Genomic DNA, 144,179 nt, shown 5'->3' with positions numbered 1-144,179 from the left:
TGAACATTGGGGAGCAAATATCACAGTGCACTTTACCAAGGAATAAATATCACAGTGTCAACAGCGGGGAGGATATTTCATAGTGCACTTTACCAAGGAGTAAATATCACAGTGTCAACAGTGGGGAGGACATTTCATAGTGCACTTTACCAAGGAGTAAATATCACAGTGTCAACAGCAGGGAGGACATTTCATAGTGCACTTTACCAAGGAGTAAATGTCTGAGTGTAAACAGTGGGGAGAAGATATTTAGTGCACTTTACCAAGGAGTAAATGTCTCCGTGTAAACAGCAGGGAGAAGATATTTAGTGCACTTTATCAAGGAGTAAATATCTCAGTGTGAACAGTGGGGAGCACATACCACAGTTCACTTTACGCATGAGAACATATCACAGTCCAAATGGAGGGAAGGAATGACCACAGCTCACTTTAACAAGGAATAAATACCAAAGTGTGAATATAGAATAGCAAGGATCACATTGCCATTAACCAAAGAACACATAATACTGTGCAAAACGCGGGACCATATATTTCAGAGAAATGCTAAGTGTAGAGCAGACGTTGAAAGAAGTATGATATATGGTAATTTGAACAGGGCACAGTGAAATGAGTATGACAGACAGCCAAATTAATACGACAGACATTGCAGTTCAGTTAGGAGCTCTGAAACTAAACTTGCCATTAACGCACATTCAAAACCCTGCCCTAGCACTGTTTTTGCTTCAACTCAGCCATCTTCCATGCTGAAGGCAGAGTGGCCTTTTAACAAAAATGAATGTTCGGCTCCTTTCCTTTGTGAGTAGTCATTATAAAAATGAAAGAAAAGATTGCATGGTGCATTATTACATACCTAAAATAGATACAGCAGTTTTGCATGCCGTGGTAAGTCAGACATAGGAGGCGGACACCAGGACATGGTTCAAGGCCTTTTTATTGGTAAACATAAAGGGTAAAGGCCTAATCTAGTCCCTATATCTGAGATGGATTCCCTAAACTAAAGAAAACAATAAACTAGTACTCATCCGGAAGTCCCAAATTAAAGTCAGTCCTCAGACTCAACACCTAGTCTAACCTAACACTAACCTTGTTCTCGAGAAAGAAACAAAGAAACAAAGAAAGAAAGAAACAAAGAAAGAAAGAAAGAACTCCAAGCTATTGCTTAGATGCGGGTTACTTCACACAGGGCGATGGATGACTCGCTGACCTTCCTCCCCTCAAAGTTCCATGTAGTCTTTGGTTTCTCAGAAAATACACAAAAGGTCGCAGTTCGTTCCAAAGAAAATTGTCTTTCAATCCTTCTCTTGTAGTGGAAACAGGAACCTCGTCTATTCCTTCTCCTCTGTCCACCGTCCAGGGAGAGATCGGGTGGACCTTGTCGGGTCGATATGTATGGTTCACGAATCTCCTAGCCCTCCTAAAATTTCCTGTGAATTCGGTGGGGCTTTTCCCTCTCATCCTTGTGTGGGCCCCGGGCACCCTCTGTAGGTTAACTCCTTGAGGGCTTATATCATTTGGTGTCCCTCGCAGGCGGTGGGCTTCTTGGCCAGGTGCGATATCCCTTTGTGGTGGTGTGTCTCTCGTAGCCCCTCACAGCCTATGGGCTCCTTGAGCCGTTGTGGTACCCCTGGGTGCGGTGGTGTTTCTGGTAACTTCTTGTGGGCTGCTTGAGTCATTGTGGTAACCCTGTGTTGTGTCGTGTCTCTGGTAGCCTCTAATGGGCTGTGGGTTCTCGAGCCGGTGTGGTATGCCGCCGCGGGGATCTGTCTCTGGTAGCCCCTTGCAGATTGTAGGCTCCTCTTGCTGGTGTGGTACCCCTTCATAGAGGTGGATCTCTGGTAGCTCCTCGTGGGCTATGGATTACTCAAGCCAGTAGTGTACCCCTGCGGGGGGATATGTCTCTGGTAGCCCCTTGCAGGTTGTAGGCTCCTCTTGCTGGTGGGGTACCCCTTCATAGTGGTGGATCTCTGGTAGCTCCTCGTGGGCTATGGATTACTCAAGCCAGTAGTGTACCCCTGCGGGGGGATATGTCTCTGGTAGCCCCTTGCAGGTTGTAGGCTCCTCTTGCTGGTGTGGTACCCCTTCATAGAGGTGTATCTCTGGTAGCTCCTCGTGGGCTATAGATTACTCAAGCCAGTAGTGTACCCCTGCGGGGGGATATGTCTCTGGTAGCCCCTTGCAGGTTGTAGGCTCCTCTTGCTGGTGTGGTACCCCTTCAGAGAGGTGGATCTCTGGTAGCTCCTCGTGGGCTATGGATTACTCAAGCCAGTAGTGTACCCCTGCGGGGGGATATGTCTCTGGTAGCCCCTTGCAGGTTGTAGGCTCCTCTTGCTGGTGTGGTACCCCTTCATAGAGGTGGATCTCTGGTAGCTCCTCGTGGGCTATGGATTACTCAAGCCAGTAGTGTACCCCTGCGGGGGGATATGTCTCTGGTAGCCCCTTGCGGGCTGCTTGCTAATTGACCTGATGTGGTACCCCTTTGTGGGGGTGGGTCTCTGGTAGCCTCTCATGGGCTACGGGCTCCTTGAACCATTGCAGTACCCCTGGGTGAGGTGGTGTCTGGTAGCCCCTGATGGACTGTGGGCTCTTTGAGCCTTTGTGGGACCCCTTTGTTGTGTCGTGTTTTTGGTAGCCTCTCGTGGGCTTTGGGGGCTTTGGGCATCTCGAGCTGGTGCAGTACGCCTCCGTGGAGATGTGTCTCTGGTTACCTCTTGTGGGCTTCGGGCTCCTCGAGCCATTGCGGTACCCCCTGGGTGGGGAGGTATCTCTTGCTAGTTTGTTCAACGCAGTTGGAGGTCGTGCTTCCTGCCTCTGCGCCTTCGTTAAAGCATCAGCATCCCTAATGCTGCATCCTCCGCTCACCCATCATAGTGTTCGTTTTCTGCTTTGCTTTTCCTCTGTACAGATCTGTGGGTTTCTTGTCCTCGCTCTCTGGCTGCGTCTCCATCTCTCTCTCTGTGCTGTTCTGGCTGGTTCTTAAAGTGGCGCTGCAGGAAGACTGAAGATTCCATTGGTGGGCGTCCCAATCCGGCAGCAGTGCCATACACGTCAGTATTCCAGCCATTTATTTTATTTATTGGGCATTTGTCAGGCGCTTTAGCTGCCACAGCCCACACCGCCCTTCCCCGGGTCCCACCTTTAGATCGTCAGGTTTCCCATGCACCTTGTTTACCTCTCGGCCTTCCACACATCCCATCTTGCCCTCCCCTCCCCCCCCCCACAGCCCTCCAGAAATGAGACACTGACGCAGGTTGTGGATATACAGGACGCAGTTGCTTTATTAAGCAGGAGGTAGCTTACAGGTGCCCCGTTACTTGTTACATGGTACCACAACTCCAGGTTATTCTGCTCTGAGCTGTGGACCCTCATACTCCCCCAAGGCAAGCAGCATCCGTTAAGCGGGGCTGACGCCGTTAACTTTCCAATTCATTCATTTCAACTTGACCGTGGACAGCATCCCTTTGCTCGGAGCCACCACTGTTGACTATTCACTTTATTTCACCCAATGGCTTTCTGTCAGCCGATTCGCCACTTCACTTTATTGACTCAACTTGACCTTGGACAGCAACTGTTTGCGTGGAGCCACCGCCGTTGACTTTACACTTTATTTCGCCCATGGCTTTATTTTCAGCCGATTCCACTTTATTACATTTCCCAGGTGCAGGATCGTTACATATAAATTTCCTTTGTCGCCCGCCCCCTCCTCTGCTCCCTGTTGGCCAGGTACATGCTCTACACCTTCCCTTCCCCCAATCCCTTAATAATCCCAGCCCCCAGCTTCCCGGACCCTATATTATTCTCTGTACCCCGGGGTCCTGTACGTCTCTTGCCTCCTCACCCCTCCCCTGCTACCCAACCTCAGCCCCTTCCCCCGGTCCCCATGCCTACTACTCGCTCCCCGTTGCTTGTGTGACTTCCCTATTGGCATGCCCCATTCGGCTCCCGTCCTCCTTCATCTCCGTTGCACTCATCTCCTTCCCTTACCCCCCCCTTGACTACTCCTCGCCCCCCTGGGTGTTGCTTCCCCCCCACTCTCCTCCCCCTTTGCTCCCCCTGGTACCCGACCCCTAGTTTTTTACCCACTCCCCAAGTTGCTGGGCCTCTTTCCGCACCTTTGGCCCCTTCCCCTATTCCCGACTAACTGGGTTCCCTTGCGGCCTGTTACCTTGTGCCTGCCCGCCCCTCCCGCCAGTTGTTGATTCCCCTGCCAGCTATGATCCTTGCACGTATCCACCCCCTCTTCCTTCCCGCCACCCCCACGTTCCTCGTGGCTTGCTGAGTTAACCACTCTGCTGCCGACAATCTCGGACACTGCCAGTCTCTTGTGGATTCCAGCAGGCCTGGGGCACCCTGTACCTCCACTGCGACAGTGCTGCTGCAACATTCCATAACATATATATACATATACACATTTCTTCTTATTTCTTCTTCCTTTTTTTTTCTTATTTATTTATTTTTATTTCGGGTGGGCAGGCGGGTGATCTTCTTCCTTCTCGATAGCTGAGGAATGAGGCTGCCCTACCCCCCTAACCGTGCTTATAAGCACCTAATATGGGATGGGCTACCTCTATCCCCCTCCTGTACGCCCCCTTTCATGTCTTTCCGTTCCATCACCTCTTCCCCCTTCCTGAGGCTGGGGTCTGCCAGCCTGGGGAGGGGCGACCCCTGCTATAGCCATTCTCTTATGATTGTATGGGAGGTGGGATACTTGCGACCCGGGGGCCTGCTGGTGGGCGAAGCAGCTACGGCTGCGTACGCTTTATTCCTCACTATTGCTCGGGCGTCCCCTGGCTATACATCAAGAAAATGGTGTTTCAAAGCGCCCACAAGGCAAAGGGAAGGGAACAAGGGAGACATCAAGACAACGGAATACGCCAATACAGAGAAAAGCGGTCCTAGTAGGCCTTGTGAACATTTGGATCGTGCAAGTGCAGAGAGAGAGAAGGGACAAGGGAAAGTGTTAAGTGCTAGAGCACCCAAGAGGAGTGAAGTACCGTGGAGGTATCTGCAAGGCACCAAGTAAATGCGAGAGCCTGTTGCTAAGGCAATAGGTAGGTGACAGGCATCGAGCACTGAATGGAGGAGGGAACATGAGCCCATCAATATGTGCAAGCATGTGAGGCTGCACAGGCCAAGTGGTACCCAAAGGCAAGTGCAGGGGGAGGGTGGGTGCTGCGGACAATCGGACAGAAGGTCAGGACCCAGTGGGACACACAAGGCCCAGGCCACCAATCACAGCTACTATAGGGTTTAGCACGGGAGGCAGAGAGGGAAAGCGCAGGAAAAGAGGAAGGTCTTGAGGTGCTTGCGGAACTTGAGGAGATCTGGCTGAAGACAGAGATAAAGGGGAAGGTTGTTCCAGAGAAGGGAGCCAACTGAGGAGAGGCAACGGCTGCCCGCTCTCTGCTTGGAGAAGCAATTGACAAGAGGAGAGTTTGAGTTGGAGGATCGGAGGAATCTGGAAGGAGAGTATTTGTTGAGAACAAGTTGCAGATAGGGTGGTCCCCGGCCCCGGACAGCCTTATGGATTATGCAGAGGGATTTAAATGTGATCCTTGCAGCAACTGGGAGCCAGTGGAGAGATTTTAAGGCTGGAGAGATACAGTCCCTGGGCTTAAGGCCAAGGATAAGGATAAGTCTTGCAGCCCTATTCTGGATTAGCTGGAGGGGGTGGATAGAAGAAGATGTTAGATTAAGGAAGAGGCTGTTGCAGTAGTCCATCCTGGAGAGTACCAGAGCTAAAGTGACATTGAGCTTCTCAGGGAATGTGAGGCAGGGGAGGATGCCTCTGAGGAGGTAGAGTTGGAAATGGGCCTTCTTGTCAAGGTTCAAGAGTCGAAGATAACCCTCAGGTTTCTAGTCTCAGAGGAAGGAGAGGGGGAGAACCCATTGAGAGTGTCCACAGTTAGGGGAGAAAAGAGGGAAACGGAGCCCCGATATGAAGAATCTCAGTCTTGCTGGCATTGAAACAGAGGTCATTGGAGGTACACCACGACCGCATAGCGGACAGGCAGTCAAGAATGACAGAGGAGGTCAGAAGAGATGCAGAGGGTATTCTGAAGAAGAGTTGGATGTTGTCTGCATAACACTGGAAGTGTGGTGAGAAGGTGGAGATTAAGTGAGCGAGTGGAGCAAGGGCGAGAGGTTAGAGCCCTGGCGAGCGCCACAGGTTGAGACAGAAATGGGAGACACGAAAGAACCCAGGATAACCTTCTCCCTTAAAGAGCTCCTGAGTGTTTTCCTTGGGTTCAGTTACTATATATCCCATGAATATGGGTGGTAAGTTTGAGTCAGAGGGGCTGCGAGTTTCATTAGAGTTTTCCTTATTCCCAGAAGGTGGCTACCCCCAGTGGGATCATGCTTGCCCATACCTATAGACAGGGGCTTGCTTTCCTAGTCCCAATGGGGGTGGTACCTACTAGAGAAGATTGGAGAAATTTCCTAGATTTATCACAATGAGCTATCAAAGTTCTTGCTAGTCCCCTGATATTCATGCGCTAAGGCCTTCATGCTTATTCTACTTCCCTTAGATGTTGATTTATGCCTTGTATCATGAAAGCCGAGTTATTGTTGCTGCATAATGACTTCCCCCAAATTTGCCCCAGACAATAATTTAGGAAAGAGTATTATTCCAATATGACTCCTTGCAAGGTCCATGAGGCCATGGGTGCTGACTTATGATAACCGCTATGGCAGCGACATTTTAGTATTGTGCACATACTAAATCCTTACCCCTAATGCTGTAAAAGTATCACGATTTGCAAAAACAGTTTTAAAAACTCTAAAGCCATTTTTTGTTAATCCTGGCATGTATAGCGCGTGTCATTTTAGATTCTTATACACATTATAAATACTTGACTACAAGTACCAGAATGCAACAAAAAAGATTTAAAGCTAAGACTGGCAGATTATTTTACACCTGACATTGTACAACTTGAGACCTACAAAACTGTCCTATAGTTCTTACTAAGTCCAAGACTTAGGCACACCCGGACGAGCCTCTAGGATAAACAGATGTGCTTATATTCACTGTTTGACAAAGGAATGCACCTTGTTGTTATGCATATGGGCACATTTGCGCATTGAGCAATCCACATTAAAACCAGAGATTATATTATATATTATCATAGCAGAGATTTTGAAAGGAAAGGGCCACTCAAGATGTTCATGGTGACTTCCGAAGGCTTTAATTAATCTGCTGCCCATTATAGAGATGCATTCTTGGAAACATAGACGGTGTGAATAATTAAGCATTAACCACCCGTTGGAAGGGCTGCAACGGGTGGTAGCAGCTTGGGGCCCGAGTTAAAGGCATGAGTGTAGCCAGGGTGTTTAACAAGGAACGAGTGGCCTGGGTTTGTTACCACCCGTTCCAGCCCTTGGAATGGGGGTTAACGCTATTAGCACCCGTCCCATGGGCTGGGACGGGCTAATTTACAGTATTATTTTTCCGTGAACAAGTCGTCTCGCTGCGTTCCATTCACGGTAAAAGAAAATACTATACAAACATGGCCACCATGGGAAAGGAAGCTGGCTGGGGCTCTGTACGGATCTCCTCTTCTATTCTATTTCTATTCTATTCATATTCTGTGGCGGCCAAACAGGGCAGAGTGGAAGGAGCAGCAGCTGCAGCACTTGTCGCCGCCGCCGCCGCAATGAGGTAAGTGGGGAGGGAGGATTGAAAAAAAAGGGAGCGGCTGGTGGGGGGAAGATAGCGGGTGGGTGAACAGGCCATCATGCGGCTTGAAATGCAGGCTAGATCAGCAGTATCAACACACATTCCTAGCCTCCTTTTTATTTTTTTTATTTTACATTTATAAAGTGCTCACACAGCCCGCAGGCATCGAGGGTAATTGTGTTTTTTTTTGTCTTAGTTACGTATTTATAACGCGCTTAAACACCCAGAGGTTTCTAAGCGCTGACCCGGGGATCGAACCTGTTGTTGCTTCGTGTTGTCTTGCTTCCAAGACGCATGCTGCCACTGGGCCATCCTCCCGGGGTTGGCTCCCCCACGCAGGGAGCTAATAAAGGATTTGCTGCAGGAGCGGATCTAACACTTTTTTGCACTTGAATGGCCTTCTCCATGAAGTTCACAGATGCAGCAGCTAGGAAAAGAGTCCTACACACAGCTGCAAAATGGCCCGTGTCTCTTCACTGAGGAGACTATTTGGGATTCCTTATCCAAACTTTCAGGATCTCCACCAGGTTAAAGTAATGTTCCTGCCCCCATTTCTCAAGAACAATGTGGGCAGTTTCCCCCTTTGCCCCGATGTACTCAGCCCCATGCCTAGGAGTATTGTCAGGCCATGACTTCATAGGATTCTCCAGACTGGGTGACCTCCTCAGTGTATATAGGTAGGCATGTCCCAAACCTAGCAAGAGAGCAATGTGCAATAGAGAGCGAGGATACTGTATTACGCAGGGGCAGCAGTCATGGTGAGTCCCCAGAGTCTGCGGGCAGTGGCTGACGAGAAGATGTTCTTTGAAGAATACTGTAATTTCCTTCCGGAAACGTATAAGGAAGAGATGTCATTTGAAGGCAATTTTTGCAACGGGCTTCTGTGTTTGGCAGAAAAATGCTTCAATCCAAATTATATTCATGGTGTTATTTTATTGTTGTACATATTTCCCAATGTCTCTTTTATTGTATATAGTTAAAAAAAACTTTGCAATACATATTATTACACATATTATCACACTTAGTTACAATTTAACAATTTAGCAAAATTAGCACAATCATGGAAAATCCCACTGTCACGGGCTTCTGCATCTCCCGGTCTCGTGATCGGGGACTGGGAGACTGGAGGCTATATGCGCATTGGCGCTTGCAGCAAAGGCGGGTGGCTTAACTGTCCCGCTATGGCTCCTACCTTAAACATCCAGGGCCTGTATCGGTGATGCTGGGTTTCGGTTAACTTGTCTTACATGGCGGAAGGGAGCCGCTATCTTCCCCTTACAGCACTGAGTGCGTTGCGTTGGCCTGTTTGCACGCTGACATGGGGTTGCTAGATAGATAAAAACAGTCTTCTTTTTGCACTGAGGCATAAAAGATTGTCAAATCATTGCCTCTGTGTGTCTCAACACTTCTGTTGCCCACGATCCTGTCTCCCTTTGCCCTGTTCTCCGTGCACACGTTCTGTGGTGTTTCTGCCCGGCTTGTTTCTTGCCTAGCTCTCTCTCTCTCCATTGCTCAGCTCTTTTCTCCTCAGTTTCTCCTGGTTCTTATCCTGCTGTTCTGTCTTGCTTTGTTGCCTTATTGCAATTACCACCTTGGTGCCCCTGCTCAGTGCTTTGCACTGTTTCTGCACCACATTAATCCAGGGGCATCCTTCTGTGGTGCAGGAAGACCTGCCCTGCTCTTTGCCCCTGAGTTGTTTATTATTCAGTCGGCAGGGTAGTGGTAGGGTGGGTTTATAGGAATTGCCAACACCACTCTTGGGTGAAGTGGATCACGTGGTGACCTCTGCCCAACAGACCCACTCAAACAGGTGCGCGCCAATGCTCTGATCTGCTTGACACTCACATCATTACATTAATCAACAAACGTACCTAAAATGACAATTTCATAATTACTCATCTAAAACCAGCACCATTCAATCTTATAGAGTTCATACAATTTAGAAGCGTATATATTACTGGATACGAATGAGACCACAGGGAGTAACAATCAATAAAATCTGGCCTATATATAAAATGCCTAAAATATAACATACGCTTAAAACAAAGAGCTGGATACATTATAACGATATGTTTCTGAGTTGCTATACTATTTACATCATTACAGTATCTGCATGTAATCATATCTCTAGCTAAAATATTTCTTCTACCAACACTTAACGAGTAGGTAAAATATCATATTAAGGCGAAACCTCATAAAAACATCCTGTCCCGTCTTATTTGGGAATAAATGTAAATATGCTGGCAAGATTCCAGCCCTTTTATTTTCATACTGTAAATGATTAAGAGAACTATAGCTATGCATAGTTTCAATTGTCTGCCTCCAATCATCCTCATAGATGGCCTTTTTAATCTTCTTAAATGTACTTACTAAATCCTCAAAAGAAAAATCCAGTTGCTCAATAATTGACCTGAACCGTAGTTATCCGGACAGCGAGACGCGAGGAAATCCCCTTCTCTCACCTAGATGTTCCGAAGGAATGCATGAAAGTGTGTCAATTAAGGACCATTCTACATGGGAGTTTTCACCTCTTATTGGGGTGGCCTCCTATTGACAACTCTAGATTCATCTCTACCTTTAGAAGCAATCTGACCACACATAAATCAGTGTGGTCTGCCCTAGCCCTGAAGAAAGCGGTTCTATCAACCTTTTCACCACTGAAACCGGTCGGCTATTTGTGTGTCCTGACTGTTCAAATATGGACTAGTGAGATCCATGAGCCAGGCCACAATTTGATCCCATTCCTAACAAATATTAGGAGGGATCTAGTACTAAAAAAACCTGAGGAACGGAACCTACAATAAGATATAGTTCTCCGAATCCCAAGGAATAGGAGCTGCTTTTTGTTCAACATTGGTCCAAAAAACTCTGAAACTTTGTTCTTAAATATTCTGTGGAAAATCACATGTGAATTAAAATTCAGTTTTTTCGACTTATATATTGTCCCTAGTCTAGAAACATTTGATTACCATCTTTTGTTTTAAATAGTTGCATTCCATGAAACTGTAATAAAATGTAATGTTTACCTGGAAAACAACAAACAAAACCCACATTGCACAGAATCTTGAAGGAATACAAAAATGGGAATATTAGAATATGGATCAATTCCAAAACAAAAGTAATATGAAAATAGAAGTTACCTGAATCCAATTGTGTTACGAGTACATATTGCAATACAGTTTGATTCATGTCACTCTCCATTAGATAGCCCGTATCTTTCTATTAGGGAATTTTCATGTGGAGTACGAAATGTAAACATCAAAGACATATTTTTCCACTTAACTCTAATAGAGAGAAGAGGCCCAGTTCATATCTAACGAAGGCCAACGGCACACAGTTCGGAAGATTCAATGCTTTCCTCCAAATTAAAGCATCAAAATACTCTAGTTTCTCAACGACCAAAGACTGCATACTTTCAATTCCACAGATCAGTTTAGGCACTACTTTACCCTCATAAAAGTGCACTAAAGGTCGGATTGAGAATTTACAATTTTTTTGTATATCACTCTCATCTGGGATCTGAGGCCTTCCGCCTTATTTTTAAACTCCATAGTCCGCAGTTTAGATGGTTTATTAAATATAGAGAAACACAAATAAATACATCTATTTATGACTTGTAGTTTCTCTTGATTTAAATACCAGGAATACGTCATTGATCTAGTAAAAATGTGTGAAATCCATAATCTTGGTTTTCTCTGAATTAATACTTAAGAAACATTGTTTAGCAAAAACAAGAAAAGAAAATGCTGTAATCAATTTTTGGAGGCAATGCCGAGTACATTCGAATAACACAATGTTGTTGGCTTAAGCTATCCAATAATATTTTAATGTTGTTACCTGTGTAGAAGCAAATGCAGCCAAGGATATTTCCTCTTCCAAATCTGCCAGATACAGGTTAAATAATTATTCCAATATAACTATGTAGACACGTTTTTCATTGGGGGAAGAGCAACGTTAGGGAACAGAGAAACAAGGCAGTGCAGATCTAACAACACGGGAGGGTGTGCAATTATCAGCAATGGATCTACACGTAACCAGGGGATGAAACAGTGAGGATCAGATTATCGAGTCTCTGGTATGGTGGGGAGTGGATGGTTTATGGCTCTAAATGTTAGGAAGTAGCCATTCCTTTAAAAGGAGAGTATTGGGCTCCTTCCTGAACTGTAGAAGCAAGGGTGCTAGTCAGATGTTGATGGGGAACAGGTTCCAGAGTCTTAGGGGACTAGACAAAGATGGACTGTCTTCTGGTGTTTTCCTTTGTGCACGGCAGAGTTCAAGTCTGCACATCTCCTTACTTCTGGTGGATCATAGGCATCTGGAGTTTCTGAATTTCTCAGCGAGATAGCTTGGGGACTTCAGGGTGACACCCTTGTTGATGATACAGAAGGATTTGAAGATGTTATGGCTTGCAGCAGGAGCCAGTGCAGCTCGAGGAGGGTCGGGTGATGTGGTCACATTTGTGGAGTCATTTGAGGAGTCACACTGCATCATGCAGGACACATCTCAGGGGAGCCAGGATAGTCACTGGAAGGCCTTCTAAAAGGGCACTGCCACCACCCAAGTGGGTGAGGGCCAATGCTTGGACAGCAGATCTGAAGTTGTTATCTGGGGGTAAGGGCTTGATTTTCCACAGGAGAGAAAGTTGGTATCAAGCCGTTTGTGTCTTCTTTGCTATGTGCTATTTGAAGGAGAGGTCCCTGTCGATGTCATACCCAAGAGACCTGGCAAAGGTGACCAGCTGGGCTGTGAAGCCATTGAGGTGCATAGCTGATAGCCAGGTCTGGATGTCTGGGTGTCTGTTGTTGTTGGTCAGCAGTAGGAATTCAGTCTTGGAGGGGTTGAGCCTTAGGTAAGCACTGGACATCTACGAATGGATCAATGAGAGGCAGGCCTTGAGTCTGTGTATGTTTTTGATGGAGGATATTGTGAGGTAGAGCTGCGTGTCATCTGCGTATTGGTGGATTTGGATGTTGTGTGGGGTGAGGAGGATTCTGTTTTGTCATGCCCACTGTGAGGGGGCACAAGTTGTGCCACAAGCAGGCTCCCGCCAGAACCCTGAGGGCCTTAAAACCACTGCAAAATGGCTCCTGGAGCCAGTCCTGGCGCCTTTGGTACCAGGCTCATATGTAGGAAGGAAGGGCTGTTCAAACTAGGTCCCATTTATTTACATGGGCCTTTAAATCCAACATGGATGCAACCGCATGGTTCAGTTCCTGTGAATCAAACCATGCGGTCTAGTGTTTTGAGTGTGGCTGGGGCCTGGAACTACTTTACCTGGTACTATTTTACAGGGGCTATATAAACCACACCCAGGCTGCATCGCATCGCGTTATTCTGCATCTAGCAGCGTGACACTCACCGTGTCCAGCTCCTGGTCTTCAGGAACTTCCTGCAAGAACAAGGTTATTCTGCCTTACCTGAGAATTCATCATCCAACACTCAGCACCTCAACCAGGCTGCAATCTGTGGAAACAGAGAGAAGAAGAAACATCACTCACCTGTGAGTACTAGCTTAAGCACTTCTGGCGAACCGCTACCATAGCTGCTGCTCGACCACCGCGACCTGTATTAACGAGAAAAGGACAAAACAACATTAGAACGCACGCACTTCCGAAACAACGAATTCCAAAGTCTCACCTGAATTCCATCGTGCTACACCCCGCTTTCATCCGGAGTACCACAGAAACAACCTGCAAAGGAAAAGGAGACGTGTTCAGGTTCGCTCGCGATAATGAACAATCGCACAACGCTTTACTTACCTTAACGGATTCCAGGGCCAGTTTGTTCATCGCGCTCTCATCCGCTCGCAGGATCACAACGGCCTGTGAGGAGAAGAAGAGGAAAACACAGGTTAGCTTTAAAGACAATAAAGGCGCCGCACTCCGCGCTTTCAATTACCCAAAAACGTACCTCTCCATGTGGCACGCCAGCATCAAGACCTTCACACCTGAAAGAAGGAGATAAAGACTTTAACGAATTCCCACCATAAACAGAATAAGAGACTTACAATAAACAAACCTACCTGCCTATTAGCAGAGCCGGGGTCACAGCAGGCCTGGGCCCAAGCAAGGCGCACTGCACCAGTGAAGCAACTCGGGCAGCTTGCCAACGAACATTAAGCGCACCTGCACAAGAAACGCAGGACAGATAGCTCACCATAGAAATAACTATGGTGAGAAAGACTCAGTGGGAAGGGGATTGGTCAGAGGGAGGTGGGAGATTCACCCACTGGAGACGGTTTTACAAATCCTCCCTTCTGTAATTGCAGATTCATTACTCAGCACAGGGCAACCACGAATCCAGGGTTCCAAATCTCAGTTTTCCAGACGCCCCGGGGGATATCAGGTGAGCGTAACAGCACGCAAAGCCTTAAAACCTTATTCGCCTGGGCATCATGGAGACATCTGAAACTGACCAATTAGCCCAGCTTTTGGGACAATTACGCGCCGAGGTACACGCAGCCCGGCAAGAAACCAATGCCATAAGGCGAGAGCTAATAGTCACGAAAGACCGTACTGATGAACTAAGCAAACAGCTACTACAAAGACAGACGGGGCAAGCTCCATTGCCCGGATTCGCTTCATCCGTCACTACACCATCATCAGTCAACCCAGTACAGATAACGCTGCCGAGAACAGTACCCGTGGCACCCACAGAATGATTTAATGGAGACCCCAGGAGGTACGCAACATTTATAAACCAGTACCGTCTCCATTTCCTTTGTAGACCTGGGGCTTTCCTGAACGACCAGGCGAGGGTGGCCTTTATGTTATCATATTTGAGTGGAAGTGCCGCAGACTGGTCGGTACCTTTAGTGAGCCGGGATGATCCGTTACTGCATGACTTCAGGGGCTTTCAACAGGAGATGGAAAAGCTATTTGCTTGGCACTTGCATGGACAGGCTCTTGATAACGAACTCCTGTCCCTCTGCCAAAGAAATCAAGATTTGCTGACTTATATTGCTACATTTAAGAGACTGGTCGCGGAAGCGGGGTGGCCTGAGGATAAAAGAACCGCGTTGTTTCATCGGGGCCTAAGAGCAGACCTGAAGTATGTCCTTACTCAAGTGGTAGACCCACCTAAAGACTGTGCAGAGTTTATCAACCTGGTAGTGCAGTTGGACCACATATTACAGGACTGAAGAACAAACCGAAGTAGACTCGAAAACTGTGCCATGTATGTACGTTCAAGAGATAATGTTCAACGTCCATCAGAAAATACCACCAAACCCATGCAGATTGGAGGAGTACGACCCCCTTTAACCAAGGTTGAAAGAGACAAGAGGCGACAGCTACAATTATGCCTATATTGTGGTAAATCGGGTCACTACCTCAAAGAATGCCCAGTGAAACCTCAAAGGAAGGTAGTAGGTGCCACAGAGAAAGAAGACGATGGAAAGGAATCGGAAAACTACCAGGCCCGGCAGGCATAGAGGTCTGCTTGTCGAGCGAGAAGGATGAGTCACAGACCTCACATTTCGCCCTACCGGTAATCTTGATCAATCACCAACGACTGTCGCAGATGCATGCCATATAGGCGTATATAGACAGCGGAGCAGTTGGTAACTACATAGATAGAGATTTGGCAGCAGAAATGGGACTTCCCTTATGCACAAAACCAACAACTGAAAAGGTATCTACTGTTGACGGTACGGAAATTGCTTTGGGTCCAGTAACTCAATACACAACTAAGTTAACCCTTCTGTGCCAGGATGGACATCATGAAGCAATTACATTTGACCTCATCAAAGCCCCTCAGTTCCGGTTAATCTTAGGGATGCCATGGTTAGTAACTCACAATCCCCACATAGACTGGCATGCAAAGAGGCTGACCTTTCCTAACGACTGCGCCCACACTTGCTACAAGAAAACTATACCACAGCCAAACCTGAAATCTGTTCAAGGAATAGCATCAGGGATCGCGGAAGCAATGGCACCTTACCAAGAGTATATCAAGATTATCAAAATGTTTTTCAGGAGGAACAGGCTAACACATTACCACCACATAAACCCTATGATTATCATATCGACCTGATACCCAGCGCACAGGTTCCTTGTGGTCGAATGTATTCACTTATGGAAACCGAAAATCTCCACTTGAAGTCCTATCTGGATCAATACTTGGCTAATGGGTTTATCCGCCCATCAAAGTCACCGGCAGCCTCCCCCTTATTCTTTGTGCCGAAGAAGGAAGGAGATTTGAGGACTTCCATTGATTACCGCGCACTTAACCAAATCACAGTAAAAAACCGCTACCCTTTGCCCCTTATCCCAAAACTTTTGGACCAAGTCAAGGATGCCCAAATCTATTCCAAACTAGACTTTAGAGGAGCATACCACCTTGTACGTGTAAAGAAAGGGGATGAATGGAAAACTGTGTTTCGCACCAAGTATGGCCTGTACGAATATCCGGTAATGCCTTTCGGGCTGCGCAGCGCCCCCGCCACGTTCCAATACTTCATGAATGATGTATTACGGGAGCTAATCGATGTCTGTGCCCTGGTACATATTGACGACATCCTGGTTTATTCCCCCTCAGAAAAAGATCATGTTGAACATGTTCGCTCAGTCCTTGCAAAACTTCGCCAGCACAAATTGTACGCTAAACTCGAGAAATGCTCCTTCCATGTCACCGAAGTTGAGTTCCTCGGTTTTGTTCTCTCGCCAAAGGGAGTCAAGATGGATATACACAAAGTTGTTGATGCCATGCTTAATTGGCTGTCACCTTCTTCACTTAAAGGAATCCAAAGCATGCTCAGTTTTGCAAATTTTTATCGCCGGTTTATTCCAGATTTCTCACAGATAGTACACCCACTCACATCGTTACTGAGAAAAAGCAACAAAAAATTCTAACGGACTGAAGAAGCGGAACAGGCCTTTCAAGAACTCAAGAAAAGATTCACCTCTGCACCAATATTACGATATCCTCGGCCAGACCTCCCCTATGTAGTGGAAACCAATGCTTCCAGCGTAGCTATGGGAGCAGTTCTCTCTCAAAGAGACCCAGAAACGGGCCAATTACACCCTGTGGCCTTTTGGTCACGTAAATTCTCACCACCAGAACTTAACTATGTGATTACAGACAAAGAATTGTTAGCAATAAAATCGGCCTTCAAAGCCTGGCAGCAAAATCTATTCGGTGCCAGACATACCATTACAGTTATCACAGATCACCGAAACCTTCAATACCTAAAGTCAGCAAAAGCTCAATCATCACGACAATTGCGCTGGGCTTTATTCTTCGCAGAAAATGATTATTTAATAACATACCGACCGGGAGTTCGGAATGGGAAGGGCGATGCCTTATCCCGTATGGGTGTTGAAGAGAAAACAAACAGTACCCTAGACCCAGTTGCGATCATCCCATGTGATAAATTACTGGGACTCACTACCACATTGACTCTGAGTGAACTTAAAGATAAGATTCGAATCTTAATGAACCCCGAGATCTTGCAAAAATGGACTCCAAAAATGAATATCACACGGTTCTGGATGGACTACCATACTTCAGGGAACTACTATATCTACCAAATAAAGAGCTGCAGGAGTTGGTCATGTCTGGTTATCATGATTCCCTGATCGAAGGCCATCCCGGAATTGCTAAGACTCTAGCCAAGGTTAAGCGGAATTATTGGTGGCCAACCTGGCATAAGGACATTGCTCGATTCCTTCTATCCTGTGGGATATGTGCACAGAATAAATCACAAAACCAGAAACCAGCTGTCCTTCTACAACCACTGGATATTCCACCGGCTCCCTGGCATACTCTTTCTCTTGATTTTATTATGGATTTACCTCCCTGTCAAGGTTTTAATACCATTCTGGTGATTGTAGACCAGTTTTCTAAAATAGCACATTTCATTCCATTCAAAGGACTTCCTAATGCTACCGGTCTGGCAAAAGCATTTCTTGAACAGATTATAAAACTACATGGTTTCCCCTCAGTCCTAATCTCAGATCGTGGAAGCCAATTTGTATCCAACTTCTGGAGAAAATGTTGTACCATGGCACAAATCGATGTTCGATTATCCACTAGCCATCACGCCCAAACAGATGGACAAATAGAAAGAACAAACCAGACATTAGAACAGTATCTACGTTGCATGCTGCATCAGGTGGAAGAGAATTGGAAAGACTTGTTATGGATAGTGGAATACGCATACAATAACTTCATACACACAAGCACGGGACAAAGCCCGTTCTACGCAATATACGGAAGACATCCACGTACCTCTGAACTAGACTCCCCCACTACCTTGGAAATGCCAGCGGTAAAGACTCTACACACAAGCATAACCCAAGCCTTCAAAAGAGCAAATGAACATTTACTGCAAGCCAAAGACAGACAAAAAAATATTCTCGGAACGGTATCGAAAGAAAGCTCCCGATTACCAAGTTGGAGACTAAGCCTGGTTGGCATCAAAACATGTGCCCATAAAAGGTACCCAGACCTTTTGTCCAAGATATCTAGGACCCTATACCATCGAATCGGTGATAAATCCTGTGGCCGTCAATTTAGCCTTACCACCAAGCATGCAAATTCATCCGGTGTTCCATGTGTCACTTGTAAAACCTGTACAACCAGGAACCCGAGTCTTAATACCACCAAAACCTGTGCTAGTTGATGGAGAGCCTGAATTTGGAATTAAAAACATCCTGGATTCGAAAACGTACCAGATCTAAGCTATACTTAGACTGGAAAGGGTATAGGCCTCAAGACAGAACTTGGGAACCAAGTGAACATATTCATGCACCACGTCTGATGAAGAGGTTTCACCTGGATAACCCCACCATACCCGGACCGGATAGGAAGGATACCATGAGAGAGGCCTTGGGGGGGGAGTGCTGTCATGACCACTGTGAGGGGGCACAAGTTGTGCCACATGGCAGGCTCCCACCAGAAACCTGAGGGCCTTAAAACCACTGCAAAAGGGCTCCTGGAGCCAGTCCTGGCGCCTTTGGCATCAGGCGCATATGTAATAAGGAAGGGCTGTTCAACCTAGGGCCCATTTGTTTACATGGGCCTTTAAATCCAACATGGATGCAACCGCATGGCTCACTTCCTGTGAACCAAACCATGCGGTCTAATGTTTTGGGTGTGACTGGAGCCTGGAACTACTTTACCTGGTACTATTTTACAGGGGCTATATAAACCACACTCAGGCTGCAGAACAAGCTTTGCGTTATTCTGCATCTAGCAGCGTGACGCTCACCGTGGCCAGCTCCTGGTCTTCAGCAACTTCTTGCAAGAACAAGAACATTCTGCCTTACCTGAGAATTCACCATCCAACACTCAGCACCTCAACCGGGCTGCAATCTGTGGAAACCGAGAGAAGAAGAAACAATACTCACCTGTGAGTACTAGCTTAAGGACTTCTGCCGAACCGCTACCATAGCTGCTGCTCGAACATCGCGACCTGCATTAACGAGAAAAGGACAAAACAACATTAGAACGCGCGCGCTTCTGAAACAACGAATTCCATTAGTCTCACCTGAATTCCAAAGTGTTCAGGTTCGCTCGCAATAATGAACAATCGCACAGCGCTTTACTTACCTTAACGGATTCCAGGGCGTTTGTTCATCGCGCTCTCATCCACTCGCAGCATCACAACGGCCTGTGAGGAGAAGAAGAGGGAAACACAGGTTAGCTTTAAAGACAATAAAGGTGCCGCGCTCCGCGCTTTCATTTACCCAAAAACGTACCTCTCCATCCGGCATGCCAGCATCAAGACCTTCACACCTGAAAGAAGGAGATAAAGACTTTAACGAATTCCCACCATAAACAGAATAAGAGACTTACAATAAACAAACCTACCTGCCTATTAGCAGAGTCGGGGTCCAAGGAAGGCGCACTGCACCAGTAAAGCAACTCGGGCAGCTCGCCAACAAACGTCAAGCGCCCCTGCACAAGAATCACAGGCCAGATAGCTCACCCTACAAATAACTAAGGTGATAAAGACTCAGTGGTAAGGGGATCGGTTAGAGGGAGGTGGGAGATTCACCCACTAGAGACAGTTTTTACAAATCCTCCCTCCTGTAATTGCAGATTCATTACTCAGCACTGGGCAACCACGCATCCAGGGTTCCAGATCGCAGAGTCTTCCAGACGCCCCCGGGGATATCGGTGAGCATAACAGATTCCAAGCAATTCCCTGTATAGATTGAAGATCATGTGGAGAAGATGGATCCTTGTGGGACTCCACAGGAGATGGGTAGAGTTAGTGATCTAGAGGAATCCATTTGTACAAACTGTGTCGATTAGCAAGGCTTGATTTGAACCAGCTGAGGACAATCTCACCAATTCCCATGCAGTAATGTAGATTGTCGGTGAGTGCCTGGTGGTCTACTGTGTCAAATGCTGCTGAGAGGTCAAAGAAAACCAGGAGGCAAGGATAGCTGTCATCATGTTCCCTCTTGGCTGCGAAACACTGGCGGTTGCTTCCCCCTTTCTCTTCGATCTTTGTCTCGTCTTCCTGCTTTCCACTCTTTCCTTAAGACCGACCTCCTGACAGGTTAATCTGTGCTTTTCAATCTTGTTTTAAATTACTTGTACTGTTTTTACCTCTGTACAGCGCTTTGGGATATAACGCTATAAAAAAACAACCAAATCAAAATCAAGGATCTCAAGGGCATTGTCGACTGCCTTGATTGACTTGATGGCAACAGGTTCTGTGCTGCATATGGGTGTGAAGCCAGGATTGAAGGAGGTTTTTGGCTTCGGTGTCTTGGAGGAGTTTGTGGCTACTGCTTTCTCAAAGATTTAGCTAGGAAGGAAAGATGGGTGATGGGGCGGTTGTTGCTGTGGTCCTCTGAGTACAGTGTTTGTTTCTTGAGAAGCAGGAGGATTTGTCTGGTCTTGGGGTTTGAGGGGAAGGTGCTTTCAGTTAGGGAGTTGTTGATAATTGTCAGGTAAGGGAGGAGTGCTTCAGTCGGTAGTGTCTTGATTACGGAGGCAGAGCGGATATCGTCCACATACGATGTGGCCTCGAGGGACGCTAGAATGGCAGTGAGGTTTTCCATAGTGAGTGTCTTGCAAGTTGTCTCGGTAGTTGTAGTCTTGCGAGATGTGTTGGTGGACCATGCTGATCTTATTGATGAAAAAAGGGCTGATCGCAGTAGATTTCTCAATGAGTGTGGTATGGGTAGGTTGGGCAGAGGGTTGATGCAGTGCTTGATGGCTTTGAAGAGGGCTCTAATTTCATTGTTGGCCTTGGATATGGTGTTTCGGTAGTAGTTGGCCTTGGCGATCAGTCACCTGCGTGTAGCACAGAGTTCCTTGTACAGACAGAGGGCGCATGCGCTAAAAGAATTTTGCCAAGTCCTCTCTTGTTTTCTGTTGGTTTGTTTTTTAAGTTGACTTCTTGAGTGTATGATAGTGCAGAGGGTTTAAACTTGAGGGTGTGTTGTTTTACTTAGGCATGACAGTTGATGTTGGTTGTGAGGGTTGTGTTGAGTTCTTGGAGAAGCAAGTCACAGTTGTGATGAATCAGAGAGAGATTCCCCCAGAAAACAAGGCCTGGGACCCTTCTCATGTGGCCAGGGAAATGCAGACACTTTCTGATCCTGACCCTGGGGGTGGTGTTCTGTGGGAGGATCACATGGGGAGGAAGTAGGTCAGAAGGAATGGGAAAACCCCTTTTATAACTTTCCCCAAGACCCCACTATCCTAATGGCTTATTGTAAAATTGAAATTGTAAGGAAAGATGATTTGACCATTGTAGACTTCAAGACCCACAATGCCCAAAGTACTGGGATGAGGAGGAGGGCTGCAGAGCCACAAGACTGCAAGTTGCAGCCTACTAGTGGTAATGACCCATACCTGACGAAGACTGGGACGCATAAAAGTCCCCATCAGGTGCAGGCCATAGAGAGAAGTAGTAGGAGGTGGAGTAGTTATGGTACCTCCGCGTTGCAGCAGAAGCCGAAGTTAGAGGAGAGCAGAGACGCCGGGACCACAGTTGTGTGTCGAATGGATGACGGTCCAGAGAGATTCTCTTCTGTCCGAGACCTTGATTGCAGAGGTTTGCCAGCAGGAAGCATTGGGATTGTCGGTGTGTTCCATGAGGACTGCAGCTGCAGAGGTTGCGCAGCGTGAAGCGTGAAATTTAAAAGCTTCCCCCATTGTCAGTCGGGCTCCGGTGGTAGGCGAGCTCCAGAGAGCCGTGGGATTGAAGAGAGCTCCTGTCTCAACCTGTGAGGGCCGCGGAAAGCCAAGAAGGAGACGTTGCCAAGCCGCTCAGAAGCAGAGTACCTGGAAGCAGCGAAGTGAACGGACACACGCACCAGACCCGGTGAGTTCACTAGTAGATTGTGACACCAGAGTGCTCCGTGACCGTCCGCTGGCCAAGTCTGAATACTGAACTGATATAAAGCAGACTGATAATGCTTTTGCAAACCAAGCTGATTCAAAAAGGAGAAGGCGGCAGAATAGGAACTTAACCATCAGACCAGAAGGGTGTTATTGTATGTGTGTGGGTCAGAATAATTGCCAGCAACAACAGAGGGCAATATTAGGAGAACTCAATACAAACAACTATTGCCAAAGCCAAAAGAGAATAATATCAAGGCAAGTTATAAAGAAACAACATTGCCAAAGCTCAGAGAGGGCAATTAAGAATCCAGGTGTTTGTAAATCTTATTGCCATTGTGTAAAAGAGGTTAAAAGAGGAACTGGCTTACACCCACATTGCAAAAAAACAAACAAGAATAAGAGTGAGAGAAAACCATCATCAGCAGTTGGTTGATGTGGAAGTGGGGCCATAAGAGTGGCAGGAAGGCTTTCCTTCTGACAGAAGATATTCAGGAGTAGTGGAGCATAATCTGCATTGCGTATGGCAATCACAAGTGTGTAACAAACAGCACCAATGTGGTTCTTGTCTTCCCAGAAGAAGTCGTCAAACTTTATGTTGTGAAGCAAAAGACATTGCTAAATTGTTGGCAACAGCACTTTACCACCAAAGTACTTGTAGTAGTTAGTAGTTGCACCTGTCCTGGCAGGGGAGTGGACCAGGGTAAAGGACCTTGTAGTAGTAGACCTGGCAGGTGAATGGACCAGGTAGAAATCATTGAAGTACTGTGGTGTGGTTAAAAGTCTTGAAGCAGAAGTGTCAGAACCACAAAGGTGTTTTTGTGAACTGTTGCAGAATCATCCTGACAAATTAATATTGCTGAAGAAAGTGTTGTGTGAACTGTTGAAGAATCATCTAATGTTGAAACAAGTGTTTTTTGTGAACTGTCTGTTGATCGTAATGAACTATGAAATTATTCCTGCTTATGAGAAGAAGTTGCTTTGAACTTTTGATCACAATTGGATAGAGGAAAAACGTGTTGAACACTGTGAACTGTTGGTGGAAGTTCAAGTTAGAACACAAAGAACTATATTGGAAAATGCATTGCAAGATGGGATTCCCTTGTTTCTTTGAACTATTAATTGGAATCCTGCTTGAATCTAGGGAAGGGGAATTCACCCAGATTATAAGGAGAGACTTATACTTGAATTGACATATGTTACCTTGTTAAGTTTGTTATATGGATAAGTGTGATGGACAGAAAGCTTTTGTTAGAGTGTTTCTTTTCGTTTATTTTGATAGGCACGGAAATCCTTGTCAGGGTAGGGATAGTGAGGCATTTATCCAATCTTTTAAGTTAATAAAATGGCATCTTTTGAAAAATCTTCTCAAAGTTGTCCGCCTCACATTTCTGACCCCTCACACAGTTCTAGTTAAAGGTAAATTTGCCTAGGTGAAGTGGAGTTTGGCAAAGTGCTCTGTGAGCGCCTCCCCTGGGAAGCTCTTAAATGATCTAAAGGCTTGTTTGCAGGTTTTTCCGATGTGCTTGCTTGAGTGGTGTGACTGATGTGAAAGGGGATTGTCAGATGGACTGACCAATTCAGCGGGATTGGAGGGCCGTGATGGAGGGTGGGCAGGGCGGTGATGATGAGGTTGAGGACTTAAAGATTGGAGGTTACCGTTTGGTCCAGTGTCAAAGGGCAAATGTTCATGGCAGTTCCTGATGTCTCCATTGCTTGGGCTACGGTTCTGACTGCCGAAGGCAGCTCAAGAGCAGCTTCTGGGATCAGAGCAACAACTTAACCGTAGGGCTGGAGACACCAGGACCTAACGTCCACTCTCCAGATTCAATGTTTATAACCCTTAAAGAGAATGACATCTTTAGTTTAGGACAGTCAATGCAGCTGTAAATCTTACAATGAAAAACATACTTTCCATGTTGCAGAGTGTAGGGGAGGACTGGCCGCGAGGCCCTCCTCACCTGCAGCCTTCTCCCCAGGTGAGGACCATGACTCGGTGGCTGTCCCCTCATGCCACCCGGGCCCAGGTGGAGGAGGGTTCACCCGCCGACGACATTGCCCACACGTATCCGTTCCCTGCATATACCAAAATTCAGTTAGGCCTAGAAGCCATCTTGTCTAGCAAACATGGCGTGAGTTCAGCACACTGTAACGAGGCCCCCACCTTTGGAGGGCCTTTCATGCATCCCTGCCGCCGCAGTAGCCCTGGTAGATCCGCTGCGAGCGCGTTCCCATGAGAAAGCCGGGTATGAGCTATCCCGAGATGTTAACACTGTAACATTTCATCGTTCACCATGTAATATTGCACCCCGCACGACCTGGTCCGCGAGGCCAGGGTGATGAAAAAACAAGCTGAAGCATTGTTAGCTGAAGAAAGTAGAAAATAATTCAAGTATTGGTATTAATGAACTACCTCTGTTTAAACAGATCCTGCAAACTGTGAATGAACTATAAAGATGCAACGTTACATGATACCACCCCAGGTCTGGACTAGTGCTGCTATAACCACAGAGAAAGATGTCGACCAAATGTATAGCCTTTATCTGTATAAGTGTTCTTACAATTTTATGTAGAAACCTGAACTCATATATGTTTTCTCAATCACCTAAAGCAGCGAGCATCAATTTCTGTAGGCCATAACCTAGAACTACCTCGTGTAACGTTTAATGTACATAAAATAATCACACCATGTAGTAAATATAATGTTAGGTAACGAAAAGGTACTCGGACCGACTGTATTAAAGAAATGTGTAACGAAATTGAAATATATATATGTGTGTTTAAATAACATCAAAATAAGGCGGAACATTATAAAAGTTCCGCATTCAAAAGTTAGCAACGCACGAGGAAAAAACCTTTGTGAATATATGCAAGGCCATTCTCCCTCCCACCCTACCAAGCCTGCCAGATAAGGAAGCTAAGGCCTGTGCCGCGCTCCCTCACCTCCCCCAACCAAGCTGGAGCCGCTTCAGAGAGTCAGAGGCCCCGGTACCGCACCCAAGGCCACAGCCCGCCACCTGTGTTATTTACAGCACGGTAATAAACCCACGTTTGAATCCACTGATCTACCAGCACCCTCTCGTAAATTCCACAACCCTCCCCCTAGACCACCCCAAGAATCATGACCCCGTGCAAAGACGACCCCCATCACTGGGACAAGACACAGAGACCCATTTATATAATAACTTCTAACGCGGCAGACAGACATGTATCATTCGGCTCAGGCCCCAGAGCCCAGCCCCTCGACCTAAAATACCGGTCAGTAGGACACAGGTAAATCTCACCCCAACCGACAACCACCGGACCTCTCACGAGGTGCATTCCTCATGTGTTGCGTTTATCTTGTAAGACAAACTGCTGAGCGATTTATTGATGAACTTAGATGTCGTTTCTTGAATAACTGCAGTGTGCATGGCCTAGGGCAAACGAGTCAGGAAAGGTATTCATCTTTGTCACAGGCTGCCCCAGCATACCAACACCGCTCGGATGACCTCAAGCTGGCCTGCCAGGCCCAACCCAACCCACGAGGCTGACCAGTGACGTCCTCACGCCAAGACCAACCACGCTGCAGCAACACCTATAGTTAGTCGACGCCACCCAATCCCAATTAACTTGTGCCCCCTATAGTGTGTAGGTTCTGATGACGTTTTTTGTATTAGAAATACGCCTGTCTTTGCTATTGTCAGACAGAGCGCTCTCGGAGGTTGCAGAGTTCTTTGCATGCCCTAATCTTTGGATAAACTCCTACTTACGCTCACCCGCACTCTGTCTTGGTCTTATTCCCACTACGGGAGAGTCCCTTATTGTCTCTCATTGCGGGGAGGATCGTGCTGAAATTGGGGGCGCTTCCTTTCAGTGGTGACCCCGATAGCGTGATATCTCCAAATTATTTTTCCTAACTCCCTTTTAACGACCCCCTTGTAGCACGAGAATCTCCGGTCGAGAAGGGATACGCACGGTGAGCCGGCTCCGGGAGGCTGCCCGCCAACGGCGACTGGCACAATAAGAAGTGCGCACTCAATGAGAAAGGGTACGGGATCCCGATTGGAAAAAAATCCCCTTTGAGTGCCGCTCGCCGGAGCCAGGGGCTGACCGTTGAGTTACCGGTGACACCGCCTGGACGGACCCAGTTTCGGAGACTATCGGTTCAAGACGGGCACGTGAGTACTGAGTGCGAGCGATCGTAAAGGGGAAGGGAGGGGAAATTGTGAACAGAGGAACGGGGACAAGTAGAGGAGAAGAATAACGGGGGTCTACTAAAGACGGGTCTTGAAACTTTCTTTATCTTTTCTTTGCATATGGCCATTAGGAGTAAGAAATAAGTGAAGTGGTAGAAGTGACGGAAACCTAGCTCCGAAAGGGGATGGAAGGCGGCGCCGCATAGTGCTATCTAAACTAGTACTGGGAATATATGAAGAAGTAAGACATAAGTTATTGGTGTCTGGCAGAGGGAGACACCGGGAATATTTTTTAGTGATAGCTACTCTCTCTATTTCTTTTTTCCATTCCACGGGGCAGGGGGAGAAAGCGAAAAGGGTATAAGGTGAATATACTTGTAGAAGAACTATAAAATAGGGAGCACATTTGTAGGAGTGGGGATTAAGTAGTGGCACGTACAGACGTGAACATAGTAACTTTAGCAGAAAAACAGGGACAGCTGGCCAGGGAGGAAAGGGAGGAAAAAAGACGAGGTGTGAGTGGAAAGCATTGCGAAGGGTGCGCGCACCGTGTGAGTGTTGGAGACGAACGGTTGACCGCGAGGTGGCGCCAGAGAGTGTTGACCAAAACTGGTATTTGATCAGTTGCGAGTGAAATCACATGAGAGTGTATGGGAATGAGAAGGAGATGAGCTATGGTAAGTGAGAAAGGACTTGCGCAGTGAATAAAACTGGGTGATAATTTTTGAGAGGTCCGCCCTTGTCTGTGCCATACAGGTATACATATACATATCTACACCTAACTAAAAGTAAAAAAGGGGGACACGACTGTGTTAGAGATTTAGAATATGGGGGCCGAAACTCCCCTGTCACATATTTGTAAAAGCTTACCGGGATACGCTGAACGAATAAATAAATATCACGATCAATGGGTGACAGAATTGAAAGGGGAGGGTCTGCCCCAGATTTGGCCCGAGGGAGGGTCTTTTGACAAAAGCGTTCTTGATATGGTACGAGCATGCATCAGCCTCAAGTATAAGGGGAAGCAGTGGCAAAATAGGAAGGAGATATTAGACCTCTGGAGATTGTTTGAGGAAGTACCACCACCCAAAGCTCCGGCACCAAATAGTGATCTCCCTCCCACCACAGATAATCCACTGATGATTCCAAGAGAGGAAAAGGAACAGCTAAGTACGGAACAACCTACAGAGGTGATTAGTTTGTACCCGATATTACCTAAACCAGCCCCCGCAGCAGGATATAGCGACCCTACTTATGTGCCTCCCCCCACAACTGGTACACTACAAAGACCAACAGCCCCCCCACCATACGAAAACACCAGAGAGCGCGCCCAGGGAAGTACACAGAGAGTGGATATAGAGAAGCTAACAAGTGACTTAGAGTCAAGGCTTACTGTGGCAAGGGATGAACTCTCAAGAATAAAAGACATATGTGAGCGCACGGCGTGCACCCCTATACAATCGGGACGCACGTCTAGAGCGTCGAGCGAAAGTAGGCACATCGAGGAAGGATGGAAAAAGGGAGAAATACTGTTCAGAATTGAGGAAGAGCCGACGCGAATAATAGAGATAGGAGCAGTAGAAGGGAGCATTGGTGATGTATCACGAGAGAGAGGGATCAGAGAGGACTTGTTATGTGATGTCAGAGGAGGATTGGATGAGAGTGATAGGTTGAGTATGGCAGTAGGGGGGGAAAGCGAGGAGGTGGACGGTGCATGTTCGCTAGGGACTATAGACGACGAATGGATGGGACGACTAAGAAATAGGGTGGGGAAGATGGCGTCGTTAGAGTCCGCAGCGACTAAGGAAAGGGAGGGTGCAACCTCAAAAGGGAAGCTACAACTTCCATTGATACACAGGGGGGGGGGAAGACCAAACTATATACCATGGGCTCAGATGGATAAGGCTAATTTAATGAAATTATTGCCCCAGCTGTCAGGAGGGGCGAGCAAGTGGATATATGCATTTGAGAAACATACCGCCGGCATACCGTTGGCAGTAGGCGATGTGAAAAGCCTACTAGTAACAGCAGTAGGAGATCAAGCGGACAGAGTATGGGCTAAGGCTGGTTTCCCGGCAGTGACGTTGGACTGTGATCGCCATGATGGGGCTTCCTTTAATACAGTGCGAGCAAGGGTGTGGGACGCACTGAGGGAGACATTCCCAGATACCCCTGACTTACAGTCAGTGATGCAATGTACAATGAATGACGGGGAAGATGCTATGGATTACATTCTCCGGGTGCAGGAGATGTGGAGAGCGGAAACGGGCACGCCCTGGCACCAATCCACATCTCTATTCTACTTCATCATTAAGAGAGGGCTCCCAAAAGAGGTGCAGAAGGCACTCGATAAAATAGCGGGCGTTGAGGCAAAGGGGTGGCCAGAGATCCAAAGTATAATAGTGCACCATTGCAAAAGGATTAAAGAGAGAGAGAAGGAAGTAGCACAGAGAAGGTTGGCAGACGAGGCAAAGTTGGTACAATCAAAACTGGTGAAGGTTGCAGCAGCGGTAGCAGGGCTCCCACTCATGAGGGAGGGAGAAGAAGGAGAGGAGGGGCAAATAGCAATACAAGGAAGAATAGCAGCAAATTGGGCAGGACAAGGACAACGACAGTGGGCTGAGCAGGAGCAGAACGGAGGTCCAACGTGGCAAGAGTGGGCCCCAAGAGGGGGAAGAGGTGGGTACAGGGGCCGAAGAGGAGGACAAGGGTATGGAGGAATGGGAGGAAATGGGTGGCAGGGTCCCAGAGGCCCACAGGGGAGCTGCTGGAATTGTGGGAGATGGGGGCACTACTCAAGAGAGTGCAGGAGCAGACAAAACAACGGGTTCCAGGAGATAGAACAGTACGGTCACCCCCACCCAGGAAGCCCCTATGGCCTCCCCATGGGACAATACCAACAACCGGAAAATGTAGGACAAAGAAGTAACGCACAACTACACGGACATCAGTACAGAACACAAAACCACCCACAGAATAATGACAATATGCAATACACGCCAGGTAACACTTTCGCCACAGTAGCTAACGGAGCTCCTGCTCCCGCACCTTACAGCGGGGTGTCAGTAGTTTCGGGGAACATTTTTGATCAAGGGGGGGCAATGAGACACCCCGCATAGGACAGCCCACAGAGAGCACTTGCGTGTCCAGTACTATCTACGACCCACAATGCATCAGAGGAACCATTGATAGGAGCGCAGATAGGAGACAAGCAGTTCATATTCATGGTGGATTCGGGAGCGGAGAAATCATGCATTAGAGAGGGCCGGTTCCCGTTATCTAATAGAACGTTAGAGACGCAGGGGTTCTCTGGGGCTGTAATTGAAGTTCCTTACACAGAGGCATTGGATGTGACAGTGGGGGGTAAAACAGTGAAAGCACCCTTACTGTACTATGAACACTCTCCCATTAATTTGCTGGGGAGAGATCTCTTAAGCAAACTAAATATGACAATATCATTCACAGGGAGCGGTATCGTATGTTCGACGCCAGGAATATGCCCCCTCCGCATATTAACAGTAATACACGGCCACACAATCATGCAAGAGATCAGAGGGTTACCAAGAAACGAGGAGATGTTTGTTGAGGGCATGAGAACATTGGCTCTCATAGTACCAGAACTAAAAAGGATGGATTGGAGGATTCCAGCCGAATTCCTTTTCCGCCCCATAGCAAGCCCCGACACTGCTCCCGGGTCAGTGCTATCGTTGGATTTACACGCAGTACACGTGTCAGCAAACAGAATATGTGTGATTGGCGTTGACATGGAAGGATGTGAGTGGCGGACAGTACTGTGTACAAATGCAAATATCCCACTGAGGGAGCTCTCGGACGAGGAGCTATTTTCTGACACTGAGACAGATGGCGAAATAGTGATGGAACTAGCAATGCCGTGCGACATTGTAGTTACAGCCAGAAAAACTCAAGTTGAATTAATGGCAGTAGTAGGACCACCACATGCATTTTTTGATGACGACATGAGGTTAGTACCCACTAACATATGGACAAATGGCCCCCATGATGTGGGGTTATTACATGGGGTTCAGCCTGTGGTAATAAAACTGAAACAGGGAGCAATTCTACCCCGGGTAAAACAATATCCATTGTCACGCGAAGCAGAAGAAGGGATCAGAGAGACACTAGATGCACTGCTAGCACAAGGAATAATAGTGCCCTCAAACTCCCCATGCAACACATGCATTTACCCGATTAAAAAGGCGAAGGGAGGTTCATGGAGGATGATACAAGATTTACGCCCACTCAATGATGTGATTCAGAAGGAGTTCCCTTTAGTCCCGAACCCGGCGACAATACTGTGCAACATTCCGAAAACGGCATCCCACTTCACAGTTATTGACTTAAAAAATGCATTTTTCTCGATTCCCTTAGCAGAAGAGAGCAGGTACTTAACAGCGTTTACACTAGGGGGGAGGAGGTTCGAACACTGCAGACTACCACAAGGATATTGCGAGAGCCCAAGCATATTCAACAGAGTACTACATGAAGATCTGGGGAATTTGTCTGTAGAAAGCACAGTGATTCAGTACGTTGATGATTTATTGGTTTGTGCACAAACTGAGGAAGAGTGTAGAAAGGATTCAATAACACTCCTGACATTATTGGCCAATAAAGGGTACAAGGTGGACAAGGGGAAGTTACAATACTGTCTGACAGAGGTCCTATACTTGGGACAGCTGATATCAAAGGATGGCAAGCGGATCATACCAGACAGGGCACAGGCGATTAGAACAGTTGGGGCGCCCAAAACAGTAAAAGAGATGCAGAAATTTCTGGGTATGTGCAACTATTGCCGAGCATGGATATTGGATTATGCAGCATACACAAGGCCCTTGTTACAGGCACTAAAAGAGGCACAGCAGGAAAACAAACACATAGAATGGACAGAAGAGATGAACACAGCATTTAACTCACTAAAAGAGCTGATATCAAGCGCTCCAGTACTGGCAAATCCAGATTATGGGCGCGAATTCTTCTTATTTTCACACTGCAAAGGAACACTGATGACAGCAGTACTGACACAAAAGACATCGTTAGGGCACAAACCACTGGCTTACTATAGTGGCACCCTAGACGCAGTAATGCAAGGTCATTTCGCGTGCGAGCAATCCCTAGCTGCAGCCGCGTTCGCGATTGAGAAGAGTGCCACGATAGTGATGGGCTGTCCTGTGACACTGTTTGTGGAGCACTCACTCTTTGCAATATTAGAGCGATCAAAGAGCACATTGACGACACAACGCGCCACAGCATATGAAATAATATTGTCCAGCGCAAACATCCATATAGTAAGATGTAAAACAGTGAACCCGGCCACATTCATCACAGAGGCGTGCACCATAGAGGACATGCAGAACCACGACTGCGCTACATACACAGGTGACGAAGGTCAGGATCAAGTGATTTCTGAGAATGCCCTGAACGAGGGAGAGGTGTATTTCGTGGACGGGTCAGCATCAATAGACATGGAGACAGGAGAGAAACATGTGGGTATGGCAGTTGTACGATTAGAAGAAGATGAATACGAGACACTAGTGCAACACCGCCTCCCATCACACTATTCAGCCCAAGCAGCAGAACTAATAGCGCTAATAGAAGCATTGCATGCCGCCAAGGGGTGCGCAGTGACAATATATACCGACTCAGCATACATGACAACAACAGTACACGGCGGGTTGGCACGGTGGGGGCGGAGAGGGTTTCGACGAGCAGATGGAACACCAGTTCAACATGCAGAATTATTAAAAGAACTGATTGAGGCCCTGCAAGAGCCCACGGCAGTGGCCATCGTAAAATGCCAAGCCCACACCACAAATACAGATTTTATATCTTTGGGGAACGCGGCAGCAGACGCCGCTGCCAAAGAAGCTTCGTATTTACAGAAAGGTGCAGTAGGAGAGTACATGTTGCACCACACAGCAAGCCAAGAGGTCCCCACAGGATACAACATGATGCCCACGCAGGAAATAATAGAGCTGCAAGAGGGAGCTAGTGTAGAAGAAAAATTGCTGTGGACTAAAAGGGGATGCAGCAAATCGCCGACTGATTTATTGTGGCGACAAAAAAGTTCAGGAAAAGCGGTAATGCCAGTTACATTGTTAGAAATAGCATTTCAACAACTACACTTTCCCGCACATAACGCAAAGCAACACATAATGGCAGACATACAAGAAGATTGGTTTGCACCTTGCCTCCATGAACACATCACCAGGCTGGCTTTAGAATGCACGACATGTCAAATTTACAACTCAGGTATGACATTGCGCACACTGAGAGGAACGATACCAAAACCAAATGGTCCATTCAGGGAGCTCCACATTGATTATGTAGACATGGGAGAAAGATGTAACGGGGCTCGCTACATGATTGTGGTTGTATGTCCATTTTCGAGGTGGGTGGAGGCAGGCCCCTGTGCGCGCCCAGACGCGAAGGGCGCCGCGAAGTTCCTAGTGCGGGAAGTGTTCCCGCGCTGGGGGATTTGCGACGTTATTCGCTCAGACAACGGCACACATTTTGTTAATGAACTATTCAAGGAAGTGACTACGCTATTGGGAATAAAGCACAAATTATGTTCGATTTATCATCCTCAAAGTAATGGCGTAGTGGAAAAGATGAACGGTCTGTTAAAAAGCAGATTGTCAAAACTGTGTTTTTCCCTTAAAAAGACCTGGATGTACTGCCTGCCCTTGGCCCTGTTCGAGTTACGAAACCAGCCCAGCAAAGACCACCATTTGTCCCCGCATGAGATCGTCACGGGAAGGAGAATGCACACAGCGCATTCGCCTCTCCGTGAACGTTCTGATGCACACAGAAGTGCAGCGTTATTGGGGGAGGAGTTCACAGAGTATTTGAAAAAACTGACACGGGCAGCGCGCGTAATTGCAAAGCAACTAGCCCCCCCCTCTACAAGAGAGGAGGGGAACACAACAGAAACAGAGAGAGTGCCTGAAAACTCATTACAACTAATGCCTGGTGACCACATATATGTCAGAAGTTTTGTGCGAAGGTGGAATGCGCCACGTTTCCATGGCCCTTACGAAGTAGTGTTTTGTACACCCACGGCAGTAAAGGTGAAGGGCCTACGATATTGGGTACATTTGACAGACGTACGCAGAGCCTATAGCGCCGTGGAAGGTGAGGTACAGGACGAGGCACAGGCAACTGCGGACAATGAAGTGGTGCAGAATGAATGATGGAAATTTTGTGTGCATTAAGTGATGAACATTGGCCGCGACTGGCGCACGACAAGTGTACTGAAATGAATATGTGTATATATATATATATGTAATTTTTTTTACAACTTTTTAAAGGGTTTTGTAGGGTTTTTTGTTTTAGAAAAGTTTTTTTCTCAACTTTCCTCTTCATATGAGAAATAATGTACGAATAATAATGATTGCAAAGTTACCTTGTCTGTGGACACACCCCCTCCCTTACCCACTCCCATACTTTGTCGGACAAAAAAAAAAAAAAAAAACAAATGTCACAACGTTATAAATGTTTACATGCTTGTACTTAATGCACTTTTATGTTTCAAACAGGATTTACTATGGCATCGAATGGGCAGCCTGCAACTAATAGATTTGTTAGGTTTAGAGAAATGTTAGTGGATAGATTGACATATTCATACGAATGTGGTTTATCAATGTGTGTTATTGTGTTCTTCATCTCAATGTTTTGCCTAGTAACATATTGGGTCATAGCGTTCATCTCTACCGAGATGAACGAGGGGGGAGGGGGGAGCAACACCACCCTTGCCCCTGGCACGAATTCAATTACAAGTATGAATATCAAAGAAGGTGATTTTTTGGTCTGGGATGGATCACGTCTTGTTTGGGGTTACTACACTACACCATCCACTGCTGCCCCGTTACAATCAAGAGATAAAGATATGAAAAATGACACAATGGTCCTACCTGAAATATATAACAGCCCCACTACCCTTCCCGCCCCAATACAGAACAGCGACTTGTTGTTTATTGAGGAAAATGGAAAAGTAATTACGATGACAGAACACAAATTCATATATGAGGAATTGGAAAAGGGGGGAGGGAATGAGAAAGGGGGGCCTATTCTTTCACCTATCGAAACTAAAAGGTATAGGAGAGGGGAGAGAAGTAGGCGAAGAAGAGAGACAAGCAGGAAGGGGTATGATGAGTATTATGGGTTAGGATTAGATAAGATGGAAGACCCACGACACCCCCACCAAGCAAATAAATGGTATGCAGATATGAGTACAACAGCTAAACAGACAACCAATGAAAGCTGCTATGTCTGTTCGCTTATCCCCCATGCATCAGGTACGCCCAAAGTGTTGTTGCCAAGAGAATTGCCCATTGTGGATGCCCAATGTCTCCTTCATCTCACACTGTGTAGAATAAAGAACACCTTTCAAGCACACGATGTCTCTTTCAAAATGATACAGGACAGCAAAACATGCTATTCAAAAGCGTCTGGAGTGGTCTGTCTTAAAGAACCTTTCTTTGCAATACAAGGGACGCTGTTTTCCGAAAACAAATGGAAAGATGAAGAAGTACTGTGCAAAGCGGAAGCACTGAAAGGTGTCCAACCAGACAAGCTGCGGTGGATGGAAAAAACGTGCTTACCAATATGGAAAGAACACATCTCTAAACTAACATGGGTAACAGCGATGGAGAAACCCTTCAAGCTACAAAGTGAAATACAAAACGAACTATGTTTCAAAGGAGAAGGAAAAGTGGCAATGGGAACGAATAAAAACTGTAACAAAACTCTCACCATCCCAGACATGAAAAAAGGAACAGCAGCACTAATGGACACATACTGGGTATGCGGGAATCAGGCTTACTTGCACCTTCCCCAGGCATGGAGTGGCAGCTGCTCAATGGCCACTTTGCATTCGGCCTTAATGGTGATTCCAGAAAGTCACGTCGACGAGAATAAGCGGACGCAAGGAAACGTGAACAAGGATGCCACATCTCCCACTGCAGAAGCGCACCTCTATGTCCTGTCCTCCGGAGGGAAAGAAAAGGAGCTATTACGGAACAAGCGAACATCAAACTACATATCACAAGCATCATCCGATTTATTGGCACAGATCCCAGACAGGTATCGCCTGTTTAGCTCCGTGGAAACATTTTTTGCCTCACTAGTTTCAAGTGTCCAAGCAAGAGCAAATGCAAAATGGCTCCAGATCACACGGTGGGAACTGATTCAGCTGGCCAATGACACTGAAGAGGGGTTCAACATAATAAAGGTGGAACTACGAGCTCTGCGACTAATGACCATGCAGAACAGGTATGTTCTGGACCTGCTAACAGCGATCGATGGAGGTGTTTGCCGAAAAATAGGAAGTGCGTGCTGCACGTTCGTACCTTCTGAAGATGCAGAAAATGGGTCCCTGTCCCACGTCATTGAAGCGGTACATAACCTGGGAGAGAAGATGAAGATGGAAGGTGGGGCCGAAGATAGCTCATGGTTCGACAATCTCTTCTCCTGGGTTCCCTCATGGCTTGGACTGGCGATGAAGTTCTTGATACCAGTTGTGGTGGTCCTCCTCGTGGTGTTCTGCCTATGCCAGGTGGGCCTCCGATGTTGTGCTAATGCAGTCCCTAACGGTGCGATGATGATGGTGACAATGGGCAACTCTGGTGGTACAATTAAGGCGACACAAGAGGTACATGTACAGACAGGAACAGATAACACTCCCAGATACCAGTTAGTGCCTATGTGCCGTGATAAGTACATAGTAGATAAACTATGGCACACCACTATCAAAGAGCCCCGAGATGTGGAACTGGAATGGTATGAGGAGGTCTGGGTAGACTTGGAAGGGACTGGTGACTGTATATATTTAACCTGTACCCCAGATGAGTATGCTAGAAGAGGTGAGAGCTTGAGGGGGGTATGCAGAGCTTGGAGGCCTAGAAAAGGAACACCTGCATGGGATGACGCAGTGATAGAGGAGCAAGAATGTAGAAGATTAGAAGAGCTAAAGAATTCGTTACTTTAGTAACGAAAGGGGGGAAATGTAGGGGAGGACTGGCCGCGAGGCCCTCCTCACCTGCAGCCTTCTCCCCAGGTGAGGACCATGACTCGGTGGCTGTCCCCTCATGCCACCCGGGCCCAGGTGGAGGAGGGTTCACCCGCCGACGACATTGCCCACACGTATCCGTTCCCTGCATATACCAAAATTCAGTTAGGCCTAGAAGCCATCTTGTCTAGCAAACATGGCGTGAGTTCAGCACACTGTAACGAGGCCCCCACCTTTGGAGGGCCTTTCATGCATCCCTGCCGCCGCAGTAGCCCTGGTAGATCCGCTGCGAGCGCGTTCCCATGAGAAAGCCGGGTATGAGCTATCCCGAGATGTTAACACTGTAACATTTCATCGTTCACCATGTAATATTGCACCCCGCACGACCTGGTCCGCGAGGCCAGGGTGATGAAAAAACAAGCTGAAGCATTGTTAGCTGAAGAAAGTAGAAAATAATTCAAGTATTGGTATTAATGAACTACCTCTGTTTAAACAGATCCTGCAAACTGTGAATGAACTATAAAGATGCAACGTTACATGATACCACCCCAGGTCTGGACTAGTGCTGCTATAACCACAGAGAAAGATGTCGACCAAATGTATAGCCTTTATCTGTATAAGTGTTCTTACAATTTTATGTAGAAACCTGAACTCATATATGTTTTCTCAATCACCTAAAGCAGCGAGCATCAATTTCTGTAGGCCATAACCTAGAACTACCTCGTGTAACGTTTAATGTACATAAAATAATCACACCATGTAGTAAATATAATGTTAGGTAACGAAAAGGTACTCGGACCGACTGTATTAAAGAAATGTGTAACGAAATTGAAATATATATATGTGTGTTTAAATAACATCAAAATAAGGCGGAACATTATAAAAGTTCCGCATTCAAAAGTTAGCAACGCACGAGGAAAAAACCTTTGTGAATATATGCAAGGCCATTCTCCCTCCCACCCTACCAAGCCTGCCAGATAAGGAAGCTAAGGCCTGTGCCGCGCTCCCTCACCTCCCCCAACCAAGCTGGAGCCGCTTCAGAGAGTCAGAGGCCCCGGTACCGCACCCAAGGCCACAGCCCGCCACCTGTGTTATTTACAGCACGGTAATAAACCCACGTTTGAATCCACTGATCTACCAGCACCCTCTCGTAAATTCCACAACCCTCCCCCTAGACCACCCCAAGAATCATGACCCCGTGCAAAGACGACCCCCATCACTGGGACAAGACACAGAGACCCATTTATATAATAACTTCTAACGCGGCAGACAGACATGTATCATTCGGCTCAGGCCCCAGAGCCCAGCCCCTCGACCTAAAATACCGGTCAGTAGGACACAGGTAAATCTCACCCCAACCGACAACCACCGGACCTCTCACGAGGTGCATTCCTCATGTGTTGCGTTTATCTTGTAAGACAAACTGCTGAGCGATTTATTGATGAACTTAGATGTCGTTTCTTGAATAACTGCAGTGTGCATGGCCTAGGGCAAACGAGTCAGGAAAGGTATTCATCTTTGTCACAGGCTGCCCCAGCATACCAACACCGCTCGGATGACCTCAAGCTGGCCTGCCAGGCCCAACCCAACCCACGAGGCTGACCAGTGACGTCCTCACGCCAAGACCAACCACGCTGCAGCAACACCTATAGTTAGTCGACGCCACCCAATCCCAATTAACTTGTGCCCCCTATAGTGTGTAGGTTCTGATGACGTTTTTTGTATTTGAAATACGCCTGTCTTTGCTATTGTCAGACAGAGCGCTCTCGGAGGTTGCAGAGTTCTTTGCATGCCCTAATCTTTGGATAAACTCCTACTTACGCTCACCCGCACTCTGTCTTGGTCTTATTCCCACTACGGGAGAGTCCCTTATTGTCTCTCATTGCGGGGAGGATCGTGCTGAAATTGGGGGCGCTTCCTTTCAAGAGGCACCCTCCCCCTGAACTTCACAATAGCAAACAGGTGTTTGAGGACGTCAGGGAGAACATTGATGTATATGATGCCAAATTCTATAGCTTAAGCATGCTTTGCCACTGCATATTAAGGGAATGGAACAGGATCCCAATTACGCCAAACTAACTGGAAGTATGTATAATACATGGCTGGCAAGAGTCGATACCTATACTGAGGCTGTATGGGTTTTGGAAACATCCAAACCAGGTGCATCTTAGCCTCTCTCTTGGTGAAATTGAAGGTGGACATGGAGCACCCTAAAAACATGAAAGGATGATTTATGTGCTGAAGAGAGCGGGGCATATAAGGGCCAGCCTTAGATTGATCATGTGCCTGCACAGAGCATACTCTACTATTTTATTTATTATACATTTTATTGGGCATTTGTAAGGCTCTTAGACATCAGGAAAAGTGTTTTTCAAAGCACCCACAGGACAAAGGGAAGGGAACAGGGGAAACAGCAAGACACAGAATGTGCAAAATACAAAACGGAAGCGGTCCTACTAGGCCTTGTGAAAATTTGGATCATGCAAGTGCAGAGAGAGAGAAGGGACAAGGGAAGGGGGCATCTGCTAGGGGATTCCGCAGAGGGGTGAAGTGCCAGGGAGACAGATGCAAGGCAACAGGTACGTGCAAGAGCTGGTTGTGAAGACAACAGGCAAGTGCCAGGCAGTGACCACTAGATGAAAGAGAGGTCACGACTCACCAGCCCATACAATAAGTGCAGGCCTGTGCCGCAGGGACTGAAACTGAGTTTTTTGAGCAAGCGCTAAAAGCAGCTCCTGGGTATCAGTTATAAACCTCCCAGTGAGCAGCAGCCAACGCTGGGTGACTAGGATCTAGTGCATAACAAATGAGAAATTTTACTTCCACGTCAATTGCACACAATGCTTTCTCCATTTTGCATGACTCATTATGCCTAAAGTGTGTACTAAAAGTGTCCTAATGCCCCTTTATACACATTTCCAAACATACATGTATATATGTGTGTATAGCACCATTTGGCATGGGGAGTCAAAGGTGCTCCTGGCAGCTGTTGGGGGGGTCAAGCTAACCAGGCTCTTAAAGGGTACCAACTAGCCCCCAAATCACTAAATAGCGCCCCTCAAATTCGATCCGTGCACTGGAGGGATTGTTCCATGATGGGATGGTGGAGGGTGCGTTGCATGGGTGGTGGGGGAGGGGGGAGTCTTCCATGCATAGGGGATAGGGCATGCGCCTGGCAGGTGATACAATCCTTCTGGGGAAAATAGAAGAGTGATCTGAAAGATATTGGGGTCGGTGATGAAGTTAGATCCCAGCATGGTGTTGCTTGGGTTGTTGGGAGACCTGGAACCCACCCGCATCATCCATGCATGTGTGGTTACCCTGGTGACCGCGAGATGGGGCGTTCCTTGCATTTCATTGGAAATCAGCTCTTACAGACAGCGAGAAGGTGTGGCTTATCATTCACAGGGGCTTTCTGCTCGAAATGGCGCATAGAAAAGCAGGTGATCTCTGTGGAAATGTGAGAACATATGAGGGCACCAGCGGGAGTATTGCGAGGTACCTTCAGACGAGGGAGGATGGGTGTGATAGGCAGAGAGAAAAGCGGTGGATGGCTTTCGGCCCTGAATAATACTGGGTGGGCTTGAAGATAGCTGGGAACTAACTCCGATTGCAAGTTCATGTTTTTATTTACTTTTTTTTATAAAAGCAATAAAGAAGAATTACAGTAAATGGGAGAGGTGGGTGTGGCATGAACAAGGTAGCTTATCGTTTCACTGACCTCAGGAATGTTTGCTATTTGGTTGTGCCAGAAATATCAACTTCCTGAATGGTTAATGTTAAATAGTTATGTTGGATCTATCCTCTCCTGCCTGTAGGCACCCATGGTGCACTGCATATTAATATTCAGTAAGCGCTTGTTTTCTATACAGCGAGTATTTTGAGATTGCCTTTAGGTGGCAGCCTTGTCTGCCTTTGCTGTTCTTTATTGTTGTAAAGGCTTTCTATTTTCTACTCAGTTTCTTTAGTAAGGGGTTTTGTTTCCCTACTGGGTGTTGTCCTTTTTAGTTCTGGCTATTATTTAGCGCTTCAGCGCCACCTATAACGCAAAACGATTGCATTGGAGTACAGATAAGAGGGAGACGACATGCATGGAGGGGCAAACAGCCTGTGGGTGCTTGGGTATTTACCTACCCACCGACTGTCTGTGGCCATGCTAATATCTATGACCACTCCCACCCACTATCTGCCCCTCGCCGCCCAAAACACATCCTCCTGAGATCCCTTTGCGGTAGCTTTTTCAAGCAATAACATCAACCTATAACCTCCCAATGGTATTTTTCAGCAACCTACTGAGAGATAATGGCTTGACTACAGCTGTAAATGTGCTGCTGGTGTAATAAAAATATCTTAACCAAGTGTGCTTTCAAACATTTGATTTTGTTCTGTTAAAAAGAATCATTGACAGCACAGGGGAGAACACAATAGGTGTGAGACGATGAGGTTTCTACAGGGATTGGAGGCGCGGGGGGGTTCTTGCTTCCCCCCAACTTGTAACACAAGTTGGGGATGGCGGAGAAGGTTGAGGGTTTCAGGTTAATGGGGGGGTTTCTTCCCATTTTGGAACAGATAAAAGACAACTGGGAAGGGGGTTATGGAGTAGGAGGGTTGCTAGAGCAAAATCTAGCTGTGAGTTTCTCTTTGGACCTGGCTCACTAGCGGTGAATGTGGTTGACTGGATTAATTAGTATGGTAAAATGGTGACATCTGAGCTGCACTGAGAATAATGTACTTGTTTTGACTGATGCAGATATGCCTACTTTATAGAGTCTCTATGAATTGCTACATGTTTTTTAAAATGTATTTTATTTTATTTGTATATGGTTCAGAAGAACCTTTACAAACAGCAATATAAAACACATGATTATACTTCCAGCACACATATACAATGCAATAAATACATACATAAGACAATCGGCGTGTATTTAAATTATTTAACGTTAAAAAAGGAGGATTGCACAGCAAAGAGGAAGAGAAAAAAGAAAAAGGAAAATAACACAGTAAGTACTCCCAGCAGTACAAGGCTGGATTTTACAATACTCATGACATGCTACACAGACTTCAATTTCATCATATAGCAATGGGCCAGTTTGACCTCACCCAAGGGACCATGCTATACCACAAGGGTCCCACCTTACAACCGCCCTCGGGCCCCCATTCTGAGCCAACCCAATTTCACCTCACACAGGTAGAGCCAAATTCACCTCTCTACCGACATAGCAACACTAAAACCAGCGGCGTCACAATTACGTGACCACTTACAATAAATAAATAAATATTAAAACAAGTGTGAGGCAACCGGGCAGGCATCCAGTGCGAAGCCCCTCAGGGCATATCCATGTACCCGGGCCTCCCCAAGCAGCCTCCGGGAGCAACACTATCAGCGTACTATTCTTCGGCCACCCTTACCTTATTGGTTTCAGCAAGACAACATGTACATCGGAGATGCAGCAAAGCAAAGGAAGGTATCAGTGCAGAGCTGGATCTAACCAGATAATGCACTGGACAAAACTATCATGCTAAGGGAGAAGGAACTGGACATTTCTGGATGGAAGGAGTAATATCCTTAGCATCCCTCTGTCAGGAGCCCACTCTAGCTAGGGGTTGTGGCCTCCACACTATGAAAGGGAGCGGCAGACTCCAGTGAATAGCCTTCAGGTGTTGCAGTCGTTGTGCGCATGCACCCAGCCCCTATTTCCAGATGTGACTGGCAGCAGGGCAGTATGAGAAGAAGCAAGGGTAGTGTGCTACCCAGCAGAAGCACTGCAGAGGGAGGAAGGGAAAGCTTGCGACAACTTTCAGGTATGCAGTGCCTCAAACCAGCTCCAGAGATAAGGGTTGTACTCAGCATTTGTGCTCCCTAAAAATAGGCAAATACTCCCAATAAAATGGGGAGTACAAATACTCCAAACAAAAACTAGGAAACTGGCAGAAAGGAGCATGTCCCCCGGTTTCACCCGCACAGCTCCATGGATATGCCAGGACTATTACACAGAGTGCCACAGGAAGAACAAGCTATCATTGTTCCCTGAGCCAAATAGGTCATCTGCATGAATAACCAGGTGCAGAGAAATATTTATTACAAAAGGATGTCTGTTTTACACTTCAAACATTTGTAGTCGCTTATAAAATACTCCCATTAGGAATGGGACTTACTTTTTTATTCCCTAAAAAATCATTTTACTCCCAACGTTAAAAAATAAGGAGTAAAATACTCCTGCTTCAAAATATGAGCACTGGCTGAAAGCGACATGAAGCGAGGGTGTGTAGCAAGCGCTGTTGGCCCGAGCTTGCCTCCTGGGCCTTCCTCCCCACGTCTTACTCCTTTACTTATACAGAGAGAAGGCCAGATCATAGCACTCTCTGGACCCGATTCACGGAGTGTTTTCCTATGGGATTGCACTGCACCATTATAAAAGGCTTCTGTGAATCAGGCCCTCTATGTCCTCTTCTTTGTCTGTCAGGAGAATGGAACTCACCACAGGCACAGGGGAGTCTGACATTGCCCCCTACCCGCCAGCTCAGTAGACATACCCCTTTAATAGGACCATGGCTAAGAATATCCTATAGGGGACAGCAATACTTACAGGGCGTAATGCTCATTACGGCAAATAACTGCTTAGCCTAACAGGAAATTGAGGCATTCACAAAAGCAACCCCAATTCCATGGATCGCCCAAGTATTGTGAACCAGACTGATTTTTCATCAATACACACCAAACATATGAACAAAATAGTTACTAACAGCATCAGTGCCTCCACGTATAAATCGGGAAACCAAGCAGACCTCGGACATCCCAGTCATGCTTTAAGACCGTGCATATAGAAAATAAACTGCGCTCAATTCATCCCTGGCATTGAAACACTGCTTTAGTAGAATGTTCCAGCATACCAAACTATTTCAAGAAACCATTTTCCCTCTATACACCTCAAAGATGCCTAAGATCAGCTGACAGGGGCACTTTGAATAGTCCCTGTGTAAATCGAGTACTCGGGCGAGAGAAATCTTTCCCAGTCAATGTAGCACAATATTGGAACAAACTGCCTATGGCATTACGGCAAGAAGTGAATTATCTGAGGTTCAGGAAATCGCTGAAAACCTTCTTGTTCCAATGATATATGCAGACCATCATAACCTTCAGAACTAGTCAAACGGAAAGTATTTTGTGAATTTGATCTCTTCTTGATTCCACGCGCCCTGATGCCTGCGGGCTATCGGCGCGTTAGAAGCATGCACATAACATAACATAACCATCGAGGACGTAATACCATTCAATGCCCTGTGTGCGGATTTGAAGCCATTTCTATTTTTTTCATTGCCTTTTGTGTAGGACAGACAACCAGGCTATTTTTTGCAGTTTTTCCCATCTTTTCAGTGAATATGTTCTACAGATCCTGCAATAAGACATTTGGCGCCTACAGAAAGATCAATCCTTGGGATGCACCTAATGTTCCTCCAATCGGTGTTGGAGTTCCAGGAGTCACAGGAGCGGAGTGTTCTATTTCGGACAAGTATGATGTCTGCGTCTGGCTTTTAGATGCTCTGGACTCCATCAGTAACCTATTGATTCCAGAGGGCATTGGACAGGACTCAAGCTGAAGTTGAATAAAGGGATCCTCTTCCGACCCCATGACATCGGAGGATCCAAAGGATGCCACAGATTATATGAGCAGTTGATGTGACCCTTTATAGGGTCTGCAGGTATAGCAACACAGACCCCAGGACTCATGCACCAGCAGAACTCCTTTTCTTGATAAATAGCAGTACATAAGTTATATACAGGGCCCACAAGGAGGATGCAATGCAGGGTCCAAAGCCCCAGGCTGCATGAGATCTTAGGATGGTGGATCCCAGCTACAGGCCCGCAACTCTTCAGAGAACCAGGAGTGACCTTGCGGGACCTGTAACCAGTTAGGCCTTGCAGTTTAAGGGAGAGAGGCACTTTGGGAGGTCTCCCCTATTGAAGAAAGAGAACAGCTTCACCTTGCAGTAAATGGCTTGTTTGAGGAATTCGACCATCCGCACGGTGGGTGTGCATTCGCCTGGGCTTTTTTAACATTTTTCTATGAAAATGAATGATGGTAGATCAACCTCCAGAAAATGAGGGGGCTAATTTGCACACATTTTCCTATTTTCATCGCACAACAAACACTAAGACCTGTGTACTCTGGGTGGACACAGGGACACAGCGTACAGGCGCTGCTGCCCCCCACCCCCACCTCTGCCCATTTACTTGGAATGTGACAGCCAGGAGTACATCAGGGCATCTCAAAAGGGGGAGGGCAAAGGCCCCATGGATCTTCCCTGTCCTTGGTTGGCCCTGCTGGTGGCAGCTACGCATACTTAGGAGTTAATTCAAGCAGGCCCACGAGAGGCCTGGTCACAGGACTAACAATAGACAAGAAACCCCAACATCTTTGAAATGCATCTGTGTCAACCTGAAGCCAGCTCCCGCCTCGTAGTATCAAGGGCAGTGAAATGCCATGTCTGGGACAGCTGTTTACAGTAGTCATCCCTGCAGGGGGATCCCATTCAGAAGGTACGAGTATATGGTTTGGCAGCATACGAAAGTCTGGTCTGGCCGAAGCTTCAAGGGATACCTGCCTTTAATCAGGAATCACCCCTTTATCTTTCCTGTTGCAAATTACTCTGGTTATTTCACACATACAGGAGTTGGTTGTTGGGGACAAAGGTTGTGTTCATTAAGGTAGGCTTAGCCTACACCAATCACTGGGGCCCATTTGGCTTTAAAAGAGGGGTTAGCCCCACTGTTGGCAGATCATCTGAAGACTTTGCAAGGATTAAAAAGATTAACTCATTTGGACCCTGGTGGAAGGTAGTCTGCCTTACAGCTTCCGTCAGTGAAGGAAGGCCAGGATTTCCAAAGAGGCAAGCAAGATCCCTCCCCTAAACATCTTCCCGGGAACAGAGGGAGATACTGAATCCAGAGGACCCTCTAAGCAGCTCCAGAACTGGTACGCAGCCAGCACACAGGTGCAAGCAAGCTTCCTAGGCGGGAAGTGCCAGAGAGTCTCCGGACCAAACCCAGGAGAAGGCTGGTGCCTGCAACACTCTCCTAAGCTTTGGCCTGTCTGCCTTAAAGGAGGACACAAGCCCAGTAAAGAAGCTAGGAAGAGTGCATCGACAAGCATCAACCAGCGTCTGCCTTAAAGGACATTTTTGAGCCAGTCGAGCCCCCTCCAGCTGCAACTGACTGCACCAGTGAATGTTGTCATGCCAGTCGCTAACGTCATCCGAGACACCTCGACAAGTGCTTCAGACCCGCCAACCAGCACTAAGACAACATTTCCTGACCCTGAGACGCCATATAGTCCAGCCTGCCGCCATATAGACCAGCCTGCAGCCATCCATCCAGGCTCGCTCGCCGAACTCCCTGCCACCTGAAACCCGCAGCTGTCTCCCGTCTTGAACTCTGTCGCAGAAGCTGCAAAGCACCCTGAAACCGACTCGACCCTGTTGAGCACCAAGAACCTCTACAAGCACAAGGTACGTTGTGGTCCTGTCCCCAAGGTCCTTCTCCGAAGGCCCCTTGTGACATTTTACGACCCATTGCTCCCTTTGTGCTGAAACCAAGTATCCTTGAACTATTGCGATGAATTACTTTACCGACTACCCTCCTGTAAGTATCCAGAGTGCACCCACTTTCCTTCTTAAAACAGTCTGTCCTTTACAGGGTGGGTTGTATTTTGTAGTGTGTTAGAACTGTCTGTTGTGTTAATAAAAAAGTATATATTTTTATACAACCTTGACTGAACAGTCCCTTTTATCATTGGGTAATAATTGTATTGTTGCTGTGTTGCAACTAACCAATGATCCACAACCCTGCAGAGATAAGCCTGCCGTTCGGTCCACGTTACCAAAATTGGACAAGGAAGTTTATAATTTGCTTGTGTTTCCAATATGTTCGGATCCCTTCTGGTGTACTAGAGGTGTGGGGCTGATTGATGGTTTAGAAACCGATATTCATCCCTGCACAACTGGTTCCCCAGAAGTTGATTCGTCACAGCTTGTGCAATGCTTGTCCCAACAGCAGTCTTCCAGTATCTCTCTGTGGGTGGCCTCGTGTTGGATTCTTGGCTCCAGGGGTTGACCCTAGGAATGGCTGCAAATCCTCTCCGGATCAACAAAATCCTGGACCGCAGCACGCCTATCAGTGGACTTCCAAGATTCAAAAACTAGGCAGCTGTCCAATCAAAGACAGCCAGCTCAGATACAGTCATGATTTCACGCTGTGTATTGCGTCTGTCTGCAGCTTCTTACCGAGCCTAAATCAGTTCCACCCATGCAAAGGCTACTTCCTGCACTCTGGCCCGAGCTAGTGGAGAGGATGTACATAGATATAGCCATTTCTTACCCCTACCCTAGAGGAAGGGAACCCAAAGGACAGTGAAGCACAAAGATGTGGTAAACAATAAAAGGTGTCACTGCCATCAGCCTGCATGGGCTTCAATAAAAAGTGCCCATATAGTCAAAATAAATGGAACGTTTCATTCCCCTGCAATACTCTCCTTATTGGAGGCAGTAGTGCTATACCAATGACTTATGGTATCCTGAAGGACCAACCACTGCCCCCAAAATAAAGTGAGTTAATCAAGGTTAAAAGGGATCTGACTTCCAAAACCAGGTCAGGATCCCAAAACAGTCCACAGAGAGGTTGGGGTTTCCACTGAGATAGAGTGGAAAGTTGTGATAAGACAAACCTTTCCTAACATCACCAGGTGATGAATTCACCTGCTTTCACTGCAGGTGCCGGTTCTGTCGGTTGGTAATTGCATCCCTTTTGCTGGGATTATTAGGATTCATGAGAGGGTAACATTAATGTCACCTTTGTTCCCAGACTCTGTTCCTAGACCAAAGAGGCCATATCATCTGTATGCAAAGACTTAGTCCCTCATTACAAGTTTGGCAGTGTAGAAAGAAAAGTGCAGTTAACAACGATTACCGGCACCTTTTCCGGACCGACAAACTACAAGTCTGCTGGTAGGGGCTGTGAACTACCAGCCGGTCTGACTTGCCTGTAGTTCAAGCCCCTATCGCAAGATTTTTCACTGAAGCACTGGCACTGTTACCAACGGTGCCATTGTTCCAAGGGAATGGGCACTTACTGGCTTTCCACCACCTGTAATATCCTGGTATTACTGGGATATCAGGTGGCGGAAAGCGGAAAGGGAGTCTGCTGGTAACCTACCGGTGGGTTACCGGCAGACTCATAATGAGGGCCCTACCATCATCCTCTGCCTCTATCTCCCACTTTAGTCATACTAATACTGACCAAGTGCTATCACTACTGATGAAGGATAACCCCTCTTGTGCCCCATCACACTCTCTTGCTCCTCTGCTAGACAAGCCTATTGCCCCTTTAGTGGCCTCTCACCTAGCAGAACTCTTCATACTGTCCTTTGACCACTCTTGCTTTCCCTGTTTTCAAAACAGCCACGGTCATCCCTCTCCGAAAAAAACAAAGGGCTGACTTGAACCTACTGGCCATCTTTCACCCTATTTCTCTCCTTACGCACTACACTAAAGTGCTCAAAAGGGTTGTGTTCTACCATCTTACCAATTTCTTAGACATCCACAACCTTTGAGACTCCCTACAAGCAGGTTTCCGCTCCTGTCACTCCACTGAAACTGCTCTCATGAATGTGTCCAACGTCATCGTCTCTGCTAGGCACTCCAATGTATCCTAATTCTCCTTGACCAGTCTGCTGCCTTTGACACGGTCAATCACTCAGATCTCCTTAATACTCTTTCTTCTTGGGATTCGCGATCAAGCCCTTGCCTGGATTGAATCCTACCTTGCACCTCACCAATTCTCTTTCCCCTGGAGCAACAACACCTTTCAATGTACTCCCTTACCTGTTGGCGTTCCACAAAGCTCTGCCTTGGGTCCACTCCTCTGCTCTTTGGGCACCCATCTCCTCCTTTGGGTTCTCATACCAACTCTTTGCACACGATACCCAAATCTGCTCTTTTGGGGCTTGGGGGTAACATGAAGTTATTTTTTCATGGCAATTGCATGAAATCTGGCCTTTCGAGGCCCATGTTGTGGAGCTCTAGCTTATGTCCCCTCCCGCTCTCTGCACAAGCTCGACCACTTGAGGTTCATGGGAGCTCTAAGCACACCTTCTCTGGTCAGCCTAAGGGTGGGAAGGTGTGAGGACCTTTCAGACAGTTATCCTACACTAGATTAAGGCACTACCCTGCTCTTCTGTCAACCCACTTGTTCTTCAAAGTTACTTATGAGGGCATTTTGCTTGAACCTAAAAACATTAGCAAATATATAAATCGTATGCCATGTTTTCGTCAAGACCAGTTTCCCCGTTTGGCCAATACGACCGTGTTATAAACTGCACGTTTAAACCAAATATTTTTTGTTCTGGGTGAGGTGGTGGTTGATTAAAGGGGAAAAATCCCCATTTAAATGTTTCTCTTGTTAAAGGCCATTTTTTTTTAATCCGCCCAAAACGACCACTGTGAAAACTGCACCGTTAATGTGGAAACGGGGAAAATGGCAGCGACGAAAACACGTGCAACTGGATTTATTTATACCATAAATTAAAAAAGGCAGAAATACAGGAGTTGCGAACTGCATTCAAGAAATGATCGATTCATTTAGCAAAAGTTTGCTAACCTGTTTCACGCCAAGCCCGCCCTTTCTCAAGGCAAAGTGTTGCCTTAAGAAAGCGCTGGTTTGGGACAAAATGCATTAAAAATCTTTTGCTAATAAAATTACACCTTTCTTGAATGCAGCATACATGTCCCGTTTTTCCCCATTTTCACCTGATTTGCCGCCCGGGCAGCTGGGCATCTTTGGGGTAAGGACTGGGACCACTCATCTTGACGGCCTTTGCTTCAAGAGCAACGCTGCATCCAACGTAACAATTAAAAAAGCCATACAGCACTGCCAAGACATAACAGGTGTCTTTGCAGAGCGCACGTTCCTCCCCAGAGGGGCATCTTGGCATATATCCAATATATATTGTTACCCAACTTAATGGTGTTAATTTTATCCACCTTGGAAGGATGAAGGGCTGAATGGAGCTGCTGGGATTCGAACCTGCAACCTTGAGGTCAAACACAGGCCCTTGTAGTTGACAGATTAGTCCACTGAGCCCCAGACCCGGCCTCAAGACAAAGGAAAGCTTGAGAGCATGTAATCCGGTGTGCATTGGCACTCAGGGAAATGTGCAGGTTGTATAGTCCAGGGCTGAATTTCAAATCCATAAAACGAAAGGTGCACGCATGAGTGGAATTCAGACATATTACTATGACACAGGGCTGGGGAGTTGGAACTAAGAGTTAAATCTGAAATAGGTTTCCATGACAATGCACAAAAAGCTCACATGCATCAGCAAATAATAAGCAAGGCTACACAGTGTGACAGCCTGAAGAGTCTAGGGGCCTCATTCCGGGAATGGTGGTAGTCATGGTTATTTGCACCATGACTACCTCCCATAACGGTTCCGACTCCGGTTTGGTGAAAGGGGGACTTACGGGTCCAGTCCGACCTTGGCGGGTCCGGTAAGTCCCCATTCACCAAACCATTCCCATTTGAGCCCCCATAGGGCTGAATGGGAATGAGGAAGTAGCTAATAACGGTACCGCAAATTGCGGTACCGTTATTAGCTGCGAAGTCCCTTAACGGGTCTCGTCCACAACGCCTGGTCAGACCAGGCGTTAAAGGAGGGTCCCGCTAAGGGTGCCGGTAATCCCTTTGCACCCAACTCGGAATGAGGCCCTATGAGTGAACTGAACGCGAGAAACAATCCGAAGAGATGCCGCCAGACGTCCTTTGTGTTTGCAAAACACAACTGCCACAATGTGCACACACACATGGATTTCTTCGTAAATTGGCTCCATCTTTCAGCAACTATTTTTCTGATCTTTCAAGAGAAATGCCAAGTGTATTTGTTGTCTTTCTCCCATCCTTAGACATGTATGGAAAGGGAAGTGAGAGCAACAACAGAGTAGTGAGTGGTCTTGTTAGAGAGCACCACAGCGACGGGGGAAAAAAACCCAAATACAGTGGACCGATTGTGGGGCCTGCTGGTAACCCTGTGTGAGCTATCAAGATCATCTCTGGATCGAGTTGCTCTTGCATCATGCATTAATTCTGCTAAGAGCAACCATCGTAAATGGCTGAGATGCCACAGATACCACCTAGAGTGCGCCTACTGGCGATCTTTGGTCGGGCTAGCACTAGAGAAAGATGCCCGGCAGTTCTGGAGGGCTGCAGAGGGCCATTGCCCAGCACCACGCGCCATCATTGGTGTTCTTGAACCGGTATGGATTGCATTCCACACTAAAACCCTAGGAAACAGAGGGAATACGTTACCTATGCCACTTATCTGACGGGCCAAATGCCACTAGAGGAAGGGTCCTCTGACATCTTGAAACTGATCACGGTAAGCAATTCTTCAAGAGCTACGAGCCCGGATGGCATTTGTAGCTCCCCGATTAAAAAGAATGCTTTTCACTGGGCCGCTGTACTTGATTGGATTTTCCATTGAATCGAAGAATGCCAACTCAATCCATCTTCATGGCACGACAGCATCATCGTACCCATCTGGAAGAAGGGTAGTTACGCTGAACTGGGTAATTATCGCTTGCTCGTGATCAGGGGTGCCGCCAAAGGGTGGCCAGGGCCACCCTTATAAAAGCATGGGCCCCCCCACCGGCCCATTCATTTATGTATGTTTGTTTTGGTGTGCCACCCCAAGACTTCAAGTGTGGCCACCCCTATGAAAAATGTCTCGTGATGCTAGATGCCTCGTCCAAGATCTTTTTTTCTAGCTTATTGTCAAGTGAGTTATGGAAATGGGCAGAAGGTGTTAACCTTATCCCCTTGGATCAAACATGCTTCCGGAGGGGACTAAGTACCACTTCCAACTGCCTTCCACTGACAATAGTCATCCAACAGGCATGGGGTACTCGTCAAAGGTCAGTCTACGTGGCATTCACGATTATAGTGCGGCCTTCAACTCCATGAACAGGTGTCGGCTTTGGGAAAAACTATCAGATTGGAAAATCCCTGCCGGCTTTCTTTCAATGATTATCGCTCTCCATCAAGGCACTGTGTTAATATCCGGCTGGATCAAACTGGGAGGACGTACATTTGGATCCCCACTTATCAGGGATTAAAGCAGAAATGCAACTTGGCGCCCTTCCTTTTTAATTTGTATCTAGCTGACAAGAGCAACCCTGTCTCGATTGCGCCAAAGCTGGGTACCTCTCCACTGTTGTGGGTAGGATACGCAGAGGACATAGGGTCGATGGACCTCACTCCGGCTGGCCTCCAGGCGTCCTTGAAATGTCTGAAGACCTTTTTTGGATGCCAACTCCTTGGTTATCAATAAGACCAAGGTTATGGTCTTCAGTCCCCGTCACAGTAAAACCAAACAAACAGGATAGAGTCTGGATGGCAGCCCGCTGAAGTGGTTCATGAATATAAATATCTTGGTATTCTATTCGATGCCGCATTCCTGCCACATGGAACAACGTAAAGTGAAAGGTGTCTACATTATAGGGCGCTTGAAGAAACTGGCTTGCAAGGGCGGGGGTTATCCTGTGGGCATTCCGGTGTAATATACTCGGCTAAACTCTTGCCTATCTTCATGTACGGAGTGGAAAGCGGGGCCACCACTAATATCACTGAACTATCTAAACTAGAGGGCGTACTTCTGAAGAAGCTGTTTCGACTTCAGACTTGCACTCCGGTTGAAATTGGGTATGGTTCCATGTGTGGTGAGAGCAGGCTCAGACTGGCTTATAGGACAATAGGCCCATGGCCGAACCAAAAACGCAAAATGCTTGTCTGGGCCAGTTTTTTGGGTCAAAGTGGGCCAGTTTGATGAGTTACTTCTCTATGCGGCTAATAGATTTGACCAGTGTTGCTGAATAAATATTCTTTACAATGTACAATTTGCATCACATTTTATCAAAAACCTCCTCTTTGGGTACTATTCAAACAACGTCCCAAAAGGAATGAATTCCCATTTGCAACTGTGGGCCACTTTTTCGTTGGTGTGCGAGACAGATTTATGCCCCAGTCTGACACTGGGTGAGAGCCCAGCTTTCTAGCCTTAATACCCACTGGAAACTGGCCAATGCTCCAATTGGAAGCTTAAACCATCTAATTTTTAAAGCTACACAGACCAAGGACCCCTACATGTCACACAGCAATCTGGCTAATATCTCTGCCTCTGCTAAATGGCTCCCTACGGCTCTGGTGGATCTTTTGAAGCTTCAATTTCAATGTTACAAATCTGGGATGAGAAAGAGGGTTGTCTCATTCCATCATGATTTGCATACTAAGGAACTCCAGACTAGAAGTAATAGCTCCCAGTTCCTCAAATACATCAAGTACAGAGAGGAACCAAGTGGCTACTTTCAGCAGTTTGTGGGAAATTCTCTGGTCTGGGATTACTTGAAGTTAAAAATGAATGCAGTTAAAACCTTCGAAATTAGTGGAGCTTGGATTAATACATTGCGATATCAAAGTTTTTACCGTTTGTGTGGAGATTCTTCTCGTCTGGAAACGGTCAGACACTTATTGATGAAGTGTGATGCCTTGATCATACTGAGATCTAATGCCTTAAAAGCGTCTGGAATTAGTAACGATTTAGGGGAGGAAGAGCTATGGTCCCTATTGATGGATGGCAACGACGAGTCCTGCATTATATTCGTTACTATTCTGTGGAGAAAGATAGTATTGATCCTGAAAGCTCTTGGTGTGCACCGAGTGGGCGGAGCAGGTGCCCACTGCGGGTGTGGGGAGATCGCCAATTAACTAACTTGTGTGAAACTTAGAGAGAGACCGGTGATACCTGTGGCCCTGGTTGTGGGGACTTAAGTGAGGGATGGGGTGGATGTTGGGGTGGGCTTGCTAAGCCATGTTGAAAAAGGGGGTGGGGGGAGCGGAACGGCCACCTGCCTAATTTTCTTTTATTTGGGAGGCGTGACTGGCCGAATGTCTTTGGGTCCTAGTCGCGGGGATTTGAGGGAGGGGATGGGGCGGATGCTGTTGCGTTTTATTTTTGCTATGATGTGTTGAAAAGTTTTCCTTGGTACAGCTGTATAACATGTTAAATAAATATATGTATGCGATTAAAATGCAAACCCAGCTAGGAAAGAACAGAGATCCCTACACAGGTATCACTCCCAGGGGAAATACTGAGTGTAGGAGTAGCAGAGATATGGTATGGGGAGGGATTGGGGGGGGAAGGAAACGCCAGACGGCGAGAAGCAGGTCTAAGTGCAGCGATCAGCAACTGGTGAGATGTCCTTTGAAGAGTACGTCTTCAGGCCCTTCCTGAAGTGGAAGATGACAGTCTGATCTGCATTGGTAACTTGCTCGATTCTTTTGGGTTTACTCTTTAGAAAAGGACAGACGGGGTGCAACACACCTAGGCATGAAAAGTTGGACCGTGCACCCGTTTTGGAACATCTTTAGTGAGGTGGTGCTGAGTGCGTCTGTTGAAATGAAATACAGAACATAAATAAACTTCTAAATAAAAGCTTTAGAAAAGACAAGTTAACTACAAGCTTCTACAAGTTTATTTGGAAAAAGCTTTATGATATAAAAAATAGTTATGAAACTTTTTAAAAATGAACTACAAAACGTACATATCACAGAAGGCACAGTCATTGCTCATCTACTGTCCAAGGGAATGAATATGTCATGGGATTGAACAACTGTTCAGGGGAACCCCAGCTCCCATTTTGTATTGCTATTAGCTCCATGGCTGCCTCCTTTCCGGGCTCCATTAGCGGGTTCCTGCAATGGGGACTTACTGTGTTACTCCGACATAGGAGGACCCGGTAATTCCTCCTTGCAGGAACCCACCCCCATTCCCATTTGAGCCTCCATAGGGCTCAATGGGAATGGGGAGTGAGGTAATAATGGGCAGATTACATCTGGCCCGTTATTGCCTCCCTCTTCCCCTCGCGGGACCCGGAAAGCACGCCTGGTTTTTCCAGGCGTGGGATCCGGGTCCCGCGATGGGAAGCTCGTAATCGGCACTCCCGGAATGAAGGGGGCGGGTTCCTCTACCGGCCCCCTTCATTACGGGAGCGCCAGCCTTATAATGAGGCCCAAAGACTTCTGTAACAGATGCAGGTGTTGCCATTTTAAGATCATTGGACTTTTGGGATAACATTGCTTCCAAGCCCCTGAAGAGGCTGCCACGCCACAACCAATGGCTGTGTGAGGTCATCGCTGTGGCTCCTATGGCAGGGATGGGGCCATCCCTGCACACCAGAATGGATATTGCAAGAGTCCGATCAGAGTCTTGGGAGCCAACAAACATTCTCCTGCTTTGCCTCCAAGCTCTGGAACAGCCTTCCTGCTAATCTCAGACCGGCTCCCCCTGCCTGCAATTCAGGAAAAATCTCAAGATCCTGCTCTTCAAGGAAGACTTCGCTGACAAAGGACAATAGACTGATAAAACAACCACCCTCCCCACAACAATGTACCATTCCCTCTATTGTACAATGCTCCATTGCAGGCCATCTAGGTTTGCACTGCATACATTACCTACACAAGAAATTCCCTTGTCCTAAAAAGGTGGTGCCCGCACGCACAAATTCATATTTTTTTATAATTCATTTCAGACCTCTTCTGAAGTTGAAAAGAACATGTCCATACTGAAAAGGGCCAACACTGGGACTAAATATTCCTGTTCATTTCATATAGAGGTTTTCTGGCAACCATTTCATGAAATAGATTAATACCAGGTGGCATTTTGTTTATGTGAGTAACTTAAAAATAATTAGGAAAAACAAAATAAAAAGGAAATGCAATATATGGAACCAATTTCAAGCTGCAGGTTACACTTCCTTTTCCATAAATTAAGTTAAATAATGTATCAGATTACAACAGAGACTCAGCTTTTACATTTTTAGGTTTTGAAAGATGCAACATGAAGGAACACCATCAATTGGTTGCTTTCAAGTGGTCCAGAATGGTTTAGTATTTCCCCATGTGCAGTAGTGGGAGGAGCTCAGCAGTGCCATTGCAGTAATCCAGCTGCATATCCTTCTGACACGAGCTGGTTTGCCACAGAGTGCATGTGTCCATAGCCCTGAGGTTCTGTGGGATCAGTGGCGGCCCAGCGATTGCCCTTCAGCAGCGTGCTCGCACTCTCCGCTCTACAAAGGCGTAGCGTGCGCCAGAGCTGGTGACCCTATAGTGAAAGCGTCCAGCTCTCATGTTAGCCGCTTAATGGCTTCTATCCACTCGGAGCGCTCTGCCTTGGAACTGGCCTGGATGAAGTAGTGGATGTCCTTCTGGGTGATGATCTTGAAGAGATTTCCTTGCACGTTGCCCTTGACTCCTGTTGGGAAGAAAGAGCATGACATCATCAGCACAGTTTGGATTTACAGGTTCACAAGGTCTAGTCGCATGTTGAGTGGCATTGGTAATGAGTGCAATTTCGGACCTATGCCACTCTCCCTGTAAGTCCCGATTACACTGACCCCTGATTGACTACCTCACGTTCCCAGTGGTGTGACGTTGCCATAGCCATGGACCGTGTCGACCTGGGCAGCAAATGCAGTAAGTTGCCTTAAGCAGGTGACGTCGCCATGACGACGTTCCCACACTAAGATGGCGACGCTTGTAACATCTGCGCATGTGCACGAGTTACTAAGCGACCAGGTCAACAACCGGAATCATCCGACCAGTGTTGCCAATTTAGCGACTTTCTCGCTATATTTAGTGAGAGTACGCCCCCTAGCGACTTTTTCATTGAAAAGCGGCTAGCGAGAAATCTAGCTACTTTTTTCAATTGGTTTGGAGACTACCTCATTTATGCAAGTTTCCAAAACAATTGAATAAAGTGTGGTCATTCGCCCGTTTTCTAACGGGAGTAATGCAAAAACACACTGATAACTTAAAAGGGAGGTGTTAAAAGGGGAGGGGGCCACAGTAAAAGCCATAAATCGCAGGGGGAAAGTGGAGGTAATTATGCAAATTAGGCAGTGACGTCATCTAGCTACTTCTGGCGACTTCTAGGGGAGCCAATAGCTACTTTCTTCACTGAGGAGTTGGCAACACTGCATCCGACAGAGCGCCTTTGCAGCACACTTGAGTCGCCTGAAACCGCCGTACAGGGAGGTAAGAAGCTTTCGCCTAGTCTTCCTACCTCCACGATTGTTTCTATATCAGATGAAACCTTAACCCTCTCTGCCAAATCTTTTGTGCTACGATTAAGGTAGCATGCGTTTCTTAGACGCAGGACAGTTCGCACTATCCTTGTACATAGACAATGTAAACACGTTATGCCTTGCTGCATGCAAGATCTTTTAATCTTCAGACACTGGATATTCAGCATGGCAGCTTCAGTGCTGACACATATTTTTAAGTTTATGTCTCCTACAGACCACCGCCTCCTCAACCCAACAGGGGGCAGAGATCCCAGACGAGTGGCATAACTATCAAGTCGGTACTTTTCTTACCAGACTTTCGACTGTCTGCGAAAAATCGGCAAACCTGAAAAACGTATCCAATCACTTTTGTGACTCGGAGGTTAGTTAATCCACTATTTCTTTTTCCATTCATCAGATAATTAAGATTCACATTGATACATTAAAATCACCCCTTGACATTAAGTTTTTTTTATATTATTCATAGGTCCTTTCTTCGGACCGCGCCATGGAAACCTGAATCACTATAGCTCATGAAATAATAGGCATCCAAGCCCTGAAGACGGATTCTTGTAAATCCGAAACGTGTCGACAAAACATTTTTTCATTCCTTAAGGAGCCTATTAGATGTGAATGAAGTTAAACTTCTGACTTGAAAATTTTGTTAATTTTGTTTTGCACATAAGAAGTACTGTGGAGTGTGAAATGTGAACACTCCCAATGTTACTGCATCTATTTACATTCATTTGTGTAACCACATAAGCAACTATCCATGTACATATGTGAAATTGTGTACCGGTCTTTGTTTTGATTAAAATGGAATCTCTTTTTATGAATTGGTCTGTATTAAGTAAAGTTTTATGACAAGAACAGTAAAAGGGTATCAGGTTAACCCTTATTACACAATGATACTCCTCAATTGACTCACAATGCAACGTTTGAATTGTACCTATTGAATGTCTATGTACTAGGAATTTACAATCCTGTATTTAATATTTGTGACAGAATTACATTGGGGAGCGTGCCCCTCAGGAGTGCATCATTGGGTCACCTGTTAGTGTCTAACGGGTTTAGCTTGCCTCTTTTTCTTTTGACAGTCTTGGGTGGCCTTAAGACTGTTTGGCCCACTTGCACCTGAAAAATGTTTACGCTCTGAAAATATCTTTACATTCTGTAAACGCACAGCTACATTTAGCTATTGATAGAATAACACACACAATCACTCAGTAGTGCCTCCCAAACCCCCTTTTCTCTGTGCAATTTCAAGCATCACATGACCCCAGAGGAAGCTCTTGACTGATCCCAATATACAGGTGGGAAGCAAAGCAGAAAGTAAAGTGCTTTTTCAAGATCAATGAGAAAAGTAAAAAGATGGATGGAAATGCGTGAGTCAACTGGCCCGGCGCAGAGGTGCCGAGTACCCGGGTGCTCGGGGGCCCAGGCTTCCACGACTCCCCCAGGAAAGGGCATCTGCGTAAGAGTCCCTTTATTTTCATCAACCCCCCCTTTCACCCCGCCCCCACCCCAGGAAAACCAGAAGTCGGTGCCCCTGTCCCGGAGCACTGGGAATTCTCAGTACTGCCGACCTCCATTTTTAGACTTGGCTGATTGCCCTCTCCATGTATATGACCGCACTGGCCAGAGTCATCAACTCAAGTTCTGCATCCCATGCTGTGTGTGCATCCTTCTGTATGCAAAGTAGTGTTATGCAAATGGATTCGCTCAAAGTACATGCTCCAGGAGGCAGGCCTGTGGCTGGCAAAATCATGGATGCCATAGCTATTTCGTGCTGAACACAGCAAGAGGGGAGCATAGCATCCATGCTCTCCACTCTTGGCTTTAGACCTACTGCGAAAAGATTGGATTCACAAAATTTGGGCGTGCAGTAAGAGGTGCCAGAATACTGTGGCAGGAAATGAGTACAATGCCTACACAAAATCTGGATTGATTTACTATGCTAATGCTTATTTTAGCTTGCCCGAGTCATTTCGGAAGGAGAGCAACAAAATGAAAATCAGTCTTGACCCTGCCTCCCATGAAGCAGTCCAGCTCGAACAGCTAGGGCATGTGCCCTCTTGCCAATGGGCACAAACACACTTGTTTCCGCAACGCCAGAATGACTTGTGCATCAAAAGATTTCCCTTTGGCACCTGAAACTTTGAAAACCATGGTATGGACAGACAGCAATGGGAACTTAAATTGGTATTATGGGGGACTTTGTTTGGTGACATGCAACATGGACAAAAACACCCATTCAGATAGGCCGTTCTGTCCTCTGTGGCAAAGATTGCCTCGAGATGTGGAGTTGCATTCAGTGCTGGTATGGGGTCTGATATCCCTGGATGTGGACCGAACTGTCTCCCCTGGATGCCGTATCCAAGAAAACCAGAAGCCCTTGCCCCAGTTGTCACCCACCATGGCATCTCCAGAAAACCGCTATTCATTTATCAGCAGTTCAATGGGAAAGAGCAGCATCTAAGCGTTGACATGTCAGAGCCCCTTACAAGGGAACTGTCTAAATGATTATGTCTCTGAAGTGTGAATTCCTTGTTCCTATTCGTGCCGTGGTTCCGGTGTGCCTTCGTCCTGGTTGGAGTAGTGAGAGATAGGTTAAAAAACGATTTGGCGAGTGTGTGAGCTGGAGCGTGAGAGGGGTGGGTGTCTGTGAGCGTATGTATGTGTGAGGCGGACAGTGAGAGTTGCTGCATCTGTGCGCACGCGCGTGTGTGTTGGGGTTGGGGACAAGGAAAATTAATTTATCAGCATCAGGAAATTAATTTCAAGTGGCAAGGATGGCATATTGGAGGGGGGGGCACTACCGTCATGAACGTGATTTTAAATGGCTGGGATGACGTATATTAATGCCACCAGCATCATAAAGGTGTATTACGGTAGCAATGATGACACACCTTGTGGGACTAGCCTCATGAAAGCCTTTTAAAATGAAATTGATGTCGTATAGTGTGGACAAAAGCATAATCAACATGTTTTACAGCGGCAATGCTTACATATATTAGTGGAGAACATATTGCAGGCACCAGCTCCTTGAACGTCATTGCGACAATTATATCATACTGCTGGCACAGGCATCATAAACACGTCCTTCACAGCGGCAGTGCTGGCATACATTGTGGGCAGAAGCATCATGACAATTTGTTGTAAAATGCTTTTGTGTACTGTTGGTGTCATGGCATCTACTGGATTTTTCCATGTGTTACCCTCAAGTACTGACTGTACGCGGTTTTAGCCATATATGATGTACAATTGTACCATTTCAATCCATTACTTAAGAGATGTTTTTTTAAGGGAGGGACAACTGACCTCCACTCTCCCTCAAAACTCACTAGGCTGGTTTGAGCTGCCTCGCTGCACTATGTTGCTGGGGGGCTTTAGTTCCATTTCCAGGAGTGGTTGCAATGTTTTATTGCCAGTCTTTTGTTTAATAGTTCATAGAGGGGGTGGCTCAAAAGAGAGCCCTGAACCAACAGGCGCTGTTCCTCTGCAACTTCACTGCACTTCTAATAACTTAGTTAATGAATCTTCCAAAAAGCTCTTAGGATTGGGGAGGAAAACTTACCAAATGGTACCCCATTATCCTCGAGAGCAGAAATAAGGCACCCGCGCAGAGAAAAGCCGCCAACTGGTCTGTTATCCTCCTGTTAAGAGATATCAACATTTTACCAGTTAAGTTAAAACGAGGAGAAGCAGCACAACGACGGAAATAAACAATCTGCAAAAAAACTCAGAAATAATATTTTCAGGAAAGGTGACCCAGAACCCAGCTCAAATAACTTTGAGGAGAGGGCATTGAAAAACAAAGCCATGCAACAGAACACTGCAGTGAGTGGACGTTGACAGGAATAATGACACGCATTATAATCTTCCTTTAGGGACTACAAGTCCCCAGTTGACATCAACAGTAAGAAGCGCAAGGAAAATTGATTATATTGGGTCCATATCTCTGCAACGCCTCAATTCCACACATGAGGAACCAACCTACCCTGCCTGGCTCCCCTCAGAAAGTTACTGAAGACTCACCTTTTTAAGAGGCTCTCTCTAACCAGATAGCACCGGGATCAGCTATGCAACCCCCCCCACCCCCGCCTGCCACCCAGCCCTTCAATAAGGGCCTGGCCCCCAACAACTGTGGACAGGTACCCACAAAATAATGAAGGGTCCGATCTAACATGTCACATTTCTACACTGCTATCCTAAGTCGGCCCCCGAATCCCCACACATTAGAGATCTCCCACATAACCACATAGAACTGACCCCATGCACTGCAATGTTGCTGGAAGGCAGTTACCCCAAGCACTGCAATGTTGCTGGAAGGCAGGGACCCCAAGCACTGCAATGTTGCTGGGAGGCAGTTATCCCAAGCACTGCAATGTTGCTGGAAGGCAGGGACCCCAAGCACTGCAATGTTGCTGGAAGGCAGGGACCCCAAGCACTGCAATGTTGCTGGAAGGCAGGGACCCCAAGCACTGCAATGTTGCTGGAAGGCAGTTATCCCAAGCACTGCAATGTTGCTGGGAGGCAGGCACCCCAAGCACTGCAATGTTGCTGGGAGGCAGGGACCCCAAGCACTGCAATGTTGCTGGAAGGCAGGGACCCCAAGCACTGCAATGTTGCTGGAAGGCAGGGACCCCAAGCACGCATATTAGAACTTTACAGGACGAATACAACTAATCAAGAAAAGTTCCCTTTTGTCCTGAGGTGCACCCTGAAAGAATTAAAGAACCAGTTTCGCCAGGACTTACCCGGGTGGGATCGTAGTAGTGAAGAAAAGCCGGGTCTGACCTCAGAACAAAGAGCCGCACCTTCCAGTTTTTCCTTTTGTGTCCCTGAGAAAGGAAAATGTACACCTGGACTGAGCAAAGAGCTAACTACATAATTACATAGCAAAACAAATTGAAAGCATGTGAAAATATGCACTCCAAGGGCTCTCTGTAAGTAGTGAACTCCTTTCTACCCCGTGTAGGCATACGCCTTACTATCCTCAGCACTAATAGAGTCTTGAGGGATTATTTGGTAATGTGTCCTTTGATAGTTCGCAATGAAAACCTACAATTATGGTTCAGAGGCAGCAAGAGGTCCATTCTCTTTGCTAGTTTGCTGCTGAAAGTAAATGTGAGAGCCCAGATTGAACGTAGGGCTCTTCGGACCAGGTTTACTATTCTGTTACCAATAAACACTTCTATTTTGAGCAAGCAGTCGTCGGAAAAACAAGTGTTGGTGGAATTTAATCTGGTTTTATAAAAGAGACAAAGCAAGGGTCTCACTTTTAGGGACACCCTGAAGGATGGTGTCATCACGCATGTCATGGGCTGCAGAATCTACACTGGAGTCCCAATCCCCAAAGTATGTGTCCCTGGACAGTACTTGTGGGTACAAATTGTGCCCACGTAAATAATTCACCAAGCACCAAAACCAGCCATTTTAGACTGGTTGTACAGAAAAGCCATGTGTGTAACCTGCAGCCCTGTTTCGCAGATGGAGGTCTACAGCTTCATATGCAGAAGTGGGTGAATCCACGCTTGCACTCACTTTGCGTATGTGGATTGAGCGGGTCCATAGAAGAGTCAATGCCCTGGTGATGCAAAGAGGCGGCACACCCCAAAACTCGATTGGAATGGCCTTGTTCACACTAGAGGAGCAATTAATCTGCTCTTCTAGCAGTTTGCCCTCGTTCCAACCGGACGAAAGTCGGATTTTGGACGTGGGCAAATCAGAGGGAGCAAATTCTACTTTAAAAAAATAATCTCTGAAAGAGATCCAGTTTCTCCAAGGTTTGACACCACATTCAGGTAAACTTGTGAGTGTGGTGTTTTTGGTCAGTCAATAACCTATTATCTAGGTTATTTGACTGTTTGCTTATTATGCACCGATACTGGCTACAGGATGAAACCTAGGACCTTTGCTACGGGACTCAATTCTAGATCTGGACATATAAGCAATCTCGCAGCCTACGGTACGTATAGCTCACACCACTAGCGTGAACACAGGCTGCAGGCATGGCCAAACATCCATGAAAAATAGAACACGTCTACGGCTAAGCACATCCGGCCTAGTTTCACACATAACCGTCCAGACTGAAACACCTGATGTACCCCAACACCTCTGCCACTAGCATACAGCGACCACCTCCCGGAAGGAACCCGGTATAGCTGGCCTCACATAGGCTCTCTGGACAACAGCAACCTCTTTCTACCCCTCAAAAGAGCACCCACCCACGTGCCTGCCCTCTACTGAGCTGCTTAGTTGAGCCTTGCCAACCACCCAAGTCTTAGAATGGCACACACTCATCGAAGCTAATCCCCTAGAATCTCTAACCACATCGACTACGGTTACCAAGGGCGTTCCAACCAAGAAAAAGGTGCATTGAGGCCACACAAGTGGGGAAAGAGAGCTATATAAAAACAAAATATAATACAATACAATACAATGTATGGTATATTTTATAGCCTGTCTTGCTCCGTTTTATCTGCTTAGATGAAATTGCCTAAGGCAGATGTTGGGTTACTCTTTATAATCTTACATATTTAGCTACATTATTTATAGTGATTAAATGGGATCAAGTGTTCTTTTTTTCCCGCAAGCCCATCATAAATGGGTCATGTATTGTGGAATGTGTATGTATTGCAATTCTAAGTCAAGACCGGAGGCGAGCATTATGCTTCAACTTGTTTTATTCCACTCTTCCAGCAGATTTAAATCTAACTTTTAATTTATTTTTATTTTATGTTTTACCAAAACACACACCAAAACCAAACTGGAACTACACATCCGATGAACACCAGAGTCTCTGGTAGTCCTGCAGTCCATTTCCTGTCTCTGGGCTCCACTAGTCACTTCCTGCCTAAGTCCTTTCCTCTTCTTTTTGTGCTCATCTTGCAGCCAAGGGCCTCTTATCATACCTCCAACAAAGTATATATTTGCAAATCTTACAGTGGCCCTCATTACGACCCAGGCGGTAAGGGGTTTACGCCAGCGTTAACAGTGCTGACCCTTACCGCCCGAGTACGAGGTCCCTTAGCGCCATGGCGGATTTAACACCTGCTTTTAGCAGGTGTTAAAATCCATGGCGCTAAGGGACCATGGAGTTAATTACGCCACCGTAATTTGCGGTGGCGTAATTAACGCCTTCCCCAATCCCATTATGCCCTATGGGGCAAAAATGGGAATGGGGAAGGGTAAATGGGGATTGGGGACTTACCGCCCCGCCAAGGTCGGAATGGGGCGGTAAGTCCGCCAACCACCATGGCGGAATTGCAACCTTAGCGCCATGGACCATGGTGCTAATAGCACCATGGTCCTCCGCCAAGGTCGTAATGAGGGCCAGTATATTTTCCTAGTGTTTTTCCTTTCTGGGAGAGAGCATGTGTAATGGCAATTGATTTTACCAGAGCAATTGTTTTTTACAACCCGTTTACAACACTGTAGTGCGCAGCGTGGGAGGTAAATGCCAGAATATTAGTTAGGGCAGCATTTCATTTAATTAGTTTCATCCTTGGAGGCGCAGCCGGACCAGTGAGAATCAAGCTCATACTTGGGCACCCAGCTGCGCTCCTCAGGATTGCACCCCCAGTGCGGAGCAGCTGCTAGGCGAAGCAGACTTCCGGCTTCACCTCGGCCGCGCGCGTCCAAAGCATGAGTCAGTATGCAGTGCACGCGTAATACAGATAATGCCGGTCATTCAAGCATCGGCTTTCCGTTCCAATGGAACAAATAATTGTGATTATTGCAGTGCTGCAGCACAGCAACGCGGAGGGGGGCACATCAGATGAGCAGACACATGACACACAATTCATAAGTGCACTACGATCGTTCAGCTCACCGCAGCAGCTCAGGAAGGGGATACAAAGAGCTATTAGCAAAAGGTTTGAAGAACGTGGACAATTCTAAGGTTGCAAATAGGACCCTGAAACCTGTAGAGTCCTTTGGCATAAAGCCACACATTGTTCATCTCCTAGCAGGGAGCTAGGTACAGCCTAAGGTGCAGAGAGCTGTGTAAAGCTTGCACATCCCCACCGTCTACCCCCACCTCCTCACAGAGGACGTGCCATTCAGCCTGCTGCGTTCAGGTGACCTGGCACTTTATTTTATATTGGTGAGCCATAAGATGGAGTCAGATGACAGGAGTGAGGGGAGCCAGGACCAGGTAATGTTAGAAGATGATACTGACTGGACTCAGTTTCAAGAGAGTTTTGGGAGATTCCCTGGTTAACGCAGTCACACAAGGACTGCACCGTCTCCAAGGAGGATTGAAGCACTCAAATGCTTAATTGGCGATGGCCTGAAGAGGAAAGGCCCTAATGTGGATGACAGCACATCCTCTAGCCAACCTCATAAAGAGGAGCCTCTTAAGGGGAGGGAGCAGATCCTTACGAGAAAGATCTGACTCCCCTGGATCCAGTGAAGGAGGGAAGAAGTAAGCCTCCCGAGTCTGTCGATGCGTTCAAATAGCTTAAAGGCGCTTTCATGAAGCGGTCGACCATGCCAAGCCTACTACCCCTTCCCCAGGGGTGCAAAATATAGGGGAAGAGACTCTGACAGACTCGGACATGCCAGATTAAAGATTCTCTCTGATATCTGAGAGTGGGAAGAGGAAGTGTAAAAAAAAAAACTTCAACGTGCCTAAAGATGAGCTGACATAGTACACCCCAGATCTAATGACTGGTTGCCATCACTGAGGGTGGCCTCTTACGTGACTCAGAATGTCCCCACCCGGAACTGCTGGGGAAAGTGGCAGAGAATCCGGCGCTCGAGCCCAAGATGACCTTTTTATCCAAGGCATCCAGAGACCTCAGAAAAGGCATGGGCAGGGCATGGAAGGCATGCCAGGGCAAACTCAGATTTGGCGGGGCCAATGGCTAAGATCATGGATCTGACAGAGAGGGCCAGGAATACAGGAGAGCCAGTGGACCCTGAGACATTAGCAAACTCGGCGCAAAGGGCTGAATGTCTCCTGGGGAATGCAAATTGCACCCGGTCATGTGAGAGAAGGAGCAGTAGTCCATTAAAAATGTATTCTGAGCTAGGTGACCTAGCCTCGTATGAAGCAGGCAAAGCCACCAAAGGCCTCTTATTTGGCAAAGCATTCGTAAAAGAATTGGGAGATTTGAGAGCATAGATACAGCCCGCGAGAAAACAAAGACCTCTATTAACAAGATATTCCCGGCCAGAGTTTTTGCAGGTAACGGCCGCAGTAGTGGTCTCGCGTCTGGTTGCTTCCATTCACAGAAAAGGCCTCATTATTGGGAGTCGCACCATCAAGAGGCCTTTTTCTAAGCACGTGGCGGTCAAGGACGTAGAGGACGAGGCTACTACTGGCACCAAGGAGCCCAAGCAGGTGAGAGGAATGTGTTGTACTTAAGAATGTTGGCAAAACCTTTCCAGCAATGCTTGGCTACTGCAGGCAGTGGCAGGGTTCCGACTGGAATGTATGGCAGAGCCAGTACAAAGAGTCAGACCCAGACAGCTAGTGCAGGTGCAGGAGGAGTGCAGGCTACTAGAGAAGGAGCCGAGACTGCTAGCGAGCAAAGGCACTCTAGAGCGCAGGGACGAGACAGCGACAGGTTTCATAAGCGCCATGTTTCTAGTGCACAGGAAGGAGAAGGCGAGGCCCGTCATCAACCTGAAGGAACTCGGATGGCTGGTTTACAAGCACTTCATAATGGAGGGAGTTCACCTCCTCAGAGACATCCTTTGGAAAGGTGACTGGTTGGTGAGGTTAGACCTAAAAGACGCCTATCTGACAATCCCGATAGCCATAGAGCATTGCAGATACCGGAGCTGATATTCCCATGTTAGCGGGTGACAAGCGAGCGCTCATCAGGCAGATGGAGTGGGCATCACAGCTCCTTACGTCTCTAGGTTTCCTGATAAACCAGAAAAAGTCTGAACTAGTCCCCAGACAGTGTATGGAATTTCTGGACTTCCTTGTCAATGCTATGAGAGCGACCCTGGAGCTTCCAGCTCTCAAGATGAGAGCTATAAAGAAGCAGTTGAAAGCAGCATTGGAGTAAACTAATATACTTACGAGCCTTAGCGAGGATTGTCATTATTTTAACAGCTTCTATCCAAGCAATCTTCACGGGCCCGTTACACTAGAGGGCGCTGCAGAGGCTGAAGATCCAACATCTGCGCGACGGCTTAGGGTACCATCAGTTAATACCGCTAGATCAGGAGGGGAGGATATAATTAGAATGGTGGCTCCAAAACATAGAAGCCTGGAACAGCCAGGCAATCTTTGGGGATGTCCCAGAGCCGATTATAGAATACGACGCAAGCAGGGCCGGCTGAGGCACAAGATGCGGCCAGCTGAAAAAGGGCTGTGTGTGGTTGCAGGAGGAGCCGTCCCTCCACATCCATTGCTGCGGATGGCTTTTTCTCAGTGAAGGTTTTTCAAAGGACAGAGCAGAGTGTTGTTTTCTTCTCAGCATGGACAACATTTCCGCAGTTCGTTACATTAATCGCTTAGGAGGACCCGCTCAAGGATGCTAGTAGAGCCGACAAAGACTTCTGGCACTACTGCCTTGACCGGAGAATCTCAGTGACAGCAGAATACCTGCAGGAAGTTCCGAACGTGGTAGCGGATTGGAACTCCCACCACTGGCATGACTCCAGTGACTGGATGCTACACAGAGCGGTCTTTGATCAGATAGCGGCTCCAGATTGAACAGTCAGTTAGCCAAGTTATTCAGTTGGAGGCTGGACCCGAAAGTGCAGGGAGTGGATGCCTTTGTACAGTCCTGTTTGGGTGCAATTCATTACACCTTTCCCCTTTCATGATGCTAGCCAGGACCCTGGTGAGGATTCGCTGAGAGAAGGAAGAAGTCGTCATAGTAGCCCCGAACTGAAGGCATAAGTGTGGTTTCCAAATCTGATCGAAACATTCTTCAGAATTTCTGCGGGTGATACCGCTCAGGCAGGATCTCCTGTCAGATCTGTCAGGGAACTATCATCCTCTGACAAAGACAGGGTTTCGGGAGCAGATGGAGTCTTCCAGGCATTTAGGGATTGGCTGCCGATTTTATCAAGCAGTCGTGGGCCCCCTCTAACCTCAGGAGCCATGATGCGGCATGGCGAAGATGGTGCCTATGGTGCAGCCAGCGCAATTATTTGTCCCGTTTCGGTTCCTTAAGTGCAGGTGCTGAATTTCTTGGCTTCACTGGCAAAGGAGGGGGGGCAAAGCTTTCAGGACTGTGGGGGTTCAGGTCTGCTATTTCGCCAGGACACAACCCGGTGGAAGGGGCCCTGATGGGAGAACACCCAGCGGTAGTGAGACTACTGTGTGGCGTGAAGTTCTGCAAGCCCCCACACCTAAATACAGACAGCTGTGGGACATGAATGCAGTTTTGTAGCTCTTTTTGGATTGGCCTCGGAGCGAGGATCTCTCAGATCAGCAACTGTCAGGGAAGCTAGCCATGCTACTGTGTTTGGTGTACTGTAGAGGAGTGGCAGATGTGAAGGCTCTTGAGGTGGATAGGAAGACTGTCAGTAAGGAGTCTTCTTCTCTATTGCTAAGAGAACGAAGAGCCACTCTGCAGTTCTCGTATCCCTATTTCCAAAAACAGCCCAAGTTGTGCGTAGCTAACTGTATCAAGGAGTATGAAGCTAGGACAAGTGAAGTGAGAACGCACAGCGTTTCCCAGTTGCTTATTATGAATAGGAAACCGTTAAGGCGGTAGCGACGGCAACGATAGCCAGATGGGTGCGAGAAATCATGAGCCTAGCATGCATAGATGCAATGCGTTTTGGGGTGCATTCGGTAAGGGGCGCTATGGAGTCCAAGGCCATTGGGGCCAGAGCCAGCCTTCATTTTGGGAGCAGCAGATTGGTCCAGCAATGCCACTTGTAAGACATTTTATTTTAAGCCGATAGCAAGCGTAGCAGCGCTTGTAGCGTAGCTTTCACCAAACATAAGGCTTACATCCGGTCTTCACAACCAATAAAAGAGGACCCCTGCTATAGAGCAGGGAGTCTTGATTCTATTAAAGACACAGAGGTGAGTATTATCCCATACAGGGATGCAAGGGCATTGGGATTTATGCTGTGCTAATAATGCTGTTGAATATCTTTGTGGTTCATTGCCTCTTAGTACATGTGATTTGTTTGACAGGGCATGACCAAAAGGCAGAATGAGCCCTGGCGAGTGAGAGTGTCGAGTGGTCGTTGATGGAGCTGTGGGCACGTGGCGAGGGATGTTTTGTTCGGCTCCGTTCCAGGTCAGACTCAGCAAGTGGACATCAGAGGCGTTCATTTTTCATTTTGCCGGATGTCAGATGGAGGGAATCAAAAGAAGAGGAAAGGACCTGGGCAGGAAGTAATTAATGGAGAGCAGAGACAATAAATGGACTGAAGCACTACCAGAGACTGTTGTTCATGGGATGTGTGATGCCAGCTTGGTTTTGGTAAGTTTTTGGTCCCAAAATAAAATTACCAAGAAATAAGAGAAAAGTTAGATAGAAATCTGCTGAAAGAGTGGAATAAAGGAAGTTTAAGCGTAATGTATGCCTGTGTTTTTAATAGAATCAAGACTGCCTGCGCTATAGCAGAGGTCATCTTTATTATAAAATTCCCACAAATGTAAAACAATAAAAATGTACTTTTTTCCATCCGAGGTTGGATTTGACCTCTAGGGACTTGCCTCCTGTTATATGATCTTTGTAAATCAGGGAATTTACAACTCAAGGTGTGATAGGTACAAATTGCACAGAGTGTAAAATGAATTGTGTGCAAATCGCAATGTGCATGCCATTTTGCATACTGTCCCGAGCAGTGCTGCACCTATTGCAATGGTAAGGTTTCTGAGTCTGGCCTACTACCGGTTGCATGTAACTAGACAGTGGAAGCTGCGTGTGTTCTTTTAGGCCTATCCTAGAACTGCGTTATATGGAGGACATTTGAGCAGGGACATTTCACAGCATCAGTGAGAACAGTTGTCGCTTGTGGCTTTCCTGCTCCGTTACCAAAGCGTTCCTATAGTTTTTTTCTGACCCCCTTGTCTGCATTGCTAGCCACCCCAGGGGCCGTCAATGAGCAGCGCAGTCACGTGGTCGGCATTAGGACATTTCTTGCCACACCAGTGGGTGAGAAAGATTATTAGGCACAGGATGCACCCCTACACCTCTTGATGCTACTTGACTCCTCACCTGTCTGGAAAGTATGCAGCTACCATTTGTGTAACTGGCTTCCAAGATCATCCATTGTTCTTTATTGTGGATTAGCCACATGTACTGGTTTCATGTGGTATTTACCAATAACCAGTCGAATGTTGCCTCGTTTATTCCACTAGTCACTATAGACAAGCTCATAAATAAACACCCAAAAATCTAATTTACAATAAATTAGATACAAAAATATATATCAGCTAAATGACTATTTTTTATTTTTGGAAATAGTTGATACATAAAAATCTGTTGACCATAAGCAGGGCAGTCCTGCGACAGGCGCCATACAATATAAGGAGCACATTGTATGCTGGCCCAGGGATGATGGCGTAAGAGTGTTACAGAGACCAGGGACAGGAAAAACATATACGACAGGACTGGATAATAAAGGTGTCAACGTGACCATTAAGACGGAGGAATGCTGGAATACCCTCGGACTTCAGTGCTATACGTAAAGATCATGCCCCCCCACCCCCCATCATTAGGGCCGGTTAGTTATCGTCGTCTTTCCCCACACGCAGTCTCCAGGGCAGGGAGTGCTCTCTCTGGTTTCAGCAAAGGTTTGGAATTACATCCATTGCACACTAAATCTGATAAGGGATAAAAAAAAAAGGTGTCACAGATCCACGTTATACTAATTTCTTTACTTGACTGTTGCACTTAAGGACGTCCTCTTCATTCTCCTTTATTGATGGCAAGGTTTATCGTGATACTTCACTTTGAGAGTGAGTGGAGCTAGTCTCTCGCCTTCTTCTAAAGTGTCCTAGTGCTCGTTTTTTGGACACTTCCGCTCACGCGCTGCCTCGCTCGGAGAGTCCTGCCTTCTCTGGGCTTTTAACGGATGACTGGTAACTGATGACTGTATTGCCAGATGTGGGGCTATCATAGAGGTAACTGATGACTGTATTGCCAGATGTGGGGCTATCATAGAGGTAACTGTTGACTGTATTGCCAGATGTGGGGCTATCGTAGAGGGTCCTGATGACTGTATGGCCAGGTGTGTGGATATCATAGAGGTAGCTGATGACTGTATTGCCAGATGTGGGGATATCATAGAGGTAACTGTTGACTGTATTGCCAGATGTGGGGCTATCGTAGAGGGTCCTGATGACTGTATGGCCAGGTGTGTGGATATCATAGAGGTAGCTGATGACTGTATTGCCAGATGTGGGGATATCATAGAGGTAACTGTTGACTGTATTGCCAGATGTGGGGCTATCGTAGAGGTACCTGATGACTGTATTGCCTGATGTGGTGATATAACGGAGATTTTTGCGCCTGTAGCGTCAGTGTAGGGCAATCAAAGCATATTGCCACCAGAAAAGGGCAAATGCCTAATGCTCCTGCAAACATGCGCTTCCTGGTGAGGACTTCACTCAGACCCCAAGAGACCTGCACACACAGGTAGAATCTGGTTGTTCACCCCGGTAGCCTTCATTTGGAGATGAATGTGGCCAAAGCCATGTGCATTGGCTGTGTATTGTCAATGCACCGCTCATTTCTTGACAAACCTCTTGAAGCAGTGCCAGGATTGGTCTAGAAAAGGTCACAATAACATCAACCTTGGTTGTCTCGTATTTGGAACATTGGTAGTCAGGCCAAATCCTTCTGAAAGCATGTTCGAAAGTTTAAGATTCACTCTAGGAGGCGGGTGTATTGAGGATTTATCAACGGTTCCTTTGTCGAGCAGAAATCTAGGGGAACCTTTTGCTTTGGGGGTTTCCCTCTATGAACCCAGCATGGAAAACAGGCCTAGAACTCATTTTGCCTGCATTAATATGAACCTTTTGAGTGCCTGCTCTCCCCTCCACCAACCAGTGCATCACTGCCACCGGGAAGTGGGGCATAGGACCTACTCCCCTCACTACCCAAATTAAAATGAACACACCGTAAGGGCAAAATGGGGCACTTTTTGCAGGTTATAGGCCTCATTACGAGGAGGGCGGTAAGGGGTTAACGGCGCCGGTAAAGGTGCCAGAGCCGTTGACCCCTTACCGCCCCATTACAAGGTCTGCTCGCGGGACCCGCTCAGGACGCCTGGTTTTACCAGACGCCCTTAGCGGGTCCCGCGAGCGGCCCAGCATGCTAACAACGGGCCCGTCATTAACAGGCCCATTGTTAGCATCATCCCCATTCCCATTGAGCCCTATGGGGGCTCAAATGGAAATGGATTGGGTCCGGGTTCCCTGAATGGGGGAAACCCGGGCCCTCCAAGGTCAGAATGGCCCGGTATTTCCCCATTCAGGGAACCTGTACCCGGTTTTGGGGGTAGCCATGCCCTTATTAAGGGCATGGCTACATCCAAACTCGTAATGAGGCCCTATATGTCCCAATGGCAACTAAAGAGTTAAAACCCCTTTTCTGATGTTATAAACAACTCCATTCCAAACCACCAAGACTTGTTGGGCAGTTTACGTCATAAAAGTGGAGATCCGGTTCAGTGCTGTAAATTGCTATAGGACTTGGGGTGGAATACACGGGTGAATGTCTTCCGTTCTCAAATGCACGATGGCCAAACCGGTCTAAGCAAATGTGCTTGGCTAAAATGTACATCTTCTGTAGCGCTTTATTGAGGGGTCCCTACCCCGTATGTCCCTTCGACTTCCTTTTCACCTCCTCCACATTCCAACTCCCGGACTGTATTTACTATTCAGTTTTGATTTGGTTACCGAAATTCATTTGTCACTTTTAATGTTTGATTGGCTTTTTTTAGTTTCTGTTCATGCCCCTATTGTAATTTGTTGTCCTAATGTGTCCGATGCAGCCAGGTGCCTTGATGTGGAATTTCACTCAGCAAATGAATGAGTTATATTCGAGGATTTTGCTGGCACAAGACCTTAAACAGACATCAAGACATAACCTTCCATCAGGCGTCTATGCGACAGTTGTACAGCGTGGGGATATTCAAGGGTCTCCTCCAGACCTAACAATAGGGGGCCACGTTTGCAATACAACATGGCACGTGATCATATGGACGCAATGGAAATCGCTGCAGTCCTTTCGTCCGTGCCACGTGCCAAACAACCGGAAGCACTTCAAATATAAACCGTAGCCTTGCAAGTGTCTCAATTTTTACATTGGAGGCAAACCATATTGAAGAGATTTATAGATGGGATGATGAGACATGAAAAGGATTTAAGTTTCTGTACAGTGGTGCAAGGTAAAAGGTGGTAATGTCAGTGGTGTAGGGTAAAAGGTGGTAATGACATGTCAGTGGTGCAGGGTAAAAGGTGGTAATGTCAGTGGTGTAGGGTAAAAGGTGGTAATGACATGTCAGTGGTGCAGGGTAAAGGGTGGCAATGTCAGTGGTGTAAGGTAAAAGGTGGTAATGTTTTAAATGGAAGTATAGAAATTGGCCATGTGCTCGTGTTCTGCTGGAAGTACAAATGTCTCCATCATATAGTTTCCATTCTAGGTTTTTGAGGTTGTTTTGCCCAAGTCCAAGGAGAGATTATTAATGTTATTGTTATTTAGTGCAGAAGTGCGTGGGAGGAGGACATGTTTTAGACCAGGCTACTTTTCGCAATTAGAAAGCCCTCTATAAATAAAAGCGTGCTGGGTGCGCAGATGTCACAATGTCACTTCCTTGCAGATGTGCCCATTGTGGACTTGCTGACGGCTGGTAGCAATATCTCAGCGAATATCACACTGCCCAGCTATACGACGGTGCCAATGCATGTGCGTAGCCGCGACCATGTTACGTCATTTCCTGCGTACGACGTGGCACCCATTGTTAATACGGTCTAATTAAAGACACAGGATAAAACGGTCGCAGCATACAATGGGAGCCCACTTCCGTGCAGCCTTCTGATTTTGGCCTTTTGCTTTTAAAATCAAAGTTCATTTGAAAGTCGTATTTCCCTTACCTGCTTTGCCAAGTAGCCTTGTTTCTGGACTGTGCCGCTTAACTCCATCGTGTTCAGCTGGAAATCTTCCTTAAAGCTGTTCTTTTTCTTCTTGCTTTCAGCCTTAACGGTACAGAAAAGCACACTGTAAGAATCATTATAAGAAGAAAGAGGCCGATTTTTAGTTCAGGCATATAGGTGGTGCTTGCGCCACCTATAGGCTGAAGCTATTGCATTGGATTACAGATTGGGAGAAATGGCCTATGAAGAGGGACACACAGCTCGTAGGCGTTGTTTGGTTATTTGTCCACCCATTGACTGCTCATGGCCATGCTAATCCCTATGGCCTTTCCCACCTAGTTCCTGCCCCTCCCGCCCAAAACGCCTCCTCATGGAAACTCTTTGAGCTTGCTGTAATCAGTCTTCCGAGCGTTAACAACTGGAGTTGTCAACCTGTTAGTGGTGTAATAGAAATGTGTTAAACAGCTCTGCCTTCTGCCACCCGATTTATAACCTATATATGTCCTTCATTGAAGTCCTTTTAAAATAAGCATTGGCAAAGCCAACAGTTTTGGTTTGTGTATACGTATTAGGCAGTTACTAGGCAATGCTAATAGAGGCCTATCTACTCGCACCATTTTGCACCAACCTGCAACCATCAATGGTCAGTTAATACCACTATGGCAGTGCCTTTCCCATGCCTACACAAAAGCCCACATGGTTGGTATTGCTAAGGCTTGTTTCTATGCGGAGTTTATACTGGTGTGGAGCCGATCTCTGAGCACTCAGTTTTCACAGGTAAGATCATGGGAGCGCAAGGAGATGACGTAACTTGGCCTGGTAACTTTCATGAAGCTGGTAAATTGTGATTTGAGCTTGGGTCTCCTGGCTCTACAGCCAGTGGGTCACGGTCATCGCAGGTTTTGACACTGCAGGTTTGACGCAGTGAAGCTGCCGCTGAGTCTGACCATCCACTGACCATGGGAAAAGGTGATCAAATGTCAGGGAGCGTTAAATGCATGGGGCAGGTAAGTTAACACTGATGGAGTAAGAGGCGTGGCAGGGGATGAGTCAGGGCACCACGACAAGAAAGGAATTATTCAGGCAGTGAGTCAACAAGTAGTGAGGGTGGTTCATTAGGATCTCTTGTGCCTCTATACGGGAGTGCGGGGATGTCTCGGGATCTCAATAGGACAATTTAACAGTCGATATAAAGATGGCTTCATGTCAGCCTTGTTGAAATGACCCAAGAGCACCAACAGCTTAACGACCAACAGTCGTCTGAATGTGCGAGGGGGCACTCCTGAGCCTTCCCACAAGTGCTCCAGTCCCTGGCACATGAGCGGGAACCAGGAAGCACAGAGTGCTTCCTATGATCTGTTCTTGTGCGCTGGAGGGCCTTGGTTATGCGAGGCGGCGTTTGGCAGCATCCACCATGAGCTGAAGGTATGTATTTTGTATGAATGTGTATGTTATGTGTGTGTGAATGAGTACGTGTCTGGTGTATGGGTGCACGCGTGAATTAGTGAATGCTGAATGAATCCTGTGTGCGTATATGCGTGTGCTTGTTTTTGGTTTGTGCAGGCCCAGGCTGATGATTTGGGTGGAGAAAGGGATATCATTTTATTAAAAGGTGCCGCATCTGGATTAAAAGACTCATGATAAGTGTTATATGTGGCTCGACTGTCACTTTGGTGCAGCCAGACTAGCCATTTCTTACCGCGGCTTAACATTGTTTTCTGGGCATCTATGATAAAGCAAGCACAATAGACGTGCATTTGGGTGCAGCCAGATTGGACATGCTTTCATATTATGGCATGGCATTATTGTCAAAGCCAACAGGAGTATGTCCTTACGTGGGGGTACTGCCATTATTGGCAAAACCAGTGCCAGTGATGACCAAACTGCCTATCCTTCTTGTACTGGATGGAATGTTCTGGTCCTCCTGGTGCCGTGCCACATGTCGCCGCTCTAGAGTACTTCAAATGCTCGAGCAGAGGGATAGCACCAGAAAACACCTTGACAGAACTAGCTCACGGCAGCCAACTACATGACGTGGTGCATATTGGGAGCTAAAAGATTTCCTTTAGGGCTAATGGAATTATGTGATAGTGCCAAATTATCATAGGATTTGCCTTTCATGTAGATATTTTATACAACACGGAATAATGTGTAATTCGAATCCTTTGAAAAACCAAATGTAGAACTAATTTGTTTTCTCCAGAAAATGCTTGGGACTGATTCACAGAAGCATTTTTATAATGGTGCAATTCCATAGGAAAACCGTAGGTGAATCAGGCCTACTGTGTTTGCATTACAGAATTTTCCAAATCATTCCTAATGCTGGCACAATGCAAACATAAAAGGGAACCCTGAGCAACAAAACGATTTGCACAATTCCTTTCCCCTTGTGCAAAACGATTGCAGGTCGTTTCAACTATGCAATTATTTCAAAAATGGGTGTGGAATTTTTAATACAAATTGCTCAGAATGATTTTTAAGTGGGAATGTAAGTAGGAGGGAAATGTCTGTAGACTTTTCTACCTCAACGACCCCTATGGTTCAGCTTTGCGCTCTCTCAGCTTCAGTTGCCGATCTTTAATCATAGTCTGGAAGAGGTCGATATCCAGCATTACCAGGCGGACACATTTTCTCAAACATTCTACTTCACAGACTAAAGTAAGAACATCTAGAGTCGTAGGAATTAGAAACAAAGGAAAAATCCTACTGCTCAAAGGATCACAGGCAGCAAGGATGAGCATGAAAAGCATAGCACAGGCAGAAGCCTGCGTGCTTCTGCGCTGCCCCTGCACTGATTAAAGTGCCCTTGACGTTAGCGGGCTCATGTGGGTTTAAACGGAATGAGACACAGGGCCTTGTATATCGAATTTGTCATCAGTGTTGGAGAAGAAATTTGCGGGTGTCCAACCACTGGAAACATACAACAGCTGCTTAGTTACTTCAGCATCTCAAGAGAGGAGAGGTGTTTCTGCAAACCTCAAAATTCAACCGCTTCCACAGACCAATAAGCCTCGGAAAGAGGGCTTAGAATGTAACCATTTCATGATGCGCTGCTTGGAAACAAGGCAAATGTGACCATACAGTTTAGCTTTCCCAGGCTCTTCATGATGTGATGTCCCCTAAAAGGCGGGTATCTGTGTCTACCGGAGGGGACCGTTTTGCAACCAAGTTGTGCATCAACTAAGAGGTGATAGAAACGAATCTCCAATAGGTAACATGGTCTTGCCAATGCACCCGAGTGACACCCCAAAACTCTGCAAAAGATTCTAATTTTAGGAAAGTTATGGGCCTCATTACGGGTGCGGCAGTAACCCTGCCGGTGCTACCGGCGGTTTGACGCTGGACCTGTAAATAATCACTGGCGCCGGACTTCCCGGTGCCACCAGGCTATTACAAGTCCGGCGGCCGGGAAGTCACGCACCGGTAATTTTGTTAATCCCCATTCCCATAGAGTCCCACAGGACTCTATGGGAGTGGGAACACGGAAGCACCGGAACTGTTATTAACGTGCCGGTGCTTCCATGATGGCTTTGCGTACCGTGACCACTGTGCCCGGCTGGGTCAGACCTGTCGGGCACAATGGTTCTGGCAGGCAAAACTGTAGTTTGCCGGTCCAGAAACAAGGGTGCCAGTGAGCTTACCGGCATCCTTATTTCTGGACCGGCAAACTTGGCATGAGGCCCATTGTCTCGCACTTAATGAGGACTTGAAACAAGAAACAGTTTGCCTACATTTCTCTGCAAGTACAAGCTGACATGAATCTGCCTCATAATGTGCCTCACTGGTACGGACAGTGGAGCGAAACAGTGCAGTGTCAGCGTTGGGCCAATGGTGGTGTGAGGTTTGTACATTCCCGGAGATCATTATGGCGCAACTCACATAAGTGTATAGCGCGGTCGAGTCGTCCAGGAACTGCTCAGCCAGGTCGCCGGTGCGCATCGCCTCATTGCTCCTTATTCCAATGGGCTTGATGAAGTTTTCCACTATCAACATGGACGCCAATGTGACGCCCTCGAAGCGCGTGCAGGCAAAGTTACGGGAGACCAACCAGTCAACCAGCGCAGAACCTGGAGAAAAAAAATTAGATGAGAGTTATGAGACACAGCAGAGGTGTGCATGGCTCAACATTCTCCTAAATGTATTCTTGGGATGCAATGGCGTGCAAAGTCATATCTTCCTATGTTATCGTCATGCACCGTTGAGGAGCAACTTCCGGCGAAAGGCTTAGCGATAGCGAAGTGTCACAGTTGCAGTATTCTACACCACTGTGGTGCCCTCTCCTCAATTGTCCCACATACCATTCAACCCAGCATTTTAGAGATTGGCACCATTAAGTAGATCATTGCTCCCACTACAGTGCAAATAGAAACTCGATGCTGTGATGAAATAGAAGGTAGAGTCAATGGCTATTCCAATCATGTATAGGGGGGGGTGCATGTTGAGCACCGGACCTCTTGATTCCCATTTCCCAAAATGCAGAACTTGATAAAGAGTAGGTGGGGGCAAATGGAAAGAAAACAGAGGGTTCAATTGACCAGGTGTCAATGGGAGCAGTGTAGTCAGTAAAGCGTTCCAAAATATTTCTGACCCATTGATTGGTAAATGGTAAATATCATAAAAAAAGCTCAATGGCTGAGGTTCAGTTAGTGGCCTGCACGGTATGATATGATATGGCATTTATAACGCGCCTATACACAAGTGTTTCAAGGTGCGACGAAGCAAGGGAGGGGAACAAAGGGAGGACAGACAACGATCCTACTAGGCCAGGTGTCATTCAGATCACGCAAGTGTGTGGGAAGAGGGCAGGGACAGTGCAGTACATGTGAAAAGGTCAACAATAAGTAAGTAACGGCCAACATGTGGCAAGTGCATGGGTAAGTGCAGACATCAGGTACACTTACAAGGCTAATGTCCCGGTCTACTAACATCCACTTAGAGCAGTGGTCTGCACCCTTTGGCTCTCGAGAGGTTTGGTCTACAACTTCACCAGCCTTAGCCAGCATAGTCAATGGAGAAGGATCATGGGAGCCATAGTCCAAAACATATGAAGAGCCGCAGGATGCAGACCCCCCCGCCCCCCGACTTAGATCATAGTAGTCTTCCTGCATCCTGACTTCAACTCACTATGATTTTCTACAGCTTGCAAATATTACAGTTCATTCAAAAAGTCAGCAAAGTGCTCCTTTTATAATGAGAGGTTCTCCAGAAAGAATATGAAGGGCTGGGTGAAGCTACCAAGCTCATACGGTTGTGCCGACATGAAGAAACACGGGGTGAACATTAACTGAAGATCTTAGCGTACAAGAAAAAGCACAATTCAATGGCATAGTCCTCGTCATCTGCCGATACCCAAATTCGAAGAATGATCGAATGCAACAGCAGTTAACAGCTGCCAGACCGACCCACTGTGTGCATTTACTTGCCTTGTACTGGTGCACAGTCCTAGCATGGGCCCCAGCTTTACTCTTGCTAACTCTACACTATTGCACTTTTGTCTGGGTAGCTCTCAGACCCATTTCAAGTTTGTTTTCTGTCATTGTCTCTACCATTTCTGAATGGAGGCTACCCCATGCTTTCCTTTGGAAAAACTGTTTTTGCTTTTGTGTAGGCAGGCGATGGGCATGTTCCCGGAACTCCCCCAATGATACCACCTGGCATAAGAGATGGCAACAGCTGGCAAATGGTGTTAGTATATGGGCATTTTATGGCAGTGGTTGGAGAATGCCTACCGACCCTAGAGACGGGATAAATCCTCCCTCTACTAAAGAAACCCACTGTGGATCCAAACAACCTACGTAACTATCGCCCCATCACCCATATTCCCTTCCTATGTAAGATCCCAGAGAAAGCGGTAGCCAAGCAACTACAGCAACACCAACAATCTCCTCCAAACCGACCAATCCGGGTTCAGACCCAGATGCAGCATAGAGATGGCAACTGTACAGGTGGTCGATGACACCCTCAACATCCTTGACGACGACCAACCCTGCCTCCTTGTTCTAACCAGGTGCTCACTGACACACCTACATCGGTGCATGGGGGTCAGAGGCCTTCTCCTACGCTAGTTCAAGTCCTACCTCGCCAATCGCCAGCAGTTTGTTCAGATGGACTCCTCTAGATCGCCAATGCTACCTGTGGAGTCCCTCAGGGGACCATCCTCTCCCCAGTGATCTTCAATCTATACATGGAGCCGCTGGGAGCCCTTATAACACACACAGCATCCACAAATACGCCATCACAAAGCTATACGAAATCAATCAATACGTCAAGATCGACTCCATCAAGGACATCCACAGGCTCAAAACCGAACTCTCGTTCATCCAGTCTTGGAAATCCAGTGCATACTTGAAGATCAATCCCTCCAAGACCAAATTCCTACTCCTCATCAACAGCACCGAATACCCAGACATACAAACCTGGCTATCAATCATGAACCCCGAGGCATTCACACCCGAGCTCACCTCCTGCGCCAAGACCCTCGGAGTCCACATCGACAAACACCTCTCCTTCAAGGCACAGACATCTTGGTATCAGCTCTTCCTCCTGCAGAAAGCCAAGCCCTTCCTCCCTCCGGACAGCTTTCGATCCAACCTTCAAGCACTGCTCCAATCCCACCTGGATGGAGGCAATGCCCTCCTAGAAGGCCTCCCATTGTCCTCCCTTGTGCCCCTGAAAAGTAGCCTACATGTGGCCAGGCGCCTCAAGGGTCTACGCAGATACAACCACATCACCCCAGCCCTCATCGACCTTCACTGGCTCCCACTTCATGCAAAAAAATCACCTTCAAGTCTTGCTGCATCCTCTATAAGGCAGTCACCCTCAAGTCACTCAGCTACCTCGTGGGGAAACTCAGCATCTCTGGCAGACAGCGCACCACCAGAAAGGACATATGCACACTTGAAATTCACTGTGGCAAACATGAAAGGACCAGAAAACAAGCCTACACCCCGAGACTATGGAACCTCCTCCCGGTCAGCATCACTCACCCCCACGTCCCTACAATTCAGAAAAGAGCTCAAGACTCACTCACCTCTTCAAGGAATCTCTCCGCCTCTCACATCGCCCCCGCACCACCTGACTCGCTAGATGCCGTCTGCCCCTCTCCTCTCACCACCCTGTACAGCTGTACCCCTCTGTACCCTACCCCGTCTGTATGTCGGTTTTGTTGTTACCTCTGAAATGCGCTCCATAATGCATCTGCACTGTTGTTAAGTGCTCTGTTGAGTATCTGTATTGTTGTATACCTCTGTAAAGCGATCTGTTGGTTTTCAAAGCTAGGTCCGCGCTCAATAAATATCATAATAATAATAATAATAGACATGTTTTCTTATGAATCAGCTGCCTGAAGGCATGATCGGTTTTTACGTTTTTATTACACAAGGAGCTGCTAAAGACATTCAGTTAAGTCAGTCGCCCTCATTTCCGAGGTTGGTGCTAGTCATGGCGCTATTAGCGCCATGACTAGCACCAATACCGTTACCGCCACCGACTTGGTGGTATGGGGACTTACCAGTCTATTCCGACTATTGCGGGACCGGTAAATCCCAATTTGAAAAGCCATTCCCCATTCCCATTCATGCCCCCAAATGACTCAATGGGGAGGCGGCAATAACAGTACTGTAAATTACAGTACCGTTATTGACCCCGGTATCCCTTTGCGGGTCCCGTCCTTAACGTCTGCTAAAATGAGGCATTAAGGGAGGGACCCGCAAAGGGACCTCGGAATAGGGCGCAAAGGGATTACTGGCACTGGTGTCATTACCGGTGCCCGGTATCCCTTTGCGCCCAGCTTGTAATGAGGGCCAGTGACTTTCAGAAGACTGCTTAGAAATAAAAGTGGCATTCCCCTAAGAACACAGGGATGCCTCAAATAGATCAGAGGAGTGTGTGTTTTGGGCAGCAAGGGACAAGAAGTGGGTGGGGTGGCCATAGGGCCCAGCATGGCGATGATTGGTTACAAAGTCCAAACACCCACATACTGTGTCCCTCATCCATCTTCTCTTCCCATGCCTATAGTTAGACCTTATAGCCTGCACTTACAGTACCACATTACAGCCAAAACTGAATATATTTTCTTTTAACCCTTCCCCTTCAGATCGTCCCATTGTTATCTCTGGTTCGGGCGAACACTCCTGCCGGATAGGAATACTTACATTACTGTCTTTATTACCATTTAAATACCATTGTCAAGTCCTATTTTCCCACACTTTATCCAACAATAACATATTCAGATTTGTGATCGTCTCCACACAGTGATGTGGTTTAAAATATGCATTTTTAGTCAGTAGCTGCAAGATAATATAGAAAAAAAATGGCCTTCAAAGTTAGGCACTTTTGAAAAGTTGGTGAGTATGCGCTTTGTCGGTGGAGACGAAATAAAGGCTAAGATGTTAAATTTTAAAGGTATTTGTACCGCGCACCGTCACCAACGGAATTGGTCACCAGGCGCTCTGGCGGATCTGTAAATGATAAAGTTGGGTGGGGTGGGATAGTAAGGTGAAGCGGGAGTAGGATAGTGAGAGGAGTGGTGTTCTGTTGGCAGCTTCAACTCGGTATACACCAGATGCTGAGCTTTGGTGCGGGTATTTGTTCGGTGACAGCGTGTGCTGTTGTCCGGCTTATGTGTTGTTGCAGTGTTGTGAAGTGCGTGCGGCTTGTTGTGCGAGAGATGGTTGTGTGAGTTTTTTGAGTGAGATAAGTATGCAGAGTTTGAGCTTATATTGGTTAGTGGGTTACCTGACCTTTGGCATGTTGGCATTTGCAGTTCTGTCCCAGTGTGGCACCAGTTGACCCCCACAGCTCTATCTGGATGCAGCACGGGCCAATGTTTAGGATTCTATCTGGGTGTGGGCAAGCCAGAATTCACAGTCCCATCCAGATGCGGCGCAAGCTAGCGTCTAGAAATCTGTCCAGGTGATGGCATGCTATCATTTGCAACCCTATCTGGATGCTACGCAGGCTGGTGTTCACAATTCCAAGTGTGGCACACGCCAACATTCAAGTTTCATCTAGGCGCGGGCTTGCTGTCCTTCAATCAATCGCATCTAGATGCGACGGAGGTTAATGTCCACAATTCTTGGTGTGGCCTGTGCTAGTCTTCAGGATACGCATAAGTGCGGGCATGCTAACGTTCGAAGTCCTATCTAAATGCGACGCAGGCTAATATTCACAAATCTATCTAGGTGTGGGCATGTTGGCATTCAGGTTTCACCTAGGGCGGGCATGCCAGCATTCATGGTCCTATCTAGATGCGATGCAGGCTAATATTCTCAATTCTATTTAAATGCAGACATGCTGATATTCACAATTCTATCTAAGGGCGGGCATGCTAGCATTCAAAGTCCCCTCTAGATGTGACGCAGGCCAATGTCCACAATTTCATCAAGTGTGGCCATGCTAATATTCTCAATTCTATCTAAATGCGTCTGCCGGTCTGGATATGGTGCGTCCGGTACGTGCAAGTGGGTGTGTCACTTGAGGGCTTTCGTCTGGGTCTAAGTATGTGATCAGTCTCCGGAGTCTTCCTTTTGTGGCTATTTTCCATGATATCTTATGCTCTGTCGAGTGGTTAGTTCTTTGGTTTGAGTGTTTGTCCAGATTGGGAGTGGCCGAGATTGGAGTTATTTTCATCTTTGTTGTCAGTGCTTAAAGTGGGCCGGGGCCCGCCCGGGCCGGGCCCCGGCAGTCTCCAAAAAGTGGGACTGAGCCGGGGCCCTGCCGGGGCCCCGTCCTACAGCAACATTGGCGGGAATCGCAGGATGCATTATCCCGTCGCGGCTGCAGCCGCGACGGGAGATGCGCCTGCAATGAAGTCAGGCAAGCTGACAGAAATGGCAGCCAGCCACAGCGATGCTGTGACTGGCTGCCACTTCCGTCAGTCATAGTAACTACGTCTGGTGACCCCTCACCCGAGAGGTCACCAGAGGCAGTTACTGACTTACTGTCCCTTTGTTTCCCCAGGTCGCCGAGGCGTCTTTAACCCTTGGTGAACCTGGGGATTCCTCGACATATTTCGAGGTTTATAAAAGATGGCTTTGAAAGTACACATTTCAAGCCATATTTTATAAAGCTTTGCCGACGGACAATTTTGTCCGTAGTCAAAGCTTTATTAAAGATGGCTTGAATTGTGTACTTTCAAAGCCATCTTTTATAAACCTGAAATGTTTCAAAAAGATGGCCTGAAAACTAGTCTAACCGTAGGGTATGCACACAAATATATATAAATGTTATATATTTGTGTACGTACCTTACTATGCTTGGTGTACTTTGCAAGCCATCTTTTATAAACGTAGAAATATGTTACATATTTCTATGTTTAGAAAAAATGGCTTGAATAGTACACAAACCATAGTAAGGTACGCACACAAATATATAACATTTATATATATTTGTGTGTATACCCTACGATTTGCATACTTTTTAGGCCACGCCCCTCCCACAAGCCACGCCCCCAAATGAGGCCCCCCCCTCGATTTCTTACCCCACTTAAAGCCCTGTTTGTTGTAATGTCTGCGCATGCTGGTGCGTCTCCGTTGTGGTTACCCTGTGAAGAGCCATGATTTGAGGAGTTTCCTAAATGCTAGGTGGTTTGATGTGTTCCGTATATTCTTAGGTAGGTCATTCCAGGTTTTGGGTGCATGGTGGGAAAAAGAGGATCCTCCGAGTTTTTTCCTGTTGTAGGGTTTTGGTTCCAGGCGTATGTCGGTGCTTGATCTTAGTGTTCTTGTTGGTTGATGTAGGCGTAGTGTGTCGCTTAGGAATTCTGCGCCTTGTTTGTGTATTGCTCTGTGCGTGATGCACATGGACTTGAACATTATTCGCTGTTTTAGTGGTAGCCAGTGTAGTATTTTTAGCGCGGGTTCTCTTCGGGGTAGCTTGAGGAGGAGTCTGGCTGCTGCATTTTGTATGCGTTGCAGTTTTTTTAGAAGTCGTTCGGGCATGCCCAGGTATAGGCTGTTGGCATAGTCTACTCTGGATATGATCAGAGCGATGAAGGTAAGTGTTTTGTTGGCGAACGACAGGAACAGTAGGATCCTTTTTGCTGCTAGCAGGAGGAAGAAACATTTCTTGATTACCGAGTTTACTTGTGGTTCTAGAGTGAGATTGTTATCCATCAGGACCCCTAGGTTTTTTACAGTTGATGATGGTTCTGGTGTGGTGCCGAGCTCTCTTGGCCAGGGGATGTAGTTTATGTCTCCTCCCTTTTTTGATACGATCATTATCTCTGTTTTGCCTGGCTTGATTTTGAGATGGTTGAGGTTCATCCAGTTGAATATGTCACAAAAGCAATTCTCTAGTGTGGTGTTTTCTTATTGGGTATCTTGTATGTTGAAGATTATTTGAGTATTGTTGGCGTAGTTGGAGCATGTTAGGTCGTGTTTTTTGATGAGTTTGATTAGTAGGTACATGTAGATGTTGAATAGCAGCGGGAGAAGGAAGAACCTTGTGGTACTCTGCAGGTGGAGTCTCTGGGTTTGTATTTAAAAGGTTTCATCCATACTGTTTCTGTTCTGTTTGTTAGGAAGGATTTGATCCATAGTAGGGCAGTGTCTGTTATCCCTAGTCCTTCTAATCTCTTTACGAGGATCGTGTCGTTGACAGTGTCGAAAACTGCAGACAGATCAAGGAGAATCAGGTCTAGTAGGCGATGCTCTTCTATGAATTCTTGGGTTGTTCGGTAGACGTACATTTCTAGCAGTTTGGCTATGTACAGTATGTTGGAGATGGGTCTATAGATGACAAAGCACTTATAAATGTAAAAAATGAACTCCATTCTGCAGCATGTTGTTTGCGTTCAGTTATTTGCAGTGCCAGGTACATCATGGGGGATTAGAGTTGAAAGTGTCAAGCTTGCATGTGCATTTGCCATGTCTCTCATGGCTCATCAGTTTCCCTTTTGCCTGGAAAAGGTTTTGCGCACTTTCTTGCACAGCCCAACGTGCACTTTGTGCAGCACTTGATTCCTTGATGCAAATTGCTAGCTAGCGTAAAATGGGGGCACGCTCATTGGAACCAGAGGCCCTCTTTTGGTGGACTGGCCGGGCAGGCAGCTGTGTCTCGGGGGCAGGCAGCTGTGTCTCGGGGGCCTTCAGGTACAGATGCTATGGTCCACTTACCTGAGTAGCTGTCCTTGTAGATGCCACCCTGGTCGTTCTTGGGAACTGGCTTGATTCCATTGCTGCTGTCATTCATTGCATCGACAATGTGGCTGTGGAAACATAGAACAAGAAATGGAGTCTGTTGTTTGGGGCAAAGTCAAAGTCTACCGTCCCTGAGGGAAGCCGCAAAAGCAGCACTCAAAGTATTAACATTATAAATACATGTATAAACCAATTATTGGCGAGAACCTGGCCAGTGGTGGGCTGGATAGACAGTTAAATGTGTTTGGGTGCCCGGAATTCATGCACGGCCCAGCGTGAACCCAAGCTCACCTCCAAACCTTACAGGGTCATTTTTGACGCTAATGGGACCAACTATGTGTTCACTTGGAATACTGGAAAAATAAGGCCTGCTGCTACGGCTCATACACCCTCTTGAACTCGATCACCGAGACTACTGCAACTCACTCTACCTGCCTGTGCATGAAACTGACCTCCAGACCCTGCATGCTGCACAGAGGTCTGTTGCAACACTCCTGGGGCATCCAACTTTGAGGTCACATCTCTCATGCACTGTATCAACTGTACCATCGCCCAATGCAACACAAATATTATCTACAAAACACTGGGCATAGTAGGAATTCTTATCTCGCTAACAAAGATTTGACCCGGAGGGAAAGCCATCACGCTGCTGGCACTGGCAGTCAAGCACAAGAAGACACATTCTGGTAGCAGGTCTTTTAGGAGGAATGAGTGTTTCCAGCTGGTGGAACTCACTCGATCTGCCAGTGGAGTAACTTTGCTGAAAATGTAAGGGGAGGGGGCACGACATCTAGAATGGGACAAAATGGTGTGCCACAAAGGTTGGGGGGTGCGGAGGGGGCAAACACCCCTCCCCCGCCCTAACATTACACCCATGCCATCTGCTCTACTGAACATCTGCCAGCAATCACGAAAACGCTGAACACCTACTTCTTCCAAGAACCTTTGATCCATGTGTCTGGCAGGACCAACTCATGGAGGGGAGAGGGAACTGGAGGGCAGCATAACCTTCATCACCAGTGATGAAGGCAGGACTCGGGTTAAAGCTAGGATTGCCAACCCACACAGGGTGCGCTGTGGTCTACTGAGGGCAATATCGCCCACAGTCATGATGTTCACAGAAGTCCAATGAGGGACGACGGTGGGTAGTCTACGCTCATGATAAACACAAGGCATCAACTATCGAAGTTATTATCTAAATGAGTAGTCTCTCTGAATGCACGTCAGTCTCCCTTCTTTCAAAGAATCTTTCCCATTCCTTGCTGTCCAGGACACAAATAGACAATGGAGTGTGTCTCTATTGGATTTGTAACGGACCCGGATGTAAACAGTGAACCTGCTTGCATCTTATCCAGCACTAGCTCATTCTGCCCTCAAATTGTATTCAGAGACTGTGCACTGGGTCATGATTTTTTAAAATAATAAGATTTTGGCAAAATAGGTTAGTGAAAAAGAATCTTGCGGAGATTGATTCCAGGATGTGGTACAAGGCTTTTATGCTGCACCAAATCGCCACCGTGGTGGCCAAAGAGCAGCTGGCTGGTCTATAACTTGGCATATTGTGCCCTTGTCTAGGGTGTGCAGACCATAGTCTTCTAAGTCAAACGATCAGGCTAGGAGTTTTGGGGGGAGGGGTAAGATAACAGAAGGGGGAAAAGGGTGTGAATACTAACCACGTAGGGATAGGGAAAGGAATGTTTTGTGATAGCATATTCCTACCTTGCTGCAATCCAACTAACATGTTTGGGATCCAAATGCATGGTCTATATGAGGCTGTGTCGAAGAACAATAGGTGGTTCACAACAGGTAGTGTTTGGCTGCATGATGAACTTGTGATGTGCTTTCATCGCCCAGTTAAATCGTGGTGGCTTTTCGGCTCGGGATAGCCTGTACATGATTCCACTGGGCAATATCTGGAATAGTAGGGATAGCCAGGACTGTGCATTAAGTGTGGCCTGGTCAAGAATAGACTGTGTTAAATGTGAATGCAGTTGGACAACAGAAGGGGAGGAGGGGCCACTATGATTCAGTTAATACTTCCCAGGAGTCTGCTACCCACTAGGTTTCCTGCGGTCCTTGTTCTAATCTTGGTATTTCTGCTCTGATTTAAGCCAGTCCCCCCACTTTCAGCAGCCATGCAAGTACCCTAAAAAAGCCCACTTGCCTCACACAACTAGAGATGGGGCGCATATACAGATCCTAGCCTGGCAGCAATGTATGCATAAAGGCACCGCCCAGTCATGCCCTAGGCCTGATTTGGCCGTTCTTAGCATGGTCAATTAGTTATGAGGACTGAGATGTGTAGACATTGAGGAAGGTTGGTCATATACAAGGCTGGAGACCAAACTTTCCCTGGACCAGACCTTCACTTACTTCAGGTTAATATTTGTGGGAAGTTTGAAGGAGCTCTTTAGATCCCGCAGCGGTTCAGCCTTCTCTGGATTTAGTGCTTGAATTGCCTTCGTGATGTCAGCGGCCCAAGCATCGCGATCCTCCCTGGAGCAAGCCTCAAAGAAGTAATCTGTGGAGGTCTTGGTCTTCAGTTTAATGACCAGCTAGTATGTAAAAAACAGGGAATCAGAGATGAATAATAGGTTCCAGATGATAGGCAGTCGTCACAAAGGTTTGATCCGCATGTCATATTAAAGGATTGCCACGTCAAAGTGCAGTTAATAACCCCCCCACGTAATAAATCTTAGAAGTTGACTTTTTGTACTCCACCCAACAACAAAAGATACATTCTTTTATTGTCATTAAGTGTGGTAAACAGAAAAGTGAAAGTACTCTGCCATGAAGTAATTGTGAGTCTGTCCAATCAATGCGATCGAGATAAGCAACTTGATATCCTTAACATGCATGTTCAAGAAGCGGAGGACAAAATACCAACTTGCGTCCACTCACGTCAGCTCCTAGTCCGGAACTGTTCCTTTCCTTTCTGTGTGCACCTTTGGTCTACTGGAAGGCCCTTTATAAATTGCCTCCTTTGTGTCCGACTAGGACTAACTACTGAACAAGATTGCCGCTCAGAAGCTGAGACATGGCTTTCACTCTGATCACATAGGAGTCCTTTTGTGCAAAATGCGCTGGTACCCTGTGATCTTCTGTGTCGAATTCATGGTGGTCTGTATACCTTTTAGGATATCAAGTCTCTAGACTAGCGGTATTCAAACTGTGGGTCGCGACCCCCCAGGGGACCGCGGGTGCATCCCTGGGGGGGGCCGAGAGCTCAGCATGAAATATTTCTTTGAAAAAAATATATATATATATTTTTTTTTAGATTGGAAGAAATGTGCAGGGGTGGCTCACATGGTCGGGCTGTAGCATGAAACTGTCTCAGGCAACAAAGTGGCCCGCAGTTGTAAATGGATATTCATTCTTTTAGTCACAGACTGGGCTTCATTACAACTATGGCGGTACAGTAACAACGGTGCCGGTAAGCTACCAGCACCGTTGCTACCGTACCGCCATAGTAAAAGATGTGCTCGCGGGTGCCTGACAGCCCGCCAGGTCTGACCAGGCAGGCCGTGCGGCAAGCGCTAGAGCACAGCTCATCGGATGCACCAGCAACATTATTAACGGTGTCGGTGCATCCGAACTCCGCATTCCCATTGAGCACTATGGGGCTCAATGGGAATGGGGATCTACCGGTACCGGCACCTGCGAAAGGGCAATTATCAGGTCCGCCTAACTCAGCATGACCCGGTAATTGCCCATTCGTGGGTGCCGTACCCAGATGCAACTACGGCACAGCTACCGCCAGCTACTACTAACTGCATAGTTAAGTAACTCATCAAACTGGTCCACATTGGCCAAAATGGTGGCCCATTTTGACTGGCCCACACCAGCATTTTACAGGGATGATATCTTTTTACTGGACATGTCCAGTAAAAAATGTCATGCCTGCCCCGTGGGCCCTGCAGCACCAATTGCAAACTGTTTGGCTATTTACCCATTTGTTTGTTAAAAGTATGCTCTACAATGCAACATTTTAACCCATTATTTAAAAAGAATTCACAGGGGGGAAACCCCCCGAACCCCACTTTATTGGTTCGGGCTCTCTCACTATGCTCGGTCGCTATGGCATTTTTGGGGGAAATAGTTATGCCCCTCCACTTAAAAAAAATCACCAGCCGCCACTGGCCCTCAGACTGTGTTGGGAACAGGATGGGGGGAACCCAGGGACTATGGTGGGAGCAAAATGGCCGGGAACCATGGGATAGTGGTGGGAGCAGAGTGGGGAGAGCCCAGGGTGTGTGATGGGGTGGGGAGAGACCAGGGACTGGGTAGGAGTGGGATGAGGGAGCCCAACGACTGTGATGGGAGCAGGTGACAGCACGCAACTTATACTGTCCTTTGGCATTTCTGGGGGGTCCCGACCTGCCCAAATTTAGCACAGGGGGAGCCCGGCCAAAAAAGATTGAAGACCACTGCTCTAGACCTTCTAAAAATGAAATAAAATCCTTTCTATCCAAGACTTCTAAATGACTTGGGCTTTTCCAGGCCACTATTATATAGTTCTTCGACATTATGAGGGCCAACCATATGCAAAACAGTCAAACCCCACATCAAATGTAGCACAAAGGTTACAATAATAAATAAGGCTGGACCTCCTCTGCATGAGATAACCAACGACACCACAGGTCTTTCTGTCTCACGGACCATCGTCGTTGAGGTAAAGCTTAAATCTCTATCTGGACATAGCCACCTCAGTTAGGTGAATATAGGAGGGGTAGCCTCGTGAGCACAGAACAAGTCATTGTGGAAGTGGTGATATAGTTCAAGAACAAATCTCATGGTGTATACAGACAATCACATACCGGTCGGTTCTCGTATTCAAGGCAAGGGCAGATAATGGAACATCCGTCCAGAAGGATCCTGCCCTTCAGGCCTGACTCCCGCTTTTGGCCTCCATCCAATTTATAATACAGCAGCTTGTCATTTTGGAGAACGAACCATCGAGATTTCCAGTTGAGTACGAAGTGACCCTGTAGAAGACAGCACAGAAGGAAGAATTGAAATGGGCGCATTCACCAAGTTGATAACATCTGAATATACATCAAGCCATATTGCAGAAATGATTCGGTTGCAATATTTTCTAAACAAACGCATTTTGTTACAGATGTGTTCTAGTGGGAAGGAGAGCTGCCGCAAGGCAGACACTGCATGATGTCTCAGAGGCGGACTCCCTAGGTTGGGGCAAGCTAAATTTATGGGGCGGCATCAACACAGAATCCAGGAGAAGGAGGCATTGATTGGGTCCATAGTCTGGTAAATCAGGCCCTGCTGACTAGGCTTACAACAGGACCAACAAAACACTATGGCGTGCTCTTAAGCGGCAGCTTCCGCCGAATGCCCACAATATCATCACATAGAACAAGTAAAAGCCTCTATTTTAAAACACAGTGGCCTATAGCTCACTAAATCTCCCTGTTGGAAAATCTAGATATTTCTCATTTAGTTTGTTTGTCGGTTCCTAGTGGGCGCTAGTGTGCCACCTATCTAGGAAAGGGGATAGAAGAAGGGCTGTCCCTCCCCTTACTCACTACTCGCATCTTAGCTATTCGTTAAAAGCCAAACACTAGGGTGAGTGTTTACTCCTTTAATCTCACCCTCTTAAGTGTGTAAACGTATGCAGACAGTGCTGCTGTGCAGATAAAAAAAACAAATCACATCCCATGCGCTCGAACAGTCCTGAGAGTCTTGGCGGTTCAGGGGATTAGCCTGAAAGTATCGGTCTATGGGTTTCGGCGTATTTTGCTATGTCTAACTGCTTTCTTCAGGGATATCTAGACTTTCCGGCAGGGAGATTTAGTGAGCTATAGGCCACTGGGTTGAAGTTTTAGAATAGAGGCTTCTACTTGTTCCGTGTGATATTACAGCATGACCACTCAGGCAAGATTGTCCAGGACTGTGGACAGACAGCATGGTGGTTCAGGACAGGCTGAGGGGCAACCTCTGCACTGTGCCCTAGCAGATCTGATCAGGACTTGGTAGTGAACAACATATGGCACCTCAGGAGGCACTGACCTGGAATCATAGTTGGCTACCACATTTACATCTCTGGCTTAGGGATATGGAGGAGCAAGGCGCTGCCTAATCTAAACCATGTCTACTGCTGTGCCAGTCAATACCTATTCTAAGCAGTTCAAATGATGTATGCAATCTCAGAGGAGGTGCAAATTCCTATCTCACGAGGTTGACTGGCACTCATCTCAAGTAAATAAACTGGACGTCAATTCTGCTGGCTGACAGGGACCTCGTTTGAATTAAGGCAGGTGCGTGTATAAATTCACATACAAAATGTGCCTGGGAGGCATTACTAACCCACCTATTTGTGGGAAGAGATATTGAGCGAGTTGGAGCTCTGTAATGTACAGGAAGCAGTCCTTATTGTCAGAAATTAAGTTCATTGTTGTAAGATATGAATGTTGCATTTCAATTTTACTTGTGTAGCCCCAGAAATGGAACTCTACCGTCATGAAATAATGAAGTTTGCAAATATATTTATTTCTTCACTATTTTTAAAAGCAGCTTCCAAGAACCAAATCTTTATTTTGTGACCAAAAGGATACAGCTTTGAAAAGTGAGGAGTACTTGTAGCATAGCCGTGGCGAGGTGTTCTAATTACAGCCAAAAATCTAAATAAATATGTACACTACAGTAAGTTATGGAACCTCTGAAACTTGAGGAGAACCATCTCTGGGTCCGGAAGCATCTTAAGACCTTCCTCTTTGCCTCTGCTTTTGCCCCCTTCTCCCCTGCTGATCTGTTTTCTCTCTCGGCACTGTGCACCTGGCCACCCTCTGTCCTCCGGGCCCAGGTACCTGCTCACTCTGCCACCCTCCTACACTGCCTCTGGACCACCCCTTGCACTGGGGTCTGTATCTGTACCCATACAGTCCCCCCACCCCCCGCCAGCTTTTCTTCTGCACATATCATATATACCCTGTTGGCTAAACCCAGCACTTGCCACTTGCTGGCTGCACTACCACCGTTTTTTTCTCCTTATTTATTATTAATTATGTTTTCTCTGTTCCGCACTTTACATTTCTCCCCCCTCCCATGCACTTGTTCCCTTCTCCCATTTCCTTGCATTTGCGCGTTCTCAATGTCACTGGGCCTATTAAGATCGTTGTTTTGGTTTTCCCCCGTTCCCTTGCCTTGTTGCGCTTTGAAACACTTCTGTATGAGCGTGATATAAATAAAATATCATATCATATCAAGCTACCGGATATGGAGGCATTCAGTTTCCTTAAAGGGAAAAAGAGCATGATACAAGATGGATGCCTTTGCAGAGGTCAAGAAATGTGACTGGAAGGGGCAGGCTCAGGGGCATTAAAAGAAGAAGAAGAAAAAAAAAACATATGAAGAGTAGTAAATTCAGGTGACAACCGCGCAACAAAGGTGGAGAGGCCAAACACAGTCCATTAATCCAATCCAGAAGGGACGCAGGGAATGCGCTTTGAGAGAAAGAACAGTGCCAAGAAGTCAAGGGTAAAGTTTAGGATTACATAGGCACTATGTGACAAAGAGCCTATGCTGTGATGTGTGAAGAGGGGGGCAAGACACTGCCATCTGGATGGGCCAGTCGGTCCTCATCTGTCCTCGAAGTCTGATGTCTTTGTTTATGAAACACCTGCGTTAAGGGAAGCAGAGAGGACCTGCTAGTGAGCCATCTAGTCCCTGGCGAGATGGGTAATATTTACAGTGCATATCAAGACGCCCATGGTAGGAAAATACGGTTAACTAATTTACATAATGTAGTCAACCCAGGATGCATCTCTCATTCTCTATAATGGAAATGTGCTTGTTGAGGGTGGGGGCGTTACAAAATCTATGATGATTTGGAGTAATTTAAGAAATTTCTTGGGACTTTAGGCAGTGTGGTGCTTATCATAAGTTTGGCAATGTGGTACACATTTTTGGGGAGTCGATGGAATGACTGCACTGCTAAATTACGTGGGTTTCTTTCAAGTTAATTATTTAGCTGCAGCAATGTGCTGAAGATAAAGGGCCTGATCATGAGTTGTGCAGTAGCCCTTAAATGCGGCGGTAAATGAGTTATCGCCGGATTGAAGAGTCCGCCCAATCATGAGTATGGCGTGTTTACCCCAGCTCAGAGCTGGGGGTAAACACGCCAGAAAAATTGCAATTCAGCGCAATTACCACGGGTATGGACCCAATGGGGAATAACGTTTACCGCCCAACCCATGATCCGGCAGTAATACCGCTGGCAGGTAGGCAGTAACGCAAATAAAGGTGGCTGGTATCCGAGTCGGAATACCGCCCAACTCGTGGGTATCCGGTAATAATGTCTACATGCATAATGTAGCCGGGAAAAGCCATTGCCAACATTATATATGGTGACATTATGGGGACGGGTTGTGGGAAGTCTCCTCATCGCATTTAATATATAAAATCAGGGGTTACAGGGGTGTCCCCCGCATGTTCAATGTCATAATGTCTCTGCAAAAAATGGCTACTTTTTTGTCAGGGGACATTTTTGTGGGGACATTATTACATGGAACCAACTCGTGATAAGTCCCAAAGCCTCTACTTTAATGACAAAAACTGCAGGAATTATCGCGGGCAAAATTACCACCCAAAGTAATCCCCCCCAAATTCCCATGGGCTCCTATGGGTCTCATAAATGGGAACTAACCTCTGTCACCTGTAATCTGGTGGCAGTATCGGAAACCAAGTTTGAATGAGACCCTCTCTCCCCCCACCCCAAAGAAAAATAGGATCACCAACCATGGAAACTTAAGTACAGGTATGCCCGAGTCATTACAGTTAGATAATCGGTTATTCAATATGAGTGTAAGAAACACGTTCAATGCTTCTAGTTTTGCATTCTGGTACCTGTAGTTTTGATTTTTCGTTAGGAGGGATGAACTAGGCACCAGCAAGGAAAAAGGTGACGCCCCTAACCACGAGTAGAAAGGCAGAGAATATTTGCGCAAATAAATCCAGAACCAGCATTAACAGCGAACGACAATGACGATATGTACAAAAAAGCTATAGCAAAGAGATTTACCAACAGAGGAAATGGTGTTTTACACTGATTACAATTCTACAGTAGAAAGCAAGACATGCCAGAACCTGTACATGACTATGTGATCAGGTTGAGGGCAACGATGGCCCTACGTGAATTTGGAAGTAGTGTAGAGGACATGATCCAGGACATGCTTAAAGTTCATGCACACAAGAAGGTCTAAGAGAACGTAATTCGGGAGAAAGATATCTCATTAGATAAGGCCATCGATATTGCCAGGGTGGCAGAAGAAACTGAAGTAAGAAGCAACAAATGGCAGGAAGCCCACTCGTCAATGCATGCGCTGCAAACAAGGAAAAGACATTACACAGATAATAAAGTGCACGTGGAGAGGAGCAAAGAACCAATGACAGCCCACCGACCTGAAAGTACCGTACACTCGACGAATGACATACAGTGTCCCGCACAGGGAAAGGACTGTGGCATCTGTGGGAAATGGTAACTTTGCAAAAGTCTGCAGCTTGAGAAGCAGCAAAATATCTTCTGTCAACACAAGGGAAGACAGAGTACATGCAGGACCTTACTGCATTGACGGTGTGTGTAAAAAAAGTGCAGGAAGGAGAATTCACACAGCAACACCAAGGCAGATGGCAAATAAAAGGTTAATGGCTAGTTCCGGGTCAGAATCAGCCATACTGCCCCAACACACGTACAAGAAGTTGGTGGGACACAACAAGGCCTAACTGGACATTACGCTAGACCCCAATGCAACAAACAGACCACGTGCTAACTCTAGAATGTAACGATTATGAACAGTTGAAGCAAAGTCAAGTTATTTTCCGATTTGCTAGGGTGCGTTAATGACTCGGGAGGATAGCTCAGGGCCAATGTGCTTGCCTTGGAAGAAAGACAAGGCAGAGCAACACAGGTTCGATCCCCGCATCTGCGCTTAAAAACCTTAAGCGCGCTATATATAACCAATTACAGTTACATAAACTTGAGACCTGGGGCAATTCCAGTTTAACACGAAGTTCGTCCGTTCCAAGGACAGGCAGGGTGGCACTTCAGACACAGCCACAGAAAGCGCTAGAAGAAGGCCTGATTGAGCTGACTGAGTCATCCAAGCTGCCCAGTCCAGTGGTACCAATCCAAAACCACAAACGCTTTGAGAATCTGCATCAATGTATGCAGCCTTAAATAGGAACGGCTACAGACAGTTATCTCCTTGCAGAGGCATTAATCAACTCATTCTGATGCTAAAAGAAGAAAACAAGTATTTGCCAAACTTGATATCTAGGACGCATATCATCAGATATGCCTACAGACACAATCCAAACCACTGACACCATGTATCACCCTTTTGTAAAATCCCAATTTACTTGCATGCCGTTAAGCCTCTCCTCTGCGGCATCCGTGTTCAAAAGGATGCTGATTCGCTGTTGTGTAAAGGGGATAACATCTTGTATTCTGAGGACAGCAGACTGCTGTAAGCTGCTGATGGGTGGACCCATGACAAGGCACTGCAGGAAGTGCTGAACTGATTGGAGGGAGCAGGCATCACATTAAGTGAAATGGAGTTCAAGGGTTGCGCAACTGCGTTGAAAGTAAGCCCAAAATAAACACACTGCAGGCAAGTGTAGGTACACGTGTGTCCATGACTAAGGAAGAACTCGGGCTGCACCTTGTACTAGCTGAGTTTCATGCAGTTTATCCCTCTGTTCTCAACAAAAACAGCCACTAGGAGACTGCCACATACGAAGGACAATGAGTTTGGATGGATGCTCTTGCAACAGGAAGTGGCGTGGGAGCACTGGGTCTCAGACCATTCAACCCAAAGTTGTGCACAACTACTGATGCAAGTGCCTATGGCTTAGGTGCCACCCTGACCCAACGGCAAGTGGAGGTTGAGCCTGTAGTGGGGCTCACATCCAAGGCGATATCTGTGTGACAGAAAAAATTACTCAACCATTAAAAAGATGTTGGCCTGTGCCAGGGTGGTTGAATACCTATGGACATACAAGTGGGGAGCCAAGTTCTGGCTGTTGATGCATCATAAACCCCCTCATTCCTCTGTTGAGCCCAGATGGCAACATCTGCTCCCAGACTTGCCAGGATTGCAGAGAAGCTACAAGAGTATACATTCACTATTCTATACATTCAAAGTAGGAAGAATCTGCAGGCAGACTGTAGCTGAAAGGAAGAAAACGACAAAGACAAAGGTGTCGTGTGGTCCATGAAAATGCATGAGGGCTGCCCTCATGACAGTCAGGACTTAATGTCTATGTTGTGTGCTCCGGCATTCACAGACTCAGAGCTGCCAAGTTTCAACGCTGAACCGGCCACTGAATGCCTTGCCAATTCTGGGTGCAGCAAATGTGTGGTTACTGCAAACCAGGGTTAGCTGGGACGTAAAATTGGCCTCGGTAATTCATATATCTTTTTAAACGTGTCCCAGAATCGCATATGGCAATTTCTTACTTTTCAGGACACATAGAGTACTAAAAAGTCATGGGTCTGTAACCTGTGGCACTTTGGTCCGAAATAAACGGAGCCACTACAGCCCTTTTTGGGCGGCCCTTGAGACTTGGCCCTTGCCCTATGGGCCATTTCGAGACTGCTGCAAACCCGAGTGTCGTGTGCCTGACTTCACGCCGCACATCCGTCCTTATCTCCTTTGTTGGTGTCTCTTCATCTCACCGCCCCCACTCCCTGAAAACGTAAGTCCTGGTTGATGACTAACCCCGCCGCGCTCGGGGCGCTTCCGGTCTACGTCATCAAGATTCCAAGACACGAGGGCCAGCCGAGATACATTCCTTCTGGCCAATGCATCTTCCCGCCCCTCCCCTCCCCCCGCTGCTTAGCTGTAGCCCTGGGGAGGGAGGACACAGTACACTGGCAGGGGCTGTCAGACTCCACAGGGCACGCTGGAGATCACAGCTGTCAAACAGCTGCCGGGGCACCCTGGGCTCAGCTTTTTTGCTGCATACCTTGTGGGAGAGTCCGGGCAAGGAGGGGAAGAATATATGAGTTCAGGCATGCTTCCTGTACACAGAGTTAATATGAAATGTTTACATTAAAACCCGCTCTAGCATGGGGGGTGTTGGGGGGGGGGGGGGGGAAATCGCGGAGGGGGGTGTTAAACTGTTAGTTGACCCAATCGAATTCATTGTTCAGAACACGGGGGGGAAGGGGGGCATTGCTTTCTTTCGTCTGTAGCCTGCGTAGTACTTTGGAACACGTTCAGTGATGCATGTATATTTCTAAAACGCATTCCACTTTGGGGCGATGGTTGACAGGTTACAACATACATCTTACCCCAGAAGCTCTGCTGACACAGCTTTCATGAAGAGGGCATACCTAGATGACCCCACCCCTACTCCTTACTAACAGAGCTGGGCCGGCCTAGGTGAGAATGGAAAATGTAACACCAGGCCACCCTCTTTCAAAGATTGGTAGGGTTGTCGTGGAGTCTGTCACATATGCAGATGTTAGAGACAGAGTTTAGGTTGGGGTGCATAGGCCAGTTAGTCACTAATAATGCCATTTTCATCCGAGGTGGGCAAGGGGAAGTGTGTAGGGCTGGGTAGAGATAGTAATATCAAAGCAGCAGGACTAAGCAGTAAAACAAAAGAGGTAATATCTGGAAGATTTAGAATTAATCTTAACCTCTGGCATTGCTCCGGCAACCCTCCAGACCATCGTTCTTCAGCCTGCCAAGCCATTACAAAAGGAGAAAGATGAAATGCAAATAAGGCTTGGTCCCACCCCCAGAGGGGCAGGGCATTGCAGACCAAACTACTTTGTCACATCCCTTCCACACAAGACCACAAGCATCCCCAAACATGTTTTGGCCTTGTTGGGCTTCATCAGTGAGGAATAGCTTGGGTCTCTAGGCCCAGCTGGCATGGGACCCAGGTCTGGGCATATCCATCCCATTTGGGGGGTCTAAGCAAAACAAAAGAGCTGATGGCTGGAAGGTTTTGAATTAATGTTAACCTCTAGCATGGCTCTCAGCAACCCTCCAGGCCAAGCCATTGACAAAAAAGGGGCAAGGCCATGTGCACATCCATCTTGGTCACACCCCCTAAGAAGTGTCAATCTCATTTCAGGCCAGTAGAGATGGGACAGAGTGAAAGTGAATCACATGCCAAGCTAGTAGGATTAGGCTGATTCCGAGTGCTTCCTCAATTTCCTGAGTCCAGTTCATTTCTAACCTCAAGCAGCTCTCGCTACTAGTTTATATTCAGAATTCAACTATCTGCGGTGGAGGTCTGCAACCTGTAGCTTTCCAAATGTCTTGAACTACACACGCCCATGATCCATCGCCTTTGACTGTTTGAAAGTTGATGTGTGTTGTAGTCAAAAACCTCTGGAAGAGCCAAAGGTTGCAGACCCCTGCTTAAAGACTCCAATGACTGTAAACAACTCCTTAGGCAGCCATTTGTATTTCCCGAAGTGCACATGTGCAGGAAATACATCTCCCCTTCCCCCCAAAAAATGTATGCTCTCAGTTTTTAGGCACAAACATAATGAGCAAGCAGAACATTTCAAAGAGCTGTTGACCAAAAAGTCACGACTGGATAAGGATGGTCCAGATGGCAAGTCCTGGAGTGCTTCTTTCAGCCTTTCTATTATGCTGGATGCGTGCGAGGCACATGTGTGCTGCAGCCCTAAGTCTCCTCCAAAATACTTAAGTAAAAGAGTAGGAGGGTGTGGGGGGGTAGTAAATGGGAGGGAAGGAACTCTAAATGTTATGTTGTGCACTGTTGCGTACTATTTGGAAAGCACATGTATCTACTATTTACAAGCGGTGTCAAATTCCTTGCAGATCAGTTGAGTTACCTCTAGGATAAGGGGTGCCTGGGGTTTTGCCGCCTTCCCCAAAATCCATCAGTTATGGTCTTTGTGTGCATGCATGTCCGTGATGTGGGTGGCTGCGCGTAAAGGGTGTGTGTGGCTGCGAGACACAATGCGTGAGCATTCAAGCCCGTTTGCGTGTGTACATGAGTTTGTGTGCAACACTATGCTTGTGAGTTTATGTATTTTGTAGTGAATGTGTGTGAGAGAGTATGTGTGGACATGCTAGCCTGTGAGTGTGTGTTTGTTTGTGGTAAGCAGGACTGGAGATGGCGGATAAACCTTTTTTTCCTCAGTGCTGGACGTCACTCCGCACCTATGAATCCTCTCTCTGCTTGGCCTTAAGAGTCACTTCTGAGTCACTAGACTTCTCCACCCAGAGCAAACAGGTGGAATTGTACAAAGTCTACTTCGGGAAGCTTCCTCGAGAACAAAACACTGCAACAACCATGGACCCATGGACACACCCAACGCCCGTCCAACCAAACCTGTGCTCCACATCCCAAGCCTTGAGAGCAGTTCAAAAGGAGGCAGGGGCTTCACAACTTAAGGACCACAGCTTTGGAACTCTGTGGCCCGGCCTAACATCCACGCCGGCCTATCCTGAGATCCACGCCAGACTAGTCGGACCTCTGTGCCACCAGGGGGACGTGGGGGGGGAGCTCAGTCCCAGGTCTTTTGGTTGTAGCCGCGAATAGAAGCTCAGGGGCTACAACCAAAAGGCTAGCTAGCCCCGAGTCCCGATATTAGCATATCCCCAGATCTTTTCCAGACCTAGCAACACCCCTGCGTGCCAGCTATATGGCCAAGTCTGACATCTGTACGGCACCCAACCACCTCGGATTTCGGATCTTAGATAATTGTTCACCACACTTAAGGAGACAAGTGCCTGAGAATGGACCACCGTGGTTTACGGAAATATTGAGAGGTCAACTGGTTATATTACAACTGCACTTCACACTTCATGCCCATTAATGTTCAGCTTATGTGCAAGCATGGTCATAGGAAGGGCGTGTATCAAGGCTTTGCAAAGGGATATTGTAAAATATTATGTCAGGCCATACCCGAGAGCTTTTAAGTGTTAAGGCATGTCTCTGGCACCACGCATGAAACATAAGAATAGCAATGTCTTGGCTTTTGTGTAGTGTGCGACCCCTACACTGGACATTTATGTAATAACAGATCATTCCACCGCCAAAGTAATGGTACTTATTGTGTAGATGTATTTATTTTTATTTATTTGCATTTTTAAAGCGCTCACACAGCCCACGGGCATCGAGGCGCTGTTACAGGAATTTTTTTTTTCTTAGTTACCTAGAGGTTTCTAAGCGCCGACCCGGGGATCCAACCTGGGTTGCTTCGTGTCGTATAGCTTCCAAGGCGAACACGTTGCTGCTGAGCTATCCTCCCGATTGCACTGTAAATCCCATGATCCTTCACCATCCACTGTGCTGGTTAGGGATCATGGGAGTTGAAGTGCAAAACATCTGGAGGGCCATATAATGAGTAACCTTAGTGTGTTAGGCTGAAATGCTCAATTGGCCTAGCAGGGATTTTAACATGTGACCTACAGGTTACACACCGAGCTACCGCACTAGTTTCCAACAAGTTTTTGCGCAAGCAGTGATGCGGCTGGGAGGAATGGGCCACAGACAGCCAGGGAACGCAGCACCATGAGGCGTGGCAAGATATTTTGTGGGGTCAGGAAAGAAGTAGAAGTGCCATTTGCTTGAAGTGCTGGTGTCAGGGCTTGTTTTCCCTCATTGCCAATGTGGTGTTTACAAACTTGCCAACATGACCCATTCCAATCTGTAGGTCCTTATCCACTCCTGGTTTTTTCTTTGCATTCTGGTACTTGGAGTTCCACTTTCCCAGTATAAAACTCGGACTACAAGTCCCAGAATGCAAAGGAGAGAAAAAACAGGACTGGATAAGCACCTACAGATCGGAATGGGTGGCAAGTATGTATTTAGGCAGGCTACAAAATATGGATGTTACTTACACTGTAGCGGTAGTCGAGCGTGAACCTTAGAGGATAGAGCTCTCGTTTTTTAGTTTTGCTTTTTGGGTGGCCACCAATTTACTCATCTGTTCTCCCACATACAGTGATCGAAGTGACCACGAACGGTCCGGAGCGGTGTCCCACTGCTTTTATTTTTTTCTGTTCACCATTCCTCTAACCTCGGGTGTAGGATGGAATGGACATGTCGCTTCATTTCTGAGATCGCTGTTCTGAGATGACCCCCCAATGCAACCAGTGTGCAATATGAATAGAGCATGGGGAGCACACCTGCCAGTCACCGTGCAGGTGTTTTGGACTACAACAGCAATTAGCGATGGTTGTCCCGGGAGGATAGCTCAGCGGCAGTGTGCGCGTCTTGGAAGCAAAACGACATGAAGCAACACAGGTTCGATCCCCGCGTCCGCGCTTAGAACCCTCTGGGTGTTTAAGCGCGTTATAAATACGTAGCGCATCGATGCCTGCGGGTTGTATGAGCGCTTTATAAATGTAATTAATTGGGCCCAATGATCAGAAATGTCAGTGTAAAGTTTCTGGAATTGAAATCCCTGCTAAGTTCATTCGTCCTCCATCGCAAGTCCATTCAGGGCCACCATGCAGTGATCGTGGTCCTCCTCTGGTATTGCTGCACGGTCTTTACCCTATAAGCCAGGCACATGCCATGCGCATCCAAGATGACACCTGGTGGGGCACTCAGAACAGAAACACACGGAGATGCAAACAGCTTTAGACGTTGGTCGTCGCATTCCCGCGAAAGCTTCCCAAACACGGATATATTCCTCATTTCGGAGTGGTTCGCTAAAAAAGAATCCATCATTCCTTTTAAAGCATAGCGTATTCTCAAACATGCTTATGGTCGGGCAAGCGCGCGCGCTGCTGCTGGAAAGCAATACCGCCGACAGCAATACCTTCAGATCAATTAAACATTCCCTTTATGTGAACAATTACTCCAAAGGGTGCAGCAATGCTAATGGATATTTCTTTTCACATGAAAACCGGTTTTTAGCGCATACCGCATGGGCCTAGGGCCAATCGTAGCACTGGAATGGGAAGCAGGGATGGATGGAATGCTTTAATGATTAGTGCGTCAAATGTGAACATAGCATCCGATTCCTCCAGCTTCGAAGCACTGTATTATTAAGTGCTCTGATTATACAGTTGTATGGTCCTCAATTGAGCGATCTGAGAAGGATGAATGGTTGAGTGTTGTTCCAGCTGGAGACAATTGACTTGCTTTTTTATCTCCATAGCTTTACGGCACTACTGGTGGATTCCATGTTGGATACTGGCGACACCTGGTTACTGGGGCATTGCGCAGGGCTGGTGGATTCCATGTTGGATGCTGGTGACTGGGGCATTGCGGCAGGGTTGGTGCATTGCATGTTGGATGCTGGCGACACCTAGTGCCTGGGGCATTGCGGCACTACTGGTGGATTGCATGTTAGATGCTGGTGGCACCTAGTTACGGGGGCATTGCAGCAGCACTTTAATTTATTACATTTATATTGTGCACCAAGTGGCCCGGAGGCGTACGGGCGCAGAACGAACAAAGACAATAACAGGTAATACAAGTAACATCACAGCTGACAACATCTGGCAGGCATCGTCAACTGGTTACAAGTGGACAGCTATCTAAAGAGCAACGTTCTAAGGTTCTTTTTGAACACTTCAGTGGATTTCATGGACCCGAGATCCTGGGGGTGGGGAGGGGTAGTTATCCTGTTCCAGACTTTCGGGGCTTTTACAAAGAAAGACCCTTTTCCCCTTTTTCTACCAGTGTAAGTTTACATCTGGGTACCTTCAGTAGTTTCAAATTGTTCAATCTAAGATCTCGAATAGATGATTTACTTTCTAATACTTCTGCTAGTTAGACCGGATTTGACAATGTAAGACATTTGTGAGTAATCATAATAAGCAGATATTCAATCCTGGTGGACTGCATGCTAAACACTGGTGACAACTAGTTGCTGGGCCTTTATGGCAGTACTAGTGGATTGCATGTTGGATGCTGGTGACACCCATTTACTGGGGCATTGGAGCAATACTGGTGGATTGCTTGTTAGATGCTGGTGACACCTAGTTGCTGGGGCATTGTGGTAGCACTGGTGGATTGCATGTTGGACACTGGTGACATCTAGTTGCGGGGGCATTGCGCGGGAACTTTTGGACTGCATGCTGGTGACACCTAGTTGCTGGGGCATTGTGGCAGCACTGGTGGATTTCTTGTTGGATGCTGGTGACACCTAGTTACTGGGGCATTGCTGCAGGTCTGGTGGATTGCATGTTGGATGCTGGTGACACCTAGTTGCGGGGGCATTGCGCGGGCACTTTTGGACTGCATGCTGGTGACACCTAGTTGCTGGGGCATTGCTGCAGGTCTGGTGGATTGCATGTTGGACGCTGATGACACCTAGTTGCTGGGGCATTGCAACCATGTTTGGTTTCTTAATTCATTCCCTCTTGCTGATAATGTACCCTTTCAACATGAACTACTAATTATCAACAGTCCAAGTAAGGCTTCTGAAGAAGAGGGTCTTCCCTCAAAACCCGTAAAGCCACAGTATCTCGTATCTTGGACTCAATAAGATTATGTTTTGCTAGGATCACATGATGTGATTAAAAATGCTTTCGTGTATTTTACGTAATTCACGTCTTCTGAAATTCTTTTTTCTTGACATGTGTATATGAAACAACATTTATTGAATCTCTTACTCTGCATGTGTTTATTTCTACCGAGAACCTTTTAACACCATTTTGGTGGATTGTTGATAGTGTGCGAGGGACGGGAGGATTCCTATTGTTGGATCCTTTTTCTTGTTCTATGACTGCATGCTGGAAACACCTAGTTGCTGGGGCATTGCGGCAGCACTGGTGGACTGCATGCTGGGAACACCTAGTTGTTGGGGCATTGCGGCAGTACTGGTGGAATGCATACTGAGAACACCTAGTTGTTGGGGCATTGCGGCAGTACTGGTGGAATGCATGCTGGAAACACCTAGTTGCTGGGGCATTGCGGCAGCACTGGTGGACTGCATGCTGGGAACACCAAGCTGTTGGGGCATTGCGGCAGTACTGGTGGACTGCATGCTGGAGACACCTAGTTGTTGGGGCATTGCGGCAGTACTAGTGGACTTTTTGCTGAAAACACATAGTTGCTGGGGCTTTGCGGCAGCACTGGTGGACTGCATGCTGGGAACACCTAGTTGTGGGGGCATTGCGGCAGTACTGGTGGACTGCATGCTGGGAACACCTAGTTGCTGGGGCATTGCGGCAGCACTGGTGGACTGCATGCTGGGAACAACTAGTTGTTGGGGCATTGCGGCAGTACTGGTGGACTGCATGCTGGGAACACCTAGTTGTTGGGGCATTGCGGCAGTACTGGTGGACTGCATGCTGGGAACACCTAGTTGCTGGGGCATTGCGGCAGCACTGGTGGACTGCATGCTGGGAACACCTAGTTGCTGGGGCATTGCGGCAGCACTGGTGGACGGCATGCTGGGAACATCTAGATGTTGGGGCATTGCGGCAGCACTGGTGGACTGCATGCTGGGAACATCTAGATGTTGGGGCATTGCGGCAGCACTGGTGGACTGCATGCTGGGAACACCTAGTTGCTGGGGCATTGCGGCAGTACTGGTGGACTGCATGCTGGGAACACCTAGTTGTTGGGGAATGCGGCAGCACTGGTGGACTGCATGCTGGGAACACCTAGTTGCTGGGGCATTGTGGCAGCACTGGTGGACTTTTTGCTGAAAACACCTAGTTTCTGGGGCTTTGCAGCAGCACTGGTGGACTGCATGCTGGGAACTCCTGGACTGCATGCTGGAAACACCCAGTTGCTGGGGCTTTGCAGCAGTACTAGTGGAGTGCATGCTGGAAACACCCAGTTGCTGGGGCCTTGCGACAGCATTGGTGTATTGCATGTTGGATGCTGGTGACAGCCAGTTACTAGGGCATCTACATCTTGACCCTAATGGAAGATTTTCTCCCAGACACCTGGTCACGGAGTATGGTCTATGAGGGGTTCATGCCAGGTTCAAATCATTTGTGGTCAATTGGACACAATTCGGTTCTACGGCCAATAGCAAATCTAGTCCATCCCCTGAACCCCCCCACCCCACCCCTCTTCCCACCTGGGGGTAAATACTGGCCTCTGTATTGTTTAATTTGTACATTGAGCTGCTGGGAGATCTGGTGCCCCACGGATGGCTCAATGTTCACCAATTCCTGAATGGCACACCGCTATATCGGAGGGCGTCCAGGGTATCAGATCCAATCAAACTCTGCAGCCACCAATTTAGCCTATCTCTTAAACTTAATGAACAAAGACAGCGCTCCTATTTTTGGTATGTAAATCTGCAAAGGCCTCTAATAAGTTTCAGATGCCAAGGGTGAAAATATAGGTGTGATAAGCATGCGCTGAGGGATCCAACAGCACGCAGGAGCTACTGTACCTCTGGGAAGCAGGGAGCTAATGCATTTCTAGAGACAAGCCTGACATAAACATGAGAAGACATAATAAACGACCGGTTACATGTCTTCTAGTTGTGGCTTAATGCTATGGTAATTACTTGACCAAGCACTGCATATGACTGTCAGGTAGCTATGCTTGTATAGTGGCAGTTGGCCTGGGGAATCAAAAGTAGCTGCTAGTAGCAGTTGGTATCAAGTTAATCAGGCTCGTTGGGACGACAAGCAGGTGCTAAATAGTTTCCAGCAATTTCGATCCATCCCACGATGCCTGACCTTGCAGTTCAGGTCTGCGTTCACAATCAGTAGCATCACACAGCTATTAGTATGTCAAATGAAATAATTGCGCATACTCATAGAATGTGGTAGCCAGCCTTCTGCATAGGATCTTTCACAGGCACAACCTGTATACACCCTGTTCTGCCTTCTCTTTGCCGGCTGCTAGTGGACAGAAGAGTCACAGGGAAGGCACGCTTTTCACAACACACCATTTCATCTGACCGCACCCCCATCCATGAAGACCAAGCTCATACTTATTTTCTATTTTCACTTCTTATCTCACTTAAGAGCAGAATGGGAGATCGTGCTTTCCCTGTTCAGGCCCTACTACTATGGAATTCTGCATCCATTTAAATGAAGGTGGGTAAAAGCCATCTGCCTTTAAGGCATCACCTAGAAACCACCCTCTTCTCCAAAAAGAACACATATGCATATTCGGTTTCTGGTCGTTCTCAAGACTTCCCCTAGTGCCAAGAAGCCACCTTCATGTTGAACATTCGCAATTCAAGTTCATGAACCTAGCAAAATAGATCTAGTATTATGCCTTGATGATCAAATAAATGCTGTACTTGAAGGGTCAAATGTTAGTCTATTGAGAGAAATATATCATTCATTCAGATTTTTCTATTTTAGTGCGGTTTACTATGGCAATGTTTTCTATATACCATGCCTTTTTAAAGTATTGTTTTTTTTTGTTGCTTTGTGCGGACAAAACGTACGTGTGCCAATTTTCTTTCACTTGGATTTTTTAGAAAAAAAAGACGCAAATGCTGATTTGTTAATCAAAAGAAAAACGACTGCCTTATCATGAAACAATGGCGTGTTATTGGGGTGACGGATTGAAGGCACAGGAAAAACTGAACTGATCCCGCAAGCTATGACGGTAAGTCAAAAAGAGAGCAGCTGCTAAACCAAGAATGCGGTCCACCTGAAGACTGGGGTCCAAGGCTTCTGAACTCCCCCCGCCCCCCTCGTGCATGGGTGAGGGATGGGGCTTCATGTTCCAGGTCCCCACCATTGAATGCTCTGAACATATCCTGAGCTCTGTGCATCTGTAGCCCTTCAGTACCTGCTGGAGCCTACACACGCACCACTGACCGATCCTGGCGCCTTAATTATCACTTTAAACATCAAAGCGCTGTAATAAAGGGTGTTCTTTAACCAAACTCGGTGGGCCTGGGCAAGATGAAAGCCCGAACCGCAGCTCCTCGGTTGGAGCCTGTGACATTGCAGCTGTGCTCAGCTCTCTGCAGGCGGTCACATGACACAGTGTATGGTCCAATGATGCCATGTGGGCGGTTCAGGTGATATATAGTAAACCACAAGACCATACATGTTATCATTTTCCATCTGTATTTCTTTTTTTTTAAAACAATTTTTGGTGTAGGCCTAAACAAGTACATCAACATAGCACATAAACAATGCCAATAATTGAAACATAGCAATAGACACTTAAATAGAAGAAAATAGGTAAACTGGGGGTGTGGGGATCCCCCCCCATAAGCATCCTGAAATAACATCTTCCAGGTTCCACCAGCGTTCCTCCAGACAGCAAACTGCTCCAAATCAGAATGAAGAAATCCACCCCAAATGTCATCACAAAGTCGCCTTTCCTCTGCTGTTTCTCAATAATGCAACTAGAGTACATTTCCTGTAGCCACACATCCGTTGTTGTGACGACTGCAGGTCTGCAATCCCCTCTGTATTTCTATAGCGCATACTGTCTTTCGCCTGCTTCATAGCGCTTTCGGAATGAGTAGAAAGAAGCGGCAGGGTAACTGGCGGGGAAACGCGGGAGGTGAATGGCAGTGGACCAAGCCTGTGTCGGGCGGAGTCCAAATCTGCCGCAGTCCTTTGTACTTGCCAGAGCAAGTACAGAGCGTTTTGTGCCTGGAGCATCTCCTGCGATGGAGCAAGAGTTGTTTACACAGGCCAGTCATAGGCCATTTTCAGGCGCCAGGTCCATTGGTAGCGCTGTAGAACAGCCCATGTGGCCGGAGAATTGCACTGGAGCAAATCAGGAGATGGCCGGGCGCATCTGAGACTTGCAACTAAAACGGGGGCAAAATCCAGTGACACCTGGGGAATCTCGGAGATGCACATCTTTGTGAATCATATTTGCACATGAGGCAGCTCCAAGTTTGCTCCAGTTGTAGGCTTGGTGAATGAGGTACAAGGTAGTAGGTGCAAATTCCAAATGCTCCTGGCCATACCCAGATATGCAGCAGTGCAATTCTTTGACACGCGGGCCCTATGTGTCTGGCCGCACGCCGGGGGGAGGGGGGGCTTCATGAACAAGGAAGAGTTTGGAGCTCAACCCTCTGCTGGGACACAGTGCAGTGCCGTCCATGCCACTGCAATTTGCTCTTTCCTCATTAGCCCAAAGATCAGGTAGGCCAGTCTATGCCATGATCTTTTTCTTCTGACCAATGTGCTCATTGGAGGGCCTCTGAGGATGCGGTCACAGTACTAGATGTGTGAGAGGACCACTGTTCGGACAATGCCCAGTGCTGGAAATGGAAAATATTTACTGGAGGACTCCTCTCCTCCTTGGAGGGGCCAGGGCCCCAGGTCAAGTCGCACAACACAGTACCTTCACAAAACCCAATTTTGGTGATTTGCATAAAAGCAACAGGCATTATGGGAACATAAGAATGCCCACAATTTTAAACATTTCTTATAATGATCCAGCAACAAACCCCTTTGAGGGAACAGTGGAAGTTGTACTCTGCTGTTTTCATTGGTCACAATATTCACCCTAACAAAAAAGGTTTGGAATTTTAAGGACATACATCCCAGTTTGCCCAGTCAACACGCTATGTGAAGTTGTGGCTGTGTCTGTATTCAGACTCCAGTGCTGAGTATTCTGAAAGCCAGTCTGCTTCTTGAAACGCGAGTTACTCCCCGGACTATGCCAATGTACTAAATAACACACACATTAAAAAATGGCATTGCAGGCATGTATTTCTGTTTTGTGGTGTTTGTTTCACAATTCCCTCTGGTGAGGAGCAGCAACTCAGAGAATAAGTCATGCTCACAAATTAAGGGGGTTGAAATCATTGACAAATGTGAAACAAAATTCAGAGATCATTATAAACCTATACTTTGCTCTGCGTACAACTCACATGCAGAGCACAGGACCATGCCCTTTTAAGGCAAGCCCCGTCCAAGTAAGTGAAGTGTTGGTATGTTTTGGGGCTTTGCCTCCAAAAGTGCTAGCCGACAGAGGAAAACGCCATGTCCTCCCAAAAAAACCTGCTACACAAAATGTGATGGTCTCTTTAATTTGAACTTCTTCCATCTCCCTTTAATGCCATCATCGTGTCTAATCCTTAGAGCTGGGCCATCCAAGGTCTGTGTGCTATGTAAAGACCCAACCCATTTTGCGAAATGTGCAATATCCAGGTGAAAATACTAAACTATGATCTATAGAGAAAACATTCTCTCTCTCTCTCTCTCTCTCTCTCTCTCTCTCTCTTTCTCTATTCTCTCTCTCTCTATGCTCTCTCTCTCTATGCTCTCTCTCTCTATGCTCTCTCTCTCTATGCTCTCGGCTGACTCTTAGCTGCCCCATTGATTTGAGGAATTTGTATCGCGCTAGACAGTCCGGGGCAGAATTAACTGCATCTGGGCGCAGATGGTCCGTATTGGCCTTTCAGATCCAGTAGTCTGCTGGGACTTTCCCCAACGTGTGACTGACGCTGCCCCAGCCCTGCCAGCCATTTATGGTAAGGTCAACAGATCACATTTGCAAATCAGAAATGTGATGCCTGGAAGGGATTGAATTGATCTAAACCACAGGCATTGGTCTGGACAACCCTCCAGATTCCTGTTTTTCAGCTTATCATGCCATTACATAAGGAAAAATACCATTTGCAAATCCAGCCTGAACTGTTAAATCACATCCCTTCTGCACAAGACCACAAGCAACCCCAGAAAGTGGGCACCGTGTTATCTGGGACACCCTGCATAATAGTCTTGGGGTCGTTCCAGTTGAATAACAAGGACTTCATCAAAGCTCAGGTAAAAGGAACGTCTAGGGCTGGAATACATTGTCCCTGGAGACATGGAGTCATCTGGTAACCTTATCTTAAAGTCACCAATGTGATAATAGATTATACAGATTCATTACCTAAAGCCGACCCCTCTCCAGCCCTTCTAACCACCCAGAGGCAAGGAGGTTTCAGGAATTGGCTTGATGGCTCACTCTGCCTTAGCCCTTCTTAAGGTGCTGACCTGCCCAGAGTCCTCCAGATGTGTGGTATTGCCTATTATTCTGGGCATAAAAACCATCTAAATGAGCGGTCTTCAAACTGTGGGGCTGGCCCTAAGGGGGGCGCGAAGGATAACCAGGAGGGGCACGAAGCTCTTTAAAACGGGATTACAGTGACTGTTTAATAGAAAATATAAGCAATTATTGCTAGTAGGGGGCCAAGAAACAATGTTTGTCTCATTGGGGAGCTCAGCATTAAAACGTTTGGAGACTACTGACCTAAATAGTGCTGGTTCCCTATACTTTTGCCGACAGTGATTTCTTTGAAAAATCACTTTGATTTTTTTTTTTGTAATTTGGGGGCCCCCCACACTCCACCTTTCCCTACACTAGCACCCCTACCTCAATTCCCTACCCACCCCTATTAGCCCGTTAACTCACAGCCTCTTATACAAATCAAAGTGTTTTCGAAGTAATTACTTCAAAGTAATTACTGTCGGAAAAACCACACCGTCTAAATGTACTGGCAGGAACACTCCTGATTTGTGGCACATAACTGCCTCACCGAAGAGTCACCAAGATTTTTGAATGCTTACAAGGCATGTGGCTGATCCTGCCCCATCCCCATTGGCCTTCCAGAGACACCAGCCTAATGGAATGTATCAGGCTTGCCTTCAAAGCCAGTCATCCTCTGATGCCACCCTCTGCCCTGTTATGCCAGCCTCACAATTGCCGAAACCTCTGTCCCCCAAAAATGAGCAACAGCAAAGGAAGGTGAACCACCTCCTATCTCAGCCCCAAGCTGTGGAACTCTCTCCCTATTTCACTCCAAATGGAACCCGACCTCTCCAGTCGGGGGCGGAGCTCGAAACCTAGCTATACCCAAACCTACTCCCCTCCAGCTGTTGTGCTCATCTCCCACTCATGATCCGAGACCACCAGCGACCTGATGCGCATAACAAGCACTCATTTGCTCCAATCCCAAAACGCTCCTTTCATTGATGTCGCTGAGCTGTCAATATATCTCCACATTAGGGTGCCCTGCATGTCTTTTGCCACACAGCTCGCAAATCCTAGAACCAGCTCTGCTCACCCACCACCTTCCTCCACTGTGTACCCGCTTCTTGTGCCTGGCGCCTCTGCTTCCTTGGTAGCTTTGTACTGTAAATCCCATATATACACACAGAGCACTTAACAAAAGGTGAAGCCAACCAGTACAATACAAAAAGTTCGGTAGCAAAAACAGAACCTGCTGACCAGAGAAAACAGGCAAGCTTTTAAATGCCCATCCGGGTGAGGGTGAAGACGAAGGTTCACCAGAAGGGAGATTATAATTGTTCTTTTATAGCGCGCGAGTACGATAACGCGCAATACCAGCGAGTGGTTTCTAAGTGCGGGATCGGGATTCGAACCTGCGTTGCGCGTCGTTGTCTTGCTTCCAAGACAAACGCGTTGCCCCTGAGCTATCCTTCCTCCAAAAACACAGGCAGCTGACTTGCTAAATCTAAAAAAGCGACTGGGACTTTCCTACGATCCCCGGATCTCACTGCGGGAGTATTTCCTGGCAGGGCACAAGCTAGCATAAAGGCTGATGCCACGCAGAAAGGCCCAAGTTCAGCAGTAAGCCAGGCTAAGCAATGGCCAGGCAGAGCAGGGAAGCCAGCGAAGGGAGTGCCAAACAGGAGTTCCCTGGTCATTCTCACGAGTGATACCTATCAACCTGGGCAAAGGGATCTAGTGCACACCCCTTTGATTCTCCCCCATGCCCAAAAGACAGTTGCCAAAGCCCAGGCCATCAGACTTTAACAATTTAGTGCTTTTTAATAGTGTTTCAAGCCAGATTCCTTAAGCTGTGTAACAAGTGATATATGACTCTACTTAATGGTAATTCATTTATGGACCTCAGAAGGATGAAGAAGGGCTGAGTTGTCGTTGCCACAGGACTTGAACTTGCCAACTACAGGCCCAGCTGTACAGCAGGACAATTGTCTGGACATCTGTCCTCAAATCCTCAACCAAAATGTAGACTTCTAGTTTTCTTCGCTCATGGTGCTGGAAAATGACATGACCGGTTGCAAGTCTGGACTGGAGATTGTAAAGTCAGCAGATCGTGCAAAGTAGACGCTAGAGATTTGGCACCAAGGAAGGAGCCATTCATAAAGCCATGCGACGGGCAGGGGAACGGTGATTGTGGCTGGCGTTCAATGTGGGTATGGGTAAGGCAGCTTCTCAAGGTTTAGATCCTGGGGCCAGAGGACCAGGCTGTTTGGCCTTAGCAGGAATACTGGCCATGGGATTGTAAGGTAAGAAGGAGGTCTCCTTGTGGAGGACAGAGATCTGCGGCAGAACCGATACCCAAGAAATAGTGGGAAAAGGAAAACCCATTCAAGAGAACTTGAAGAGAAATCAGAAGGAGATGGATTTTAGGTGGCCAAGTCATAGATTTGGAGAGTAGAACACCTGGAAATGTTGAGACACAATGGGCACCAGAGTTCTGGAAGCCAACCCACAAGACAGCAGTGTGGAGTCTCCTGTCCAAGGACCATAACATTGTCAAACAGAGTGAAGGCAAAGTGGGGTGCTACTGGGACGTTGGTGTGTACATAAAGAGGTTTTACCAGCCATTATGGGAAGTTATTGCTGCGGCCTCTCCTACAGAGTTGTGTCCAGTTAAAGGATTAGCAACACATTTACAGACACAAAACGTGGAACAGATGATGTATGCCCAAAAGTCAGATTCAGATCTGCTTCAGCTTGATAACCAGTAATGTGTAAAGCTACCTTGATCGAGGCTGGCTGTCTTTGGTAGCTGGGCTGAACACAAGGCTTTTTATCAGAAAAGTTGAAGGACAGTGGTGCAGAAAGAACAATTTGAATATAGGCACATGTCAGCGCCTCGATACCTATGGGTTTTTGTGCGCTGTACAAATTCAAAAATAAATAAAATATCCAGATTTTTTTCATTGGCAATGTATTATATAACCAGGCACCCGGGGTAGTGCCTTCTTAGTGGTTTGCAGGTCTACAAGCATAAACATGCATTAGGCAGAGTCCAGCATAGAGCTACAGTGCTGTGTGAGGTCTGCACTGGAGACATTTAGAAAGAGAGATGGAATCACGTCTGTAAGGTGTGGAAGAGAGCGGAGAAAGACTTAGAGTTATACAGTCACAATTGAAGGAGACTGTTTTGACTAAGTTGCGATTTTATAACACGAGCAGAAGGGCGTCTCCCCAAGCCCTTATTTGAACTGATTGGAGATAGCAGATATGCTGCTGCCAGAAGCACTGCACAACATTTAACACAGAACAAGGCATCCCCTTAATCAGTGAATTGCAGTAGTAGGGTTCAGTATTGTTATAGCAGAGGGACCAAGTAAGAATGGCGATACCAGGGTACATTCAATTGGGACGATACAGACAGAAGGCTGAGCCTTAATTTAAAGTATTGTGCACAAGTATAAAGTGGGAGTGGGGGGGTCAAAGAGTGGAGAGAAGGTGTTACATGATAGGAGGGGTACAGGAGCACCTTCCTACGTCACTAGATGTAGGAAAAACACTTAAATGATCAGCTTAAATTCCCACCGGCAAAGGTTTATCCTGGTCGGGGGATGTGGGTGCACTTTTAGGACTCTTGACACATTTGTACGCATGAGGCTCTTAGAAACCACTGAAGGGAAGACGCTATGCAACCCAAAAAAAGGGGAATAGAGATCCCTTTACTTGAACATATGGTGTTAGCAAAAATGGAAACAAACGTTATATCTGGGAAAATAGATACGAGGAGCGAGCATACAGTGGCACGCTTTAGAGGTGGCACAGCCGCTGTTGGGGGGTGCCTTATTTTCCTTGGGTTGATGGATGCTGTGGTGTAAGGCAGCGTCAAGGGGGGGGAGAGAAAAAGAGAGAGAAAGAGAAAAGCTAAAAAGCTAGTGGAGAAATAGTTAACTTGAAAGAGGAGAGAAAAATAAAATGAGTAGCTAGATGGAGAGAAAAGAGAGAGAGCTAGGAGGGGGGCAGACAAAAGTCGGGGAGTGATTAGGGGAGACGACACATGTAAAAAGGATAGATAAGAGGAAACACAACTGGAAAAAAGAAAACGAGAGAGGATGGGCAGAAATATAGGTAGAGAGAGTCGACATTGTTAGAGCCCAGACTTACCCTCTTAACCAAGAATCCTTCTTTTAATATTTCATTTTCCTCTCCCATGTTGGCAGCCTCTGTGGCGTGGCGCGCTCTGTACCTGCGTGTGCCCAAACAGCTCTCCCTGCTGGAGCCAGAGCCCGCGGGAGCAGCTTTAAAGGCAGGGCCCCTCCCTCGCTCGCTCAGGAGACTGCGAGCAGACAAACAAGGACGGGACAGCCGCGCGCCGCCAGCCCCTGGGGGCTGCCCCGGGAGAGCCCGGCGCGGCCCGCCGTAGCGTTCCCGCCGCGTTGCGTCATCGCGTATCTCGGCAGGTCAGGAAGAGGGGACAGCCTGGTGACTCGACCCCAGTTCAGACACACCTGGCAGGCCATGGCTGCAGGTGGAGGCGCGTGTGGGCTCCATCTGAGCGCACACATCTGTGAAAGGGGACTTTTTCAATGTTCTGTGTGGAAAATGTCAGATGTGTGATGATAATAAGTATTACTAATCCCCAATTTAAAGCTAAAAATCAGTGGCGCCTGGTACATTTTTTAAGTAAAGGGGGTAAATATTTCTCCCAGATATGACTGAAGTGCATTTTTGAGCGCACTCTTTAAAAGCCAAACAATTTGCTATTGATTGTGTAGGGTAACTCATGAAAAAATCCAATGGAAGCAAGTCACCAACAGTGCACAGGAGTATTTCTCCAACACATTTTCATGATGCCTTTGCCCACAATATGTGCTAATATAAATCATTTTCACACTGGCTGTGCCCACACATTTCCATGCTGACATGTTTGCATTGCCCATAATGCCAGTAATAGTAATATAAGAAAACATGTCCATATTTGTTCTGCCAACATATGGCAGCATCCCCACACAAGAACATACTGCAGTTGGCTTTACCATTAAAAGTGCACCCCACAGTATAAAAACATGTCCGAACTGGCTGCACCAAAATGCCAGTCTAGCCATATAATAACACTTATCATGCTTACTTTATCAAAGGTGCCAAAAACAAAATGTCATGCCACACTAAGAATAATACCACTGATCATGCTTGCTTTTTCAAAGATGTCCAATACAAAATGCCATGGCACAGTATGAAATGGCTAGACTGGTTGCACAGACATGCCAGTCTTGCTTCATAATAGCACACATTATGCTTGTTTTATAATTTATGTCAAACACAAAATGTCATGCAGCAGCAAGAACAATGCCACTGATCATGCTTGCTTTATCCAAGATCCCCAATACAAAATGACATGCCACAGTAAGAAATGGCTAGACTGGTTGCAGAAAAATGCCAGTCTTGCTTTGTAATAACACTTATCATGCTTGCTTTGCCAAAGATGCCCAATACGAAATGCCATATCACAATAATAAATGGCTAGACTGGCTGCATTGAAATGCCAGTCTAGCTACATAATAACACCTATCATGCTTGCTTTGTTAAAGATGAGCAATGCAAAATGTAATGCCACAGTAAGAATAATACCACTGATAATGCTTTCTTTATCAACGATGCCCAATACAAAATATCATACCACAGTAAGAAATGACTAGACTGGTTGCATAAACATACTAGTCTAGTTTCCTAATAACAATTATCATGCTTGCTTTATGAAAGCTGCCCAATACAAAATGTCATACCACAATAAGAAATGGCTAGACTGGCTGCATTAAAATGCCAGTCAAGCTACATAAGAACACTTATCATGCTTACTTTATCATCCATGCCCAGTAACAAATGTCATGCCTGCTCCGTGGTGCACCAGCACCTCGCACTCAAACATAATCACATTAATTATGAATGATATGATATGATATGGCATTTGTAACGCGCCTATACACAAGTGTTTCAAGGCGCGACGAGGCAGGGAGGGGGGAACAAGGGGAAGACAGACAACGATCCTACTAGGCCAGGTGTCATTCAGACCGCGCAAGTGCAGGGGTAGGGGGAAGGGAAAAGTGCAAGGGGAAGGGGAGGGGGGAAGTGCAGTACAAGTAAGTAGAATAAAGTAAATAAATAGGGCCAGCTGGTGGCAAGTGCAAGGTAAGTGCAGACAAGTGCTGGGAAAGGGGGGGCTGTAGGGATACAGAGACAGTCCCTCAGTGCAGGGGTTGCCAGGGAGGCAGTGCAAGAGGAGAATGGCTGGGCCCAGGACCGAGGTCGGTGAGAGTGGCCCAGTTGCAGATTCGTTGAAGATTCAGTCAAGAATTTAGCAGGGGAGAGGGAGAGAGAAAGCAGAAGCAAAGAGGAAGGTTTTGAGGTGCTTCCGGAACCGGAGATGGTTCTCCTCAAATTTCAGGGAGGCAGGAAGGCTGTTCCAGAGGGAGGCCCCTGCCACGGCGAGAGATCTACCCCCAGCTCGTTGCTTCGAGAAGCGGCTGACCCTGAGGGAGTTGGAGATGGATGAGAGAAGGGCTCGGGAAGGAAGATATTTAGGAAGAGAGAGTTGAAGGTATTTTGGCCCCAGGCCCCAGAAGGCCTTGTGGACAATGCAGAGGGTTTTGAACTTAATCCTCGTAGCCACTGGGAGCCAGTGTAGAGATTTCAGTCCTGGAGAGATACGGTCCCTGGGCTTGAGGCCAAGGACAAGTCTTGCAGTTCTGTTCTGGATGAGTTGCAGGGGGCGGAGAGTGGAGGCAGGCAGATTAAGATAGAGGCTGTTACAGTAGTCCAGCTTCGAGAGAACCAGGGCTCGGGAGACAGTGAGCTTCTGGGGGAAGGAGAGGAAGGGAAGAATACATGTGCCAGTGTGAGGCGCTAGGGGTCCAGGGAGCAGATGTTTGTCAGGTGCTGGGATCCCAGGGTATAGCCATGGCATTTATTAACTGCCATTCCCGCTACTTGGGGCCCTGGGCACCTCGGAGGCACACAATTATGTGCGTGCGAGGTGCAGGGGGGCCCAGACATGGCATGTTCCAATGGGCCTCTATCACAGATACCCATTAATAAATGACATGCCTTCCCCTTGGGTCCTCCGGTGCCTCACAGGCACAGCTAATCAATTATGTGTGCATAGGAGCCACTGGAGGGCTTAGGGGTCAGGCAGAACATTGCATGTGAGGCGCTAGGAATCCCAGCATACTGGGCTTCCATTCTTTACTGGGCATACCCATTAAAAATGCCATACCTGCCACCTGGGCCCCAGTGCCTCAGACGCATACAATGAATGTGATTGTGTGCATGCAAGGCGCTGGGAGGCACAGGGATCAGGCATGGCATTTTTTACTGGACATCTATCAGAGATGGCCAAAACATTAAATGACATGCCTGCTCCCTGGGTCCCCAGCTCCTCACACAATCAATGTGATAATGTGTGTATGCGAGGTGCTGGGGGGACTAGGGGACAGGCATGGTACTTTTTACTAGACATCCATCATAGATGTCCAGTAAAAAAAATACCATGCCGTCCCCTGGGGCCCATAGACGTACACAATGAACATGATGTGTGTATGGGAGGCGCTGGGGGGCGTAGGGGAAAAGCATGGTATTTTTTACTGGACATCTATGATAGATGTCCAGTAAAAAAAATACCATCCCTGTCTACTGGGCCCCACAGCGCCTCAGAAGGAGAGCTGATTTTGGCCAGTGGGGAGGAATTGTGCAACAAAGGCATTTTTAAAATACCTTTGTTGTACAGCCCTCGTGCCCCCACTCACCAAAATCAGCTCCACAGACCATAAATACGTGAACATAAACGTACCTTCTGTCCTAGTCCTGAAGATTCCTCCCCACGATTGTGATTGATTTTGAAAACGTGCACCTTCATTTTGTTCAGCAGAAACATACATACAACAGATTTGGGCTGTTCCTAGCTAAACGTTTTATGGAACTCTGTTGTGAGCCTGCCACACTGAGCAAGCAGCACCCAATACCGCCTCACTAGCTTATCAAATATTTGAGTCCTGACCATGGGTGCAAACTATTTAAACAGAAGGTGACGCTTGCTGGCATTATTGGGCAATTCGTCATTTGACACCATGCATAAGACATTGCAGGGCAAGGGCCAACATCAGCTCTACAAGAAGGCTGCCACAACATAGCTTTCTAGAATCCCCAGAACCTGCATTCTATGACAAGACAGGAGGCGAGCATTATGCTTCATCTTCTTTTATTACTACTCCTCAGCAGTTCAACAACATATATATAAAACCATGGAAAATACCCAACAAACTTTTCCATTTTTTTTTTTTTTTTTTAACTACAACCCCCATGAGTCTCTGTAGTCCGTGCTCATTCCACCAGTCCTGATCTCCTTCCTGTACTTAGGCTCCTCCTCTTCTTTTACTGCTCTTCAAGCAGATAAGTACCTTTTCTCCACTCTCTGTACGACTGGGGTAAAATGTCTGTGTGAGAGTGGGTGATTATACAAATAAGTTGAGACAGTGTGTAGGAGATAGTAGTTTATGAAAAAAAAAAAAAAAAAAAAAAAATGTTTTGGTATAAAATAGTAGTTTGTTGATAGCACGCTTAGGCGAGTTTGCTTCGAAGGGAGCTCGCGTACGCGGGCAGCCGATTCAGGGATTCACCTTAGACAAGCCGGTTCGCGAGGCGGACGGTCCCGTGTCGCATACCCGGCACCGCAGGGGCTCAGTCAGGCCTCGCGAACTACGCGGCTGAGGCCGCGGGACACTCGCGAGCCGGCCCCCGCCCTCGGGTAGGGGAAGCCGGCGCTCGCGAATCATACGAAGCCGCCAGACGGCTCTCACAGAGGTAGCCCCACCCGCGGGTGGGCGGAGCTACCGCGTGAGGAGCGCGAAGAGCGACGCTCTCAGAGCAGCCCCCACCCGCGGGTGGGAGGAGCCTATCAAAGACGTGCCGCGCAGTACATTCTGCGTCGGCTTCGAACTTCGGCTCAGTTTTAAACGCCGCTAGTTCGGACAAGTTTCCCCTGATACAAGGGAAGCGCCAGGCCGTAGCGATCGGATCGCTCGGGAGCTCCGTGCCTAAGAAAGACATCACACGGCAGCTTACGGGTATAAAAAAAAAAAAAAAAAAATAACGCTACTGCTCCTAGCAGATAACCGGCGCTACTGAGGAGAGAGAATACCTCTCAAGAGCCACTGAGCTGTGGACAAGCAAGGTGCAGCCACTGGAATAAAATAGAATAAAAACATAAGAGAATACAAGTAGGGGACCCTACTATCTCTAGACCATCAGGAGGGAGCAGTGGGCGTGCTAAGACACCTGATCCAGGTAATTTGGCACACAGCACTGTTTAAAAAAAAAAAAAAAAAAAAAAAAATGTCAGAATTTGAGTGGAGCGAGGAGGAACAATCACATGACCTCGCTGCCAGCTTCAAGAAAGTGCTAGGGAGCTCCCTCATTGATGCAGTGGCGGAGGGCGTTAGGCCCCTTCAAGAAAGGCTAGAGACGCTGGAAGCTATGCTTTCGCAGCCTGAGGACAGCACCACAGACCGCAAGCGCACGCCCACAGATCCCGTGATACAGGGACACAAGGGGAGTAAGTTAGCCCTTAAGAGGAAAGCCTCTGTCGACCCCCGGGGCTCTTGGGACGGGGCAGAAGATGAGGCCCCAGAGGTGCCTGATGCGTTCGCAAAGCTGAAGGAAGCTTATCTACGACGACAGGCAGTGCCAGACCTCATGACCCCCTCTCCAGGGGAGGACAATACTGGAGATGACCCAGGCTCGGAGGAGGAGCAAGGGGAGGATCAGACCTCACAAGGAGACGAGGAGAGCGAGGTAGACTGGGTCCAGCCCAGTGGGGGCAAGAGAGCTCGGAAAGAGAAACACTTGACTGGGGGCCAAGATGATATGTTCGACCCGGACAGCATCAGGAATCCAAGGTCCACCGAGTGGCAGCCATCCCCCCGAGTAGCTCAGTACATGGCGGCTAGGCTGCGCAAGCCATTAGACAAGGAAGTGAGACAACGGCTGCGCGCAGAGTGTCCGCGACCGGATCTCCCGGGCAAAGTAGCAGAGGCCCCCGAGCTCGACCCGAAAATGCTGACCTTCGTGTCAAAGACAAATAAGGACCCCCGCAAAGGTATCGATAGGTCCTGGAAAAGTTGTCAGGAGAAGATCCTAGACCTGTCAGGACCACTGGCAAAGATAATGGACCTCGCAGAGAGGTCCAAGGACACTGGTGAAGCAGTGGACCCGGAGGCTCTCGCCGGATGGGCGCAGAGAGCGGTCTGTCTGCTCGGGAATGCGAATTGCGCCATAGCCTCAGAGAGGAGAAAGGGGCTTCTACTCAAGATTGATTCGAAGCTCAGCGATCTATCATCGTATGAAGCGGGAGAAGGGGCGCAAGGCCTTCTATTCGGAGAGACTTTTGGGAAGGAGATGGGCCGATTCGTCGGAACATACGCATCCCTGGAGAAAGCCCAAGCATCGATCCGCAAAATCTTTCCGAGTAGAGTTTTTGGAGGGACCGGCCGCGGTCGGGGTCGCGCAGCCGGTCGCAGTCACGGAGGAAGAAGACCCCATAATCCCAGAGCTCAATACTGGGAGAACAAGGGCCAGGATACATTCTTCCCGTCCAGAGGAAGATTCCCGAGAGGTCGCAGATCCAGGGGATCAGGCCGAGGCCAAGGATTTACGCCAGGTGAGAGCGATTCAGTATCCTCCAGTTGGTGGGAGGACGCGCATGTTTTTAGAAAATTGGCGCATGATTTCAAGCGATTCCTGGATATTGCAGACCGTCAGAGGACTGCAGCTAGATTTTATAGAAACCCCAATTCAGCAGCACAGGCCACGGGGCCAGAGACTAGCGCAAGCGGAGCAAGCATGGCTAGACAGCGAGATCGCGCAGCTAGAGCACAAACAGGCGATAGAGAGATGCGCGAGGGAGCCCAAATTCGTAAGCAATATGTTCCTAGTGCACAGGAAAGAGAAGGTGCGTCCAGTTATAAATCTCAAGGAGCTGAACGGATGGATCGTATACCGCCACTTCAAGATGGAGGGCATACATCAGCTCAGAGACTCCCTAAGGGAAGGAGACTGGCTGACGCGTTTAGATCTGAAGGATGCCTATCTCACGGTTCCGGTACTCGAGGAGTACAGACCTTACCTAGCTTTCCGCTGGCACAGACAGTTCTGGCAATTCAAGACGATGCCGTTCGGGTTGGCGTCGGCTCCTTGGGCATTTACAAAGCTAATGAAACCCGTAGCAGCAGCAATCAGAGAGAAAGGCGTCAGGTTGATCATCTATCTAGACGACCTTTTGCTGCTAGCGGAAAATCGAGAGGTGCTGCTATACCAAACGAGATGGGTACAAGACCTTCTGATATCGCTAGGGTTCCTAGTGAACATAGAGAAATCGGATATCATTCCAGAACAGAGATTAGACTTCCTAGGGTTTGTGCTAGACACAAAGAAAGCGACCCTGGAACTACCAGCGCGGAAGATGAGAGATATAAAGAGAGAGATCAGAGTATGCCTAGAGAGAAGGCTTATATCCCTCAGGACATTGGCGAGGATAGTCGGACTATTAGCAGCATCCATTCAGGCCATATTCCCTGGGCCTCTACACTACCGAGCACTGCAGAGGCTGAAGATAAAACATCTTCAACAGGGTCTGAAATATCACCAACAAGTACCTCTAGATCAAGACTCCATTACAGAGCTGGAGTGGTGGTTAAAGAATATGGACGCCTGGAATGGACGTGCCATATTCGGAGACAAGCCAGATCTGATCATAGAGTCAGACGCCAGCCGGCAGGGCTGGGGAGCCAGATGCGGGAGTTTACAGACCGGAGGCAAGTGGAGCGAAGAGGAGCTCCTGCTTCACATAAACTGTCTGGAACTCCTAGCGGGATCGTTCGCGATCAAGGCCTTCACGAGAGAGAGAGTGAAGTCTTGTGTGCTGCTGAAGATGGACAACATCTCGGCAGTGAGGTACATAAACCACTTAGGTGGCACGAGGTCCAAGATGCTGGCGGAGTTAGCGAAGGACTTATGGCACTTTTGCCTTCAGTCAGAAACGTCAGTGACTGCAGAGTACCTGCCGGGTTCACTGAATGTAGTAGCGGATTGGAACTCCCGTTACCTGACAGATTCCAGCGATTGGAGACTGGATCCAGTAGTGTTTCAGAGACTAGACAGGAAGTGGGGTCCATTGCATACGGACCTTTTCGCCTCCCGGCTCAACGCTCAGACGAGCTTATATTACAGCTGGAGGCTGGATCCGGGAGCTCTAGGGACGGATGCGTTTCTGCAAGAGTGGACAGGAGGTCCGCATTACGCTTTTCCCCCCTTCGCGATGCTGAGCAGAGTTCTAGCGAAGTGTCGGAGGGAGAAGGCAGAACTAGTATTAGTAGCACCCTTGTGGAAGTCTCAAGTGTGGTTCCCAACGTTAATGGAGCTAGCAGCAGACGTTCCCAGAGTCCTTCCCGAAGGAGAGCGACTGCTCACGGACCCAGCTGGGTCGTGTCATCCTCTGAGAGTGAGAGGGACACTCCCATTAGTCGCGTGCAGGATATCAGGAGACGCTGGGCTCTGCCAGGAATTTCGGAGCAGGCTGCGCAGCTTATCGCTGAATCCTGGGCTCCTTCCACTAGGAGGAGCTACGACGCAGCTTGGGCAAAATGGACGAGTTGGTGCAAGAACAGAAGTGTTCATCCCGTTTCAGCACCTGTAGTGGAGATCCTAAATTTCCTAGCGCATCTATTGCAGAATGGGAAAGCTTTCCGTACGATAGGAGTGTACAGGTCGGCTATATCAGCGGGACATATGTCAATTGAGGGAGTACCGGCAGGGGAACATCCAGCGGTAGTGAGACTCATCAGAGGAGCGAGATTTAGAGCGCCTCCAGGGCCTAAGTATAGTACTACATGGGACGTGGCGACAGTGCTACGATTACTATCAGACTGGCCAGCAGATAGATACCTTTCTCTCAAACAACTGTCGGGTAAATTAGCTATGCTATTGTGTCTGATCTCATGTAAACGAGTGTCAGACGTCAAGGCGCTAGAGATTAATAGACGAATCTTCGGACCGGAGGGGGTTACGTTCTCCATAGTGAGGAGGACTAAGACAGGCACCTTCGCAGTCCATTACCCTTATTTTCCGGACAACTCGAAATGGTGCGTAGCTCGATGCATTAAAGAATACGAGAGCAGGACAGCAGAGAACAGAGCAGCTAGCACTACTCAGTTGTTAATAGCGCGTAGGAAGCCTTATCACGCTGTGGCATCCGCCACCATAGCCAGATGGGTCAAAGAGATTATGTGCGCAGCAGGAGTGAATGTGGACACATATGGAGCTCATTCAGTGAGAGGGGCGATGGCTTCATCAGCCGCGAGAGCAGGAGTGCCTTTGAGTGAAATAATGAGAGCAGCAGATTGGGCGAGCGATCGTACATTTAAGGAATTTTACTTTAAGCCAGCAGAGGGTTTGGCTAGTACAGTCTTGGGGAAGCTTTAAACAAGCATAATGCTCGCCTCCTGTCTTGTCATAGAATGTAGATTACCCCTGCTATCTGCGCAGGGAGTATTAATTCTATTAAAGACTAGGAGGCGAGCATTAAATTCCCGCCCGATTGGATGTACTGTATAAAATGTTGAGAAATTTATATGTGAGAGTACAGTACATGCGCACCACCCTAAGATTTATGATTGTGTCTTCATAGGGGAAGAGCAGAAGAATAACTGAAGAAGAGAAGACCATCAGGAGGCCGGGAGCGCACCGGCAGTTGAGTTAGAGTTCTGAAGATTCTTCGCACCGTTGACGAGGATCAGTTAATGGACAGGAGTGAATATCAGAGCGAGTAAAAGCAGAGGAGGAGCCTAAGTACAGGAAGGAGATCAGGACTGGTGGAATGAGCACGGACTACAGAGACTCATGGGGGTTGTAGTTAAAAAAAAAAAAAAAAAATGGAAAAGTTTGTTGGGTATTTTCCATGGTTTTATATATATGTTGTTGAACTGCTGAGGAGTAGTAATAAAAGAAGATGAAGCATAATGCTCGCCTCCTAGTCTTTAATAGAATTAATACTCCCTGCGCAGATAGCAGGGGTAATCTACACTATCATTCCCTTCTGGCGCAACCATGATGACTACCATTAGAATCCTCACATGTTGGTATCCACTGAAAATTATCAATCAATTGTTACAGGGGACTACACATGAAGGTGGGGGGTCCTGCTGAGTCTGTGTCTTTTTAGAAGTCATTTCATCTTTCCCTGAAGGCATAACCAAACCCCTGCTTCTATGGGAACAATGTGAAAACTGGCCTTTGACAGTCTGTAAGCCCTAATAATAATATCAGGAGTTTATATATATATATATATAGCGCTTCATGGCAGATTCCTCCTGCTTCGAAGGGCTGCCCAATGTAATGGTGCCAACCAATTCTGTTTGAATGGCTCTTTAAGCGACATGTTTCAGTGATCTATAAATGAAGTAGTCCCTTAGTTGGAGCACACCTTGTAATGGCTGTAGGTGGCTTTCGCAAAACAGTGGCCATGGTGCGGGTCCCGATAGGGGTGTAGGCTGGCATGTGGGAGCGTGGGAGATTGCTCTCTGCATCAATCTGGCCCCAAATCCCTTCTCCAAGACAAGATTTTAGCAAGACACAGCCGTACTCTCTAAGGCCAGCCGGGGTGTTGCTAGGTCTGGAAAAGATTCGGGGCTACACTAATGTCGTGACTGTCGGGACTCTGGGCTAGCTAGCCTTTTGGTTGTAGACCCTGAGATTCTATCTGGGGCTACAACCAAAAGACCCGGGGCTATACCCCCGCTAACCCCCCCACTAGCAACGCCTCTGAAGGCCAGTGTATGAAGGGCTGGTATGGCATGGGCAGGACTGTTAGAGGCAGTGGATCAAAATAGCCATCCAAGTAGGCAATGCCACCTAGCACCCCTACTGGGAGTTTGGGATCATCAGAATTAAGAATCAGGGAGTCATAAGGGTCGTTTTGGGCTATGCACATGGACTCAATCTGTTTGTCATACAAGAATGGCTAGTGAGTTTGTTAATAAAACACAATCTGTCCTCTAAAAAAAAATTAAATCCTACCAGACCTGCAGGTCGAGTAACTTGATTTATCCACTCGACCTAAGAGAAATGAACTCATCCTATGAACTGGATGGCATTTTCTTGTATTGAAAAACATGGCGATGCATTTAGATGCATTACCAGCAATGTTAATCTGCTTTCCAATATTCTCCTCCTAGTCACAGTGGAACACAATTTCCTAAAGACCGCAAAGAGTACATGGAAGATATGTGAAGTAACATTAGGCCAGGCTAATATGAAGGTATTAATACCTATTGGTGACTGGCTTAGAGTTTGAAATAGCTTGTTAAGTCGAGTTAGGGGAAGAATACGTCAAAAAGGTAGGATCTAAGTTAAGGTTCGGATAAATCCCCCCATTCACAGTGGATCAGCAGCCGAGGCCCAGGATAGGGTTAGAGTGAGAGTTAGTGTGTGGACATATTAAACAAAATAGTGCAGGGTGTTGCCAGGAAGAATATGGTTGGCTGCAAACTAATGCAGGAATATATTAGAATGCGTAACAGTGCTTGTGTTTATTTGCATAGTCAATGATCTGTCTTATTGCACAGCAGAGGTGGCAGAGGTGGCAGAGGTGTGCAGAAGTGCTCCGTCGCCAACGGAGTTGGTCCCCAGGCGCTCTGGCGGATCTGCAAACGAGAAGGCGGGAGGTTCAGTAGGGTGAAGAGGGAGTAGGATAGTGAGAGGAGTGGTGTTCTGTTGGCAGCTTCAACTTGGTATACACCGGGTGCTGAGCTTTTGGTGCGAGTATCGGAGCGATGTCAGTCCTCGTGTGCTGTTGGTGTGGTTTATGTGTTATAGCAGTGTGGTGAAGTGCATGCGGCTTGCGGTGCGAGAGGTGGTTGTGTTAGTTTGTGAGCGAGATAAGTATGGAGAAAGTTTTGAGCTTTTTTTTTTTGTTAGTGGGTTATATGCTTTGCAGCTAATCACAGCGCGCCTGAATGCCTGGATTTCAGGAATCCTTCCTGGTGCGAAAATGGCTAGACTTGAGAGTCCTGTATAATGTAAGAGAGGCCTGTGCCCTACAGAGAAATTGAGTATGGTACCTCACTTTGCTGGATTTGAGTAAACAATTTAATAATTCATTACAGTCCTAAAACACAGCTGGAACCGAGAGTCTCGCAAAGGGCGGGTGAGGCCCACGCCTGGCAGAAATTTCATTTTTGGCACGACGCATTCCCTGTTGTATTCTAATGGACTATGTATAGTGAGGTTGAAGTGTCTTTTCTCCTCCTTGGGAGTCGGAGCAGGAATGGTAGTCTCCTCTTACTCTACGATCTATGTGAATATGTCTTCTTGAACTTTGGGTGTGGTACAGGCCAGGATGCTGTGGAAGAGTCTTCTAAGTGAATTTGTCTTGGTCTGTCTGTGTGTTCAATCTATAATGTCCTCCTCTTGTGGCTATCTCTCAAGATGTCTTATGGTATGTCATGGGGTGCGTTCCTTGGATTCTGCTAGTGTTCGGTTGTTGTGGGGACCGAGGTCGGTCTCTTTATTCTTCGTTGTTTAGCGGTGTGGACGTTCTTGTGGGTGGTCTTCTAGTTACGCAGTGAAGAGCCAGGATTTTAGCCTTTTCCTGAATACTAGGTGGTTTCTTGTGTTCCATATATTCTTTGGCAGGTCATTCCACGTTTTCGGTGCCTGGTGAGAGAACGAGGATCCTCTGAGTTTTCTTTTGTTGTAGGGTTTCGGTTCTTGGCGGATGTCGTTGATTGATCTGAGCGTTTTTGTCAGCTGGTGTAGGCGTAATTTATCTCTCAGGAATTCTGCGCCTTGGTTGTGTATAGCTCTGTGCGTGATGCACATGTATTTGAATTTTATCCGCTGTGTTATTGGTAGCCAATGTAGTATTTTTAGCGCAGGTGTGATGTGTTCTCTTTGGGGTAATTTGAGAAGGAGTCTGGCTGCCGCATTTTGTATACGTTGTAGTTTTTTTTAGTCGTTCATGCATGCCTAGGTATAGGCTGTTGGCCTATACTAATATACTATATCAAATTCTTTTTTTAAATTGGTTTTTATTCGTTTTTAAAGGTTAAATCACAGTCAGTTACCCACGCCCCTAATACCAGATTTAACCCTTGGTGGAATGTTGCCAACACTCCACATGAGTTCTAGAGGTCTGAACAGCAAAACATAAAAGCACGTTTTCCTTTATCAGACAGATGCTCTCACCCAGGCTGGTCGTAGGGGTCTTTGATCTCTTTTATTTGAAAAGGGAACCCACACTTGGGGTGGTGGGGCCCATTGGCCCTTAGAAAGAAAGGTTAATAGCTTTTCCTAAGCAGTCATTTCGCGATACAGCTCTGTTAGTGGCTGCCTTTGTTCTGCTGTGCAGGGTCCGATACATCTGTCTTTTGCTAACCTGCAGCCACTCACAACTCCCTCAACTGTTATTTAGGATTTGTGGAAATGTTGGAGGTTGGTGGAGCACATGTGAATTAAAGAGCAACCTGTTCTAGTGCAGAGGAAAGGACAAACATGTAAATAGTGCTAAATTGGTTGAATTAGAAGCTGGAGTAGTGAAGTAGGGTGAATATCATAAGGACCTATGAGCAACATGGGACTGCTTAGAACGCTTACTCCTGAAGTAGGAGTAGGACAGGTGATCTTCAAAATTAAGACCTGGTTATATGTAAGAAGTGAGCAAGACACAGTGAATAAGAAGCCAAAGGCGATGGACAATTGAGAGAGAGCCATATCTGTTGACCATAGGACCAAGTGTTTGACCAGTTTTGAAAGTGAAACCAGGAAAGGGTTAATGGCAGTATATTAAGGCATTACATTAAGGATGGACAAACAGGGCTTAATACTTCAACTGCATAGCTGTTGAAGACATCGAGGATTAGGATAAAACCCTTGTGAGCGGTGTAGTTAGCGGCTATGTAACACAATGGGCCCTGCTGCCCCCTTTTCAATAACAAAACTATTTAGGAACTCGAAAAACTGCCATATATGGCCCATGTGCTCCACATGCAAGTACCAACAAAATGTATAAAGCCAGCCTCGTTACCTAAAGCAAATAAAAAAAATATCGAACTGTAGGATGTTTTCCTCCTGACATTTTCTAAACATAAGTAGGCTTGCTTAATAATAATAATACGTTTTTATATAGCACTTTAATCTAAAGCGCTTTACATAGGACATGTTTACACACATTACTATTATTAACCAATCGAAATTGCTACTCATTTATTTACCTCAGAAGGATGAAAGGCTGAGTTGGCCTTGCCGGGATTTGAACCTGCGACGTGCAGATCAAGCACAGATCACAGCAACAAGCGTTTAAGGCGTTTTCATATGTGATAGAGGTTGAACCAACTCTTTCCTCAGAGGCAGAAAATTAGGAATAAGACTCCACTGTTTCTAGCTTGGTTATCAGGCTTAGTAGACTAGCCTTGCCTAGTCTAGTAAGGCAACCTATGTTTTATATATTGCCAATCTCTAAACAATTGCATATTCATCAGAGCTGTGTCCTTGATAAAATCAGCCGTGTAGCATAGAGCATGTCCCTGGACTCTTTGGTCTAGAAGCTGTGGGGCTTGACTCCCTAGGGCTGGGGGAGTAAAAGGTTCTTTAAAAAGAGTAAGGTGACGTTATAATAGAATATATGTGATTCCTGCGATGAGGGGGAGTTGGCAAAAATTAATTGGGCCTGTAAGGAAGGTATGGTATCAAACAGTGAAGACAGACACAGGTGATCACAGTTCAAGGGTGTTTATTGAACTTCAATGGGTTGGTTGAACGTCTATCTAAACCTAAATCGAAGGATGGAAGCAAGCTACGACCATCAAATAATAATAACACAGTCCTAGTAGAGTGTTTGTCAAAATAAAAGGGCCTGTACTAAAAAAACCTATTGCCAATCCTTACTTCTAAATACAAATGGTGTGGGACAACAATGTATGCAAAAAGAAAAGTGTTCAAGAAATGATATGTCAGGATAGTTGAGCAGTTGGCTTACCTTCCCCACGTTTTCAGCATGAGACAAGGCGGAACAATCAAACTTCGCACACCCTCTGGCTTCTCTAACACGACGATATAGTTCAAAACATAGGTATCAGGGCCTTCTGTGCCAAAGTCTCTTTCCAAATAAAAGTCTCTTATTGTAGAGAGCCTGACGTAACAAAACAAGCACCAAAGTTCCTTTCTTATCAGGATTTTCACATTCACAAGTTCTCTGGTCCACTGTTTACCTAGGATCTCCCACCTTCAGGTTCTGACCCCCCTTCAGCATAATGTTCACAATTGGTTTCCCTTGTTTGGGCTTGGATCCCTTAAACACAATGTTCACAATTGGGCTCCCTCGTTCAGGCTCGGACCTCTTTGTATCAAAAATCGGAGACTTTCGATTGTGCGATGGATTTTTCTTAAACTGTTGCAGGCCCACTTCCATTCACTTCATTCTCGTTCTTTTACTTTTGCTTCTGCACTTCTTAGTTGGATACCTCATAGAGACCTTCGATTGAGCACACTCGCGGTGCTGGACCACTGTGTTACTGGTATAGTATTTTTCTTCCCTTCGAGTTCAAACATCCATCAACAATTAAGCTTTCCTTGCGTTTTTCATCACACACGTTACCAATCTTTGTTCTTGCACTCTCTATACAATGTTGCCGCTTGCAATCTTGACTTCAACACAGACTGGTCTTGCATCGGTCTCCCCAACTCACCGGCTGTGTTGATCTCTCTGGCACTGCTTTGATCTTGAAGACAAAGACGGTACCACGGCAGCTGTTGCTCCTCCCCGACTCGATCAGCCATGCTGGAGGTCCTGGGTATCTACGACACACATTTCAGGATTCTTCAGTCTGGTTTCCTAGCCTTATGCTTTTTAATCTGAAGGATTTAGAAAAGTCACGGTTTCTTTTCAGAAAGGTCAATGGTATCTCTCTCCTTGCGCACCCTTCTAGGCTTGCCATATTACTCCCCTCGTTCAGCTGCCATCGGGAAAACGCTATTCATTTGTGAGCTTTGTCTCGCTCAGAGTGTGCTCTCGTGCTCCACCTTTTATCTGTGTGGGGAGTTTAATGGAAGTCAGGTGCGAGTTGTTACCAGTAATTGCCCGATCTTGCCTGACCATAGTAGTGGTACATGTCAGGTACAATGCTCGGGTGTGAGTCTGTTTTCTCAGTGTGAAAGTGTTTGTGAAGGGAAAGGGGGCGGGGGTAAAGATCGTAAGTACCTTACCGGGTAGGATGGGGTAAAGGTGTTACAGGGAAGGAGATACTGCGTCTCACCATCAGGTATCCCACTCCCCGAAAACCCCTCACCCAGGTGATCCTCCAGCACTGATCCACCCCCAGGAACTGGATCCAAAAGCAATGGCCATGTCCTGGCCGCCTATATGACAGATCCCCGGGGACTAGCGGGTGAGACACCTTCTGGTTTCTCACAGGCCTCATTATGAGTTTACCAGTATTCCGGCGGTAAAAACCGCCAAACAGAATTACTGTTACCTCCACTAACTTGGTTCTGCGGATTTACTGCAGGATTACAAGTGGTGGTAGGGCCGTATAAATCCCACTTTTTGGAGTCCATAGGGCTCCATGGGGATTTTTGCAGAATTACTATCGGCAGTAATTCCGGCGATTTCTGGCAGTGAGCTGGACGATTTACTTCCAGCTTTTTGCCACCAAACACATAGTATTTCAGTGCAGTAATGCAGTGGTAACAGAATGAACACCTTTTTACCACACCGCTGTACTCATAATGAGGCCCATTAACTCAAAGGGGAGCTCAGTATAAAAAAGTTTGGGTCCTGCAGCAGTACTGTGATTCATACCTGGCCATTTTTAGAGAGCCTTCATGGTACCAAGGCCTGCAGACATCAAAGGACCATTGGTGAGGTGCGCGCCCACTGTAGTCAGCAGCCCCTGCCTGAAGACCCTGCCTGCTAATTCACCCTACTGTCTATGAATGGATGTGACAAATGTTATGACCACATCAAACGCCTGGTGAAAGACTAAGCAAAAACGTCCAAGATAGCATCAGTCTGCAATTGAGTGACGCAACCATTGTTATGGCTGAGTTCACCTCAAGGGGGCCTGTGGTCATGTCTATGGATCAGATTTGTGTTCACTGTCAATGACTTGGCGCTCATATAAGTCAAACAAATTCTGTTCTGAACTTCATCGCTGCTGCCACCATCTCAATTATACTTGCTTTTGTACAACTTTCACCCAAGGATTAAGAACTTCTATTTTGTCTTTTCCATTCCAATTTTTGGAAATTGATTGTAATAAGAATTTACATGGCATCTCAAAATGTTGAGTGAGTTTTGATTGCATATAAAAGTGCTTGCCGTTCATACACACCTATGTTATGTGACTACAAATATATTAGTATGCTAAACACTCCTACAATTCACCTACATGTATTTTGATAGGTGTGTGTCATTATTGGAAATCATGAGGCCTTATAAGCCCACCAAAAAATTGTACTGATAGACACAAAATACCCAAATGTCGGTAAAGGGTACAGCTGATGAAAATATAAAGAGAGGTCTGCATTTATTTACTAAATTGGAAAATGTTAGACCAGGTTGAACTTTTCTTTGAGTTGTGTCGAAACAGAAGCATTTGTGAAAAGTGAAAGTATGACAACTGCTTGTTTTCTTTTACTGAAGATGTGGGTCGGATGAGAGTGTGTGTGTTATTCCCTCTGCTTCCTGCATGACTCCAGTAGCAGTTTTACTGATGTATAGCAGCATTGATGTGACAGAAGCTCATCGGCAAGGGAGGAATAGTCTGAGCTTTTTTTATTTGATTTTAGTAATAAAATAATCCATTTAGATCTGTTGCTGAAAGGGAGGTCTGCTAATCAGACCCCTTTATAATGTTTATGTTTTATGTTTATGTTTATTGAGTTTATATAGCGCTCCATGATGAAAAGCACAGTGCTAGTATGTAAAACTACTGGGCCTGTCTACTGACACCTCTTTGTAGCTGCCTTGGAATTTGGCAACATGGCAGTAAAACTTGACATGTGCATTCTTGACAGCAGACTGATGGAGCCAAAGCTCCAGCAGCCAAGAACCGCCTTTAGTCATTGGCAATCATGAATCTAAATGAATTTCTGCTCCCAGAAGCTGATAGCAGTAGATTAATAACTAAATATAAGCCACGTCTGGTTATGACATAGTGGTCACTGGAAATCCATAATTATACCGGGCAAAACCTTTTGGTGTCACTTTGATGTCAGCTGGTTTCTAGTGGCCATCCTGTCAGGCCTCATCTGTATTCTCACTGGGGCAGACGTTTGCCCAAAACAGACCACATAGGCTCTACACCAATGAAAGCGTCTGTCATCCCAGGGAAAGGGTTTTCACCTTCCAGGAAGACAGGAACTGCCCCAGGGGGCAAGTATAAGGCCAGTGCTTCAGAGGAAAGTTGCTTCTGCCAATCCAAAGGAAATCATTGCAGTGTGGTAATTGACAGAGACTCTTTAATGTAGTCAGGAGAAAGGGGCAGGGCTACAGTAGCAGGGAGAGAAGCATCAGTCCACAGAGGGCACCACCATCTTGGGTTCTCCCAGGGTTCCCAAACTTTCTGTACTGCCCTCCCACTTCCTGTGGACAAAGCACTTCGGATCATTCACCAGGCAGAAGGTTCTGAAACAGCAGCCACAATTGGACCCATACAGAAGGCTAGACCGGAACCAATCCAAGGCAGAACTTGCCTATTAAAGGGTTGACACTCCCCCCACCTCACCTGGCTGAATCATGTTTGGACATCTGAAGAGGAAGAATTCTATCTGGAACTTAGATGAGAGTACAATCTGCTTCAAAGTCATCTTCCACATGTATGAAATGTTAAAGACCCCCAAGAACAGGACAATCCTTTTCCCTCAACCATCCCGGAGACTATTTGAAGGGACTCACTGACTGGACAAGGCCTTCTGCAGCCGAGACAACTCCTGCCCAGGAACTTGCTCACTGGAGGGGACAAAACCCTGCAATTGTTCATCAAAAAAACATCATGGCTGGAAAGAGCATAACCAATAACTTACCTTTCCTCTGGAGACCTAGGCACCCACACCCCTCAAACACCAAGTAAAAACTCTGCACCCTCTTCTTCAGCTGCAATGTGGTTTTAAGCCAGCTCTTGAGACTCGAGGCAACTTTTAGGCCGCTGCAAGAATCCGGAGCTGCCCATGGCACTGCCGCCACCCTATTTTTATAGCACCTCGGTAGGGCATTCTTTTATTTTAATACCACAGTACTATTGTTTTTTCGTCTGCTTGTGTGCTGGCTCACCTCCATCCTGAAGTGTGTAGCCTGCCGTCCGCCCACATTATCAAAAGAGGCAAAGGAGGTATGCATGCCAGGCTGTGCCTGTTTGTCTTTTATGAATGGGTTCACTGCTGGTTTAGTAGTAGTGTGCGGCTGAGTAGGAGTTTTATGTATTGCTCATTACTGTATTCCTGCAGGGCAGTAGTCCTTTCATTACAGATGAATGCCGGTTTAGGGGGTGAAATGTACAAGCTTTATTTTCATCTTCCAAAAAAAATACAACAATATGAACAATCACAATTATCCAGTAGCTTGTGAAGATCCCGTTTCCCCCTCCTCCTCCCACTGCCCCATCCCCCACAAAGAAAAGAAAAGGGGTTGAGCCTCTTACGTCTATCAAGTCTATGCCCAATGACCAGAGTCCGCTAAATGGAGAGTTACGAGATGTCCCGGTTGGCTCTCCCGACTCCCACCCCATCACACTCGTATCAGGCTACCCTAGAGACATGTTCCTCATCAGCTGAGGCCTGTATAGAGCAGACTCTCTATCTCAAACATATTCTAGGAAGGGAGCCCATACACGGGTGTATTTGGGAAGCTGAAATCCTTTCCACGTCAATGATCACCCATACTTTAATCGACCAATATGCCAGACCGGGGCCCTCCCATGTTTTCCAGAATCATACCTGTGTTATTCTTGCCACCATTAAAAGGGTATCGCCTCCTTTTGCTGACACACGTTTTTCCGAACGGGTGTTTTGCCACAGGAGTTTTACCGAAAATTCCCATCAAATATTTTGGGGGGGGGTAGGAAAGGGTAAATAAAGGGTTGGGGGCAAGGCAAAGAACAAACATTTAAATTAAGGTGGGTTTACAATACATTTTAAAAAATGCTGATGAAGTTTTTCGACAAAACTCCTGCGGCAGAACAGTGTCGGAAAAAAGGGGGTCGGCGCAATGACATGGAACTATTAAAAGGTGGTGAGTTAATACCTCCCTCGGGCCTGAGATAGGATAGTAGCCATCCTCCGGAGCATCACCTACGATCACCCCTGCTGGATTAAAGGGTGATAGGTAACCCCTTATATCATTTATTTTTGTCAGGATTTCCTTAAAATATATTTATTTTATAGGACAGCCCCACCACATATGAGCCATGTCTCCCCATTGACCTCATTCATGCCAGCAGCGGTGAGGACGCCAGTACATTTTGTGTAGCCTCACAAGGCGCATGTACCAGTGGAAACATAGTTTGATGCCCCCCCGCAGCCCCTTTGATCAGTATGCACTTGGAGCACCGGTGGGCTCTCGACCAGATTTGCTGTCAGGACCCCCAGGGAATATCCAGCCCCAATTCTTGCTCCCATTTAAGTATGTAGGGCAGTTCCCCCCTTCCACTACCGTTTCCATATTCCAGTCTTATCTTCATACATCATGAGTTCTAGACCCGTGGGATACCTAGTACTCGCCCTTTTCACTATAGCATTGGTGAACCCAGTGTCTAATGTGTGCGTATGTAAAATGTTCTGTTTCTGGGATCGAGAATTTCCCCTTGCATTCCAAGAAGATCAAGGGTTTCCCATCTTTGTATTTGTCCCTTGGCGTTGGTGGACCCTCTACTTCCCTGTTCCTGAATTCTCGTTTGCCCAAGCCTGTGGAGAACCCTGGATTTTGGTAAGTGGCAGGAGGGGACCCAGTACCGTGTTAACCCCCAAAAACAGCCCACCCTGTACCAGTCTTTTAAGGTACACCCCGTCGTTGTCGGAAGTCCCTTCGTGATTTGCCTGACACCCTTGCCCAGAAAGGGGCGGAGGTGCAGCACGAGAGCTAGAGCTGCCGCTTCGATGTCCTTCCACTTTGAATTCCTCATAGCAACTATCCAGTCTAACATCAGGGCTAATTGCGCAGCCAGAAAATACCTATGTAAGATGGCATGCCCAGTCCCGCCATTCCCTTTGACCTAGTGAGTACCCTCCAGGGGACTCTGGGAACAAATACATTTCCTGATCGATTTCTGAAGTTCCCCTAGCTCCTTCGATGTGATTTGGATCGTGAGGGCCTGGAACACACCTGTATTCTGCCTAACCAGATTTTCTGGCGGTCCCACCGTGTTAATTGTACCTTGAAATCCTTCCGTAGATCAGGTATGTTCGCTCTGGCCTAGGCCTCATACGTTGGAGTACTTTTGATTCCCAGGTATGTGATCTTCTTCTACATCCATTTAAAGGGGGAACTTTGTTTAATAGTCGCCAGATTTCGCTGGGTCTCAGAAATATTAAGACCCACGGATTTACTCTTATTTATGTAGAAGCCCGATATCGACCCAAAATCATCGAGCGTGGCTGTCAGTTCTGGCAGGGAGGTCAGGGGATTTTTAAGAAAGGAAAGGCTATATCCACGTATAATGCTACTTTATGGCCAGAACTCTTGTATGTTATACCTTGGATCAAAGGGTTCAAGCAAATATTTTGGGCTAATGGTTCCATTGCCTGAGTAGATATAAAGGGCGATAATGGGCAGCCCTGTCATGTGCCCCAATTCGAGCAAAATTAGAGGCATCCACCATAGGCCGTTAACATTGATTTTGGTTTTGGGCTCTTTAAAATTGGCCATGACGTATCTTGTCAAATTCAGGCCAAATTAAACACTTCTAGTAGCGCTTCGAGTTACTCCCAGCTCATGCTATCAAATGCTTTGTGTGCATCCAGTTATAATATCACAAAGCGCTGAAGAATTTGAGATCTCAATGCAATGAGGTCCACCGCTCCCCTAATATTATCTTTTGCCCCCCTTTCCACTATGAAGCCTATTTGATCATGGTTGATTAGCATTGGGAAGGACATCCACCAGGCTTGATGCTACTACCCCTTTTCTAGATTTCTAAAAAACAGGGTCTGAAACAGTAAAAGTAATTGACCCGGAATGCAAGGATGCATTCCTCTCTCCAGTGCCTTTGCCTTCCACAAGTGTGGAATGTGCTTTACCCATCATAAATAACACTCATAAAGCACTAAACATCATAAAGACAGAAATCCTTGATTTATGAGCCACCCAAATGCAAGTCTCACATTAAAAAGATGCACTAATGTTAACATGCTTCACTCATCTCGTTATCTGTGGTGCTTTTTATTAACATCGCATGCACTGGGCCAAGAAAATGGGAATATCCGTATAACAGACTTCTCATTGAGATGTAAAGTAAGCTTGCCTTTCAGAGCAGAGGGGAGTGTTATTATTGCACGCTGCCATAGTCGTATCAGGAATTTAGTGGGTGAAGGCCGCAGCCGCAGGTGCATCATAATCTACTCTTACCTGTTGTGTGATTGAATCCGGGCAGCTGACTGTAATTCGAATCTTCGTTCCTTTGGGCGCCTGCACGGCCGCAACTTAGGTAAGGCAGAAGGCATACACCGACCATCACTGTGACAGTGGGGAAACACGGCGGTCACAATGCGCCCCCGCAGTCCTCCTGCCGAAAGAGGGGGGGACAAAATGGCATGCCACAAAAGTTGGGGGGGACAAACCCCCCTGCTCCCCCCTATAATTACGCCCATGGGTGGCAGCCAGATTGTGGAATGCTCTACCACGCTCTCTTAGATTGACAGTCAATCATCTGGCCTTTCGCAAGGCTTTGAAAACCTTCCTCTTCTAGTTGGCTTTTCTGTTCCTTCCTGCTAGGTAGCGCCACGATGCCCTTTGGAGAATGTTGTGCTCTATAAGTGCTATTCAAATCAAATCAACACGTAGAGTGGCCACGGCCGATGGCCATGGCTAGTGGGCACCTAAGCTAGTGGGCTTAAAAGAAACGTTGTGTGGTGGCCACTTGCCAAAGGCCATGGCTAGTGGGCCAGAAAAAAAGTTATTGGAGAAACATGTATAGTGTGCACGGCTAAAGGCCTGGTCCAATGTTCATGGCCAAAGGCCATGGCTAGCGAGCAGGAAAGAAAGATAGGGTTTTAAAAGATACAGTGGGCATGCCCAAAGCCATGCTCACTGGCCAGGGCCTAAAACCAGGACATGTGGTCATGCAATATATACAGTTACCAGTCATTTGGTTGAAAACCATATTTTTCTTTATTAAAAATATTTTTTAAGCAACCAAAACTTTAAAAAAATATATAAATAAATAAATAAAAAATTCGACCTTTTTTTTTCGACCATTTTGATTCGATCAAATGGTCATTCGACCATTTATTTTCGACCATTTGACCGGACACCAATATATACATCTAAGGACATGAATAGTGGGTCTAAAAGAAACCTATTGGGGGAACATGTACAGTGGACATGGCCAAATGCCATGGCTAGTGGCCTGTAAAAAAACTATGGTAGAACAAAACCCTTGAAATTCACTGAAAACACCTTAGTTTAGGTGCAGTTAAGTTGCGCAGATTTAACACTACAAAACCCCTGAAATTAAAAAGATCTGGGAATCATGACTAGCTTAACCCTGGCGCGTTCACGTTGCAAAGCCCATGAGCATATACATATTATAAGAGAAGTGGTTTACAATGACATACAAAATGGCATTATGGGGACATGGAATTATGGGGGACATCAATGTGAGCATGCCGAGTTAAGCTTGTAATGACTTCCCACATCCACTGAATTTCAAGGGTTTTGTTGTGTTAAATCTGCGCAACTCAACTAAGGTTTTTTTCAGTGAATATCTGTGTGTACGACTCAATGATGGTCAAAAGCATAGTCGGGCACATGATGGTAGTTTATAAAACAATACTCTTAAACCAGGGCTCGAAATGTGCGTAACAACTGGCTAGTAACAGTGGACTCTTGGCGAGAGTGCATATGCTGTCTATGTATGGCATTGAGGTGGCAAGTGACTTTTTATCGCTGGCAAGTAACTTGCAACTTGAAATGTTTACCCCTTTTGTCTCAGTTTCTCATTTAACTAGCTTCATTAAGATGCAGTTGGTAGCAAAATAACTTTAGTGTAAATAGAAAATGCATAACCTCTTTTCCTCTTACAAATACATTACTGGCAGTAAGCATCAGGCAACGGATCTGTGAGCACCAATCCTGTATTAAAAATCAAGTCACTGATAAACCGATAGTGGTACATTTTAAGGCTAAATCACAAACATACAGACCTTTTTTGGTTTGTTATCCAGACAACCAAATGTCACCCACGGTGTGGAGACCGTGATCTTGCCCTAAAAAACATGAACAACAGTGGATCTACAGACTGAACTCGGTCAATAGTGTTCTTAACTCCTTGATTGAATGGAGTCTGTTTTTTCATTAATATCCCTACACCTACCAGTAGTAGTTGATACCAATGAGTTATAGGGCTCTAAAGCTAGTCATCAAGTGGGACACATAAGAAATAAACTGAATTCTCAGCAAAGTCCCCTTTAGGTAACATGCACAGTGTGTCCTTTTAGTAACACTTGATTGTCTTCTGCAGCGGAATTCACAACATGAGTCCACAACACCAGTAGCATGACTGTTGGACTATACACTTGATGTAGCACATATAGGCCAATCGTTCATGGTAGAGGTTGTCTGAGGAGCAGCCTTTAAGGTGACTATGCTCTGCGCCCACTGCAAGATGGTTGTGCCTGCCAATTGCATAAATGCACGATATAAAAGGTACATGATCATGATTATAGTAATGCCAGTCGTTGTGCATGATAATCAATTAAATGAGCCAAGTTGGTGTTCGAACAACCAAAGTAAATTCTAACGCAGAAACACAATTGTGCAACAGGAGTGATGCCCAACACAATTTAGTGCCTAAAACTAGTTATAATGGTCCATCACGCATGTGCGATAAACCACAGAAGTATCTGTTGTTCCTGACTGAACTCCGATAAGCTACTGAAAGCACTGACAGTACCGCCAAATGCAAGGTAAGAGCTCGATACATAGATAGCACTATCCACGAGTACGACTGCCGGTTCAATATACATTTTTTCTAAAACCTATCTGCACGATCTGACTGCATATAGAATGTTACACTGCAGAGCCGTCCCAATACCTCATTATCAAATTAAACAGTATGCGAGGTAATGAACCGTGCCGGTGCTACAGGCATCCCCATTCCCATTGAGCCCTATGGTCCGGAATACCCCGGTAATTGCCCATTCGCGGGTGTCGGATGTTTTCGCAAGTTTGGAGATAGCCTGCCTAGATTACAGGCACGGCTAGCTCCAAACTTGTAATGAGGCCCAATGTCTTTTTGTTAATGTTTAAATAATGACGTTTGCAAATTCTTTTTTTTTTTATGATCTGTCTTTCACTGAACAGAAACAGAACTGCATTTTAGTCATCGTATCGTACCAAAATGTTGGAGGGAAAAAAACTAATGCATGTTTGCTGCGTGCATGGCAGTATGAATATGACAAAACCCCATTATAATGTACAAGGGGGGTGGGGGTTAACAGATGTGCAATCTAAATGATCACTGCAGAATGCATTTTTGCATTTGGAATATCCGTTGGCGAAATTTTCGGCCACGCAGTGATCACGGTTATCAATTCAAAAGATCTGGAGATCCTAAAGTTAAAGACCACGCCCCCAAACAGAACATACATAACGTTTGAGTGTGACGTTCCTAGGTCCCATTCAGCCTACTAATGCAAAGGAGTCATTGCGGATCTTAGCAGGGGTGCCGGCTTTTGGTTTTCCTGAGGAGAACGGGCCGGGAGGGGTGACATTGACCAAAAAAAAAAAGTCCCATTCTAAGAATAGGGACTTTCATGAAAATAGCGTTTCCCAGGGGATCTTCGCAAATTCTGTGTGGGCATTAGGCTTGTAATTTTTTATTTATAATGCGCTTAATACCCAGAGCTTTCCAAGCGTGGACCCAGGGATCGATCCTGTGTTGCTCCATTTCATCTTGCATCCAAGGCGAGCACATTGCCCCTGGGCTATCCTCCCGAGGCTTCAAGAGGAATGCCTTCTTTTGATGCATACTCAGCCCCAGAAAAATCTGGGTACCATTGTGAGAATGCACTTCCGATGAGAGGGCTACTCACATTAGTTTATCCATGTAGCAAGTAGTACATGCTTCTGACTCTTAGCTGACCACGTCATAAACAGCCCCAGATGTGCGTGGGGATTTCGGAGTTGACAGACATCAAGGGCTTGGGGAAGCAGCTGCTGCTGCTGAAGTTGGGAAGATGGCCCCGGGCATGAAAAGGCAGGCCCGATCCTATCTGGAAATGTCGGCGAGGCCAGTGACGGCATAATTACAAACAAGTCATGACTAAGATTCCGAAGGAACGCCTCCATTTCAATGGAAGTCGAGCTCAGACGACCCTTCTATCGTGGATCTTAGCAACTGGCTATTTGACAACAAGAACTGGTTGCCTGGGAAATACTTCTTACAGCCATGAAGTAATCCGAGAGCATGTTGACGAAAGTAGATTATGTATTTCTCCAAAATGTATTTGCACGTGAAGGTCGTTATTGACCGCCTCTTGGCAAATCAGAAGGCAGTCAATAGCAACTGGTGTTAACTGCATTCTGATCATGCTGACGTCAGAAGCAGACGCACAAACAAGCGAAAGCTTTTCTCTTCATTGAAGACGCAACGATGACATTTCCCAGCAAAATGTCTTCATAGAAGGACCTCCTTTCTCCAAGGGGATCTTTTTTCACTGCACTTTCACAGAGTCTCACAGTCCATACCCAGTTTGAACCACTAAAGTGAAACAGTGCCATCCCTTTCCTTTTGAGAACCCACACACTCTTATATTGCACCCAATTCATGGCCATGTTAAAGCCATATGATTAAAATGCTTCCCCTACAAAGACAACCTTGTTTAGAAAACTAAACCCACACTCCATTTGCCAACGCCTTTTGTGTATTCACTTTACTCACTTTTAAGCAAAGTTTTTTGTACTTCCCTGCCACAATTCCAAACCCCATTCTGACATTACCACCACGTGCCAATAGCCTTATAGACAGACCCCAGTAGCAGCCATTATTACTTGGGGTAATTGCTCACCCCCAACTCATGACATAACCTCAGGATGGGTCACTATACTTTATGTTCACTGCCCCTCCTCACCGAAAATAAACAGACTGAGTGCTCTGCGAGCTACATCTGTGGTTTTAAAGGGACACCAGTGTTATTCCTATGCAGTTTTCTGTAAGTAATGGCTATATTGCAGCTGTAAACTATCTCCTGGTGAAAGACGTGTATGTATGCCTCCAGCCACTATATTCTTAAGCAATAGGTGTGTCCTTGCATCTGTCCCTGCACTGAATTTAGGACCAGGGATCCTGTTAAAAACAGCCAGCATGTCAAGGAGACTAAGAGTGACCCCTCCATCAACACCCCAGGACTAAATCAGTGCCTGGAACCGGTCTGAAGTCCACTTGCGCCTGGATCAGTAGTTTTTCTTTTACTCAAAACATAGCAGGCATTGTAGGTAGGCTGCCCAGTTCAGGAGTTTGGCAATGCAGGAGATTGTCCTGTGGATATTAGGATGTGCTGGGCACAACAGGGGCTTCATTAGTAATGGCATAAGAACGTCTGGATTTTGGCTGGATTCAAAGGCGGTATTCAGGATGTAGCTGGGAAGAGTGAAGAAGAGTGCACGCCCTTCAAGACACCAAGGTGGCCCTGCATTCCTGGCTGATAAATCTGGAGCCTTATAGTTGGTAGGGGAGACCTGAAGGAGGGCATTTAGGGTAAGGTTAGGGGAGCGAGAGCTAATTTAGGTCCGATGCTAGCGTTTGAGGTTTAGGGTTTGCAATAGAAGTGCATCGCCCTGTGCGTGGCCAGGGGCGATTCCATAAGCCCAGGTTTCTGAACCCTCAAATGAGTTTGCAAACTTCCTTAGTTGGGCAGAAGGCAAATGCTACTATACCAAGTAATGAGCCTTGTGCTTCCCTGGCATATGGTGACTCCGGTAGAGCCAGAGTATGCAAGTATACACATGTCTCAAACCTTTTGAGACGCATCCATCTCTTGAGCACCTGATAGAGGTTAATGCATTGAAGAGTGACATCTAGCTTACCTTTTCTTACACGATTGAGTGGCGGAATCTTGGAGGTCCTATGTTGGGTTAGCCATTGGTCAAGAGCACCCAAACCGCACGATTCAAGGGCATCGTTAGCAAGTATAGGGTCTGTAGAGCCAAAGGTGTTAGGACAGTTTTTTTGAAGTCCAACTAAGGGCTTAGTTAAACCATTCAACTGAGGCAATACAAGACTCCACTTTTAGTATAAGGCTGTACCACCTAAGTTCATGGTAGCGCAGACACAGGCTTATTTTAGGAGGGAGAGGGGCTGTAGAATCAGTACAAGTGAAATTGTCATACAAATGATCCAAAGAAACATTGAAGCACTATGTAAAAATAAAGGATTTATTTAAATACAAGTAGGCACAGATAAATCTAAGGGTTAAGTAAGTACTAACACATTATATGAAATCACAATATAAAAACAAAACGCTATACTTGAAAGTACACAGACCCAAGTATAGACCTTATTTGAAATACCTAACAGTAGTTTTAGGGCAGTAAAAAGCTTTTTATACACATTTAGTATAGGTCAAGCCTATTCTTGGGGGGTAAAAACCAATGGTTCATTTTTGGACTAATCTGGTGATACCAACACTTTACTTTTGGAAGAGGCACAACCTAATCACAGGAGAGTAAAATACCTTCACATCTACTTTCTGTTAGACTGGCAAAACAGCGGTGAAGGAAGAAAAGATGTTAACCATACTTTTAAGAATAGTGCATCACACATTCAAGATCAGTAAGAACTTTTGTAACTGTTCACTCTTAGAATTACAGTTACCAACCAACTCTTTACAAGTAAGTAACTTTGAAACACTTATTTTCTTTTCTAAGCAGAAGTCCCAATCCCCTGGCAGTCTTTCCCTTATTCTTGGAGCATGAGTGTTCTCAGTGGCAGAAGGGGGTCACTAGGACTAGTGACCAACAGGCAGTGTCGGAATAGGTTCGTTAGTAGCAAAAGTCAGAGATACTTAGGAAAACTGGGCAAACAGGCGAGTACTTCACTTTAGAGTTAGAAGAAGGTCCAGGGTGTCCACAGAAGACACCCCAGCAGGATTCTAGCCGTGGGACCGGGTGCACTGGATGAGAGGCCTCCCCATTACAGAAAACAACCCACAGCTACACAGAAATCCTAACAGGCTTAAGGTGAGTACATACCCAAGCCAACACAGTACCTCAGCATTGAAGAAGATTTTGCAGCAGGAGAACTTCAGGGTCTGCAGCCAAATACCCGGTCAGTGGATTCCTTGTCATGGAGACTGAAAAGAAGACCTCAGAAGGGACTTTGCATCAGGGATCGATGAAGAAGGCTCTAGGCAAGGTTGCGCTCATGGCTGAATGCAGTTCTGCGGATTTGGTGCCTTTTCAAGGAGCACAGAAGACAGAAAATCGCAGTTCAATTTGTCGTTTTAAAGGTCCAGCACTCTGGTGAGGAGACTTTTTGGACTTGATTAGTGTCTCTGGAGATCCACCAGG

At 46.8% G+C, this 144,179-nt stretch overlaps 1 protein-coding gene across 1 annotated transcript; it reads right to left on the bottom strand.

The window, feature by feature from the left end:
- Positions 1 to 53,743: 53,743 nt before the first annotated feature.
- PLEK2 (pleckstrin 2) lies at positions 53,744 to 114,694 on the bottom strand. Its single transcript, XM_069638723.1, has 9 exons — positions 114,524 to 114,694; positions 90,349 to 90,516; positions 87,905 to 88,086; positions 85,508 to 85,599; positions 77,271 to 77,458; positions 73,392 to 73,493; positions 61,111 to 61,194; positions 59,928 to 60,006; positions 53,744 to 55,539 (listed from the first exon to the last, which is right to left on the bottom strand). Exons 1-9 carry the CDS (start codon positions 114,569 to 114,571, stop codon positions 55,412 to 55,414), a joined length of 1,071 nt encoding a protein of 356 aa, XP_069494824.1. The 5' UTR covers positions 114,572 to 114,694; the 3' UTR covers positions 53,744 to 55,411.
- Between the last annotated feature and the right edge of the window lie 29,485 nt (positions 114,695 to 144,179).

The sequence above is a fragment of the Ambystoma mexicanum genome, chromosome 14 (genome assembly GCF_040938575.1).
Source record: "Ambystoma mexicanum isolate Mex_15411 chromosome 14, UKY_AmexF1_1, whole genome shotgun sequence".
NCBI classification, from domain to species: domain Eukaryota; kingdom Metazoa; phylum Chordata; class Amphibia; order Caudata; family Ambystomatidae; genus Ambystoma; species Ambystoma mexicanum.
Note: the sequence above shows the minus strand (reverse complement) of the source record. Positions and strands in the feature narration are given on the sequence as shown.

Coding starts and splice junctions, on each gene's coding strand:
- PLEK2 (XM_069638723.1), bottom strand. CDS start 114,571: ATGGGAGAGGAAAATGAAATATTAAAAGAAGGATTCTTGGTTAAGAGG. Junction 88,087..90,348: donor TTGAATACGAGAACCGACCG/GTATGTGATTGT, acceptor TTTACATACTAG/CTGGTCATTAAACTGAAGAC. Junction 60,007..61,110: donor ACTACTACGATCCCACCCGG/GTAAGTCCTGGC, acceptor ATCTCTTAACAG/GAGGATAACAGACCAGTTGG.